Consider the following 121795-nt stretch of genomic DNA (forward strand, 5'->3'; position numbering starts at 1 on the left):
TCTCTGAGCATTTGAGGGCTGTCTGTCCGTTTAGTATATCTGAGCAGACAAAATTTGTCTTTAGTTACTTGCCTTAAGCATATAGGTGGCTACAGATTAGTGCAGGCTCTGTCTGGAGAACTGGATTGAAGCTGATAATTAGAGCCCTCTAGCCTGATTATAACTGTTTTAACTTAGTAGGTTAGATTTACACCTCTAAAGGACCAAGAAGTAGAGAAAAATCCCCTTTTGTAATAGAAGTTTTACCTTTGTAAACAGCTTACAGGAAGGACTGGGTGGTATAAATATTTCGTTAAGTTGAAATATATTTTTATAACTTTAAATGTCTACCATCATTTAAAGATACATAACAATTTAGAAATATTTGAGACTTAGCACAGTTGAATTTAAGTTGCATAGAGTTAGCTTATATTTTTAAATAGTAGGTAGGCCTTTACAACCTTAAATGTTTACCATCATTTAAAGATATATAAGAATTTAGAAATATTTGAGACTTAGAATAGTTGAATTTAAGTTGCATAGTTAGCTTACATTTATATATATAAAGTTAAATTTAAATCACATGTACAGAGACAAGCAGATAATTCAGACAGGACTAGATAAAAGTAAAAAGGTAGAACCAGAGTGTAACCGCTGGTAGCAAACAGACAGGAGATTTAAAGAGACAGAATAGACTTAAAATGGCCAGAGACAAGAAAAGAGATCTGCTGCAGACAGAACACGGGGCCCTGGAAACATACAGTATTCCGTAAACAAGCCATTTGCAACAGGTCCAGTGAAAGAAGAAATTAGAGACAAAAATAAAATGCAAAAGGTAAATGAATTGTGTCTGTCAGGGTTTGTCCGAAGGAGCTGGCTAGACTGCCCTCTGCCTAGGGAAAGGAGTAACCCGTAGAGTGGGCATGCCTACAGCTAGGTCATGTGGTCAAGATGGCAGCTGCCATAATCACGTTCCTGTCGGCTGGCAGAAGTTGCTTTTTTCTCCAAGAGTGAGGCAGAAAGATGTGTAAAACCAACAGGATACCAGAGTCCAAGTGATACAACTGAAGGGACCAGCTCCCCATTTCCCCAGCCATAACAGCCGAACATGTGCTTGTCTGACCTTGTCTTGGTCACTAGGAGGTTAGATGCCTGCCTCGTGGCAAGGAACCAATCAGAAGTTAGGTGGTGGTGCTATGCTTTATGGCTCTGGGTGTGCTTTACAGACAAGCGCACAGCAATGACTCGCAGAGCATAGCAACCACCCTGGGAAGGCCTATGGGCCGTAACAACCAGTTGACCAAACAACACAGGGCAAACCCTCCAAGCCTGGAGGCACACCAATCCTGAGCCTGTGCGTACCCCTAGACACTCCCCTTACACTGCCCTATAAGATCTCTATGCAGACGCTTCGAGCTGTCTTTCCTAGCCATCCGCCATGGCAGGTGAATGAAAAACCCCTTAAACAACTAGAATAAAGCCTCATGCTATTTGCATCAAGCTTTCTACTCCGCCTGATGATTGGGGTGACCACCGTCCTGGGCTGAGATCCTGGAGGTCTGAGCTTCCAGGGGTCTTACACAACATCCAGAAAGACCACCGTAGGTCTGAGAAACGAATGCACCAGTCAGTACAAAACCCAAAAACCTCATTCATGGGGAAAAAATGAAAAATAAAAAACTCTCAGAGCATTCTGAGCAGATGCTGCCTCAGGCTAGGCCACTGTGAGCTGCTGGCATCGGCATGGAGAAGAAACACTGTAGAAGGACAGCAGAGACAGGACAAACAGGAGAGTGAGAGACGTTTTGAACAGGAGCATAGGAGTTCTAGCGAACAGGACATTCCCAGATGGGAGGAGGTTCCCGCCCTGAGACAGGCTTAGCCATGATGGGAAGCGGCAGGGTGCCACTGTGGTAGGTAGAAGAGTTTCAGCATGCCGGGAAGAGAAGGGAAACAGACAAGTTTATGGAAAGAGGTTGTTTAGCAGAGAGGTAGAAGAAAGCTTAGAAATATACTAACTCCTTTCATTTACCTGTCCACTGGTAGTAACCAGACAGGTCCCGTAAAATGTAAGCTGCCAATTTGACGTGTATTTCCCATGGGTGAGGCTGAAGATGGCTCAGTATGATCTCAGAACTCGTCAGCCTGAGAATTCGGCCAAGGGTGGGAAAGCCCAAAAGGACACAGTAGCCGATAGTACACAGAAGTCCAAAAGGCATGGAGAAGAAACCGCTGAAGGCTTAAAGCTAAAACACACTGCTTAGCCAGTGCGATGCTGGACCTCATCCAACCAAGAGAAGAGGTATCTTACCAGGTAAGCAGCGAATGGCTAGATGAAAAGGGGGTTGTCGGTTTGAGAGCAGGATCCCCGTGTCTCCTGCAGCTGCCAGCAGGCAATGAGAGAGATTACAGGGAGAGCCTCCCAGGTTTTGGCACCAAAATGTTGTTCTTATGTTTAAGATAAAGGCAAAGTGTGCTAGATGGGACATGAACACTAGATACATTAACCATAGAGTTTATTACAGGGTGAGGGGGAGAGGGGAGCAAAGAGGAAGAAGAAAGGGCAGAACACGTGGAAATGCTCACTTAAAAGGAGAAACTTGCATATGTGTACTGAGTTCTTACACAGCCCCGTAATGAGTGGCATAGCCATGACATGGCCACACAACACTGGGCCCTTTGAGCTGCCTAAGTATCTGCCTGAATGCCATATGCATGTCCCACCCATTGTCAGGAGGCGGGATCAGCATACCAGGTTCCAACAATAGGTAGAAAGGAGTTCAGCCTGCATTCTTAAGAGTTGTCTGAATCTAAAAATCTATCCTCTTAAGTGTTCCCCTACATCATTTGCCACCACTAAAAACTCTGGTGGTCTTATCTCATGAGGAGACAAACTAAGTGGTTGACCACATTGTGCAATTAAAGACCATTCAAGGGTTTACATATTCCCAACAATCTTCTCCACCTGTTGTAACATTGTTAACTGTTCTAGTCTCCTCCCTGTTGCTGTGATACAACACTCTAACAACAAGCAATTTAAGGGGGAAAAGGTATTATTTCATTTTACAGATTACACTTTATGATTAAGAGAAACCAGGGCAGGAACTGAACAAGAGACCATAGAGAAACATTGCTCACTGGCTCAGGCTTAGCTAACTTTCTTATGCAAGCCATTACCACCGGGACTGATGCTTCCCACAGTGGACTGGACCCTCCTACAATGATTAACAATGTCCCACAGACATACCAACAAGCCAGTCTGAAGTGGGCAATCCTTCAATTGAGACTCCTTTCTCAGATGACTCCACACTGTGTCAAGTGGCAATTAAAGCTAATGAGGATACTAAGCCGTATGCTCCTTCTAAAGTTAAGTCATTACCCCGTAGTATCAGTGAGGTTTTTTATCAGAAAGATAAACCTTAATCTGTAGAGGGCCGGAACAAACTACAGCTTAGTAGCAATCTATTAAAAGAATGTGATACTGGTCATATGTAGGTCAATGCGCAATGTCAAACTTGAGAATCAAGAATTCTCAGAAGAAAGCCTGGAACAGAAAGCCCTAAAAAAGGTGAGGTGGTGCCAAAAAATCTGCTGGGTATGTTGTGGATTTTATAATCTCCATCTGAAATGGAGTGTTCAAATTGAGAAAACCTTGAATGTCATCATCTATCCCAATCCCCTTTATTACCACAGCCAATAGAATCACCCCTACCAAAGAGGAAGCTTACCCCTTAGCCTGAAATGGAGTCATTAGCCTGTTAACTCAAGGTCAAGTGTCGATACTTAGTGTTAGGGATATCATATCCACAACCTCATTCATTACTTGTTCCAATATCTTGAAGGCATTTCCTGATATTCTCTTTTTTGTTTTGGCATTTTGTTGTTTTTAGGGCTGGGGGTTTCATGTGACCAAGGCTGACCTCAAATGTACTAGATTAGATAAGGCTAGGCTTGAACTCTTGACTCTTCTGTCTCTACTTTCCCAGTATCAAGGCTGTAGGCCAGAACCACTATGCCTGCTTTCTTATGTTTTCTTCTGCTTTTCTATAATTTTAGTTCTTACACTTCAGTCTTCAATCCATTTTTAGGTGAGTGTTGCATCGGATGAGAGATATAGGTCAAGTTTCGATTTCTTGATATCAAACAGTTGCCCCAGTGTTGTATGTTAAAGAGGTTTCACCTTCTCCAGTGTTTGTCTTTGGTGCCTTTTTTTGAGACTCAGATAGGTATGTAGCTTTATTTCTGAATTTTCACCCTGCTCTATTGATTCATGTGTGTAGGGAGAGACTCTGGCTGCTGTCCGGCATAAGGACAATGTGTGCGCATCATATGCAGCCTGAGTCTATGCAGCATGAAGACCCTCACCAAGAATCTTATCTCAGGGAGCTTCATAACCTTTGTTTAAGCTTTGAAGCTCAAGGGATTTTTCTTCCTCCCTCCATAAAGCCCTCCATTGTATTTGAGAAGAATATTCAAGTACAGCTGATATTAGATGTGCCCAATCTTTAGGGGTCACCCTATTTATGGTTGCCCATGATGTCACCAATTCTTTGACATAGGACTACAGAGGCCATAATGGACAATTCCTTAATTCCCTTCAGGTCTTTTAGCTGTATTGGTTCCTATTGATACGTGACATAGCCATTTGGGTGTTTCTTTGATGGTAGTTTTTCTGACATAGTCGCTGGGAACAGTAATGGAGTGGGCCTAACAACCTTAGGGAGATCTTCCCAACGTCTAATTTGTGTGGGTGACTTTAACCCTCTTTGATGGCCTGTCATATGTATTTGGGAAATACCAGTTCTGAAGTATTAGATTGAACGGTTGTGTTCCTTTTCACATGTGTCTGTTTTTTGTTTGTTTGTTGCAGAGTTTTCTTCTTGTCCCATAGGTCCCCCTGCCACTTTAGCCCCAAATGAACATGCAGAGACTTATGTTAATTATAAAACTGTTGGCTGAAGGCTAGGGCTTCTTATTGACCAGCTCTGTCTTAATTATTAACCCATTTCTATTATTCTAAGTATTTCCACGCAGTCTTATCTTACCAGAGAAGGGTCTGGACCTCTAACTCCTTTGGCGGCCACATGCCGTCTCCTTGGTGGGCTCTTTCTGCCTACCTTTCACAGAATTCTCCTCTTCCTAGTTCTGCCTATCTCCCTGCCTCATTGGCCAGACAGTGTTTTATTCATCAACCAATAAGAGAAACATATATACAGAAGGACATCCCCCATCATTTGTTGTTTGTTTTGTTTTCTCCTTATGTCAGATCCATGCTGTTTTAGTTACAATAACTCTGTATAATACCTGGTTGGGTATTGTAATGCCTCTAAATTTAATCTTCAGGTGTCTGTGCATGTGTTGGGGGAGATATATGTGTATGTGTGTGTTTGTATGTGGAAGCCAGAAGACCACTAAAGAACTTCTCTCCACCTTATTTTTTTGTAACAGGATCTCTCACTGTTTGGAGCTTCCCAACTTGGCTAGATTGACTTAACCAGCAATCTAGGGATCCGCCTGTCTCCCCTTCCCAATGCTGGCATTATAGACACACATGCTAACACACTTTTATGTGGGTCCCTCCCATCCAAATTCAGGTCCTAAGATTTGCACATCAAGTGCCTTACCCATTGTGTCACATCTCCCATTGCTTTCCATTTGATTTTTTCAAAACTACTGGAGGTTTTTTGTATTTCTATATAAAATTTAGGGTTTGATGTATTCTTTTTGTTGTAGCGGCTAAAGAATAGCATTGGCATTTTAATGGAGATTGACCTAAGTATGTAACTAGCTTTAAGCCTGACACTTTTAACAATGTTAATAAGTTATATTCAGATTGTTTCAATGAAAAATAGTATGGAGGTTTAGACATAAAACTAAAAGGAGCTCTACAATATGATCCAGCTGTCTCACTTCTGAGTATGTATCCAAAGGAAATGAAATAACCATACTAAAGAGACCCGTGTATGCTGTGTTTATTGTGGCATTATACACAACAGCTAGGCTATTTCACCAGTCTAGAGGTCCATCAATGAATAAATGGATGAAGGGATGCAGACAAACAATTATTTGGCCATAAAAATAAACTTTTGTTACTTATAGCAAAATGGATATTACTTGAAGACATTGTGCTAAATGAAAGATGAGTACTATGTGTTCTCTCTCATATGTGGAAGTAAAAGCAAAAAAAAAAAAAAAAAAAAAGATCCAAAGTGAATGGAGAATGAGAATGATACTTACTGCAGTTTGGATAAGGTGTGGTTAGATCTGGTGAGTAATGCTGCACAAATATATGGCAATAACAGATTGAACCCTATTAGCATGTACAACAAATTCATGGTCATCAAAAGCAAAATGTGGAGAGAAAAATAACAGAAGACAGAAGAGACATTTTTGATTCACTTCATAATTTTAACCAACACACACACACACACACACACCTGATACCAGGAGCATTCTGCCTCTGTTTGGGAGGAAGTCTGTTCAAGCCACTAACAAACTACAACTCTGGTTTTGGTCTCACTATCCCACTGATTCAAGCCCTCCGTTTAGGGCAGGGGAAAGGAAAGAACTCTGATCATGGGAGGAGGAGCAGCTGAAGAGAGCTAGGACTTGACTTGGTCCAGTGCCCATCCTAGTTCAGCTCCATGCTGCAGAATCCCAAGCTCTAATTATTACCTGACACTTGGGTCCACAAACCCTCTGCCCTAGTTCCTCTAGATTTTTGAAAGAAATCAGGAGACAGAAATAGGTAAAGGAAAAAGTGTGCTTATTTTATTTTTTGAGGGAGGTTTTCTTACAGCCCAGGCTAGCCTCAAACCTGCTAGCCAGGGATGAACTTGGCATTCTGCTCCTCCTGCCTCCACCTCCCAGGTGCTGGTATTAAAGGCCTATACCACTCTGTTTGGTTTTATGTGGCACTAAAGATCAAACCCAAGGCTTCATGAGTACTAGACAAACACTTTACCCAGTGAGCCACATTCTCAGCCAGAAAACATAGATTCGTTTATAGCTTGGCTAAACTAGAAGAGAACAGTTCCTAGTTTCTCTCTATCTTGCCTGTATTAGTGTTATAGTGTTCAAAGAATGGATGAACCAAAAGCAAGAGATAGACATATGTCAGTATCTGAGATGACCCTCACAGCCTTGTGAACTCTCTTCCTGGGAGGCAAATTCCTACTTTGTACCGAGCATTAAGCATTTCCCTCCCTGGGCATGAGATTCCTGAGAAGTTCTAATTATTTGGGCCCCCAGTTTCATAACGACATAGTATCCACCTCTTTCCTCTATAGATCCCATCTTTGAGTTAAAATAAAATAAGATGTAGTTCTCACCATTGATCCCCATAATGCCACTCCAGGTAGGTCAAATCCTCCCTCTCACATGAGTCAAGTATAACAAGAACAACAACAATAATAATAGATCGGTATCATATTGATGTGTGCCAGATACTTACTGATTATTATGGCTTAAGTGCAAAATGTCTGCCATTAGCAAGTGTGTTTGAATACTTGGTCCAAGCTGCTGTCTGGGAATATTGTGGCAGTCTTAGGAGTTTTGCTGGAGGAACTGTATCACTAGATGGGCCTTGCAGTTTCATACTCCCCCCCCACCCCCGTCACCCCCATTTCCTGTTCCCTTTCTGTTTTCTAACTTCGGACACTATAAGGCCAACCACTCCTGCCACCACGCCTGCCCCACTGTGATAGACTATTTTTCCTCCAACTGTGATTCCAAATAAGCCTTTGCTTCCTAAAGTTGTTCCTTGCCATGTACTCAGTCACAGCTATGAGAAAAGTTAACTAGTACATTTACATCAATTCATTGAATTTCTCCAAGCCCGGGTATTACTATTAGTCTCATTTTACAGACAAGAAAACACAGAGGTTAAACAATTTGCCCTGCTCTCACAAGTGAGTCATCGGGCTACAATTTGAATCCATTCATGTATTCACACACACACACACACACACACACACACACACACACACACACACTTTATTTTCATGTTTCTAGCCTGCTCTTCAGCCGTTCCTGGCATTTTTGCTACTTTAAAGCATTTGTGGAAAGAGTGTGAGTTCCTTGGGAGGCAGGCATGGACTCAGAGTTTGCCACATGCAAGAGGTTTATGATGAGCACCTCGGTGTCAACACCTGAGGAAGTGTCATAGGGCAGGAGCTGGAACCCAGCAGAGCTAAGTCTGCACAGTATTTACGGTCTATTGAAGTCTAAATAAAAAATCAGTTCAGTTAGCTGGATATATAAGATTGAATAAAATCTTACCCTTATTACATTAATCACACGCTCAATTTTTGTCTCAAATTTTATGGAGACAAAAATTGCCCAGACTCTATTAGTAAAACACATAATGATATCTATGAATGATGATAATGTAAACCGTCTTACTAAGTCTATAATATGTAAATTAGGGTTTTTTAATGAGGTATATTCACCTCCTTAGAGACATGATATATTGATTTAGGGTCCAGCTCAATGTTAGAACAGCTGTCTAGCAGTCTCAGGGCTCTGGGGTCAAGCCCCAGCACCATATACATCAATGAATTAGTGGACTCTCTGCAAACCAAAGGTCCATTTCTCTTGTGAGTGTTTAGAAAAGGTCTACAGATCTCTGGCAAAGATTAGTAAGCCCCTTATTTGCGTGCCAGTCCTTTCTGTTTGTTTGTTCATTTAATAATGCATCTGCCAGTTGCTTATAACCATCAAGTTGCTTAGAGAACTCCACAGTATATTAGCAAGTCTGCTAAATAACAGATAATTAGTCTCTAGAAAAAAAAAAAAAAAAAAAACAGGAGAATGCCAGAGCGCCTGCAAATCTGTTGCTTTTACATACGGGGCTTCTCCAACTGCTTAGAAATGATAGAAATTCTAACCTTGTTTCTTTTTTTGGGGGGAGGGGGTTTCAAGGCAGGGTTTCTCTGTGGCTTTGGAGGCTGTCCTGGAACTAGCTCTTGTAGACCAGGCTGGTCTCAAACTCACAGAGATCCACCTACCTCTGCCTCCTGAGTGCTGGGATTAAAGGCGTGCACCACCACTGTCTGGCCTCTAACCCTGTTTCTTTCAGAGTCCAATGGTTCGTATAGCAAAGCTACCCTTATGGCAGAACTCTTCTCTGCATCCTGTTCTCCACTTCAGTGGTCACAATCCTGACTGAGCTAAAGGCGTCTGGATGTTATTATACAAATGCACAAAGCAGAACTGTAAGGGAGTCTTGTTTTAAGAATGACTATGAACCACTGAACTGAGGGAATTTTCATAAAGAATTCCAAGGCAAGAGGCTAGAACAACAGGAAATAGTGTGCTGTGAGGAAATTGTCCATCTGATAAATTAATTTACTCTAATCCAGTGTGAATTCCACAGCAATATCATGGTACCACATTGTTAAGTTCATGGAGGAAATTTTGGCTTGTTGTGGTTTGGGTTTTTATTTATTTACTTACTTTAAATTATTTGTATACGGTTACACACATGTGAGAGCATGTTCTCGTGGACAAGGCCCGAGGCATGGGATCCCACTGGGGTTGGACTTACAGATGGTTGTGAACCACCCAACATGGGCATAGGGAACTGAACTCGGGCCCTCTGTAGGAGCAATGAGCACTCTCAGCCACCAAGGCCTTCCCTAACCCCAGGTTTGTGTTTTTAAGATAAGACTCTTGTCATATAGTCCAAACTGACCTCAAACTGCTGTCTCTGCCTCTTGAGTGCTGGGGTTTCCGATGTCTGCCGTCACAGCCAACATGAGAAGATACTTTAAGTGATAACTCACGTTTTCAAAGTGAGTGGCTTCTACAATGTAAGCCACCCAGAGTCTTACTTTACAGCCATCACAGTATTTGTCTCAAACCCTGCAACTGAGCAGGGCATTGGTGGGGCACGCCTTTAATCCCAGCACTCAGGAGGCAGAGCCAGGCGAATCTCTGTGAGTTTGAGGCCAGCCTGGTCTCCAGAGCGAGTGCCAGGATAGGCTCCAAAGCTACACAGAGAAACCCTGTCTTGAAAAACAAACAAACAAACAATTTAAAAACCCTGCAACTGTGCTGGCAATCTGCTAGAATACCAGATAGAATTTCCTGCTGTTCGAAGAAGTCCAACCCTCTCTCCTAAACTAATTTGATTCCCCTCTCAACTCTGAATAAATGTTCTCCATGGAAACAGTTCCTTGCTAGTCATACTGAGACAGGAGCTAAATAACTTGCTGTTGGGCATACACATTAGAGTTATCAATATGCCTCCCCATAATGAGTTTTATTGAAATCAAAGGAAAATTATAAACTTATCAAATCTGGTATAGTGATATATATTTACAATCCCAGCATTTTATTAGCTATGGATATGGCAGAAGGATCACGTGTTTGAAGCTGGCCTGGTCTACGTATCGAGACCCTGAATTAGAAAAATGAAGGGCTCAGTGGCAGAGCATTTGACTAAGATATGCATCTCCTGGAGGATGTAGCTCGGTGGCATAGTCCTTGCCTAACACAGCAAGGTCGTGGGATCATTCCTAGTACCACTATACCCACCCACCCCCAAATAAAGCTTACCAATTAAATTGTTATGTATGAATTGCCTTTCCATGTAGCAATCCAAGGTTTAAGCACATTAAGTAGGCTGTTCTATATGGGTAGGCTTCCCATGAGTCAACCGAAGATGTCCCATAGATTTACATAATACATGTTGTACACTTTTGGAAAAGTCCTTATCATGCCTTTCTTTATTTAAAGCTGAGCTGTGAGGGAGAAACACTGTAAAGAGCAGGGTGACCAGAAAGAAACCCTGCACCAACTTCAGCTGCAAAGGGAAACTGACTCATGTAAGAAATTTGTTTTTCCTTCCTTATGCTGGTCTCCATCCAGCTGGAGGAAGCCGACTGGCATTTGCAGGCTTTCCTTTACAATCAGCTGGGTGCAAGCTGCAGAGGAAGCCAGGCAGGTCCCAACAGAAAGGAAACTGCCTAGCACCTTCGTCAGCTTCCTGTTGCATCCGACTGATAGCAGAGGGGAGAGGATGTGATGTTATGTTACTGCAGCTTGGTCCTAAGATGCAGTTGATAAATGCCTCCACCTTCCATTCAGGGGCCAGTGATTTACGGTTTTCTTCTGACCAAATCTAGGGTCAGACTTTGGAGGCTGCCTCTTAAGCATCCCTTAGCTACTCTGTCCTTTAAAATGTGCTTGTTGCATAAGAGATCAAGAGCCTAAAGTTAAGATTTTTTTTTTCATAAACAGCCCCCTGGTGAGCTATAAAACTCCAGAAATACATCAAATCTGTTTCTAGGGAAATTAGCTCCTTCATACTTCGGTCAGCTCATCACAGGCATTTCCATGGGGGAAATGTCTTCTGATTTAGCGAGGGGTTAGGAGTGTGTTGGAGACATTTTATTAGATTCTGTTTTCCAAATATTCCTAACAGAGCAGTAAGAAACTCTGCTCAAATATTTTAATGACTTCCATTTGATTAAAGAAGAAAATTTGGGTGTTTTACCAAAGATTTGAAAGCCTTACATAATGCAGTCCCTGCCTCCTTTGAGACTTTTCCCGAACCACCCCAGTATCACTGTTATTTTTAAGAGTCTACACATTGTGTCCCAAGCTTTAAGAGCTTGGACCTAGGCCAGGCTATCATTCTAAATGGACTTACCAATTCTATTCTCCTTGTAAAGTTGTGCTCATGGGTCAAATCCAGTTCAAGAAACTTGTGATGTGCATTATCTCTCTGCCCCTGAAAATTCAATCATTTACCAATGGGGAGTGTACTCTTAGGCTATTGTTACTCCCTAATCTCTACATTCTTATTTAAATTTGCATGCTTTTGTTACTAACTTGATGAGCATCCTTTTTTGCATATTCTGAATAATTTCTGAACATCATCCAGAATAATTGCTTCAATTCATACTTTTCTTTTTGTTGTTTTTGTTTTTGTTTTGTTTTTCAAGACAGGTTTTCTCTGTGTAACAGTCCTGGCTGTCCTAGAACTTTTTCTATAGACCAGGCTGGGCCCAAACTCAGAGATCCACCTGCCTCTGCCTCCTGAGCGCTGAAATTAAAGATTTGTGCCACTGCCACCTGGCTCAGTTCATACATTTTTGTAGCATGGTCTCATGTAGCCCAAGCTGGGTTGGAATTCACTATGTAGCACAGGATAACTTTGGACTTTTGATCCTCCTGCCTCTGCCTCACAAATACTGGAATTACAGGGCTTCACCACCTTGTATGCTGTGCTGGGGATAGAAACCAGAGCTTCATGCATGCCAGGCAGGCACCTTACCTACAGAGCTAGAGCCCCAGCTACTCCAGTCTTTACATATTAGCTAAATGGGACTTTGGAGGTTCTCTCTTGGCCAGCGGCTTCCTGGACTAGCTAAAAGTCTTTCTCTCTCTCCCTCTCCCTCTCCCTCTCTCACACACAGAGCAGTAAAATTTACCTAGTGAGGACTTGGAGAATCCAACAGATAAACTGTCCTTCAGCTAACCCTGGGTGATTTCCAGAACTTGCTTTCTGAAGAGTCAGCTCTGCTTTGCCATGAGGCTGAGGCCAGTAAAGTAAAATGCCACCTGATATTCACTCCCCTTCTTCCTCCCTGTTTCTCTTCTCTCCTGGTTCCCTGTGATGGTCCCCTCAAATGATGACTGCATAACCCCAAACTTATTTTCTTGGAAATCTGAATAATTAATAAGTGCTAAACCCTATGCTTAGAGTTAGGGAAGAGGCACTCTTTTGATGCCTGATTTATCTCAGCTACTTGCAAGACTGAAGAAGGACAATCACAAGTTCGAAGCTTGCCTGGGCCACAAAGTGAGTTTAAAACCAGCCTAGGCAGCTTAGTGAGAGCATGTCTCAAAATAAAGTGAGAAGGATACTGGGATTCAGTTGAATGTTTGAGCACTTGCCTAAGCAAACATGAGGTCCTAGATTTAGTCACCACCACCACCACCACCACCACCACCACCACCACCACCTGCCCTGGCCCGCAGGACTCCAGTAATTCATGGGTCCGAGGTGGACTAAGCCTGAAAATAATGGACAGGAAAGAAAGAGCTAGACCAAGCAGGATCTTTGTCAAGGTCTCCTTTATTGATTATTACAAGGGGTTTTTATAGAGAAAGGAGGAAGCAGAGAAAAAGGAGGTGGGGGGAGGAATGAATGTTAATTGCTCTCAGGCAGGTATCCGGAATCTCCTGTGTTAAGGAAGTGGGGGAAGGAATAGGTGTTAGTTGCTTCTCAGGCCAGGTCCCAGAACCTGAGGGGTGGGATGCTAGACTAGCTGGTGGCTAGCTAGGCATGGGGGTCGCCAAGGCTGGCTTCTGATAACCACTAATAATAATAATAATAATAATAATAATAATAATAGCACAAAATGATAAAATAGGACAAAATATTAAAACCTCCTTCCCATATGTCTTAGTTGGGATTTCTATTACTATGATAAAACACTGTGACTAAAAAGGATGGAGAGAAAGGGTTTATCCATCATGAAGGGATGTCAGCACAGGAACTCAAGGAAGGAACCTGAAGGCAGGATTTGATGCAGAGACCATGGAGGAGTGCTGCTTACTGGCTTGCTCCATTCATGGCTTGCTCAACCTGCTTTCTTATAGCACCCAAAGCCACCAGCCCAGGGGTGGCACAGCCTATAGTGAGCTGGGCCCTCTAACATAATGTGTTAACAAAAGTTTTACTTCTGGTTGATGGAACACAGTATCCCATCAAAAATGTAGGCCACACTTGTCCTGTTAGGAGAGGCATCAAATATAACTTCAGATTCTCAAGAGTAATTTTGTTTTTGTTTTGTTTTTTCTTTTCTGTGAACCGTTTGTTCTTGAGGAAATCTTCACCCAGGGAACAATCGTTGGAGCCTCTATTTTTAAATTCTTGAGCGCCAGTCTCAAAGAAAATTGAAGTGGGTAATTTAGCACAACTCTCACCATCACTGCTTGAAACACTGAAGTGTATGCCCTTTCCAAGTTGTGAAGTCGAACCCTCTGTTCATCAAGTTCCCAGTCTGGCAAGAAACGATAGACAGTGTGGGGGAAGGGAGTAAATCAGGCTTACGTGGAACCGTGTTGCTCCAATTGTGATGCCCCAAGCACATGACATACCCGTTCTGAGGGCTGATGTTCATGTCACTGCAATTGACGTCTTGATGCACTATCAAGGGTGGCATTGACATGAAGGCAGTCTCCTGCTTGTTAGAGTCCAAAGCTTGAAGCCTGACTAGCAGTGCCGGGACTGGTTAGGGACAGCTCGACAAGCCTTAACATATGACAATTTTCAAGTTATTACAAAGAACACAGAGACTAAGAGGGATTTATATCCATAAGGGGTAGGAGCTGAAGAGATAACTTAGCGGTTAAGAGCACTGGCTGCTCTTCCAGAGGACCCAGGTTCGATTACCAGCGCCCACATGGTAGCTCACACCTGTTTGTAATTGTACATAAGATAAAGACAAAAAATAAAAATATCCACAGGGGCAGAAATGGAGGTCTGCAGAGATGAGTTCTGAAGAAAAAAACTTGAAGAATGAAATGGAACTGAACAGAGAGCAATCCAGAGAGAGAGCTGTGTACACAAGATTATAATTAGCAAAAGGATGGAGGTCTAAGGTATTTTTATTGTAAAGGATGACTAATCCAGGGTAACCAGGGTAGCCAGAAAACTGTGTGTGTGGAGAGAGAGAGAGAGAGAGAGAGAGAGAGAGAGAGAGAGAGAGAGAGAGAGGATGAAAGACAGAAAGGGGATGAAGTCACCCTTTAATGAAAGACTTTTGCTTCCTTGCATTTCCCAATTAAGCTCAAATTTTATCTGACACATATAAAAAGCCCCAGAATAAACTCAAGTTGAGATGATATATAAATGGCCTATAATAGGGAAGTTAGAAGGACCAGGTCAGAGAGAGCTGGTCCAGATTAGTCACAAGCCCTCGGGAAAAATTAAAAACAAATAGTAGGGCATGAGGGTTAATGGATACATTTGTAAGGACAAAACAGCCCAGCCTCAGGTTGGAATAAAATAAAGATTTTTTCCTCAAGCCTACAAAATAATGCATTTTTTAATGACATGTTATATGCACCCTCCCATCACCCTCTCTTGTCCCTCCTCCCCTTACTTGCTAGTTCCTTTCCTCTCCCTCAAGTAGTAAGCCTTCTGCTTCCATGCCTGGGATGTATTTCAATCTAGGTTCTGCATATGAGTGAGACTGTGCAATAAAAACTTCTTTAAAATAAGGAGATGCATTGCTTTTATGTTTATGATAATTAGAACTATCTGAATAAAGAACAATCAAAGTGTAGCTGAATAGAGGGGCCAGTGAGTGAAATCAGTTGCATTATAGAGCTCTAATGACCTTCACTTTGTAAACGCCCAAGAGATTTTCCTAATGAATACTCCAGAGTGTAGCCATCTTTAAAACTCTGCTTGGCTTTAACGGGGAAAAAAAAAATACATGATAATTATTTTTTCAAAACGACATTGCCAAGGTTTCTCCATGCCAAATGCTGGGGGAAATTTTAATGTGAAATGAACCGCAGAAAAGCAGTAATAATGAGAGCAACTTACAAAGGCTCTGTCATCTGCAGAGATGTTGGCATTCTCTAGTCTTCTCTCAGCTCCTCCTCAAACTGTTCTCGCCTAATCCTCGGTGTTTATATTATCCACCCCCTTAAAACTCAACACTTGACAGACTCCAGGGATTAAAGGCAAGCACTCACTCCCAAATTATCACATATAAGGCAAAACTAGCAAGGGAGGTTCAAATGACCTCACCAACGTCCTGCAGTGTAGGTCAGCCTTGTCCTGCAGACCCAGACAAGGGCTGTAGCTAGTCAGTTGTCTGTGGTGTTGTAGATGGAAATCAAGGTTTCTTGCATGCTAAGCAAGCCTTCTGGTGCTCTTACACCCCCAGTCCAATTACTCTTGTGTAATGAGTGCCTACATCTTGCTTGCTTCAGAACTCAGGATAAATGAAGTCTGGACCTTCCTTGTAGAGTAGGAGGGAAGGTAGGGGATGGAAGCACTGAAGCTGAATGTCAAGAACTGGCTAAGAAGTGATCATTTGGGGCAGGATGAATTGCTGCATGCAGACTCCATGCCAAACACTATTAAGCTGATTGCTCCACAACCTTTCCCCTTCTTGCCTGTGAACCAAACCCCAACTCTGTTTAGAAGCACGTGACCAGCACACAGGATGAGTGGTATTAGGTCTCAATGAATCATGGTAAACTCATTTCCCCTTACTAGTGACTGGGATGGGAGCAGGCCCATGGGCCCAGTGTTGATCAGTAGAAGTTGAGAAGTTGTCTGAGGATCGATTCATTGAAATGGCTTTTATTCTCCAAGGAAAAAGAAAATCCTTTGATGTCCCTCCCTTTGATTTCACCGCACATGCCTTTGAATAAAAGGTATTTCCTATAGTAGTGACATCAAGCTGACAATCCAAAAACTTCTTACTCATTGAGGAAGCAGGGTGGAATTTGCCTTGTAGATAACAGCATTGAGTTACTGATTCAGACACAAGTCAGTCTTCTGATTAAGTAAAGAAGAAATACTCTTATGGTCTTAGGCCATTCCCTGTTTATTGCTCCTCCCTGTTCCTGGTTTTTCTGTAGTACTGGGATTGAACCTAGGGCCTCTCAGATGTTAGCCAAGTCCTTAACTGTTGAGCTACATTCCCACCTCAGATCTCTGTTTGTCGTAGTAGACAAAACACATTTTCTACACAGTAGAATCTAAGTCAGTAGCCAAAGGAACAGTGACAGAGTGTATACCAAGAGTGAGATGGAGCAATAAGTAGGAAAGGTGTGGAAATGTTCATGTCTGGGAGTGTGTTAGCTGAGTTTTGGAGGCCTTCCCTAATGTGCTGGCAGGGCTGGCACCAAGAATGTGACGAGTCAGTATAGAGCCGGCCATCTCCAAGTCCTTTCTACTCTTCTCTCTTCATATAGAACACTTTCACCCTGATCCTTACTGTTCTGTGCACATCTCTTATCTGTTTCCTGAGAGGCCTCCTGTCTTTGTCTCTCCACTTTCTGAGCCATCCTGGATGTGGCAGTTAGAGTAACCACCAATTGTGCCACTTGTGTACTTGAAAACCTTTGGTGGCTCTCTCTTTTCTGTTTGCTAGGAAGAGACACCATTACCAAGGCCAGTTTTAGAAGAAAGAGTTTATTAAGACCTATGGTTTCTTTCTTTTATGTGCATTGGTGTTCTGGTGTGTGTATGTCTGTGTGAGGGTGTGGGTCCCCTGGAACTGGAGTTACAGACAGTTGTGAGCTGCCATGTGGGTGCTTGGGAATGGAACCTGGGTCCTCTAGAAGAGTAGCCAGTGCTCTTAACTGCTGAGCCATCCCTCCAACCCCAAGGCTTACAATTTCAAAGGGTGAGTCCATGACCCTCATGGTGGGAAGCATAGCAGCAGGCCCTTGGATGTGGTACTAGAGCAGTAGCTGAGAGCTCACCTTTAGTAGCAAGTATGAGGCAAAGAAAGAGAACAAACTGGAATGGGATCAGCTTTTGAAACCTCGAAGCCCTCATTCCTAGAGACACACTTCCTTTGAGCCCTTCCCAAACAGTTCCACCAACTGAGGACCAAGCATTTAAACATATTTGAGTCTGAGGGGACCATTCTTGTTCAAACCACCACAATTCCCCATTTTGAAAGTTTACCTTCACTGGCCTTGTGTTAAGGCCTTTTACAGGAAGCATCTCTAACTAGATTGTAGTCCCTGAAGGTCAGCTCTCTGTTGTAACTGTTTGTTTTATGAGGTTCTCACAAGACATATGTAATAATTATCAATAGTTTTTAGTCACAGACATGTTTGTGTTATGGAATACCATTTAAAGATATGCTACATTTGTTTATGTTGTAGAACATTTGTTTAATGATGCAAATTGCCTGTGGGCTTTTATCTTTCTCTATTCTATATACCTTTCCTTACTTCTTGCTCCATGACTTGCTGTGTAGCTGGGTTGCTGACCCCTGATGTCCTCCTCTCTTTCTCCTTCTTTTGCTCCTCATCTTCTCTTTGTCTTCTTCTATTTATTCTCTCTGCATGCCAGCCCCACCTATTTCTCTCTCCTGCTTTGCTATTGGTTGTTCAGCTCTTTATTAGACCAATCAGGAGTCTTAGACAGGCAAACTAATACAGCTTCACACAGTTAAACAAATTCAGCATAAAAGAATGCAACACATCTTTTCATCATTAAACAAATGTTCCATGGCATAAACAAATGTAACACATCTTCAAATAATATTCCACAACACTCTTTCTACTACCTATCGCCTTCATTTAATTTTAGGTACTCCATGTTTACTTTTTCTAAATGTGAGAAAATGACTCCCAAAATTTTGCTGCTTTACTCAGTAGAACAACTCCCCATCTTCTCAATTTCTCCCATCTATCTTCCCCTCAAGAACTCCTCCCCATCACTTAGTGATCCAAAGGCCCACTTACTGAGTTTTCCTGAAGAACTATCCCAGAGATTAGATACTAAAGGCCAGGAGTCATATCACCTGAATCTGAATCCCAGTTCCTGGTCTGCTAAGCTGTGTACCCTTAGACAAGTTGCTTATATTGTCTAAGACTCGTCTTTGTCAGCTGTTAATAATAATTGGCAGGTTGTTTAAACAACTGAATGATGGAATCATCCACACAAAAACTTTACAATGGTGCTTGGCACTTGTAAGTACTCAAGAGGGAAATGCTAATTGGCAATAAAGGGAACTAGTTCAAGTAGGCAGAACGGAAAATTTCCATTTGGTATGTTAGTGGCTCATGGGTTGGAAAGCCCAGCTCAGCTACCAAAGAAAAATTAAGGAACATGGTAGCCACAGGGATTTGAGCAACCAAAAAAGGAGAGGGAGATGAGAATGGGGAGAGATCAATCTTTTGGCTTCTGTTTTTCTGCTGAAGAATCAAATATCTCAGGGTAATCATTTGATTGGTGTAGTTTGGGTCATGTGCCTACCTGATCGCCTAATTAACAAATCTCATGGGCAATGAAAGAGCTAAATTGTCTCTAGTAGTATGCCTAAGCCAACTTAGAACACCATAAGGGTTAACTTAAAGACAAGGATACTAGCTACCTTTGTTGCTCTACATTTGCTACGTTCACAGGACAGGATTATGTCCTATTGCTACATGGACTGATGTTGTAACCCAACTATTTTCAATACTCTGAGTTTGTTACTTGATTTTTCTTAGATAGTTTGACTAGTCACACAGATGATTTGCATTTTCCAGGCTCAATCCCAAAGAAAACACACGTTCCTTTCTTGCATGCATTAAGCTTTGGAAGTCTGTGGCTAAAAATTGTGAAGGGGTATAACAAGACTGTTTCTAAAGGGTGGAGGAAGCTGAGACTGAAGTTGTTAATCAAGAATTATCAGCATTGAAGAGAAAAAGGAAGAAGCACAGACCCATTTCATTTCTCTCTAAATTTTGTGCAGATTCCAGCTCTAGAATGAGATGAAATAAAAGAGGAGGAGTTGGTAAGGAAGGATCTCAATGGGCGAGTCTTTTGTTTAATCTTCAGAGGGTCTATGTTCTTTTGGCCTTAAGCATCTAAAACAGAAGATTGATTACATGCTGCATCTATAGTACTAAGGTATCAGTTGTGTTCATTTTTCCACATAAATGTAGTTTTCCTTAAAATCCATCTCTGTTATCAAGGACAGCCTGATACCAGTTGCCCCATGGCAACCTGTCTCCTGATAGCTGACTCTTGTGCCATTCCTTTCTGTGAAGTCATAGGAGGAATTAGCTTCTTAGGCAATATTTTGGCCTCATGCTTTTCAAATGATACTCAGCTCCGGATCCAGATGTGAAAGCAATTTGGCTGAGACATCTGTCATCCCTTTGTTCGTCAGCACTGATTCTATTGATCTAACTGGTGATGGGATGCTCACCTCCCACCATTCCATGTGCTCTGCCTCACTGGAAACTGCACACATGGGAACACTGACAAGCAGATTGGAAGGAGGCTAATGGTTCCTGGTGATACTGTCTGTGGAAAAAAGTGGTGGGCCTGGTGTTAGTATTGGGGAACTCTGACTACGAATGGCCAAGTTGTATAGGGTGAAAACAAAGAAACAGATGTCAAGAAGGTAGAAAGAAAAACAGGAAAAATGTGATGCTGTGGAAGCAAAGGGAAGGGAAGATTTTTTTAAAAAACAGGGATCATAATCAAAACGTGGCATAAAAGCCAGGTGGTGGTAGTACACACCTTTATCCCAGCACTCAGAAGGCAGAGGCAGACAGATCTCTGAGTTTGAGGCCAGCCTGGTCACAGAGTGAGTTCCAGGACAGCCAGGGCTACACAAAGAAACCCTGTCTCAAAAAACCAAAACAGAAAAAAAAAGTGGCATAAGAAACGATGGCACAGGGCTGGAAAGATGGCTCAGCGGTTAAGAGCACTGACTGCTCTTCCAGACCACCCAGGTTCAATTCCCAGCACCCACATGGCAGCTCACAACTGTCTGTAATGTAACTCCAAGATCCGACACCCTCACATGGACATACATACAGGCAAAACACCAATGCAAATAAACAAGTAAATTATTAAAAAATGGCAGATTATTTAACCTTAGAAGGGTAGAAAATCTTAACACATTACAAAATGGATGAATCTTGAAGAAATCATGCTAAACCACATAAGTCAGTCATACAAGAATAAGTGATATATGGTTTTACATAAACTACATAGAATTGCCAAACCCATGGAGACAGTAGAGCTGTGGTTGGGTGACCAAAGGCTAAGTGAGGAGTCAGTGCCTAATGGGTGTAGGGTTTAAACTGTGCTGTAACAGTCAGTGGTGATGGTGACATAGCAATTAAATGGTGACAAACTTTGTATTTTGCATATCTTTCCACAGTTATTGTAAAGACAGGTCAATAGAGTCAGACACTGGTGAAAGTTCAGGTTCAAGAGAGGATTGAAAAGAGCCCTGTGTTTAGTGTCACCGAGACTGCTGGTGACAGGAGTGAGAAGGATCCTCCTACATTCCAGATGACACCACTATTCACATAGAAGGAACCATGCATGCTTTCTGACTTAGAACTTTTGGTAGAAGTGAGTCATGGCTGACTCAGGCTGTGTTCAGCTCCCATGATGACCTTCTTCCTCCTGTCCCTGCATTCACTGGTTCATCTCATTCTCCCTGGCTCTCCCTTTGACTCGCACATATATTTCATCATTTTTCTCACTGAAGTTGAACAGGACTGTGATGTCCTGAATCCTCAAGTATTGTGTGAATAAGCCTCTGCTCTGCCAACCAATATCTTTTCCCTGCTTACAATTAGTAAACTCTCTCCTTCCCAGCTCCTTTTTCTAGATTAGCTCTATTTGACTTCAAAAAATTCCTACCACCACTGCTTTCATCTCCATTATCAACTCAATTTCATCTAAAGAATAGTGAAGTGCCATTTTAAACTTATTTGACCCTTATTTAGGAGCTTAACATGCTGTAAGTATTATTTTCCCATTTCATAAACTTGATAGAGCCATTGTTGCACAGCAACTGTTAGGATAGCTGCTGAAGATGCAGTCCTTGACTCGAGTAAGCCAATAAGGTAGAGTTTAGTCAACCCTGGACATGGAAGTTTGTGTCTTGGGATGTAAAAAATATAAATGGCCAGGAGAAAGTATCTTTACAGAAATGTTTGCAACTCTTTTGGGAATAAGTGTATCAGTCCATTTCAGTCCAAACTCATTCCCACTACTGATTAATTAAGTATAGTGGGCATATATCCACCATCCTGACAATATTATAAAAGTTGTATATGCTCAAAGCCTAACACAGGACTTTGCAGCACTTGCTTGCTCTGCTCTCATATGTCTCCTAATGTTGTGCCAGATTCTGAACCCCCAAATCACCAGGAGACAGGTTCTAATGCAAAAGCAAAGAGTCTTTTATTGTTTAACAAGCTAACTGCATTAACTTGGGTCCTTCATCCGTTCATCACAGCAGATGACTGGAGAAGGACTCCGGGAAACCTTGAGGTGGGAAACTTATGGGACTACATAAGGGGAGTGTCTAGGGGTAGTCTCAGGATTGGTGAGCTACCGGGCTTGGCAACCTGTCCTGTGTTGACTGGTCAACTGATTGTTTAGTCTATAGGCCCTCCCAGGGCAGTTGCTATGCTCTGCATGCTGCTGTTGTGCACTTGTATGTTAGTGCAACCCCAGAGCCATAAAGCACAGCCCTGTCAGCTAACTTCTGATTGGTTCCTTGCCACAAGGAGGGTATCTGACCTCCTAGTGACTAAGGAAGGCCCAGCAAAAGGGCCTAAAGGGGACTGCTAAAGGGGGGGGGGGGCTTGGTCCCTTCACTATGTTCTACTAAAAGTGGGTTAGCAGGGTGGAGAGATGGGTCAGTGGTTAAGAGTGGTGGATGGTCTTGCAGAGAGAGGACTGGGTTCCATTCCCAGCACCCACATGGTGGCTCGCAACCATCTACAACTACAATTCCAGGTATCTAATGTCCTTTTCTAGCCTCCAGGGACACTGAACATGCTCATGGCACAGATACATACGTACAGTCAAAACATCTGCATACATAAAATCAAAATAAATCTTTAAAAAAATGATTTAACACTAGCCTGATCTACAAAGCAAGTTCTAGGATAGGCTCCAAACCTTCAGAGAAACCGTGTCTCCAAAACGGAAACAACTCTGTACATTGTTCACATAATTATAAACACATACCATTGATACCAACTTGATGTCAGGTGGAAAGTCGAGCTCAGACTGAAGAGACATCCTACCTCAAAACCTGTCAGTGCCTCTTGCCTTTCTGTCTGTCTGCAACATCCAGCTGTTCCTCTTTTTACATTATCAAGTTCTTAGGGATTCTCACCTCTTATGGCCCCTGGCTTGATCCTATCCACCAAATGTAATCTTGTAGCTGCTCATTGGTTCAACCCACCACAGATACCTACTGAAAACCTACTGAGTGTCAGGCAGTGTCTTTCCATGTAAAACATACCTCCATGGAGCTTATGTTTTACATGGAAAGATAGACAAAGCAAGTCTACAGCAAAGAAATCAAATAATGGGACCATGATAGATAAAGGAAACAAGCAAGGAGCTGAGATAGAGAACAATAAATAGATAACCATCTGCTCCATGATACAAGTCAGGAAAGAACTCCATGAGGAGGCAAAACAGAAGGAGACCAGTAGAGAGGGGAGGACATATGCATTCCAAGCACAGGAAGCAGTCTGTGTAGCTGTCCTGAGGCTGTGTGAATGTGATGTGTGTAAGAACAGACCCTTCCTTCCGCTGTAATTCCAGACTGTTTTATATCATCCCTGGAGGTTGATACAACTGGCCTTATTAAGATACCTGTTACTCCCCTTTCCGTTTTATGTCATACTGATCAACATGGCCTTAAGGACAGAAACCAAGCCTAAGTTTTTCTTTTACAGTGCATATGACAAAATCCTGCAAACATACTTGCTTGACAGCTTTTAATTTTATAAGACTGTATATTGAGGCCATATTTCTTAGTGCGCTATATGATTTTGAATGAACTACATCCAAATTGTATAGCTCAAACTTCTAGCAAAGTTCACTGTGTCAGTCACACTTAGTCTCAGATGTGCTGTAAACACGTTATGGAGAGCTTTAATTAGCGAATTATCTGATGTCTGCTCTACAGGTTCCTTTTGGGATTTGGTACTTACGAAGCTTTTCTGCATCTCCTCTGAACCCATGACTCACATGATGATTTGTGTTTTACCCTTCTGCCTGAGAGTCAGAGAACTCAAAGTCATTTCAAGACTTTGTGATGAGCTGTTCCAGCCACACATTAATCCATATGGTAGCAAGACCCATGTTTTTCTTCTTATCAGATTCCAACTTTTCTCTTCATGATGATTAATATTAGGGTATTGAGACTCTGTGCCAAGGGCTTTAAATGAGTTATCTTAACCTTCACAGCAATTCTGAGTTCTAGAGATGAATAAAAGCCCAAGTGTTAGAGTCATGCTAAACACTACTGTCAGCAATGTCTAGGAGCATGTGAATGAGTACCAGAGCTAGGATGGAGCCCGGGTGTTCTAACGTCTTCACTATGCTATATGTTAATACCTGATCATGTAGGATGTTGACTCTTTTTATTTGAATATTTCTGGCTGTGTATAAGTTGGGGGTAGGCCTATGTGCATTCTCATGTGTGCAAATGCACATGTGTGTGTGACAGCCATAGGTTGACATCTGGGTCTTCCTTGATTGCTTTCGAGATATATATATATATATATATATATATATATATATATATATATATATATATATATGTCCCTCCCCCCTCTCTCTCTCTCTCTCTCTCTCTCTCTCTCTCTCTCTCCCTCTCTCTCCCTCTCTCTGAACCCAGAGTTCTCTTATTTGTGTAGCTAGCCATTTTGCCCTGAGAATCTCTTGTCTCAGTTTCCCAAGTGCAAGGATTACAGGCCTGTGCCATGCCTGCCCCAGCACCAGTGTTTACACTCACCAGTCACTGAGCCATCTCCCTAGGCTCCTGACGGGTTTGTCTTTAAAACAATTTCAGCACCATGGCAGACACCTTTAATCCCAGCACTCAGGGGCAGAAACAGGCAGATCTCTTTGGGTTCAAGGCCAATCAGGTCTACATAGTGAGTTTCAGGACAGGCAGAGCTATAGACAGACCCTGTCTTAAAATAAACAGTAATATTTTTTTAAATCAGGAAAAGAGCAAAAAATATGTACTTATACCTCATGTACATATGCCTATTTACATGAAATTATCTGAATTGAAACATACAGCCTTTATTCTTCAAAATAGGTGAGTAGAACTAAGAGATAGGGTATTTAAGTACATAATTAAAGTGAAGATGTAAACAAATTTATTTAAAAGTTGCATCCAAGCACAGGATTGGATGGGGGAAAAAAGCAATGGGAAGCTCAAATATTCTATTGAAATTGTGGCTCAGGCCGTTGCAGTAGATTTCAAAGAGAGCTCCCAGCTGCCTTGCAGTCGAATTCCTTAGATAATATATGTCATGTTTTAATATAAGATTGGCTCCCAAGTGGGAAATAGATCATGAATTCCTGGCTCTCTCTGATACTCAGAGCTATGTTCATCGGAAGAATTTCATGTGGTTTAACACTTAAATAGCTCTGCGTTGCCTGTCAGCCAAGATTGGCTTTACAGTTTTATAGAGACAATTTGTACAGAGAGGAAAATTATTATAGTCGAGTCCCAAGGCAAATGCTATCTTTGAGGGCGGTACTCAAGGCTATCTTTTCTCACTCAGGAGTTTGCCCCAACACTAGTTAGAAAACATGGCTATTAATATATTGAGAACCTGAGGCTGGGTTCTAGGGAGCCCCTGAGGTTGCATCTTATTTCCCAGTCACCAAAGTCACAGGCAAGAATGCTCAGTTGGAGAACCCAGTTCAGGACCACACAAAGCCGCAACAGGAAATCCTCCCAGAGTGTTCACACTCATTTAGAGAGAGCAACAGCTTTTCATTCGCTGTAAGAACAGGTGCTCCTTCCCCCTCCTCCAACGAAGTCCCCTTGCCAAACCAACTCACAATTTGTCAAATAACAAAAAAACAAAAACAGCACAAAACGAAACAGATTACCAGAGCGCAAGTCAGGCAGGACTAGAAGGTAGCCTGGTGGGGTGTACTTTTCTTATCTGAGGTAGAGATTACCTGGTGGTGTTACGGAGCTTGGGGAGGGGAGAGAGTTGTTTGCAACTGATAAGAAAATGTCTGCTTTTCTCCTTTTCATTCCGTGAAGGATTAATGGAAAAATGTAGAAATAGGCTGCAGCATATTATCAAAGTAGGCAAGAATCAAATGCGCAACATTTTAACATCAAGAGCTGCAGGAAAAATATGCTTTCTGAAGATAAGGTACTGATGGCATAGGACGTTTGCAAGAAGTCTAGAGCAGCACAGGGAACAGAGCCGGGTGAGTAAGCACTGCCCGAGGCCGCACGCTTCAGGCATGAGCCGGTCCAAACAAAGGTTTGCTACGTGGAAGGTGGAAGTGCAGACTGCTCTTGCCCACAGTCCCATGCCCACAGTCCCATGCCCACAGTCCCATGCCCACAGTCCCATGCCCACAGTCCCATGCCCACAGTCCCATGCCCACAGTCCCATAGCTCTGTTGATGGGACGGAGAACAGTCCCTGACGAGATTGGATGAATCTAAACATTTCTCCTGCCACTAATTCCTGGATGGGTCAAATCTCCTGGATGCTCACACCGAACTCGAGTGTTTTCAGAATCTCATTATCTTACCCTTCAACAGGGGCCTTACTGGGGACCTGCTGGTAGGCATTGTGCTAAGAGGAGTCAAAACAGAGGAGGTGTGATTGGATCTTAGAAAAAGTGTCTCACACTGCTCAAGCACCATAAGGGCGTGTAAAACATAACAATAATAATAATAATCTATTTATGATGCTCTCCCCACCCCCCACCTCACCCCCGCACCCCGAATCCTGCACCCCACCCCAGACAGGGTTTCTCTGTGTAGCCTTGGCCATCCTGAAACTCACTCTGTATTCCAGGCTGGCCTCGAACTCACAGATCCACCTGCCCCGGCCCTGGGATTAAAGGCTTGCACCACCACCACCCAGTTTATAATGCAAAATTTTAAAGACTTGGACTGTAAATAGGGACAACCATTTCTGATAAACATTCCCAAGGTAGAGCCCAAGTCACCATCACAAGATTTGAGGGAACATGGATTTTTAGAGTAAAGAGGACAGGATTCTTTTGAAACATGGCACCTTCCCCAAAGACACTTCTATTCATTTCTTTCCATTAATTCCGCCCCTCCCAATGTTCTATATTTACTCTTTGGCGGAGAAGCATGCTTTCTCTTCTTAGTCTCATCTTCTCACCCACATCTCTGACTCTTTCACATATTGTGGTAGTTAAGAGCCCAGCCATTGCAGTCAACGGCATGTAGGCTCACTTTCTGGGACAGCTACCATCTGTGTAGCACTGGACCAGCGACTGGATCTTTCTGTGCCTTAAGTTTATCATCTATAGAAGGAAGAAAGTAATGACAGTGCTGTTAGAAAGATTAAATGGAAGCCTGGTGTGGCAGTTCATCCTGTATTTCCCGCACTTGGGAGGATGAGGCAGGAAGATCACTGTGCATTTGAGGCCAGCCTGGATAGTGAGTTGTTAGGACAGCCTGGTTATAGTGTGAGGCCCAGGTTTCAAACCACCAAAACCAAATGAAAAACAATAACATCAAAAGATTAATTGGGATAACATAGGTAAATGCCAACCCAGTTAGTTATATTAGTAGCTCATATAACTCCTGAGGTTATATATCTATTTTCATATCCAAGTGGTACATAATATTTGGGGGGAGGGTCGAAACAGGGTTTCTCTGTGGCTTTGGAGCCTGTCCTGGAACTAGCTCTTATAGACCAGACTCAGAGATCTGCCTGCCACTGCCTCCTGAGTGCTGGGATTAAAGGCGTGCACCACTGCAACCCAGCCACATAATCTTTTTGACTTCTGCTTGTTTATTATCTCCAACATTCTGTTTATTCTCCAATATTCATTTTAATATGTGGCCCATTTATATACCAAAGATAATATCATGAAAAAGAAGTAAAGTTTTAAAATATTTTATGTTTGGGTGTGGTGGTACACAGTTATAGTATTGGAACTTAAAGACTGAGGCAGGAAACTTACTAGTTCAGTACCAGGTTTGGATACATAGTTAATTCAAGGCCTGAATTACACAGAGATACGCTCCCCCCCACTCTCTATCTATCTATCTATCTCTCTGTGTGTGTGTGTGTGTGTGTGTGTGTGTGTGTGTGTGTGTGTGTGTGTGTTTTGGGGTATTCTAAAGGCCCCAGTTATTGGAAATGGTAAAATCCCACTTGCAAACAAAACTTTGAGACTTTGGAGCTTGTGCAGCCATTGGCAGCACACCTGGTTTTTCTGCTTTGACGAACAAAGCAGCTCAGGACCTTACTATGAGTCATGGCTTTCCACATCACCCTTCACAGGGCACTGATATCCCTGCCAACAGTCCCCGGATGAATCTGCCTATAGTCACCAGTTTCTCCAGAGCATGGACTTGGATTCACTGGCATTGTAAGAGACTCCCCGCAAAAGGTAAAATTCTTGACAGGGATTCATGCCGCAAACAATTCTTCAGGGCAAAGACGGTTGGCAGTTTGATTTATTAAGTCACATGAGTACTGTTTGGCTTTTGTTCTGTAGCAGAAGCTTCTGAGTAGCTATTTTGGAAACTAATCCAGAAAAAAAGGAGATTAAGTGGGGTGGAGGCAAGAAATAAGCCAGAAACGCTTTTGGCAAAGTTGCCACCATGAGAGAAGAGATTGAGAAAGACAAATATCCCCAAACTTCATCCACTGGAGGAAAGTCTCCTGATTTGACTGAAGAGTGATGAGATATGTCCACTTTTCACCACACTAGAGCCGACAGACAGTAGAAACATGGAGTATACCTCTAAAGGTTAGAGACATTGACCTCAAAATTGGACTGTGAATCTTAGCCCCTGCCCTGCATTGAGACTGCAGACTTTGCGAAGGTGGCTGAGTTTGTAGACATGAAGATAGAAGAAATGATGCCACCACATTAGCTTAAAGAATTTTCTTCATGAAATAAAGAGTTCTAGAAAATTCTAGTGTGTCTGAACCAGCCTATCTTTTTTGTTGTTATGGAAATTGGTAGATTCCTGGCTTGGTAGTGAAGGGGCCAGCTCCCCATTTCCGCAGCCATAACAGCCGAACACTTGCCTGACCTTGTCTTGGTCACTAGGAGGTCAGATGCCTGCCCCTGTCCGCAGCCATGACAGTAACACGTGCTTGCCCTGACCTTTCCTTGGTCACTAGGATGTCAGATGCCTGCCTCGTGGCAAGGAACCAATCAGAAGTTAGCTGGTGGTGCTATGCTTTATGGCTCTGGGTGTGCTTTACAGACAAGTACACAGCAATGATGCGCAGAGCATAGCAACCACCCTGGGAGGGCCTATGGGCCATAACAACCAGTTGACCAATCAACACAGGGCAAACCCTCCAAGCCTGGAGGCACACCAATCCTGAGCCTGTGCATACCCTTAGACACTCCCCTTACGCTGCCCTATAAGATCTCTATGCAGTGGCTTTGCAGCGTCTTTCCTAGCCATCTGCCATGGTGGGTGGATGGGAGGCCCAAGCTAACATGGGGTTAGCTCGTTAAACAACTACAATAAAGCCTCGTGCAGTTTGCATCAAGTTTCTGCCTCCAAATGGTGATTGGGGCGGCCGTGGTCCTGGGCTGAGATGTTGGAGGCCTGAGCCTCTGGGGGTCTTTCAGTAGCATTTACCTTTGGTCACAGAACTTGGTAGGTAGAAAAAAGCAGAGCTCTATAAGTTTAAGGCCAGCTTGGTCTACATGGGGAATTCCAGTCCCAAAGGGTAATATAGTATGTTTTTTTAAGCCAGGCGGTGGTGGTGCACGCCTTTAATCCCAGCACTCGGGAGGCAGAGGCAGGTGGATCTCTGTGAGTTCCAGACCAGCCTGGTCTACAAGAGCTAGTTCCAGGACAGCCTCCAAAGCCACAGAGAAACCCTGTCTCAAAAAAGCCAAATATATATATATATATATAATATATATATATATATATATGAGAGAGAGAGAGAGAGAGAGAGAGAGAGAGAGAGAGAGAATGTTTTTTTAAATGACATTCTAACTGGGCAGTGGTGGCGCATGCTTTTAATCCCAACACTTTGGAGGCAGATGCAGGAAGGTCTTTGTGAGTTTGAGGCCAGCCTGGTCTACAGGGTGATTTCCAGGAGAAACCCTGTCTTGAAAAACTTAGAAAAAGCAAACAAATGACATTCTAAAACAAATGACCAACATATTATCTTATAATTTCTTCTCATGTTAAACAAGGACAGTCTTGATATTGAAACTCATTTCAGGGGAAGAAGTTGGATTTTTTCTTTTGTATTTACACATCTGTATTATTTTCCAATTTGTATGAATAAGCTAGAATAAGGAGCATAATTTGTTTTCTTTGTGAAGGAAGTCTATTTTTAACGAAATCAAATTTGGTGAGATGTTTAGAACTATTCCTGTTAGAATATATTATATCATAGCCATTATATTTCATTGGTGTCCCATCCCACAGACACACAAGAAAATTATTGGGAATCAAATTAAACTGAAGCAAAGCAAAACAATTACAAACAACCAATAAAATTCCTGAGAAAATAAAATCTTCTGTTCCAAATGAATGGCTATCAAATTCTTCCCAGTTTGACTCTCCACCTGTTCAGACCTATTGGAAGACCCCCGGTGGCTCAGGCCCCCAGGATTTTGGCCCAGGACCGCAGCAACCCCAATCACCAGGTGGAGGCAAAAGCTTGATGCAAACAGCAAGAGGCTTTATTTGCAGTTGTTTAATGAGTTAACCCCATTAGCTCTGGCCTTTCATCCATCCACCACAGCGGATGGCTGGGGAAAAGACCCCGAGAAACCCTAGGACAGAGATCTTATAGGACAGCATAAGGGGAGTGTCTAGGGGTATGCACAGGCTCAGGATTGGTGCCTCCAGGCTTGGAGGACTTGCCCTGTGTTGATTGGTCAACTGGTTGTTATGGCCCATAGGCCCTCCCAGGGTGGTTGCTATGCTCTATGCATCATTGCTGTGCACTTGTCTGTAAAGCACACCCAGAGCCATAAAGCATAGCACCACCAGCTAACTTCTGATTGGTTCCTTGCCACAAGGCAGGCATCTGACCTCCTAGTGACCAAGGCAAGGTTAGGCAAGCACGTGTTAGGCTGTTATGGCTGCTGAAATGGGGAGCTGGTCCCTTCACTATGTTGATTGCCTTGTGCTTAGAATATGCCCACCTGCCACCTTCTTGGTCCTGCTTATTTTTCTTCTATATGACAGATGTCCCAATTTCAAATCCATGAGCAGATTTAGACATCTTAAATAACTGACAGTTGCCTTCACCTGGGCGTGTCACTATTCTCTGTGCCAAAGCCCTGGCTTTTCTTCTTACTGTGTCATTTTGCCATTATTTGAACTCTACATAATGCCGTATGGTAGAGTTCGATAAATTCTTGCAGGTGTACACTGAAATAGACTCTTTGTCTTAAGAGGGGCACTTAAAGCCTTTTCACTTTGAGAATATTTGAAGTTTTTAAATGTTTATTTTTCTTGAACTGATAGAACAACAAAGAAGTTGAGATTTTGATTATTATCAAATAGTTCCTGTCTACCATCTTGAAGACACAGCAAGCTATTTTAATTAAATGTGCTATTGGTATACAAACAGGTGGACTCCCTCCAAGCAGTATTACATACACCATGGCAACAGGGAAATCAAGGTGGAGGAATTGGGAGAATAAAGGGAAATAGAAACTCCCCCCAAGTCAGTGGTTTCTAGAGGAAATGAGCACAGTTAGGGCAGATCTTGGTGTCTTTCAAAGACCCACGTCATGTGCTAAAGCTAAAGCACGCCGCCCCCCCCCCCAATAACCTGTGCTATTAAGTAGGTGATGTTTAGTGGTCCCTGGGGCCATGCCCTCAAAGGCAATTGTGAAATTCCTCTTTCCCTTCTTCCTTTTAGTCATGCCTATGAGGTCAATTGTTTCTTCCTCATAAGGCTCCCAGCATGGTATGTTTACTGTGATATTTTACTGCATCTTCAATACTATAAGCCAAAGCAAACCATGCTCTTTCAGAAGTTGATTTTTCTCAAGTAATACTTGCCTGAAAACATGCTGGCATCTAGCAACAGAGAGAAGGAATTAAATGAACTATTTGGTAGTTGACTGGGAAGGAACTCAGGCATGTGATAAACCACCAGCATACTTTGGGGGAATTTCCAGAGAGATGTGGAAGATCCCCCAAAATGGGTTGTAGAGTTTTAGCGAGCCAACAAGTAGAATGATCTTCAAGATTCTTAGAAAGTGATGTTTATGGTTAGTAAAGATGGTGAAGAAGTTTATGATAGGTGAAGATGGTGATATGAATCTACTTGTATAATTTTAAAACAAGTAATCAGGGCAGTGCTGGGCATGGTTTCACACACCTGTAATCCCAGCAGGCTGGAGGTAGAGACCAGGACCAGAAGCTCAAGGACACGCTTGTTAACATTGCTAGTTTGATTGAGCCGGGCAGTGGGGGGCCATGCCTTTAATCCCAGCAGAGGCAGGAAGGCAGAGGCAGGTGGGTCTCTGTGAGTTCGATGCCAGCCCTGTCTACAGAGTGGGTTCCACGACAGGCTCCAAAGCTGCAGAGAAACCCTGTCTCGAAAACCTCCCCCCCCAAAACAAAAAACAACAACAAAAAAACCAAACACAAAGCCTTTACCAACAAGGAGTTTTAAAAAGGAAAGAAAAGATTTAATTAATACATCATAGTCTATAAGAAAAATAAATTATTAGAACATTTTTTCTGTCATTTCTTCTTTGACATTCGTTCAAAGTTGGCTTTCAACTTTCTTCTAATTTCTATTTTTTCCCTTTTTCTTTTTTTAAAGATTTACTCATTTATTATGTATATGGTGTTTTGTCTACATAAATCCCTACAGGCCAGAGGAGGACACCAGATCTCATTATTGATGGTTGTGAACCACCATGTGGTTGCTAGCAATTGAACTCAGGACCCCTGGAATGGCAGCCAGTACTCTTAACCTCTGAGCCATCTCTCTAGCCCTTATTGGCTTTTTTTTTTTTTTTTTTTTTAAGTAAAACAGCTCATTCCCCCTCAGGTTCAGTGATGGTACAGTTTGAGTCTTGTATTTTGCTGGCTTAGTGTCTCTTGTGTGAGCCATTCAGACTTTCCTAAGTTAGAGTTGGAAGTACTTGACCTGTAGAAAGAGCTGAGATGTCCAGTTTTAACACAGCAAAAGGCATGAGTCAGATGCACAAGGAAAGCTTGTATTACCCTGGTGATCAGCTCAGAAAAGCCTAAGATGTCAACTGATGGGCGTGGCTGTTTCAGATGAACACCAGAAATTTTTCTGTAGATGAAATAGAGTATTTCACATTGGTAGATGTTCAAGCCAAACTAAGTTTATTTCTGAAGATTATTTTAAGATGAGTTGTTGCTTGGTAGTGGTGGCACATGCCTTTAATCCCAGCACTCGGGAGGCAGAGGCAGGAGGATTTCTGTGAGTTCGAGACCGGCCTGGTCTACAAAAGCTAGTTCCAGGACAGCCTCCAAAGCCACAGAGAAAACCTGCCTTGAAACCCCCCCCCCCAAAAAAAAGAGAAAAAAATTAAGATGGATATTAAATTTTTATTATTAAGGTTAAGCATTAAAAGAGATTAAACATTTTATTTCACGATATCAATACCTCCATAAATCTTTAACAACTCATCTTTTTCTTGGGGGGGGGGGTAGGGGTTTCAAGGTGTGCACCACCACTGCCCGGCTACCCATCTTAATCTTATTAAATATAAACACTCAATATATGACTCTGTAGTCATTACAGAGTACCACTAATGCTTTTTTTTTACAAAAGGGTATGGGCGATAACTAAATAGCTCTTTTAAAATTTTAGTTTTCAAAATAATGCTAAGTAGTCAACACTCATAAGGAAAACAAACAAACAAAAAACCAGCATGGCCCGTGCACAGTTAGGCACAGGACTTAGAGATGTCATGGAGATGCCCTGATCTATCTCACCTTAGTTTTTTATTTTCTGTTTATCAAACGGCTTTTATAAAGAGAGAGACTGAGATACAGGCAGATTTCTGAGTTTGAGGCCAGCCTGGTTTAGAGTGAGTTCCAAGACAGCCAGGTCTACACAGAGAAACCCCGTTCAGGAAAACAAACAGCAGCAGCAGCAGCAACAACAGAAACATAAAGGGAGGGACTGCCTTTCACTTCACAGACAATTCATTTGGTTTTTTTTGTTGTTGTTTTTTTTCTTTCTTTCTTTCTAAAACTGAATTATAGTTAACTGAGTTACTACAAAAACAAAAACAGCCGGGCGTTGGTGGCGCACGCCTTTAATCCCAGCACTTGGGAGGCAGAAGCAGGCGGATCTCTGTGAGTTCGAGACCAGCCTGGTCTACAAGAGCTAGTTCCAGGACAGCCTCCAAAGCCACAGAGAAACCCTGTCTCAAAAAACAAAAACAAAACACAAAAAAAAAACCCCACAAAAAAACAAAACAAACAAACAAAAAAACAAAACAAGAACAATTGGCATATGAAACAAATGTATCGAAAGAGATAGAAGGAATACAAATAGGCCTCCTGCCTTGCAAATTCCTTTTAGTGCTAGGATAGTTGGAAGTCCATGTAGGAGGTGACCACTTATGGTACATGAGCATTCCTTCTTCATCACACTATGCTACATTCTTCATCATGCTATACTAGAGTCGTGGAGTTAATCAATCTGCTCAGTTGAGTCTACTTGTCAATGCTGTCTGCTCGGATTTTCTTCTCACCCCATCTCTCCCAGCTTGAAGTTGCCCTCCCTGCCCGCAGCAGCAGAGTCAAACTCTCACCTTAAGATCTTGGCTTTCTCCGAGATATGTCTGGGTCTTCTCTCTTGGGTCTTCCTTGATACACTCTAAGCCACTGAAGACAGATATTGTCTGTGATTCTTTCCATTGCTTCCCATACCAAGTACTTTGGAGACATGGAATGCAAGCTGGTTCAAAAGATTTGAATGAAGCCAGGTGTGATAGTGCACGCCTTTAATCCCAACACTCAGGAGGCAGAGGTGGGAGGATCTCTGTGAGTTCAAGGCCAGTCTGGTTTACAGAACCAGTTCCAGGTCAGCTAGGGCTATTACACAGAGAAACCCTGTCTCAAAAAAAAAAAAAAACCACCCAAATTAATTAATTAATTAATTAATAAGATAAAATAGAGAGGAGAGAGAGAGAGAGAGAGAGAGAGAGAGAGAGAGAGAGAGAGAGAGGACAAAATCTAAACATTGGTGAACTAAGTAGAACAGTTCCCAAACCAAAAATTGTGTGAGTATTTTTTCTGGAAAAATAAAGATGTATTTTTTGAGACTATAATGTGTGGAAAGCAGGTGAGAGGCACTCATATGATTTATTCTCCTGACAACAAAATCTGTACAGATTATAACTAACAGATTATATGCTTTTTCTTTTATCCAGACTAGCTATCACAGATCCTTCACATTCTGAAATTAAATGCAACGTTTTGATGGAGAATGCATGAAAATATACACAACTGTGTGTTTTGTCTGAACAGAATTGCTAATCATACAAGAAAATGTTTATTTTTCTCTGTTTCTTTTTTGCTAAATATTATAGTACTTCTCTACAGAAGACAGATTGTTTCTTCTGAGTATTATAAACTTAGATCTCCACCATCCTTGGTGCATTTTCATCAAAGTATTTTTCCATGACTTTTATAGTCATGATTGCAGGAGTGGAAGGAAGAACACTAACATTTATTCATTGCTTGCTAAGTGCCAAATACTGTGCTAGGCACTTTTATATTTAGCATCTTGTTGAATGCACGTGAGAGGCCTTATAGGATGCATGCCCGTTTTGTGTAGTAAGAGACTCACTGAGGCTGAATATAACTACCTTCCTCTGCGTCTTCCAACAGACAGTGCAGCCAAGATCTATTTCAAATCCTGTAGAATTTCTATCAAATCATACTAAATCCTTTGTGAACCTTTGTGCAAATGGAGAGGAGGGGGTGGGGGAAGACAAACAAAAAACCCTGGGGTATTTACCACTTCCTGCCTGGAAGCAAATAGACAATCAAGAAGAAACAAAGCAGGGTACATAGAGAGAAGCCTGGGCACCATGACAATACAACAATAGCTCTACTTACAGCAATTCGAATCATTCAAACACAGACAATATATTTTTGGATAGATGACGTTATATTACTTTTTAATTGCTATAAAGACATTATCATTCAAACAAAGAGCAGAGACTCCATAAAAATAGCTTTATAAGTTCAGGTGTCTTCGAGCTAATAGTGAAACATTTAGCATATCTGATGCCTTCCAATCAAACTAGAAATGGAAGATAGGCGATTTTATGAGCTCTAGAAAATATTCTAATTGTAATTGGCCTAAGAGCATTTAGGTATCAGGATGCACCAAGGAAGAGGGTATTCTACCCCATGACATCCCCTCTTGGCTCCCAAGTTATACCCCATGAATTGCATGAGATCATATACTCTTCAGGTCAGAACTATAAGTGAGACTATTTATATTGCATAAATACATGGAGTAAACATTATGTCAAATTGTTTGGATGTCTATACAAGGAAGAGCATTCAGGAGAAGAGGTTTACAGGACCTGCTGGACTCTTTTGCACTATGGAGAGAAATCCGACAGAAAAATGTAATCCAGTATGTAGCTCTCATTAACCTCTCTTTTGACCCCGATTCTAGAAGCCATCTATGTGTTACAGTTTCCCTTTTCAATGTTGCCAGAACACTCAGGCTTGTACAGACAGGTCAGACAATAGTGTTTTTGATTATCGTTTTCTCCTTTTAACAGTTGTTCAGGCATGATCACATTCCATAAACCACACATATTTCAAGTTTCAGATTTGATACATTTTCACATTAGGTACACACCCATGAAAATGACAGCACTATAATTTTTTAAAAAGATAAAGAACAACACATTTTATAGTGACTCTGAATGTCTTTGTGCCCTTTTATAATCTTCCCTTCCTCTGGACCCAGGGAAATACTTATTATTTTGCATTTCCTATAATTTTATTTAAAAAAATCATATGGGAGCTGGAGGGAGCTGAGTCAGTGAAGTGCTTGACTTGAAAACACAAAGATCTGAGCTCAAGCCCTAGCATCTAAGCAAACAAATAAAGAAAAGCCTGCTTGTGCTGGTGAGCACTTAGAATCCCAGCGCTGGGAAGACAGAGACAGGGGATCTATGGGGCTTGTTGGCCAGCCTGCCTAGCTTCCTTAGTGACTTCCAGGCCAGTGAGAGACCCTGTCTCAAAAGAAAAAAAAAGAAGAAAAGAAAGAAAACAAAAAGAAAAAAAAAAGAAAGGTAGACAGAGTCTAAGAAATAATACCCAAGGTTGTTCTTTGGCCTCCAAACATACACTTGCAGTCACCTGCACACACGTGAACATACATGCACATGAAAAATTTAATCATACGATATTCTCTTTCATCTATCTATCTATCTGTCTATCTATCTATCTCCTATCTATCTTGCAGTTTGCCTTTCTTCACCTAGCATACTTGTTTTTGGATTCATCCATGTTGCTTCATGTATCGATGAGTCAATTCTTGTTCTTGATGTTTTCAGTATCTTTTCATTTGTCTCTTTTTGTGGTTCACCCTGCTCTCTTTATCAAAATTACTTTCTCCAATTTTTAGTTTCTGGTAATACTCTTGGCATATACTCAGAGATAGTAGATACTGTGGTCTCTGACTACCTGCACTTTTTTTCTTCTTTGGTTAATAGCATCCCCCCCCTCCCCCGCCTTTGGCTATCTACATCTTCTCCATTCCACCCAGTATGATGGGACTATTCTGATAAAAGATGGGCACAAGACTCAAGTTGGGTATCAGAGTAACTGTTGGAACTTTCTGAGTGGAACTTCCTCCCTTTGGGTTGGGAATTGTGTTAGCCATTTTTATACTACTGTGATAAAAATACCTGTGATTATTAACTTAGAAGGAAGAAAGGCTTATACTTGTCTCATGGCAGTAAACATTTTAATCTGTAGTCATTTTGTCCTGTTGTTTTGGGACAGGGGCAGCGCAGTATATTATGGTGGGAGCACAAAGCAGTGGAGGCCTGTTCCCATCATGGCAGCTGGGAAGGAATGAGAGAGAGAAGAAAAGGCTGGGATCCCAGTATCGTTTTCAAAACTTCCTTCCAGAAGTTTCTACCTCTTATAGGTTCCAACATTTCCTCAAAGCGCTAAAGGCTGACCATCAATCAGTCGGACATTGGTGGCGAATGCCTTTAATCCCAGCACTCGGGAGGCAGAGGCAGGAGGATCTCTGTGAGTTCAAAGCCAGCCTGGTCTACAGAGCGGTTCCAGGACAGGTTCCAAAGCTACACAGAGAAACCCTGCCTTGAAAAAACAAACAAACAAACAAACAAACAAAAGGCTGACCATCAAACCTCTGATCCATGAGTCTCTGGGAGATATTTACCCAGACCATTGTGGAAACTACAAGCCTGTGACACCAACATGCTTGTGAACTTGTAAAGAAGGAGTTTGATGGTACAGACCTGTAACAGCACTGCCTTTGAGGCTGAGATAGGAGAATAACAAGTTCAAAGACAGTCCGGGCAATTTAGAAAGACCCTGTCTCAAAAATAAAGGTTGAAAAGTGAGGCTGGAAATATAGTTTAATGGTAACGAACCTGCCTAGCATATATATGGCCTAATGTTTAATGCCTAGTACTATAATATGTAAAGAAATAGCAGAGCTGTGGGCTGTGGAGAGGGGTACAGATGTGAATCAAAGACAACATGTATCCAGGCTGACTTCCCGGGGGGGGGGGGGGGGGGGGGGCTTTCGGATGGGACAGGCTGCTCATCCCCAGCTGTTTGCATTTTAATTAGCTGAGGATGCTACACCCAGCTGCCTGCTGGGATTCCCACGCTTTTCTGACTTAACGTGGAGCTCTCTCCCTGTTAGCTACATACCTCTCATCCCAGTGATATGAATTCTTTTCTGACTTTAGGGTCGCACTGACAGCCATTGATGCAAGCTGGATGATTTGAGCTACTTACTGTTCATCCTCCCAGGTACTGCCTTTTCTTTTCTCTGAGATAACGAACCCTGAAGTAGGGAGCTACAGATACTGCAGCCATTGGTTGGTTTGACCTAGTGGGGAATGAGCCAAGGCTGCCGAAGGCTGAATCAAGAGAAGCCAGGCCCTGATGACATTATGTGAGCTGTTGGTTAAGTTGTCTCTGGAGCTTAAACTACCCTTGGCCTTCCCAGTTATGCAAACACCCAAATCTCCTTTCTGTAACAGTGTTCTTGTGACATGACTGGGCAATTCATGTGGCGTACAACGACATTATCTTGCTTAGCCCTTATAACCTGGCAAGTGCATTATTAGTTCAAGTTCACATGTGAAGAAACTTGTAGTTAAGCAACCTACCAACTTGTCTTCATGGCAGAGATGGAAGTCCCATCCACTGAGATCAATTGTGAAGAGTAATTGCTGCAACAGTGCTTCAGGCTAGAACCCTGACCTGATTAGCTTTGAATTTTCTAGTCTTTTCTCTTCCACAAAATTTAATGTTCCTAACATTTGTACCTTCATTGCTGAAAAATATACTTATAAGGTTTAATTCTCTTTGTCTTTTTCACCTACTCCTTAAATCTTTCCCCGCCCCCTAATAGCTCTAAATACCAAATATTTTCTCTAGCTTCTTCTCAGTTCATATCAATTTTAAATGGTCCTGGATCATTGTTAGCTTGGGCATGAAAGTTGGTTTACTGAAACTATGACCTTTTGATGAATGGTCAAAGGTTAGAAGGTTTCAAATGAGACTGATCAACTATCATGAAAGCAAGCTACTGAGACGAATTCAAGATGACAAACCACATGCTGTTGCTCCCGCTCCTTGTTTTGTCCTATTCTTTTAAAAATGAGAAAACAATATCAATGTTCATTGATTATCTTCTCCTGGGAAGTTGCCGGTTGCCACATCATCCTCAATGTACCCAACAGGGACAACCAATGCTCCTGCTGCTCTTGCTTTTCGAAGCTCTCACTTTAATTAAAAGAGAGGATTTAGGCCTGGAGAGATGGCTCAGTGGGTAAAACTCTTGCACCAAAAAGCTTGAGGTCCTGAGTTCAGATTCCCAGACAATGAAACTGGGACCCATAATCCCCAGTGCTTAGGAGTAGAGACCGAGGCTCTCAGAGGCCTGCTGGCCAGCTAGAAAATTACAGAGTTGGTCTCAAAAAAAGTAGGTTTGATGAGTGAGTGGCACAAAGTTTTAATCCCAGAACTCCGGAGGCAGAGGCAGGTAGATTTCTGAGTTTGAAGTCAGCCTGGTCTACAGATGGAGTTCCAAGGCAGCTAGGGCTATACAGAGAAACCCTGTTTCAAAACAAACATGTGACTAATGATGGGGAGACTCCTCTTGTTCACCTCTGGCCTCTACAGGACAAGTACACTCATATACAAAAGTATAAATACCCAAATGAAAAGGGAAGAGTTTGTTAAAATTGGGATCCTCAGAAAGATAAACCCCGTTTTTTGTATTGTAAACTTGACATTGTTGCCTGTAGCCTCCCCACTGACCTAAGCTCAAAATTGAGTATGAGTTGAACTTCTGCTCTTTTTGCCTCTGCCTCATGCCATAAACTTTAAATATATTTTATTTGATTAAGAGCCCACCTCTGGCCAGGCGGTGGTGGTGCACACCTTTAATCCCTGTAGGGAGCCGTCCCTGCATTCTCCATTACAAGATGGCGCCTGCATCCGGCAGGCACCGAATGTAAACAAGATTATTGCGCAGGCGCTGGGTAATTTTCCATTCCTTGATCTCTGCCTATTCCGTGGCGTCATATGGCCGGATGAGCTGCAGCCAATCATGGGGTGACACGTCCGAGGCGGCGGTTGCCAGCCTTTATTAGGGGACGGGATTCTTGGCTCGGGGTCTCCGCTCTGGGAAGCTTATGCTCTTTCACTCTCAAGACGCATTAAAGCTTGTCTGCAGAAGGATCCGAGTGTCCCGTGTATGATTTCTTGCTGGCGAGAAATACAGAGCGCGCGGGACAAATCCCAGCACTCAGGAGGCAGTGGCAGGTAGATCTCTATGAGTTCGAGACCAGCCTGGTCTACAAGAGCCAGTTCCAGGACAGCCTCCAAAGCCACAGAGAAACCCTGTCTCTAAAGAACAAAACAAAACAAAAAAATGAGCCCACCTCTGTTTTGTTTTGTTTTGTTTCTAAATTAATTACCAGTTTAGGTAAGGGAAGAAAGGGGATGGAAGTAGGACAGTGTATTTAATCCTTCATCTCAATATAGTCTTGCAGAGATCCATTCTGGAAGCCAGGAGCCGAATGTTTCCAAAGCATTTTGTCAGTAACTAAAGAACAGCTTCTTTTCTGCCTCATTTTATTCCAAGTTCAGTGACTTTTGATTCTCTCCCCAGTGTTTTCATGTATGCCCCAGGATACTGTTTTTCTGTGGTCAAAACAGCTTGGCATACATTAGTCTCAATGGAAAGAAAATTATTTGTAATCTCAGAACCTCTCCCAGCATTCAGTATATAAATGTGATTTTCCAGAAGGAACAGAAAAATGTGGCATTTTCCAAATGGATTTGAACTTGGAATCTTCCCACACCCCTCCCCTTCACCAAATACCAAGGAGTTGGGTTTTTTGTTTGTTTGTTTGTTTTGTTTTAAACCATATAACACATTTAACTGCAGTTTGGAAAATATTTAAAGTTGAAAACTATTCTAAGTTAAAAATTACTTTACCAAGCTGGGCATGGTGCCACTCGCCATTAATCCCAGCACTCAGAAGGCAGAGGCAGACAGATCTCTGTGAGTTTGAGGCCAGCCTGGTCTACAGAGTGAGTTCTAGAACAGCTGAAGCTATATAATTGAGAGGTCTAAAGAAAAAAACAAAATAAAAACCAGACCAAACCAACCAAATAAAAACCCCCAAGCCCCAAAACAAGCAAATAGAAATTATTTTATGAGGCTAAAAAAAAATTCCTAAAAATTGCATTTGAAAAAGCCAATCACCATTTACTGAGTGACACAGAGAAAGAACTTGGGCTTTGTTTAGCTTCTACCCATATTCATAGTTTTCCCCCTCATCTTAGATACCAGAAGTATCTTCTCCTTCCTCGATTTCATTACCATTGCTGTTTGATTTTCTTTGTCTCCCCTGTTCACACATTAACCTATTGGTTCCTTAAGTGCTCTGTGTGTGTATTGCTCTTTTTACCAACAGAATACAGGAGCAAAACTCTGTCTTCACCTGGCCCACACTGTGCAGTTAGCAAATTCTATTTAAATGAAAGAACAAATAGATCAACTAAGTAATCATCTAGATTCTAAGCATCAAATTTCTACTATGGAGTTATGGTAGCAATTTTGGCTGAGGCAGAATAATCTTTTGTTTGTAATGGGCTAATTCATGTCCAATGATGTGGAGGAGGAATCACGGATGCTGAAACTCAGGGTGCAATTATGTAGATTCCTTTTTGACTATTTTGAATATTTACCAAGAGAACAAAAAAGCATGCAATTGCTTTTAAAATAAGGCAGGCATATGAAAAATGTTTGGCATAAAAGTAGGTCATGTATAAAAATATTTTTTCTCTAACTTACAAACAACTCTGAAAATGACTAGCTCTTACCATATTATAAAATTGCTTTGTCAGACCCGTGGGGGGGGGGTCTTTAAAAGTACTGTTTTAACGTGTATTTTCATTTTTAGAGGCAGGCATCTTAGATATGTGTGTTCTTACGTGGCAAGTGTTAAAGTATTTGCAGAACATGATTATTGTTAACTTATTGTTCCTAGTAAATTTAGAGACACAGAGAATCAGATTGACATGTATGTACCTTGGAAGTTGTAGAAAATAATTCAACTTTAACCAGTAAGTAATAGAAAGAAGGTGGCAGGAAGTATTTTCAAGGGGAAGGTGTTTGCCCAGCAAACCAAAATGACACTATTTAGAAGCCTCTTAGGAAATAATGATCTTTGAAATTTCATTTAAAATGTATTGTGTACTTCCTGATGTTGAAACCGGAAAAACAAAGCAAACCAAAACCAACTCTCTCACCCTAGAGACCTTTCATATGTTAACTTTTTCTTGTTTAGGATGTCCACATCCGGGCCCCATCTTCTTCTTTGAATTATCTCCCTCTGGGGATTTAAATTAGTTTTTACTTTATGCTTCTATCCCTATTTGTGGGAACAAGTGAGACAGTATCACTTTAGTTTTCTACACACCCACTCAACTGTTCCTGAACTGTAAAAGAAGAAAGTAAAAAGCATTTACAGAAACTGGGCCAACCTCTTTGGCCTGTCTCCTCCAAGAAACAAAACCTAACGCACTGTAACACTAGTCCTTTCTGGGTCTTATAGCATAGTACTGGCCCTCTCACAACTCAGTTTTATTGTAACCGTTGATAATCTGTCATCCCAGTTAGATTCTAGGGCTTTTGACCACGCAGCACAGTGCCAACAGTGTAATAACATTTAAAAACACTATGGCTTAAATCAAAGCTTCTTGAGAGGATATTACTGCAGTAGCACCAAACAGCCAGCCACAGAACAGAAGAAAAGTAGCCGCGACTGATGGAGATGCTTCTAAGTGGGTTATTTGACATCAACTCCCGAGAAAGCCTGTGCACTGTGTTTGGCATCCGGTGTACAGTAGCTATTGGAATATTTCAAGCCAGAATTTTGTTGTTGTGAAGGGCTGATTTACGGCGATCATTTCCTCGCCAATCGCGGTGAACTGGGACAGAAGTCTGACCGCCAAGAGGGTCCCCTGCCCTCTGGTTGAGTTTGAAGCCAGGCTTGGGGCGCGAGTTTCCTGGGAATACCCCCGCCCCTCTCAGGCCACGCCCCTGCCATAAGGCCCGCCCCAAGCAAGGCCCCGCCCCGCCCCGCCGCCGCCGGCAGGGGTCGCGCTGCCCCAGGCGAGCAGTGCAGGCGGGGGTGGGGAAGCTCCCGCAGCCGGTCGCTCCTCGCCGCCGCCGCCGCCGCCGCCGCTGGTTGGATCGTTTCAATAAAAGTCTTTTTTTTTTTTTTTCTCCTCTCTCGCTCGCTCCGGGGAACAGGCGGAGGCGTCAAGCCGCAGCCGCCGAGCGAAAGAAAGCGACGCGCACGCAGACGAACGAGAGCGGCGGCTGCGGTCTCCCTATCGCCCCACGGTCCCGCAGCCCCGCGCCGCCCCGCCGCCTTGCTCCGCCCCGGGCTCCGCGACCCGACCGGGGAGTAACTGGGCCGTCCGTGCGGCTCCGCGGCCCGGGAGCCATGTTGAGCGGGGGGCTCGGGCACGCGTGAGGCGGCCGGCGGCCCTCGCGGAGCGGAAGGCGCGAGGGGAGGCCTGAGCCTGAGGCGCCTCTGCGCGGCCGCCGCCACCGCCACCGCCGGACCTGCATCCGCTCGCTCGCTCGTTCGCTCGGCGCGCCTGCCCGGAGAAGTCCGCGTCCCCGCACTTGCTGGTGAGTTGGCGGCGGGGTCGGACAGGGACCGCGACGCCTGTCAAGCGGGCGGCTCGGGAGGGGACAGTGTCGATCGCGTGTCCGCGCGCGGCGTGGGCTGCGGGAGTGCCGAGCTGGTGGAGGCGGGGTGGGGCGGGGGGTGGGGCTCCCGTCGCCGCCGGAGGTCGCTGCCGATCGGGGCTCCTCGGGAGGCCGGTGGCCCCGCGGGGCGGCGGAGGGGAAGAGGCGGAAAGTCCCCATAGACACAAAGGTCCCCGGGGCCCGGGTGGAGGCGCGGGCGCGGGGAGGCGGGAGTGGGCGAGGACGCGGCGCTGCGGGCTCCTTGGAGACGCGGAGGCTGCGCGCCGGTGGGCAGCTCTGCGGGGGAGGAGCCCTCGCGTGGGGAGCGGGCCGACACAAAGCTCCGGGCAGCCCTCTTGCTGGCGGGTCACACCCCTGAGTGTCGCTTCAACCGGAGGCGAAGGGACTGTGGGAAACCCAGAGGACTCAGGAGGGGGTTCCACCGTTGTCTAGGCTGCAGTCGCTTTTCTCAGCGTTTTATGTCCGGTGCTTCTGCTTCCCCTCTCAGCTGGGGGGCCCCAGATTTGTCACCCCCGCACTGCCACATCGCCTTCCCCTGTGGCTTTCCACTCGTTCTCTCCCCTACTTTTCACCCACTCCTTCTGGGGTAAGCGGTGTTTTGCCTTCAGCTAGGAGGACGTTTGCTAATGACAGGATGCCGGACTTGTTCTGACCCTGAACTGCCTTGAACTCTCCTCTTTTTCCCCCACCCTTTCCTTTCTGGGATCTACTGTGTCACATGGCCATTAACAATTAGCTTTTCTTCTTCAAAAATGGCAAAAGCATTTAGCTGAAATCCGTGGCGCCTCTTCCTTATGTTAATGCGGCCATCGAAGACGCGTCAGTGTTCCTGTTTTATCGCCTCCCAAGCTAAATTGATTTTCAAGACACAAGTGGCAAATTTTGTTTGGAGTCTTGGCCATGGCCATTCCTTGAGCCAGCAAAGTGTATTCCTGGTAGCAGACCTCCTGTCACTTAACAGGAAATGCTTGACTTAGAGGCAGACAGTTCTTGCCCCCCAACTTCACTGTTTCTCTTTTCTGAGCCTTTGTTGGATTTCTTTTAAACGATATTTGTACAAGAATATCGAAGTAATAATTGCGAGTGACTGAGAGTCACAGAACAGAAGAAAATGAATGAGACCTCTGATCAGTTGAATTGACCTAAGCATTTGAATGTAGAAATACGTGTAAACTAAATTTTATGAGAAAAAAAATTTGCTAATGGTAATATAATTGGTTTTACTTTGTTCTTTTATGAACCTAAGGAGTTAGCTTATACATTAAGTGTGGTGCTGCCTTGTTAATGAAGTCATTTGGTTTTTGTCGTTCTAACATCTGCATAAACAGTGGGTTCAAACAAAAGGAGACAATATGACTGAGGACTTTAATTTTTTAAAAATATTTTGAGAGTGAATATAGGAATGTGAAAGTGCTCTATTATCTGGCAAACCATCTAATAGGCCAGAAGTGTTAACTGTTTGAATGCCGTGCTTCAAAGAAATGCTGCTGAGCCTTTGAATTCATTACAGCACAACAACTGGCAAGATGGCTCAATGGGCAAGGGCACTTGCCAGGGGCCAGAATTCAATCCCAGGAACACAGGCAAAGATAGAAGGAGAGAACTAACTCCACAAAGTTGTCCTCTGACTTCCACATGCTCACACCCATACACATCATGCAAATAATAATATAATAGTAATAATACATATTTCTAAATTCTTATGCAAACAGGAATTTAAACTATTTTTACAAAGAAAATGAAAATGTTACTGAAAATATGAACAAGAAGAAAGTAAAAATAAAGCCTGTTTAGTGTAGTTGCAATAATATTAGCATTGCCTTAAAGAATGCTCATATATTGTAATTTACTGTCTTTAAAGTATTGACATAAAATTTTAGGCATTTCAGCTCCAGGTTAGTCTGCATTTTTCAACTTCCTATCCCTCCCCCCACCAAAATGTTTTAGAAACCTTTGAGAAGCCGACTTGGTGGTGCATACCTTTAATCCCAGCACTCCGGAGGCAGAGGCAGGCAGATCTTTATGAGTTCTAGGCCAGCCTGGTCTACAGATCGAGTTCCAGCACAGGTCCAAAACAATAAAGAGAAACCCTGTCTCAAAAAAAAAAAAAAAAAAACAAGCAAAAAAAAAAAACTTTGTGAAATTGACAGGTTATATTAATTGATGCTTATATTAATATGTTTATAAAAATGTACATTTTTCTTGCACACTTACTTAGATAATAAAAAATTGTGTTGCTATGAGGAAATTTATCAAAAACCTAATAAATGTTTCTGGATGGTGGGTGGTTGTTTATTTTTTTGCCTCCATTTTTTTTTTTTAATTCACATTACTTTTACAGCCAGGAAAAATACAGAATTAAAATTTTACACAATGGGGTTTTGTAAAATACCAGTTTATTCCCATACTTGGATTTGGGCCTAAGAAAGTAACTTGGTGCTAACTATATGTGTAACCTGTCCTATACAAGTTGGTTATCAAAAGGACAAAAGTACATAGTACATGGTAAGGAAAGATGAAATTGGAATAATTAAATATGTTTGTTAGCTTTGATGCTGCTAATGGCTTCTAAATCATTGATTCTACAAAAACTAGGAAACAGAAAGTGTTTTTTTCCTGGATCATACATAGCTTAGCTCTGCTGATTGCAGGGATTCTAATGTATATTTTGATACATTTAGTTTTCGGATACTGTCTTGGGCCTTCCATTATGAGTGGAAGGCATGGTGTGTGAGATCATTTGCTTTGCTTGGGTAAGGCTTGTGGCTTACTCCTGCCTTTAAGCAATACAGCTTCCTTTTTCTCCACCGATGAAATAGAGCTGCAGACTGTAAAACAGTGAAACACTTAATGGTGAACAACAGTATACAAGCTATTGTAGCAGCAGAGGAATCTACTCAAAAAGGGGAGGTGATGATGTCTCCCAATATTAAAAAGCTATCTGATGATAGTATTTTGGCCCGTTTCCTTTGTCACTGCCTCATAGTCTTGGCTATTTAAAAGATGTTACATTCTGAATCGTTATATTGTTATTTAGTCTTTGTACAATTACAGCTTTGTGCTCTGACAGTCTTCTACATGGGTCTTCTACTTTGAACATGGATCGTTACTGAATAAATGTATTTCTGTGTTGGTGGGAAAAGGCCATTATATGTTAAACCCTGCTTATAGAGATAGTCTCTGTGGTATTTTAGAAAGGATCTCTCCTTTTGTGCTTGCAAAGTAGTTTTGGATTCTTTTGAATTTGGAGTATTTTTGCTTGAACTTTTTAATACTTGTTTAAAGTATATTTTATAAAATGATTATGATATTTTCATTTCCAATGCTGATATAATGGTATTTAAAATAATGTGCTTTACATGGCACTTGTAAATACTAGAAGACCCATTCCTCAGCTTGCTATCAAATTTAACCTGTCACATTGGCAGTTTCTTTGAATTGCTAGAGAGAGGACTGATTACAACGGCCTTCAAGGGTTCTTCCTGTTAGTGGATTTATTGTAATTTTGTGCACAATATAATCGGTTGGTGTTTAATGTCATATGTGTTTACTGTTTATGTCTGCAAAATATTGACCTAGGAAAAGGAATAGTCAAGGGCCTGAAAAAATATCTTGTGGTCAACTTTCTCCTTCTGCCATGTGTTGCTCTCCCTGCTGGCCGACTTGGAAAATCAATAAACATCTACCATAAATCTAATGTTTTATGGTCTACAGTAACATATCATCGTAAACACTTGTTTTGAGGAGGTAGGTTTACAGATCCATAGTGTGGTAGGATAGGTTGCTTAATGTTTAATTACTTTTTTTTTTTTCATGTGACTGCATGGTCCCCCAAACTCATGTGTTGAGACCCTTAACCTACAAGCTAAATGGTTAAGAGATGGGTTTTGGGGGAGCCAATTTAGATTTAGTGAAAATGAACTTGCTTTCTAAAAAATCTTCAAAAATATTTTCTGATAGACTTTATCTTGGTCTGCTTCATCTTCCATAACAAAATATCACATATTGGTGTGCTTAATAAAACAGTATTTTCGCACTGTTCTGGATTCCAGGAGTTTGAAGTCAGAGTGCCCACTTGTTTCCATTCTAGCCAGGGCTCTCTTCTTTGTTTATGGATGCCTGTTTTAACTGTGTGGTGTTCTAGCTTTTTGTTTCATGCCTGTAGGTCGAGAGGAAGGGATGAGAGGAAGGGTGAGGAAAGGATAGAGGAAAAGAGCATGGGAGAGAGGTTTTTCTTCTTTAAAGGTCTAACTAAGGTTACAAGGGCCCACCCCCTGGACCTTGCTTAAATCTAACTGGATCCTGCAAGTCAACCTCCAAAAACTATTATACTGGTAGGTGAGAGACAGGATATGAATTTGAAGTCACTCAAACATCCAGTATATAATGTAGACTACGAGAAAAAGATTGTCATTGATTTTGCCCTGTGCTATGGTAGACACTATTGTTTTGTTAAATCCTCACAGGAAACCTACTATATTAGTTACCCCCCCTTTTATTTCTTAATAAGGAAGCAAAGGCCTTAGGTTAAGTAGTTTTCCTCAGGGTTCTACTACTTCAGTGACCCAAGATTCAAATTTGAGCATTCAAAAATGCTGGAGCCTACTAGGAGGGGTTGCTGAACAGCTCGCTGACAGCTCCATGTGCAGTGGTAAGTAAGAGAAAAGCACTTTCAGTGTCTGTAGATTGGTCCACAATCCTCCCTACCCTGCTTTCTGTTTTGGATGTTTGAGACAGTTTTGCTATGTGGCCCACACTAGTGTGAACTGCCATGGCCAGTTTGTAGATTTATTTTCAATCATGAGTTTATCAGTATTTTTAACACACAAGGAATATGAATGCTGGAAAAAACTAAACAGGAGAACCTGCCCCCCCACCATTATAACTGACATACATTCACTTTCTTTTCAAGATGTCTGTTTATTTACTTTGATTTTTACATGTATTAAAATTATTGAGTTTGTACAATTTAAATTATAATGCTTTTATTATTTGAGCATATGCCATCTGTGTTGGCCAGCTTTATATTCCCGTGACAGAATATGTGAGAGAAATCCCCTTATAAGAGGAGATTCATGGGTTAGAGGTTTCAGTCCATCGCTCTTTGGCTCCATGGAGGAGCCTAGATAGATGATATCCTTCATGGTCATGTCTTTAGAATTGCACCTCCTTACCCACACCTTCCTCCTGAGCTCACTAGGTTATTAGTTCATAAATAGATTTATCTATTCACCATGTAGTCATCATCCAAAGGGCCCACTGTCTGAGCACTTCGGCACTGGGAACCGAGCTCTTAACACTTGTGCCTCTGGGAATATTTGGGAGCCAATCCTGATGCCATCAAAGGGATCCTTTGCCTGGTACTGGTAAAAACTTCAACACACACACGCGCGCGCACACACACACACACACACACACACACACACACCATCACCACCACCACCACCTATTGTTTTTGATCTTGATATTTCTTACCATAAGCAAGGTATAGATTTTGCATATTTTTTCATATTGAAAATTGATTTTTAGGTTAGGAAAACTATAAATTAATATCATTAACATAACATTGAGAGCCGGGCATTGGTGACGACGTACACCTTTAATCCCAGCACCTGGAGGCAGAGGCAGGTGGAGCTCTGTGAATTCGAGGCCAGCCTGGTCTACAGAGCGAGTTCTAGGACAACCTCCAAAGCAAGACAAAAGAAACCCTGTCTTGAAAAAACAAAACAAAACAAACAAACAAACAAATTACATGGTCCATTAAGGTGAAAAGGAACCCCCCCCCACACACATAAAGGTTAAATTATAAGAACCATTTAGCTGGTCATCTTGTCACATACCTGTAATCACAGTACTGGGGAGAGTGAGGCAGGGGCATTTCAAGCAATGTTAAAGCCATTCTGAGTTACACAGTGAGATTATGTCTCAATAAATAAATAAATAAATAAATGAAAAAGACAGGGTTTTGTTTTTTTTGTTTTGTTTTGTTTTGTTTTTTTTGGTGTGTGGCATATATGTATGTGTGTGTGTGTGACTCAATACATGTACCAAGGCCAGAGGTTGATGTAGGGTGTGCTATTGTTCTCTGTATTTTTCTTTTTTTAAAAAAGATTCTCTCATTGAACCTGGAGAGTTCATCTTTTTAGGGAGACTGGCTGGGTAGTGAGCTGAGCACCAAGGATGCCGTGTGTATTCTGCAGCATTGGAATGTCGGCAGGTGGCACCATGCACAGCTTTTTACGTGGCTTCTAGTCACCTGAACTCAGGTCCTTGGGCTTACATAAGCATTTCCCTGACAGCTCTCTCTAGCACTCTGTCTTTTCGTAGCATGTTCTTTCTTCATTTTATGTTCTTGTTACTATACTTTTAAGAATTTTCAGTTTTATTTTATGTTTATAAACAATGAAGAAAATATCCAAAGGTGCTTTTTCCACTGTATCCTAGATTATTTACTAATTTTGTTTTTCTCAAAGTATATATTTAATGGTGCAGTATTTTTCATTGGTGGCTAATACATGTTTTTTTAGCATATATTAATGTTCAGTAATAAAAAAAGGTTGGTAAAAGCTATATATTTGTGAGGCGTTACCAACTAACAAACTGAGACAGTTCTTTTTATATTAATGTATATTTTTTCATGGCATTTTTTTTAAAGGATCAGAAATGTATATTAGAGCTGGGGTTCAAGGATGAGGAAACTTGGGTGTTGATATTTTAATGCTGTGATGCTTACTTGGAGAGAACTTCTCAGTTTTGAGGCCAAAATGTCATTTCCTCCGACATCTTCCTTATTCTGCTCTGACAGGGTTATGGTAACTATGTTATCCATAACCTTTGTGTCTGCTGTAGTGCTGAATGTGTTCTGCTGCTGGGAACCTGTAAGTCGTTCTCCTTTTGACTCTGTGCTTTGTTTTTCCTGTTTTGTAACCTCATCTGCACACTCCATTTATATGTTGTTAGTTCAGGAACTGGTGGGACTGGGGAACACCACACCAAGATAGTAAAGGGCAGAGTTGTTGGCCTGGAAACAATGAAAAATAATTTCAGGTTTAGAATATTGTAGAGTACCATGTTGGCAGTGTTTTCGAGAGAGTAATCTAGAAGCTGGTTATAGACCAACTTAGAGGGGTAGTAATTTGGCATTGTTGAGATGTTTAATTACATGTGAGCTGTACTGACTTGTTAGAGAAAATGAAGGGAAAAGGCTTGTGGCCTTAAAAGTGGTCGTAAAATACTTCTAAAGGTCTAAAAGCAGTGGTCAATATCAGAGTAATTTTGCTTAGCTGAAAACATTTCATTTCTTATGAAATCTAGCTCTAGCTGTGTCGCGCTGGACTGGAATGCACTCAGCAAGTACAGAATTATACTCAAAGGGTTGAACAGGGTTTTTAATGTTCCCGTAACCCAGTAGGTAATGTTTATAATTGATCAAGAATTTGTTTCCCAACTTAATTAAATTAAAAATGTTTCACTTTTAAAATTAAAGACTATTAAAACTGGATCTTATACCTGTGCTGGTGTAGGTCTGTTGTAATTAATACATTTATTTTACAAACCTGGAGTTATGGCTTGGAAATATCATGTTTAAAATGTAACATTTAAAAGTGAACTTTCACAGTTTATGAGATTTAGAGCTTTTCAAATAGCTAAACTTATAGTTGTATATAGTCTTAATTCATTAATTTCTGTGTCAGTTTTTGAGATCCAAATTACCTACATTTACTATTTCAGAAATAATGGAGTGAGCATTGTATTTTGTAATATAATAGAGATCTGATGGGTTTGTTCAGGTTGATCAGTGATTCATAAGAATCAAGATAGTATGGACTTTCAAACTGTACACATATCTTGGATTTTCTAAAACACCTCACTGCTCTTGCCCAGTGTGAGATCACTCTGGTAGTGAACGTGTATGTTGCACTTTTCATTTATTTGGGGGAAAGGGATGTAAAACTAAATCACAGGATACTCAGTGTTGTTTCTTACCTACAGTCTTTAGGAGTAAAGAGGGCATTAACCACTTGTGTGCACCTGTTCATAAGTGTTTCTTTAGGGCCGGGCAGATTTTCCTTGCAATAATTTCCCCTGCCTTAGACTTGTGGGTTTCCTCTTGTTTGGCATCTACACATTTAAGACTGTTTATTATCCTTGTTAAACACCCTTGTATACGACTCTCAAGTTTTGCTTTTTAAATAGAATAATTGGTCATGAATTAAAAAAAAAACTGATCTTTTATTCTTTGTCATGAAGTAGGCTTGGGTGCGTGCTGCCTATTGTATTCTTGTTTATGATCTTTTGTTCTAGGTCAGTGGACTTAACCTGAGCTTCAAAAATATTCTTGTTCATTAGAAACAAAAAGTACCCCCCCCCCCGTGTGTGTGTGTGTGTGTTGTGTGTGTGTGTGTGTGTGTGTGTCTGTCTGTCTGTCTGTCTGTCTGTCTGTCTCTGTCTGCCTGCCTGCCTGCCTGCCTGCCTGCCTGCCTGCCTGCCTGCCTGCCTGCCTGTCCTCATGAATGCCTACTGCCTCTATATCTGGAGGGTAATCTGCAGCAACTGAATCCAGATACTGGCTTGGATTTCTAGTGTTCTATGTAATTCTTGGTGAGTCTTGAATTTAAGCATTGTGCTAAGGGAAGATCTACTAATATACAAATTAAATTTAGAGTTTTAAAGACGAAACAATTTAAACTTCACCTTTCAGTCTTTTATTTTCTCAAAACCTTTCAGTTTTGCCAGTTTTGGGGGGAATAAGAAAGAGTTAGGATCCTTGTTTATACATGAAACTATTCTGTTTATTTTATCTTGAATTCTGTTAGTGGAGAGGCCCTTTATCTTTTAAATTTATTTCTTCTCTGTGTCATTCTGTTTCTATCTGCATGGTCTTAATTATTATGGTTTTGAAAATTATTTATTTAGATTTTTTTCCTAGACAGGGTTTCTTTGTGTAGCTTTGTAGACTAGGCTGGGCCTCGAACTCACAGAGATCTGCCTGCCTCTGCTTCCCAAGTGTTGGGATTAAAGGCATGTGCCACCACTGCCCAGCTTGAAAGTTATTTTTAGAATGTATAATAATGTAGGAACTAGGTAATCTAAATTCCCTCATGCATTGTTTATCATCTTCAGATATTCCCATTCTTTTCACAAATAGTTTTGTTCTTTTAGGATAATTTTTGTAATGTAACATTTTTTAAGGTAGCAAATAATTCTGAAGAGTATGACTTTTAGTGTTTGCATTGATCTCTTGAAAGGTCTAAGCATTTTAGTGTTTGACAGTGCTTACTTTTCCTATTCTTTTATAATAAACTTGAATGAATGGAACCCCCCCCACACACACACACAAACACACGTTTCCTTAGGGCATGTAAATGAAGTGGGATTCTCAAATGAAAGTTTATTAAGATTCTTTCTTGTATTTCCTATTGTGCCAGCATCACCAGTGATGAGCCATATTAGTGATGTAACTGTTGAAGTAAATCTTGAGTACAATCAAGAACATTGGTAGTGTGTCTGTTAGTGTTTCCAGATGGTTAGATCATGAAGGCTTTGCTACAGTGAATGGCTGCAGTCCATTGATGGGTTTAGAAAATTGGTAGGGAGTGGAACTGTGGAAGTCGAGCTCGGTTGGAAGAAGTAGGCCACTGGGGACATAATTTTGGGTGCTACGTTTTCCCTGACCACTTCCTGCTCTGAGTGTACTCAGCTTCTGGTCTGCCTTGATGGGAGCTGTTCCATTACACCCTTCCTGTTGTGATCACAACTTCTGAAACCACAGATTTAACTCTTCACTCTCCTTAGTTGTTTATGTCAAGTCTTTTGTCAGTGATGCAACATCTAACATTAATATATAAGGTGATTTTTTTTTTATTTCTGGGGTTGAAGAAATGACTTAGTGAGTGTCAGTCCTCAGACTCCATGTGAAGTGTGGCCCTGTGGCTTGCTTCTGTATGTTCACTGTTACTATGGTGAAGCGGGAGGTGGAACCAGGAGGCCCTGCTGCCTTGCAGAGCAACTAGTCTGTTTGCTTCTTACCTGTGACACTCAGATAAACTGGAGGACTGACCCCTGAGGTCCTCTGACTGCCACACATGTACCACGGCACCCCACACACCCAGGAATCCACATACGCACATTTATTTCTAATAATTGTATTTAATGCTGGAATGTTGAAATTTTTCCCTTCTTCAATCCTGAAAGTCTTTTTGTAAAATATAATTCTGTATTTTGTTTTAAGCTGTGGCATACATTTTTTTTAGGCGATTGTAGGCAATTATTTTGGGTGATTCATCTACTTTTATTTATTTATTTCCCCTTTTAATCCTGAGTGCTGGGATTAAAGGCATACGCCACCACCACTCTCCCACCCCTCCCCCCACTCCTCCCACTCCCATGGTAGTAGTTTATTTAGAGAAAAGAAGCACTAAATAGGAAGAAGAAAAGTAGTTTGGCTGATGAAATGAAAAAGAAACATGACCCAGTGTATTTGTTACTTTGTTGTGGTGATAAAATACCAAGACCAAGGCAATATACAAGGAAGAGTTTGTTTGGGATTATGGTCCCAGAAGGAGAGTTTGTAGTGGTGGGTGGTGGGTGAGGCACGGTGGAGGAGGCCAGAGCAGGAAACTGAGAGATCACATCTTCAACCACAGGTTGAAAGCACAGAGCAAACTATAAACCCTGAAAGCTCGCCTCCAGTGATAGACTGCCTCCAGCAAGGCTATACTTCTTAAAGGTCCATAAAACCTCCCTGAACTGTCCCAGCAGCAGACCACGTGGTCAAATACTTGAGCTTGTAAGAGACAGTTTCAATTTAAACCACCACACCCAGTGAGGAACTTAGATTTTATTCAGATGTTGAAGTGAGCTACATATTAAACATTTTTCTACAGTGAAATTCTTGGGAAAGAATTACTGACTGAATGGATAATGTTTGTTCATTGATGTTCAAAAGCAGCTTCAGTGGTTTTCATTCTATATTGAGGAAAAGAGTATTTAATTTGCAAACACTGCCGTTTTTATCTTCCAGTAAGATAATGTTCCTCTATGTTGGAAATTGCTGTTGCCATTGAGGGGGGCAAATAAGAGATATAAATAATAGATTTACAAAATATAGAAATTGTGGGTCCTTTTATTCAACTATCAATGGCCTACTTTATAATCAAGAATGAAAATACTATGTCTCTGAATGATTTTGCAGTCCTCTAAACTTTACCTCCCTGCTGATGCATATGATTGAGAATACTATTCACTTAGTAGCTGTGCACTTAAATCATATGCAGGTTTTAAAAATAAGCTAATTACCGTCTATACATGTCGGTATTTTAAATTCAGCTTGAGTTTTGCTTGAAATACCTCTGCTGTGTTAAAGTTTATGAAGAATGTTTTTGGCACAGGATATAAACAAATGAATAATGCTGGAAATCTTTGCATATTTAGATAACTTTTTATTTTTAATAGCTCTGTGGTGTTTCATTGTGTAGCTGTACTGTGGTGTTTCATTGTGTAGCTGTACTGTAGTTTTGTCCTTTGTGCTTCACTATTCTTAGCTACCCTCTAGTTTTTGCTTCTGTAGTGTCAAATAAGCAACTATGCATGTGTTGATGTTCAAAAGTGGCTTTAAAGAGTTGCATTCCACATTGAAAAGACTTTTTTTTTTTTTTTTGGTCCGTCTTTTGAGACAGGGTTTCTCTGTAGTTTTGGAGGCTGTCCTGGAACTAGCTCTGTTGACCAGGCTGCCTTGAACTCACAGAGATCTGCTTGTTTCTGCCTCCTGAGTGCTGGAATTAAAGTTGTGTGCCCATTACCCATGGAAAAGGCTGTTTTTCCTCTAGATGACATGTACACACACACACACACACACACACACACACACACACACACACACTCCAGCGAATGTGCTTGTGAAAGAGAATCCCATTGTATTCCCTTGCCCTGTCATTGGAATGCTGTGAGAAGCAGTGACACCTCAGTACTAGCACACTGCACTAGTACTAGCTCTCAGTTTTTAATACCTGTTTAGTAAAAGGAGCCAGGCTCTCGGAGCAGTGGCTGAATTGTTGGGCTAGGGGAAGAAGTGGAAATTTCAGGTGACCCTGTGGCTTTATAGTGCTGGCACCCTGAGTAATTTGTCGCTACCTGCTAGAAGAGTGTGTGGTAGCTAGTCCCAGGATAGTGGGTGCACCAAAATAAATTAGTATGCAATTAACCAGAATATAAAATAATGCTGTAAGTTTATACTGATATAAAACTTGTGTAAAATTCCTAATCATAACTGAAGCTATGCATGAGTAACATAATTTCTTACCTCTTCTGTTTTTGTTTGTTTGTTGTTTTTGAGACAGGGATTCTTTGTATAGCCTTGGCTGTCCTGGAACTTGCTATGTAGACCAGGCTGGCCTCAAACTCAGAGGTCTATCTGCTTCTGCTTCTCAAGGGCTGGAATCAAAGGTGTATGCTAGCATGTCTGGCCTAATTCCTTACTTCCTAAGTGTAAACTGCACACAGCAATCTCTGTCTAAATATTGCAGTATAAAAAATTGTGGAAACAGTAACTTGACTAGGACAAACCTGAGAAATACTACCTTAGTCATGTGGTCAAGATTAGCATCAATAACTATAAATGTGTTGCTATTTTGTTGTGAGAATGTACTTCATTTTGTGGTTTTTCTGCCCTGAAAATTATAATCCTGGTTTAATCATGAGAAATGTCAGTCAGATCCCAATTGAACATTCTACACAGTATTTGAATGGTGCTGGTCAAATAAGTCAGACCCTGTCATAGACAAGAGTAACCTAAGGATGTGTTTGTTATTGCAGAACACTGTAAACTAGATAGGATCCTGGAACACAAAGAGTACATTAGATTAAAACTAAGGAAATCTAATTAAATGGTGGACTTCAGTAATAATAATATATTACTATTGGTTCATTAGCTGTGACAAAGGTGCTTCAGTATAAGATGTAAATAGCAGGAACCTGTGTAGGAGAACTCTGTATCCTACATTTGTAATTTTTCTGTGAATCTGCAGCTATTCTAAAGAGTTTATTTAAAAATGACAAATGCTTGTATAGTTTTGATAGATATTGCCCTATTGCCATTTTGTACTTAAGACCTACGAGTGCAAAAGTCCTGATTTGTCTGTACCATACTTCTAGAATTTTACCAGTTGGGTAGATGAGAACTGGTGGAATTCAGCCTATTATGGTTTACATTTTATCAGTGATGTTGAATAATTTATTTCATAAGCTTATGGGGCAGTTTGCCCCCTCCCCCACCCATGAACCCTTATGATCTTTTGTTTCCTTCCGGGTCATTTGTCATTTTCTTTTTGATTCATTTCTCTAGAAGGTTAGTCCTTTATATGTGATCTCAGCTTTAGTTTTTTGTTTGTTTTTTTAAAGATTGTTACGGTCTTTAAAAATTGAGTGTTTTTGTTTTCATGTTCTTTTATATGGTAATTTTTCCCCTTTTATGTTTCATTTATAAATATACTTAGGAAATCTTTCATTACAACCAGTTTTTAAATGAATTCATGTTTTTGTTCTATGTAGTAAAGTTTCTCTTTTCTTTTCTTTTTTTTTTTTTTTTTTTGGTTTTTCGAGACAGGGTTTCTCTGTGGCTTTGGAGGCTGTCCTGGAACTAGCTCTTGTAGACCAGGCTGGTCTCGAACTCACAGAGATCCTCCTGCCTCTGCCTCCTGAGTGCTGGGATTAAAGGTGTGTGCCACCAACGCCCGGCATTCTCTTTTCTTTTTTAAGTACACTTTTTTATTATTTGAGGATTTGAAAAGTACATAGAATATAATTTGATCATATTCACCAATACCTACTTCTTCCCTTCCCAATTTCATGTTTCTCTCTCTGTGTGTGTCTCTCTCTGTCTCTGTCTCTCTCTCTTAATTAACCCACAGAGTCCAGTTTGTGTTGCCCATTTAAGCATGGGTGTGGTCACCCATTGAAGTTCCTTGGACCTTCCCAGGGGCCACACCCTTAAAGTAAACTGACTGCCCCTCTGCCTGCAGGCTTCAACTGTCAGTGGCTTTCAGCTAGCAGAGGGGACTGTTTCTGTTTTCACATCTAAATGTATTTTAAGTTCTAAGTACTTCATTTAGTACTTTATATCCTTGAGGCAGCTAGTTGTTTTATTTTATTTTTTTTTTTATTTTGACATCTGTGTGTGTGTGGTGGTGGGGACAAGAGGGGCATTTATGGAGGTCAGAGGACAACTGGGGGCCTGTTTTCTTCTTCCATTATGTGAGTTCCTGGGCTGTAACTCAGGCTTGGTGGCAAGTTCTTTTATTGAGTGAGTGAGTCATCTTTCCAGCCCCTAGAAGCATTTTAAATGCTTATGTTTTAGATTTATTTTTAAATTGTGTGTGTGTGTATGCGTGTGTATATGTTATCTAGAGTAAAAACAGCCTTCTCCACGGGCAATGGTGGCACACAACTTTAATTCCAGCACTCAGGAGGCAGAGACAGGCAGATTTCTGTGAGTTCAAAGCAGAGACAGGCAGATCTCTGGGAAACAGAGGCATTGCACACCTCTGAATCTATAGTTATAGGTGGTTGTGAGCCACCTGACATAGGACTAGGGATTGAACTTGGATCCTCTGCAAAAGCAGTATGTATTCTTAACCAGTGAGTCAATCTCTCTAGCCTCTGTGTTGTTTTTTGAGATAAAGTCTCATTAATGTAGTAGCTCAGGCTGGCTTCAAACTCATGGCAGTCCTCCTGCCTCAGCATCCCAAGTAGGATTACAGGCATCACTCACCACATCTGGTTCTGTTCACTTTTGCTGGATATGAATTGTTAACATTCTGTAGAGATTTAAGGGGAACCATTCTCCCAGTTGTGAATAATGTTTTATAACTGGTTTGCAGTTGAGAAGACTTGTGTATAGTTTCTTTTACTGTTCAGTTGTACTGTATTTCCTAGTATTTTTCTTCTGTTGACTATTACTATTGGTGATTGCTTCTGTATTTGATTTTTCCCTTATTGTTTCTTATATTATTTTTCCTTAGATGAGTAAACTTGTCTCTGATGTATTTCCTACCTTTCTTTTTTATATCATTTTTAAATTTGAATTAGAAACAAGATTGATTTATATGACAATCCTAGTTCCCTTCTCCTTCCCCTACCTATCACATATCCTTTCTTCTATTTTCCCCCTGACTCAACCTTTCTGCTCCCTCATGACCTCTGCATCCTTCCTCTTCTTCCCTTCTCATTCTTATAGCTCCCCCCTCCCACCTTTCTTATAACTTCCCATGCATTATATCCATTCCGATATTGGTAGTGTATTTGATAATTAGAAATTTAATCAGTGGACCAATTAACTCATTTATCAAGACATTGAAGCTAGTTGTGTGAGTGGATACCATCTAGTGTAGAGTGATGATTTAGCATAACCTTTTACAAAGATAGTTATATTTTCCAACAGGGCAATCTGGTATTGCTGAACTGAATGTTTAATAGACATTTGGGAAGTTGTCCAGTAGTGCCGTAGAATGTTTGTTCCTGGAAAGTGTTACCAAAAATAAGCTGTTGAGTTTATTACTTATAGCAGCAAGGAGTGCCATCTTTACAGAGCTGGGAGTGTCTGGGTGGGGTGGAGCTGGTGATAGGATGATGGGGCAGTGGTGGTACAAGTGAACCCATTGAAGGGACAGCATAATTGCAGTATTGACTGTTTGGAGGCTGGTTACAATTAGGACTTCAATGCTAGGCTTGATTGGAAGTAACATAAGGACCATGATAAAATTTAAGGGCAAGGTAAGCCTTTTTGGGTAAGATAGTCAAATAGTTGGAAAGTGAACAATCATTTACTGCTATTTATTGAAAAATTGAATAGTCTGATGTTGGTTTATATGAGTTTTTTGGGAAGTTCCTGAAATGAACAATGAAGTTATTTGAAACTCTTATCTTCCTGTCAGGAGTTTCCTGGAAGAGTGAAGTCATTTTACTGCAGACAGCTGACTAGCTGGTTAATGTAGACTGTGAACTTTGTGTAGACAGTTTCGATCCTTAGCACCCATTCTGAGCTTGAAAACATGTTTATAAAAAGTCAAATATTTGGTCCCTTCTGTAAAGACAATACATTCTTTGAGTGGGTGATTTAATACTAATTTTTCCCCCTTAGCAACGGGGCCCAACTTTAACCTGGTACTTAAGGTACCCAAGTAGGCAGCTGAATATGAGTTTGTAGCCAGAAAATAATTCAGAATCAGAGGAAAAAAATCATGAGTTATTATATGTATGCTGTTGAAACCATTTGCCTAGATGGATTTAAGAAGGAAACAAAGTAAGAAAACTGTGTGGGCTTTAAAAGTTCTAGAATTTAATGGTTATGTGGTGTATGTGTGTGTGACTAGCTAGTAATGAAGACGGAGTGACAGGGTCGTGGTTGGGTATTGTGTACAAGTCAGGGAAGTGTGTTTAAAAAATCTCTTATGTATATTGATGTTTTACTGAATGCCTGTCTGTGCACTAAGTGCATGCAGTGTCCAAGGAAGCCAGAGGAGGGTAGGATCTCCTGGATGGTTGTGAGCCACCATGTGGGTGCTGGAGTTGAACCTGGGTCCTCTAAACGAACCACCAGTGTTCTTAACTGCCAAACTATTTCTCCAGTCTTCCAAACAAAAACAATTTTAAGAATGATGGGGAGCTGGGGGCATAGCTTAGTTAGTAAAGCTTGCCTGCCTTGCGGACATGAATACCTGAGTTTGACATCCAGAACCTGAGAGAGAGAGAGAGAGAGAGAGAGAGAGAGAGAGAGAGAGAGAGAGAGAGAGAGAGAGAGAGAGTGTCAGGCATGGTGTGATGGTGCACATTTGTAATCCTAACACTAGAAGGTGGAGACAGGTAGATCTCTGGGACTCACTGGCCTTTCAGACTAGTCTGCTTGGTAAGTTCCAGTCCATTGAAAGACTCTTGTTTCCAAAAAACAAGGTGAACAACACCTGAAGAAATAATACCTTAGGTTGTCCTACATGTGTGTATGTATGTACATAGAGCAGGAGTGCATGTGCACAGATGTTCTGAGTTGTGGTTTGGGTGAGAGGTCATCTGTAATTGGAGGTAGGGGTTATGGTTTGAAGTTTGGGATTGATGAAGCTCAGGTGAAAGATGTAAAAGTATTGTTGGTCAGTGTTGAGGCACATTTCAGTTTGTTGACTGAAACCGCTGCAGTGTGACTGTTGAGCAGTGCTGACGGGAAACGAGCAGATGTAGAGAAAGCTTCTGGTAGATCAGAAGTCAGGTAAGTCTGACACAGCCATGCCTCAGTGTGATGCCGATACAGCCTGAGAAATATATTGCTAGGAGATGGCAGCTTTCACTGCTGTCCAGGCAGCATGTTGTGCTTAGACAAATCTGGATAGCGTTGGTCAGTCCCTGCAGTGTGGCTTTCTTTTTATGTGCCTGTGTGTTCATGTCTGCAAGTGTACAAATTTGCCTGGCCAAGGATAACCTCAGGTATTATCCTCAGGAATACTATCTTGAGAGACAGGGTTTCTCGTTGCTTCAGAGTTCACTAATTAGACTAGACTACCTGGCCAGTGAGCCCCTAGTATCTTCTTCTTCTTTCTGCCAGTATTTGATGCCATGAAAAGATGTAGCAAACCCAAGGTATATGAGGGAGCTGCAATTTTAACAGTGTATACTCCTTTTTAGATTTTTTTCATGTAAGTAGGACTACACTTTAATGATAATATAATTTAAGTATGTACCCACGAACACTTTTCATTATTGTCGTGTGTGCTGCACATAATTGTATGCATAATGTTTTGCATGATATAATGTAGTAAGTTTGTTCACATGGGCGTCATTAAAGACACATGAATAATGCATTGTAATAATGCTATGACATCATTAGATGATACTTCTATTGTAGTCTTATGGGCCCACCAACATATACATTTCCATTATTGACTCAGATGTGGCCTATAACTGTATTCATGCATTTAATAGACATGAATATATACCTTCTCTCTTCTGCTTTTGGTAGCAAAGTGGCTTTGCCCTGCTGACTAATTTCATTCTAATGGTTAGCATTATATGCCTTTCTCACTTTTACTACTCCATAGAATTACTCTTGGTAGTTTTTACAGGGTACAGAAATCTCACTGTCATTTCTTGAAACCTTCTTTAAAGGTCTAATCTTATTGAGAACGCCAGACTGGCATCCTCTCCTCCCTGGATCACACAACCACTCCCTACTACATTTCCCAGAATCCTCTTTCTCCCCTAGTCCTGCCTATCTTGCTTCCCTATTGGCCAACAGTGTTTTATTCATTAACCAATAAGAGAGACATATACACAGAAGGACTTCCCGATCAGTTATTGTTCTAATGTATTCTTGTGTCCTGATAGGAAACTTTTCTTTTGTATATTGAAAAAAATCTTTAATTTTAATATACATGCAAATATTTGGACATCTTTATTTTATATCAATATCTGAACCACTCCTTCACTTTTCTCTATTTAACATTCACAAGTTCCCTAAGTAAGTGGAATTAGTACCATAGACTACAAATAAATTAAAACTGGAAACCAAGAAACAAAAAAGTTGCGCTGTTGAATTTAGCCAGATACAGATTTTCTTCTTATTGTCTTGGTTGAGCTCTTAAAACCCTGCCTTGCTATAGACCTTGTGAAGAAAGTAGAGTGCACTTGCTAGCTGCTGTCTTGTGGTCTCTCAGTTTTAAGATTGGTATGTGAACAATTTCTAATTTTCTGCTCAGCAAGTAATGTGAAAGAATTTATCCGTGTCCCCCCCCACACACACACACATTTTTCTGAAGGTGATGGTCATTGTATAGTTTTGAAGTAGATTGATGCAGTCTCTGGGAGATGCTTGGGAGAATATTTCAGTATTTTTAGAATACTAAGAGCGATCTTTTCCTTAACTATATTTCCTGTAGAAAAACCTCACCAGAAGATTGGAGAGTGCTGGCAGTTTAGTGAGTCCCAGGGCTTCCACTGTTGCTGAGGGGAGTTGGCCACCACCCAGCAGAGTTTTGTCTTCCACGGGCTTTAATAAAGGGTTAGTTTAGAAAAAAGTAACAAATCACTGTTGTGTCGTAAACTATAGAGTGACCAAATAACGTGCATTGTTGTTCAGTTCAGATGTGTCTCAGAGACAGAGGGTAGAAAGTTGTCTACATGGTTTTCTTTTTCCCCTCCCTTTGAGAAAACCATGTTTATGTTTTGCCATATATTCTAAATACATTCTCATTGAAACCTATATAAGTATCTTGCAAGTAGTTTTTCTAAGACATACTTTAAAAACATATAGAAGAAAATATATAGTATTGTTTGTTCATAACTGAAAAATGTGATTTGTGTTTTTTTAAATTAAGATTTTATAGAACATGTTTTGATCAAACTTAACCCCCTCCCCAGTTTCTTCCAGATTCACCTCTCCTCTTTACCCACCTGGCCCGTGTCCTCTTCTTTTTCCTTCTTTTGATTGATCAAGTACAGTTTGTGCTGCCCACATATTCTTGGATGTGCAGGAGTCCACTCTTAGAGAAAACGGAGCCGCCTCTCCCAACAGCCTTCTCTCGGTTGTCAGATGCACCTTGTTAGGGCTAGGACTGCATGTCTGCTTCCCGTCTCAGTCTGGGATTTGGTCTGGCATGGGAATTAAAGTTTTAGTCTCATAGTAGCTACTACATATGTAGTATTACTTAATTTTCATTATTAAAATTAGTCCCACTTTGATTTTTTACTGTTAGAGTTTAGACGTGATTAGATGTATCCTTTTGTAAATTAATGCAATACTTTTATTGCTTCTTGGGAATTTCACATCATACTCACTTCCCAGTCCTTCCGTGTCTGTCCCTTGAAATATAAATAAAAATAGGAAAACTAGAAAAATAAAGAAAAAGAAAACAAGTTCAATTTGTGTTATTTATGTACTCCCTGGATTATGGTCAAACTCTCAGTGGCCTGCCTCTTAAATAGGGCTAAGTCCTTCCCCTCCTGAACCCCCACTAGAAGCCATCAGCTGTGGAGAGCTAACTTCAGCATCTTTGTCACACTTGTTAAGAGTACTCTTCTATGGCTTCCTGTTAAGGCTGTTACTTTTCAGGGGGGTGCAGGGGTTGTCACAGAAGCCTTCTGTGTCCCTCTTAACTGTGTCTGTAGTCCTCAATACCTCTGCAAAAGCAGCTTCCTTGCTCTTCACAACCAGTGAGAACATGGATTGTGAACTCCATCTGGTTTCTGGTGACTGCACAGACCATGAACATAGCTCCTGGCTGCAGTAGGACCACGGACGCAGACAAGGCCCTTAGAGGCAGCCTAGACCACAGACACAAGCATGGCCTCAAAGAGATTCATTCTAAAAGATCTGCTCCAGAACCCTGACTAATTCAGGCTAATTTGGTTACATTTACAAAATACACTAAGCAGTGATTTATGGTGTCTTTTAAATACAGGTTATTTCAGAAAACTGTTTGGTTTTTCTTTAGTTTTATTTAAAGTTATCCCTTTTCTGTCTTTTTGTCTAGTACTTTTTGTCTAGTCCTTCCAGCAAAATATCTTCCTTTTCTAAGGCGCTCAGAATGTATGGTTAGTACTTAGAAATACTTAGGAAGTTGCTCTGTATAGGTGCATATGAAGGCTGAGTTCATGGTATAAGGGACACTAATTCACAGAGATCTGTCTGCTTCTGTCTTCCATGTGCTTGGATTAAAGGCAGGTGCTACCACCTAAACTATGCTAATTTTTATGACTCCTAACACAAAGAACAAGTTATGAGAGCCCAACCGATTCATGTTTGTTCATGCTTATAAGCAAAGGTATGTGTTCTCTATTGTGGATGATACCATGTACCGGTTGAGAGTATGAACAAGTGTTTTAAACTACTTGGGCATCAAGTGGCTTCTTTGCTAACTTGATGTAACTTGTTCTGAGCTTTTAACTCTTTACTTGGTAATCTTATGTATAAAATGAGGATAATTTCAGTGATGTTATAAACCATTAATGGCTGAATGAATTAATGTATATAAAGGTCTCCGCACAGTCTGGCATATAATACTGCTCAGCTGCTTTCCATGTTATAGAATACACTGATCAGGGAATAGACACCATTTCATTGATAGTCATCTAGTACTCCCATAGACCTCATATTGTTTAGAGTGACTACAGAAAGTTTGTAAGAGGAAAAATTCCTTTGTTCCCCTCTACTGTTAAAGTCATATTTTATTACTTTGAATTACACCAGAGAAAGTGGAAAAAAGACTAGACCTTGGGATGTGCTTTACCTGATATTATATTTGAAATGCCTTGTTCTTTTAATTTGTAGCTACTATTGCAAGAGAAATCGATGACTGAGGAAGTTCCTATAACTATTAATTGTACAAAATAATGGGTTTCTTTCTTTTCTTTTCTTTTTCTTTTTCTTTTTCTATTTAGTTTGGGAGAGTTTGCATGGAGTGGCAAGTCCATGGACAGTTTGAGGAATCAGTTCTACTTTCCACTCCAAATTCTGAGGCTCAAATTTAAGTGTGTGTGTGTGTGTAAAAAGCCCTCTGGGCCATTTTCACCCACTCCATAATGTGTTTGTAGACCAGGCTGGCCTCAAATTCAGAGATCCACCTGTCTCTGCTGAGACTAAAAGCGTGCACCACCACACCTGACCTCATGATGACATTTTCATACACGAACCAATGTACCTTGATCATCCATACCCTAGCTCCCTTCTGCCAGTCCTCATTTATGTATTACTTTTAGGTTTTTGAGATAAGATTTCTCTGTAGCCCTTACTTTTTTAGGACATTGTAAATTTCCCTCTTGATTTTTGTCATTGCCCTACTTATCATCCAGACATTTTAGTGTTCATTTCTCAGGGTATTCATATCGTAACTTTTGTTACTGATTGTTATTCTTAGTGTCTTATGATCTGACAAATTTTTTCAGTCCTTTTATATTTTAAGACTTGCTTTATGGCCTAAGATAGGATCTATTTTGGAGAAAGATCCAAGGGCTCCTGTGAAGAATGTGTCTGCTTCAGCTGTTGGGTGGAGTATTCTATAGGTAATCTGTTAAATTTTTGATATGTGGTATAGTTTAACTGAAATTTGTTGTATTATCAATCTGGCTTGATCTCCGAGGAGAGTGGGGTATTGAAGTCACCTACATTAGTATATCTGAGTCTATATGTCCTTCTGTGTCTGGTGATGTTTGTTTTATAAAATTGGGTATACTAATACTCAATGCATATATATTCACAGTCATTGTATCTTCTTAGTGGAGTATTTTATTAATACAGAGTGACCTTTAGCTCTTCTGACTTAGTTTGTTTGCAGTCTGCCTTGTTGGATAACAATGTAGTTAGTTTACTTTTAGTTTTCAGTTGCCCCAAATATTTCTCTCCTTTCACTGAGTCTCTTTGCCAGTGGACTGAGGTGTTTTTTATTTTGTTTTGTTTTGTTTGGATATCAGCAGTCTTCGTCTTTTAATCAGAAGTTAAGACCATTTACAGTTATTAGACATTAGTCACACTCAGAAACTATAAGCAAGCCCCTAATTAAATGCTTTCTTTTTATAGTGGCTTTGGTTATGGTATCTCTTCACAGCAAAAGAAAAGTAACTGAGGCATACCTTAGATAACATCCTCTCAGAAGGGCTGTATCCCCAGTTCTTCTCAGAAAGAAGAAAGCACCACTGCCACAGTGTCAACAAAAGGAAACCTGATAGAGAAATATTATAAAAATAAATTAAAGGCAACTATAGCTCTACTCATAACCAAAAGAAAGAAAAATGGCAAAATAATGCAAAAGCTCTGATGTTAAAAATTTAGTATAAAAGTAAAACCCATCAAAGGAGGAGAAAGCAATACAGTTAAGTAAAAGAAGAAAAGGAAAAAGGAACAAAGTTGAGGAAGCAGAAGAGAATGGTGAGAGATTTCAAAAACACTATCAAAGAGAAGTAGAGTGTAGCTGGGAGAGAGAACTCGGTTTGCTTCAAAGGACGGACCTGCTTATCAACCACACTTGAGGGCAGCTCCAGGTTCAGGAATAGTCGACCAGCACACATCCTTCTCCATGTTTTGTTGTTAGAAGAGCAAGAACATGAAGTTGGGTGAGTGGAAAAATGAGGGATGGAAAAGAATATGATAAAAATGGATGAAATTCTCAAAAATAAACAATATACAAACAAAAATTTAAACACTAAAATTATAGGAAAAAGAAGAAAAGTAATTAAAGACTTTTTCTGGAGTGTGGTTGATAAGTAGGGTAAGTCCTTTGAAGGAAACTGAGTTCTCTATGCCAGCTATATTCTACTTTTCTTTGTTAGTGTTCTTAAAATCTCTCTAAATCTTTGTCTAAATCCTCTAATACTGGAATAAGCCATGACCAGGGGCTGAGGACAGATTGGGTTGTTGGTGCAGTCTGTTGCTTTTCTGCTTTGTTTTCTCACTGTAGGTAGAAATTGGTACTGTGTGGTCTGAGGGCTGGGCCATTAAGGGGATGCTGTCAACATCACTGCTCCGTCTGCTGTAGATACTAACCTTTGTGTGCTGCCCCACTGCAAGCCCACAGGAGCTTTTTGGCCTGTTGGCAGTCAGATTCTTGCTCACCTCAGAGGCCCTCCAGTTCGTATACCTTGGGGGTGTCTCAGAGAGTTGGTAATGTAAATAGCACAGATTCTGCACTGTAGGGAGAGAACTGAGGGATCTGAGCTCTGCCTGCCCACCTCACTGCTTTCAGCTGCTGTGCAGAAAGAAGCTGTGCAATTGAGGCCTCTATCAGATACAGCCTGCAAATGGCCTCTTCCACTGGCAGCAAACTGTTAGAAGGCGATTCTAGAGGCCAAGCCCAGAGCAAGTGCAGAGCTCTCCGTCTCCACTGTAATCGCTCAGCCACAGGTTTTGCTTCTCATCACAGAGGGCAGGACCACCAACACCTCATCCTCTGTAGCCCCGAGTTTTCCGCTGCTTAAAAGTTTGAACTGGTTCAAGTCTCACCCTCCCCATACATTACTGCTTCTTTTGGTACTTCTGTCCAGATGCTGTGGCAGGCTCTCTCTTTGGCTTGAGATTGTTGCCTTGTGTTCAGGTACCTGGAGTAGCTAGTCTCCAACAATAGGCCTTGTGGTTGTGGCTTAACCTTCTATCCACTGGGAGCCCAGATTGGAGCAGGGACTGTTTTCAACTTTCCTGTGTGTCACCTCTGTTTTGCTGTGCCTTTTCAATATCTGGTCACCTCCTGTTGTCCCCAGGACTCTCCTCTCTCCTGAGAATATATACAACCCTTCTCATTTACACAGTGGCACTGAGGAAACAGTCTTCATCATACTTGTGAAGACTATAACAATATTCAGGGTACCTCAGTCCATTCCCACTTATTGACAGAAAGACTGCCTGTTGAAACTAAATAGAAATAGTTACCTATAAACTTTTAAATAATTCTCGAAGTCAAGGGTGGTTGCTGTGTATCCTGAAAGTTGTCTGGTTAACTCACAGAATATTGCTTGTAGTCCACTACTGAGATTGATTTTGGTTGTCTTTGGTATAATGTTTGGGTCAAGGGTCAGGACAAACCATTGATGTTTCTTTCCAGGTCCATAGCATCTTTTGAAAATGTGTCATTGAATTTCATTCTTCTGCTTGCAAGAAAGAGTAAACAAGAGTAGAAACCTTTTTCTACACTTTGTATCGTTGAGGATATTGGGGGAAAAAAGGAATGATGGTGAAATGCTTACACAGACGGTAAATACATATTAGGGCTCTAGGTTAAGCTTAGTTGGAAAGAGATGCCTAAGCAAGAGATGCTGTTACTTTTCCAAGCCCAGGCTTTTAAAAAATAAATTAAAAAAAAGGTTAAGTCCATATATCAGGAGAAAAGGGTCATGTTTTTTCTAATTGAGAATTGTTATTGTGATTAAATGATGACTTTTCTTCTAATACTTTCATAAATTAGAAAGATTCTGCTTTTAGTACTCATGAGTGCTGGAGAACCTGGTGTTGTGCTGAGATTTTTGTTTTCCATGTGCTTACACACCCATTGACTTATATTCTGATCACATTTAATACAATTTTTTTTATGTGATTTGTGTTTTTGGCATGGCTGTTGGGGTCCCGTGAAACTGGAGTTACAGACAGGTGTGAGTGCTGGGAATTGAACTCAGAACCTCTGGAAGATCAGCCAGTGCTCTTAACCCCTGAGCCATCTCTCTAGCCCTTCTGATTACATTTAAATCATGATGTTTTAAAAATATCAACATGTGAAGATGTAAATTGATTTTTTGAACATCAGATCGGACTTAAATTTTTTATTACTTTATAAGATAAGCAGTAACTCAGATATTTTTCAAAGATAATTGTTTTAAGTGTAAGAAAGCTCTTGAGATTCATAAGTGAATTTATTTTTTGAAAAAGAAATCCTCATGTGAAATGTATTTGTTACATTAAAGATGATAACAGCCTGGGTGGTGGTGGTGCACACCTTTAATTCTAGCACTCCAGAGTCAGAGGGAGGTGGATCTGTGTGAGTTCGAGACCAGCCTGGTCTACAAGAGCTAGTTCCAGGACAGCCTCCAAAGCCACAGAGAAACCCTGTTTCAAAAAACAAAACCAAAAAACAAACAAACAAAAAGATGATAGATAGGAAAATTATGAGTGCAAGGAATATTAAATTTTTTCCCGTTTGTCCTTTTCCCATTATATCATTTAAAATTGCAGAGATCTTTTATTATGTTTATCAGCATTGCATTAGAAGGTTTAAATTGAGCTTGTTCTTCAGTTAAGAGATTTGTTACATGTTTAATATTTTAACTAAGTATTTTAGATAGCATTAGTGACAAAGTGCAGCAATCACTGGGGCCATTATTTTTAAAAAAATGGGTAGGGATTGATGAGATGGCTCAGTGGATAAAGATGCTTATTATCCAGCTGGTGGCCTGGGCTCAATCCCAGAGATACATGGTGGAAGGTGAGGGCATCCATGGTTCTCTCACCTACACACGTGTACATGTAAGTAAGTAAGAGAACTAAACATACGCAGTGAGTGAGGTGTAGCAGCTCTTTTACAGTCCCTGGCCTGGTAAATGGGGTTTCCTCTCTAAGTCTGTTGGCTCTGGCATGTTTAGTACTAATCCTTGTAGAGACTTCTGTCTAGTTTGACCTGAACTTCTTTCCCATAAGTTGTTGGTGAGCTTTACTTATGATTATATTTACATACTTTAATCAAACACTACTTAAACTAATGAAATGTTAATGCATAAAGAGTAATTTCTGTGGAAAACATCTTGGAATTAGATGTAAGGAAGACAACTAAAAGTCTGGAAAGGTTATAAACATCCAAGTGAGCTTGGCATTGATTGCTTCATGCCTGTTTTCAAGTTTCCCTTCACTCTTACTAAAATCAGCTAGGAATGGTGTTTGTTAATGTGTGGTTTATTTATATAAGGAATTCTTGTTGGGGATCTAGGCTTTCATCTAGGAATGGACTGGTAAGCACATCTGAATCCTTTATATTACAAGGTTTAGGGACTCTCTCTCTCTCTGTGTGAGTGAGTGAGTGTGTGTGTGTTTGTGTTTGCATGTATGCATGCACGAGAGCATGCATGTTTCCCTGAACTACCAACTAGATTAAACAAAGTCCTAAATTAATCTTTTCAATAAATTCTTATTTTTGGTGACTACACCTTCTATCTTGAGCATGTTTTTCTTGAATTCTAACTTTAAAAGAAAGTTAATAGTAAGTCTGAAGTACTTTTTTTGGAAAGCTTAAAGCATAGATTTTACAGCAAAGTTTGAATAATGCATTGATTTTTGTAGTTAGTACACCTTGTAGTGTCTCGAAACTGTTGTAAACCTTTATATTCATGCTGCTTTTTGTTGTTGTTTTGTGTTTTAAGGACTTTGTAGTTACCCAGGAGTTGGAGACTGTTCTATTCCTTTCCAGCAGCCCTTTGAACTTTTTTGGGGGATGGAGGGGAGATAGGCCTCCTCTTGTATGTCCTTCAGCTGGTGTTTTTAGGGTAGACTCTTGGACTCTTGACCAAGAGTAGTGGCTTCATTTGGAGGTGTCAGAACATTTTGTTTTTGAGTGCATATTAAAGCATGAAATACTTCCACAACTGGAATATAAAAGGAAGCTGTTTTCTATTTTCTTCTTATATGTTGAGGAGTGGAAAATACCCTTTAGGAATCAATAGTAATGGGATTGGCTTGCACTCAGATTTTCTGAGGCATAGCGCCCAGAGAGGGCTGCAAGGCTGTTGTGCTGGCTGCCCACTCTGGAGCAGCTGACTAAGCAGCTGCTGAGCACATTGATCTGGTCGTGATTGCTTTCATCTTAGAGCCGAGCAAGTTACCACAACTTAAATCCAGAGCCACATGAGAAGCTCCTGACCTCAGGGTGACCTCCTTCTTACCTTTGAAAGCAGGAGTGTTCTTGTCACTTCCCAGTTCTAGCCACAAGATGCTTGGGAATAAATAGCCACATAAAAAGAACATGACAGTTGAACGATGTCTTCTACAGGCAGATCTTATACAGGATCTTCTAGTTCTCCTTTAGTGTAAAAGGAACATTATCCCGAGCCTGCTCTTACATGTTGGCTAGAGAAAGAGTTCCCTGTTCCCCATCCTCCTTTTTTTTTTTTTTTGTTTTTGTTTTTTTTCGGTTTTTCAAGACAGTGTTTCTCTGTGTAGCTTTGGAGCCTATCCTGGCACTCACTCTGGAGACCAGACTGGCCTCGAACTTACAGAGATCTGCCTGCCTCTGCCTCCCGAGTGCTGGGATTAAAGGAGTGTGCCACCAACACCTGGCCTTTTTTTTTTTTTTTTTTCCCTTAGTCTTCCCAGAACTCCTGTATATGCAGCAGGTGAAATAGAACTGGGGCTTATACCCACCTTTTCCTAAAATATCAGGTGAAGGAGCAACAACTCTTTTCTGATAGAGAGTTTCTTTTCTTTCTTTCTTTCTTTTTTCTTTTTTCTTTTTCTTTGGGTGTGGAGGGGAGTGGTTTTTCAAGACAGGGTTTCTCTGTAGCCCAAGATGTCCTGGAACTCACCAAATGCTATATTTAGTAGCTATTTCAGGATAGGTAATGCCACTTACAGAACATTACAATATTTAGAGGACATGCCCACTTTATTCCTTCCTGATGGGATAGGTAATATCACTTACAGAACATTATAAACCTGATGAGCAGCTGGTATGGAGATCAGTTTCCAAGTTGTAAGTTGTAGGTCTACTTCCTCTATTAATTATTTAATTAAAGAATAACCCTAAATCTGTTCTAATTTATTAAGTATAACTCAGATTTCTTTGATGATTAATAATAAATTCAGGAGCTCATAATGTGATCACTAAATCAGTGTTGAAAACTGCTATTTTACTTGGTTAAGTTTTCCTGGTACCAAAGAAATCATGCCAGAGATCTGTGTTTGACTCTTGAAGGACATATCTAGGGAAAAATAAGACCAGATATCATTAAAAATACCATGAAATAGGAAGGAAAGAAGATTTAAAAATATTTGGTTTGTATTTGCATTTTGTTGACTTTATGGAGTTAACATATTTCTACTTAGAAGTAGAAAAGCACCCAAATATTTATCTAAAGTTCTATGTACTTCAACTGTATACCTTCGTATACCTTCTTGATAATTGATGGTGTCTTAGTTTGTTTTCTATTGCTGTGCTAAAACACTGACCAGAAGCAGTTTGAGGAGGAAAGGATTTAATTTATCTTGCATTTCCAGGAAATGGTCCAGTACTAAGGGAAGTCAGAGCAGGAACCTGGAGGTAGGAACTGGAGGAGAGGCCATGGAGGATGCTGCTTACTAGCTTACTCTCCATGGCTCACTCAGCCTGCTTTCTTATAGAACCCATCACCATCTGTCCAGAGGTGACCATTAGAGGCAGGCTGGGCCCTCCTATATCAATTGTTAATCAAGAAAACGCCCCATAGACTTGCCTGCAGTCCATTATGATAGAGGCATTTTCTCAGTTGATGACTTGAGTTTGTGTTGAGTTGACCAAAAACCTACTAGCACAGATGGGATTTGGTCCCCTATAGTTTTGGCTAAGTACTTTAAAAATCAGTGATATGTACTTAATATTTCTGATTGTCTAAAATTATGATTCCATTAAATACCTTGTTGAAATTCTGATTTTTTAAAAATGTATGTGTGTGTCTATGTGCATGTATATGCACATGCATGTGAGTGCCCAAAGAGACGAGAAGAGGATCCCCTGAAGCTGATGTGGTTGTGGGGACAGAATTCGGTGCTTCGGTAAGATCACTAAGTGCTCTTTTTTAAAAAAGATTTTATTTTATGTGCTTTGATGTTTTGCCTGCATGTATATCTGTGTGAGGGTGCCAGAGCCCCTGGAACTGTAGTTATACACAGTTGTGAGCTGCCATGTGGGTGCTGGGAAATGAACCGAGTCCTCTGGAAGAGCAGCTAGGGCTCTCAACCACTGAACCATCTCTCCAGCCCCCTTATTAAGCACTCTTAACCACAGAGCCATCTTTCCAATCCTCTGCTTTTTGTAAAAAACAAAAGTTAAATCTTAGCCTTAGCCAATTTACTTTAAACAGGCATGAGTTACTATTAATTTCTGGTGAGCAGTACAGTTTAAATGTTCTGTAAACCTAGTATGTGTTATTGCAAGACTAATCTCAGCATTTGGGATGCTGAGGAAGGATTGTGAGTTTTAGGCCAGCCTGGGCTACAAAGTAAGATCTGAAAAGGTGGGATGTAAAGACTTTTTGGGTTTTTTTTTTGTTTTGTTTTGTTTTTTTGTTTTGTTTTGTTTTTTTTTGTTTTGGTTTTTCTAGACAGGGTTTCTCTGTGGCTTTGGAGGCTGTCCTGGAACTAGCTCTTGTAGACCAGGCTGGTCTCGAACTCACAGAGATCCGCCTGCCTTTGCCTCCCGAGTGCTGGGATTAAAGGCATGCGCCACCAACGCCCGGCAGTAGAGACTTCACAGGTAAAGACTTTTTGTATCTTCTATACAAGGTTCTTACTAAATGTGGATGTCTATAGTAATCACTTAATGAATGAATGCTAAAAGATACTACTGCAAGCTTATCTGTGTTAACAACACAAAAGTACTAGTACAAAAACTGAAGACAAAGGTCACAGAGTGGGAGAAACAGCAAATAGGAAAATATGGTAGACAGCCATGTACAATAATGCAGCCCTAATTTTCATGAGAAGGAAGATTAGGGCTAAGGATATAGCTTATTGTTGGAGTACTCACTTAGTATGCATGAGTTTAGCTGGATAAAAAGCCAAAACTCAACTCTGAACTCTTACAAAGCATAAATGGAAAACTTACAGTAAAAGGAGGTAAAACAATATCACATAAATGTACTAATACGAGAAAATGTGGCATATTCATAGAATGGACCCCAAGTAAGCAGTGAAAAGTCACACAACATCCATAGCCTCAGAGTTATGCGAAGGAAAGAAGTTACATGTAGCAGAAAACAAAAACAACTTTTGCCCAGTGATTCAGTGTAACATTCTAAAGAACTTGTTGTTTTGATAGGGTCTCAGGTAGCGCCTGGTTTTGATAGGGTCTCAGGTAGCGCCTGGCTGATCTATAATTGCTCACTGTGTAGCAAGGCTAGCTTTGAATTCTTGATCCTCCTGCCTCCCTCTTTTGAGTATTGGGATTACAGGCCTGTTTCCACTCCCAGGTACCTTTTGTTGTTGGTGGTGGTTATTTATTCAGTTTGTAGTCTAGGAACTCACTATGTAGCTAAGACTGGCTTCAGATTTGTGGGTGATTTTTGCCCTAGTCTTCCAAGTGCTGGGACCGTATTGGCATGAGCCACCTTCTTAATAGAGGTTATTTACTATCTTAAGGGCTTGCAAGACAGAGAGTTGCTGTAATATAAGACTGTTTGGTCACCTATGCCCTGAGCTTCAGCATTGTTCAGATGAGCAAGGTTGAAACAGTGTGTTGTATTTGTCAGTTAAAATGGCTTATGTAAGTAGCATTTAATGGAATCCTTGAATGACTGTGTGGAACCCCTCTTGAGGCATTCTAATTATAATAATGCTAATTGGTGACATTTACTTAAACTCAAACTAGAGGGTTATGAACTTTGACTATATATAATAGTGTATCTGTGAGCCATTTCTATGATTGCCTTTATATATAAACCTATCCTGAGGTGATATTTCCTTAACACTGCAATAGTTTACTAATGTAAGGGAGGAAAAAACAACTTCTTCACTGACTTTTAAATATCTGTGAAAAACCCATTAACATGCACTTTAACTTACAGCATTTATCATACTAGTGTTTGCAATGAATTTGTGATCTGTAATTGGTGATCTCTTAGGCTTTGTATGAGGTATGCTTCAGATAACTTAAGTGTTAACAGAGAAAGACAATCTTTCAGCCAGTTAAGATACAAAGACGAGTAAGGCTTAGTTTGAAGGCAAAAAATGACCTATGTTTAAAAGTAATGGAATAGGATTCATCTAAAAGTTTAACAAGTCAGACCTTTCACTAATCCTCATTAATCTTTTCCTGTGATGAATGTTGAATAGAAGGGAATTGAAAGTTTCCATGTAGATGCCAAATTGGGACTTAAGCATTTGTTTTTCAGTTCTTGAATTTCTCATTTTGTTTTATAAGACCTGTACTTTGGTTTTACTGTGAAGTTGGATTTTTTTTTCAAGTTTGGTTTTATTAAGGTAGTTACCCTTATTTTGGTATCTGTTATTTATATAATTACTTCAGAATTCATAAGAAAAATATCAAACATTCTTAACTAGACTTTTATAACCAAATATTTGCATGATGTTACTGTAGGTACATAAAATGGAGAAATAAAATCATGCAAGTGGTTCTGACTGTTAATCCATTTTTTTTCATAACCTCAGACACGAGCTAAATTGGTGTTGGGTAGAGCAGGGTCCTACAGACTGTTTCAAAGCCTTTTTTCTTTTGCTCCAAGTCCCTGTTACATTTTGCCAAGAGAAAGTATGGCAGAGTGAGGTCAGAGGAGATGAGGAGGAACAGAGATTGTTCTTTCTCTTCACTTCCTTTCACTGTCTCTATAGCCATGGAGCTCTGCCCTGGAAGGAACAGAGTGGCAGATGGTCCAGTGTGCAGTTTTTGTATGTTCATAGAACCACCCTCATCGTATCTTAGGTAAAATGAGAATCACCTAGCCATGTCCCCTTCAGGGATCTGCATGTGGCCATTGCTGGGTCCCTTCTCCAAGCTCTTGGTTTCTAGCATCCTGCTAACAGAGGTTCAGTTTTCTAAGGTTTTAGTTTCAAGACTCTGAACTGTAATAATTCCAGCTTCTTCCTCTTTGTTTCCTTCAGCTATGTGTGATTTCTGCTGCTGTAATAACCTAGCTCTTTTTTCTTTTTCAAATCTCTAGTTCCTGCTTAGCAGTTTATGTTAAGTTCTTGGGGCTGATGAGCTAGCTCAGTAGGTAAAGGTACTTGCCACCCAGGTTGATGACCTGCGTTCAATCCCAGAGAGCCATTGGTGGAAGGAGAAAACTGACTTCTCCAACTTGCCCCCTGACCTCCACATGTGTGCACACACACATGAATGTTCATATGGACACACACATACACAAATAAAAGTAATAAAAATATAGAAGAAATCTGTAAAATTGCATGTGATACTTATCTTTTGCATTCAATACAAATGTTTAAGTTTTTATCAGAGAGTAATGTTTCACCATTCACCATAGGTGGGTGACTGGTCTTAAAGAGCAAGAACTATTCATCAGACCAATCATTTTAAAAATAATTCCTTATCTTTCAGTGCAGTTTTGGTTTTATGAATAAAGTTACTGATTAAAATTAATCTTACTTTTTCATGTGTATTGGTGTTTTTTCTGCATATTTATCTGTGTACCATGTGTGTACCTAGTGCCCTTGGAGGCCAGAACAGGGCATTGGATCCTAGGGACTGGAGTTATGAATGGTTGTGAGCCACAGCCATGTGGGTGCTGGGAATTGTACTTGGGGTCCTCTGGAAGAGCAGCCAGTGCTCTTAACCATTGAGCCATATCTCCAGCCCCTAAGATCACTTTTGTTGTTGTTTTTAATCAAAGAGGATTTGGCAAAATAAGTGTAGCTGGAGTACATAATTTAAAAGAGAATTTGTTTTGTTGATAAAATGATACCCTGATGTTCTTTGTCTTGTGTTTTCCTTTTAGTGGGCTTTTTGCATTTTGTCTATAGTTGTGTGTCGGTGAGGCACCCATTCACAGTTACAATTGCTCTTTTGGTTCTGTTGAGTGAGACTACAATGATCAAAAGCAGCAGATGACTTTTCTAGTAGATTGCTCTCTGAATTGACTGAAACTGAACAGCTGTTTAAAACCCCTTTGTGGTGACTTACCATCTGCAAATCAATTGGTTATTCACAATGAGAAAGTATCTGCAATTTGATTTTAAAGTCAGGTTTTAACTATATTTTCAATTTTAACCTATTGACTAGTAATGACTTTATTTGAAAATATGCTTATAGAAAATAATAAACTTCTTGTAGAAAAACATTGTCTCTTAAAGTCCTGAGGATTTGGGGTTGTGGTTTACTTAACTTACTAGGGGCTACACTTTTAGAGGAAACTGACTCTCCTTCTCCCAGCAGCTAAGAATACTCTTGACTAGGGATGACACCATGTCCAGCTCCCTTCTCCCCACTGGGTCTTGGTTTGCATTAGGCTTGTGCAGGCTTTGTATAAAAGGAGTTCTTAATTGATCTAGATAATAAAAAGCTGGAGTCAGATATAGAGGGAAATGCTGAGAGATCAGAGAGAAGGAGCAAGCCATAACACACCTTACCTTCTAAGCGTCTCAGCAGAGAGCGATTTCCTGTTTCTCCCTACTTATATCCTGTTTTTGCCCAGCTGTGTCACTTCCTGTCTGTGTGTACAGACCTCCAGATCTCTATGGTTAGCTAGTGGCAAGCTCTATTCTCTGCCTCCAAGACAGGCTTTATTTGTGCAAGAAAGGTGTCACCACAGCTTTGTGCATGGTGTCACAGCTGTTATGATACCATATGTACAGCTGCCCTGCTGTGTCCAGGAGACACTGTTTGCTTGCAGTCATCCACCTCCTCTGGCTCTTACACGATTTCTGCCCCCTCTTCTACAACGATGCTTGAGCTTGTGGAGGAGAGAGGGCAGTATTACGCTCTTCAGGACTGGACACTGCATTCTCTTATCCTCTATAGCCTATTCTATCCTCTATAACCTATTCTACTTTCTTGGCTGGGTGTGGGCATCTACTGAAAACAGCTTCTCTGATAGGTTGAGATGCTTCAGTCTATGGGTATAATGATAGGTCATTGAGAGTTAGTTGGTTTAACACTGTGTCCATTTATCAGAATAATAGTAGTTGATTCTTTCCCAGGGTGTATGATCTGTCTATCCAAGTAAGGGTTTAATCTTGGGAGTAGGCCTTAAATTAAAACAGAAAATGGTTGGTTATGTCCATGGTTATTTATGACACTATTGAACCAGTGGACATGTCTTGCCAGGCTGGTGGTTGTTGTAATCCACTGGGTTCACATCTGGGCAGTATTGATCATTACTTTTTTTGCTCTCATAGTCTGCATAGCATCTTTCAGCTCTATGAAAGCTAGCCAGTAGGGATGAAGCTTCCAGGATAGGCCAGCTTGCATTCTCCATATGGTTGGTGTCTTCAGCAATAAGATCTTATCTCGGGTTTTGGATGATAGCCAAGAACATTGGCAATAGCCTGTAATGTTTGAGGTTCTTTGGGACCTGGGGATGGGTGGGTGGGACACATGACATGGTACTTGTGTGAAGATCAAAGGACAACTTGCTTGACTTAGTTCTTCTACCACATGGAGACCAAATTCAGGTTATCAGGCTTCGCTTGGTGATGGATGCCCCTTAGTAGCTGAGCCATCTCACCAGCCCCAAGAAGTTTTTGGATTTTGTTACATAGTTTTAATGCTTAGGTTTAAATCCATTTATTTTCTCTATTCTAAGTTAACTCTTGCATATGGCATGAGAGTCCAACTCTGTTGTGTTGCATTAGAATTTCTAATTTTCTCAGCACTGTTGCTGGGAAGACTGTCTCAATGGTTTGTCTGAACTCCTAGTTGTACTGCTTAGATGTACGTGGAACTTCTCATGTAGGTATTACACTGCTTTGATTATGGTGGTGTTTCAGCAGACTCTGGAGTAAGGAAAATAGGAGTCCTCTTAATTTTCTTCTGTTTCCAGATCGTTGTGATTATTCAAGTTGCTTTGGAATACCATTTAAATTTTAGGGTATGTTCTCCTATTGTTTGGAATAAACTCCCTTGGGCTTTGATTGGGACTGTATTGAATATGTAGATTCCCTTTAAATAATAATAGTCTTGACAGATTTGTCGTCTAGTCCATGAAAAGGGCATATATTTTTATTTACGTAATCTTTTCTAACTTTATTCAACAATGTAGTTTTTATTTTTTGGTTTTATTTATTTATTTATTTATTTATTTATTTATTTATTTATTTATTTATTTATTTTGAGACAGTTTCTTTGTGTAACCCTAACTGTCCTGGAATTTGCTTTGTAGACCAGGCTGACCTTAAACTCAGAGATCCTCCTTCCTCTACCTCCCAAGTGCTAGGATTAAAGGTGTGCACCATCACCACCACTACCACCACCACCATCCCTCCCCCCAGCTATTTTGTAGTTTTTAGCATATGTCTGTCCTCTCATTGGGTAACTCCTAAGAATTTATATTATTTTCATACTGTGTAGTTGCTATTGTAAGTGTATTCTTTTTGTGTGTGAGTACATTTGTGGAGGTGTTGTTCCTCAAGAGTTATCTCCCTTGCTTTTTGAGAAAGAATCTCTCACTAGTAAATATATCTTGTGCCGGACTTCCCTTTATTATACTAATTCATTCTTCTTGGATGTTAGGTATCTATTTAAATTCTACTTTTTCATGAGTCAGGGTTGGTATTTTGCATGTTTCTGGGATATTTGTTCACTTTATTAGGTTATTCACTTTATGGTGCATAAGTCATAGAATTTCTTATATTATTGTTTATTTAAATAGGCACCGATATCCCCACTTTCTTTTTAAATTGCATTTATTTACGTGTGTGCGTCACTTGAATGCATAGCACATGTGTGGAGTAAGGACAACTTTGAGAGTCTGTTCTTCCGTTACCATATGTGTCATCAGTTTTTAATTATGTCGAGGTACCCTTGTGTACACTGAATAGCTCACTCTAGCTACTTCAAGATTCCTTGCTTTGGGATTTGTACACTTTTAATAAAAAGGTGTCTCAGTGTGGATCTCTTTGTGCTTGTTCTTATTAGGTTTGTATATTCATGTTTTTGCCGTCAGAGTTGGGAAGTTTGGGGCCAACATTTATTTTTTAAAAATGTATTTGTTTCCATTTTTGCTATCCTTCAGGAACTCTCATGTTGCTGGTATTCATGTAGGTACTTGATGGGATCCCAAATGTCCCTGGTGCTCAGGTTTTTTGTTTGTTTGTTTGTTTGTTTGTTTCAAGACATGGTTTCTCTGTGTAGCTTTGGGGCCTATCCTGGCACTCACTCTGTAGACCACGCTGGCCTTGAACTCACAGTGATCACCTGTCTCTGCTTCCCAAGTGCTGGAATTAAAGGCATGAGCCACCAACACCCAGCAAAGGTATGAGAACCCAGGTGCTAGGATCAAAGGCGTGAGCTCTGTTACTCTTCACTCTTGTGTAGGCCAGGGTACAGGGTTTTTTGTTTTGTTTTGTTTTTTGTTTTTTAATTTACTAGAACATTCTTCGTTGTTTGGTGGCAAAATAAGTATTAATTTGTACTATTGTAAGTTATGAATAAGAGGACCCTTCCCTAAAGTACAGTGTTACTCAGAATGCAGTACAGTAAGAAGTAAAGTCACTTATGTCCCCTCTTGCATCTACTTAACCCCACCAAAATCTAGTTAATGTTCTGTGTTACCATGCAGCTCCATTGTTCTCCATCTCCAGAGTTTCTTTACTTGGAAAACTGCAATTCTGTATCTATTAAGGATTTCCCACTTTCCACTCTTTCCAGGGTCTTGGAACTTCCATTTTAGTTGTTTTTTTATGACTTTGTCTACAGTTACAAAGATGTTTTTACATTCTTGTTTTCATGCCAAATTTCTATTTTGCATTTGTAGCATAACTCAGTTTGGACTAACTACTTTGTAGGTGCTCATTAGCCATATTGGCCCATATTTTGGATAACTGAACTTGGTGCTATAATACAGAATCCATATATAATTGATCTATTTTATGCTTTAATAATCAAGAACTGTGGTCAGCAAACTTTAAATGTTAGGGTTCTGCAATAATGTTATGAGTATATTAGAGGTAGTGGGTCTGAAAAGTTAGTAGGGGATGCCATGATCTGGCTTGAGGGTTATGAGCACTTGTCTAGCATGTGTGAGGTGCTGGATTTGATCCTTGGTCCTGAAAATAATTATCTAGTATGACTTGGTCTCAAGTATATAGAGATACTCATCAAGTGCCATATTCTAGGACTTACAGGTTTTCTTCAGGAGAATCTCACTTAGACTGTGTAGTTAAGCACCTAGCCTGCTTAGTTCCTCCTCTGCCCCAGCACTTCCTGAGCCTTCTTGAACCTTCTTGAAAGGAAGGCTTCTGTCTTGTGAAGTCTTTTTTGTTGTTGTTGTTCTTTGACTTCTACGATAAGGTCTCACTCTGTATCTCTAGTCTAGTATCACAGACAGTATCTGGCATTCAGTAGAATAGTGCTACCCAACAGCAGAAACAGATCAACAAGTTATACAGCCTTTGGGGTTATAGACAGGAGCTTTAACATTTGGTGGTTAATCTGTTCATGAAAACAGATGTTGAAGCTGAGAATTTCATTAGAGAACTGTAATCTATAGAAAAGAATCAAACGGCGGTTCTATAAGGGAAAAGATGAACAGCACAAGTGATTTCATCACAGGTTAGACACAGGTGGAAAGGATGAATGGTCAACAGGAAGCTAAGTCACTAGGCATTATATAAAACCAACTTGTCTGTTTCTGTTAGTACTAAACCAAACTATCCCTGGGTTGGTTTTTAGATTCATTAATCAGCAAGTCTTAAGAATTTAGAGCTTGGAAATGAAGAGAAACCATATTAGATTCTAGTTGCAATACTTGCCTTTTAATGTGTGTAGTTATGTATTTTATTATGGCGATGTTTTTAAAATTAAAGTTAAGTACATATCAGGGAATGTCAAATATGAAGTTATCAGTCATAAATTTGTATTTGTGTTTCCCTGCCTTTGAGCAAACAAAGTTTTCTGTAAGTCACCTGTCCAGTAAACCTAGAGTATACCTGTAGAATGAGAAATTAAGCAGAACACATACTGAAAACATATACACAGCTGGATTTATTTTAGCATCGGGGTGTTGTAAAGGGACTTGTTTTATCTAGGATAACCTTCAAAGATTGTAAGGTAATCTGGTACAGTTGCTCATTATGTGTCATAAAGAGCAATTAGGAAAGAAGTTACTGGTCTATTGTTGAGTTGGTTGAGGGAGCAAGTGCCCTGTTTTTCACTGTGTAGGTTTGACTGACTTTACTAAGACGGGAAAAATACTGCCAGTTATATTTGACATCTTGTAAACTGTAACATGCATCCTGACTTCAGAAATGTTATAATTTAGAAGAAAAGGTAAATGTTAATCTTACTGCTATGTGTTAGTTCTGTTGCCTCCTATTGGATGATTTGCTCTAGAGAGGTCTTTTGAGCATTTTTCTCTACCGTGAAAATGGGATAGGATATGGATCTGACTTGTTCCCGAATGATAGTTGAGACTTGTGATGGCATCTAAGCATCAAAATAACAGTCCATTTTCACTCTAGGAGTTTTCAGAGGGCAGCTTTAGGGAATTTTCATTCCTTCTTATCTCATCATTCTTAAGGTATCTCTGTGGACTTCAATAAAAATATTTCCCTTTTGTTAATGCCAACTAAATATACTATTAATCAAATTACATCTTTTGTGTAGGGGGGGGACTTTGAGACAGGGTTTCTCTGTGTAATAGCACTGGAAGTCCTGGAACTCTCTCTGTAGACTGGGCTAGCCTGGAATTCACAGAGATCCGCCTGCCTTTGCCTACCAAGTGCTGGGATTAAAGGCATGTGCCACCAACTGCCTAGCACCAAATTATATCTTTTTAACCAAAAGTTTAGATTCTGTGATGTTTGTTTAATATATTCCTCCTTTGAAGATTTACAGAATGACATTTTTCTTGAGCAATAAAATATTTAAAACTTCAATTTTTGTTTGTTCTTTACACTCAGAATTTTTCACGACACACCCAACTGATAGGATGAAAAAGTTTAAGAGGAGACTGTCCCTCACGCTCAGGGGAAGCCAGACAATCGATGAGTCACTGTCGGAACTGGCTGAGCAGATGACCGTGGAGGAGAGCAGCAGCAAAGACAACGGTAATAACCTGGGCATGAGAAATTTAACTACTTCATGAATACAACCTAAATCTTCTGTTCAGATGAGCTAAATATGGTGTTTCTGTTTATCTCGTTCTTTGGCTTCTTGGAAACAAAAGACTAACATGAATATGCTTGTCTAATGTCATATTCTGCAATCACCCCAACACTGCCAATGTCCGTCACCTACTCCTGTGAATACCTTTATGACTTTATTAGTTCTTAAATCAGAATATATTTAAATATTTTATAACTTGAGTAAGTTTATGAAATTCTTATTTGTAGCTTTGTCATAGTTTTATAGTATTCTAGATGTGCACTGTCCTTATAGATTACAAGATTCATCAGAGTGAATTTATTATTTTCCTATTTAATGTACCAAAGTGTGTTCATAGTATTGAGAACACTTAAAGACAAAAACATGGTGTTTCATTTGACATTGTGTTTTACAATACAGAGTAATAGTACACAAATTTTAATGTAAAAATTTGAAAGTTTTGTTAAGCTAAATGAATTAAAATGTAAACTTGGTGAAATTTTTGGAACAAGGTTATATAATCAAAACCAAAATAACCCTAGGAATGACCTAGTGACTAGGAAGGAGCTCATAAAAATGGCTGATAATGAGCCATGGTTTGTAGCGTCTGGAGAGCTTCCTTTCCTGTACTTAAAATTCTGCTTTTCTTTAATTCCTTTTCACAAGTTGGAAACTTAGCTGGGTAGGATCTTGCCCTGAGGTTACCACTCCTTTTGTTTCATTTTCTTAATCTGTTTATCTTCTTGAACACAGGATTTAGCTCTGTTCCATGTCTTGGTCCTCTTTTTCTCCTCAAATTGTACATTTTGTATTTTTACTTGCTCAGCTTGCTCCTTTTTCATTTTATATCTTCATTAGATTTAACACTAATAATAACACGACAGTGTCTATACTAGGTGGCTTTGAGATTTCCTTTGCCAACTGAATTAATCCAAAACTCTTCAATTTAGCTTCAGGCAGACTTTTTAGACAAGGGCAAAAAGCAGCTATATTCTTCACCAAAATATCACAAGAACAATCTCTAGGCAACATACAAAAAAACCTTCTCCTCTGAAACCTCTTCAGCTGTCCCCCACAGTTCACATCACCCTCAGCACCATTGTCTCCCATGTGCCTACTAGGATGGCTCATTAAGCTGCACTTAAGTGTTCAACTGCTTTTTTGATCCACAGGCCCAAGGTCCATATTCAAACAAATCATGATCAGGCCTGTCACAGCAGTACTCTACTCCTGGTTCCAATTTCTATCTTAGGGTTTCTATTGCTATGAAGAAACACCATGACCACAGCAACTCTTATAAAGAAAAACATTTAATTGGAGTTAGCTTACAGATTCAGAGGTTTAGTCCATTATATTCATAGCAGCATACAGGCAGACTTGGTGCTGGAGAAGGAGCTGTGAGTTCTACATCTTGATCTGCAGGCAGCAGAAGCAACTGTGTCATACTGAGCATAGCTTGAACAAAGGAGACCTCAAAGCCCACCCTAACACTTCCTCCAACAAGGCCACCTACTTGAACAAGGCCATGTCTCCTATTAGTGCCATTCCCTTTGTGTGTGTGTGTGGGGGGGTGAATTTTCTTTTAAACCACCAGAGGTGAAAGGTTAAAAAATACCTAATATTTTAAAAATAGTATGTTGTTTATTTGTAACAGACATTAGAGAAGAAAAAAAATAGGAATGCCATTGGAATTCTTACTCATCAGAGTGACTTGATATACTTGAGGACATAGGCAGACATTGATTTCTTTTTGGCATGAACTACCATAGTCAGTTGCTGCTTATTCTCTTTGTGTAACTTGGATTTCATCACCAGTTTTGACAGGGATTCTAAATCTTGTTTTTGATCATGTCAATGCCTACTAGCTAAAAATAAACATATTTTCCCCTTAGTTTACTTTCTCTCCTATTTTGTTTTTAGCATAAGAACTACACAAGATAAGTTGCAAACAGAGATAGAGTTCATGTCAAAATATTGTATAACAATGTATGTGGACTGTACTATTTAGAAATCATACACGTAATGTAATAAATTTATAAAGCAAAAGTGGTCTTCGTCTAGTTTGAAACAGGGGCTTAAGGAGTAAGTGAAATAGTTTGTCACTTCTCTAAGTAAACTGCCCCAGACCAATTTTTGATTTCCTGTCTCTAGTTTGATCATAAACACAGTCAAGAGCCCTGTTAAGCTGCTATTATGTGTAGTCATGTGGCTGACATGTGTATCATAACAAAAAGGAGTTCATACTCACAGGGTTGTAATTACATAAATATCTTAGAAAATTGTAGTGTACGTGGCACCTTTGGTTATCTATGGTAGAACTTTCATCTAGAATTTAAGAGATTTCTGTAGTATTAATAACTGTATCACAGTTTGAAGGCTTAAACTCAGTTCAAGATGTTCTGCTATAATTGTAATTCACAGTACATTGTGTAGCTAGGATGTTTGCACATTGACTGGGGGATTGAATCCAGGAAAGAAGAATCTTGAATTTTACATATTGAGTATGAAGTCATTTTGTAAAAATAAGCTAAAAATTGTTAATCTTGACCACTCTGTACATACTGGCCCTAATTTAGAACAGCTTTATTTAAATATAAATTGAAATTTATAAATGGAGGCATGAGATATTATTTCTAAAATACCTAATGTGAAAGGTTACTGTGAGAAAAATTATGTTTTGTTTTGTTTGTTTTGTTTTTTGTAGCACTAAGAATTGGACTTGGGCCCTCACACCTGCTAGGCAAGCATGTACCACTGAGCTATATTTCCAGCTATAAGAATTTAGTTTTTAAAATTTTTCATAAATTAAATTTATTTCATTTTCTATAAAAGTTAAGCATAGAATTACCACATGGACCAGCAGATTCATTTTGGGCAATATACTTAATAGATTTGAAATAAGTGTTCGAGCAAAATACTGCTAAGATTCTTCCTCATATATAGCTGATTCTGATGTACTGTATTTTCAGATGTCTCTGCTCCGTAATGGGTCTTTTCTTGTTGAAAGATTATTAATATAACAAAATACCAAATTTGGAACAGTTATCTCAGCCTCCATATTGATATGCACTTAAGTATTTCTGTTTTATTCACTAATTGACTTACCTTTCTGAATGTCTAACAATAGAAGTATAATTTTTTTTAGGTATGGATTATAAAGTGTGTTATATTCTACAGCACATTTAACCATGAGACACATGTTAAGATAGGCAGCACATGGAGTAGTATTAAAATAATTTTTAGATGTAAGTGATTTGTTAATAAAAACCCTGGTTGGGTATAAGTGATTGATAACCAGTTTTGGTCATTGGACCAACTTAAAATGTTAAGGTATTTTCTATAAATATTTTTTTCATAGAAATTATTTTAACTCTAGCACTTTGAATAAATAGGCAAAGAAGTGAGCTTCCATATAAATGATCTCTATTACAACCTTTTGTTTGTTTTGTTTCCTTAATCCTTCCCATGTGACCCTGACTCTTTCGATGACTGTGGAATGATTCCTGGATACTGTGAACCACAGAGCCTATTGTGAAGAATGGCAGGCCTCCGACGTCTCACAGCATGCATTCCTTCCTCCATCAGTACACAGGGTCTTTCAAGAAGCCCCCATTGCGAAGACCCCACAGTGTTATTGGAGGAAGCCTTGGTTCCTTCATGGCCATGCCCAGAAACGGAAGCAGATTAGGTAATGGGATTCTGTTGCATTTTAACTTTGTGACTGAAGGACATGTACACCGGGTGTTAGCTGTATGAAGAAGAAAGATGGAGGAGTGCAAACACCTTAGAGAAATAATGTTTGCATGCCCAGTCATCCAGCAGAACCTCCATAAAAAGCAGAAAAAAGATATTGTACTGAATCATAGTATATAGTCATACTTGATTTTCTCCTCAAGTCATTACCTCATAATGGCCCAGTACAGGAGGTAGATTATCACCTGACTTGCTTTTCTTTTGCCTTTATGTCCTTAGAAATATCTAGAAAAAGTATCTGCAAGTTTTTGTGTCTCTGATCTTTTCTGATAGTGGTGTGTTATGTTTTGATTTAAAAAAAAATCACTTTAAACATAGCTGTTTCACTGTCCCATTAGATAGTTGTATTTACTAGAGTTCCTGAATCTGTTTTCTACTGTTTGCTTTATTTCTTACCACATTGGGTTACTTCCTGGTTCATTTCAGTAATTTTAAGGCTGTGAGCCTTGTTACGGTGTGGTTTCACCTGTAAGCAGTGTTACATTAACCCTTTCTGTGCAGCACACAGAATGGTGTGCTGGAATCATCTTCAGCTGGTTCATGAGAGATGATCGATACAGTTATCTGTTAAACATAGCTTCTGTTACACTTTCAATTTTGCAGGCTTATAGTTAAACAGCTAAATTGAAAGACAAAGGTAATGAATACTCCAGAGTCATTCCCCCTTAGCTGCTTTACTACTGTCTACCATTATTTACTCTCTGAGAGTTATTTGATTATGTGTCAATAGAGATAATACTATATAATGTGTGCCATTGTACATTTCTTTCCAGCATCACATGGCCAGTAATATACTATGCCAATAATTTGAAGTCAGCCATTAAGGAAGTATTTATCTTTAAGAAATCAGGTCTTGGCTTATAATTTTGTTGGTTGTGTAGATAAGAGGTTGGTTAGTAAATGTTTTGGGTTTTATGGACTATAGTCTCTGTTGCATATTTTTTTTCTGTGGGTAAAAACCCTTTAAAAATGCAACAAACATTTTTTGTTCCAGAGCAGTATAAAAACATCTGTTCTTGCCGGGTGGAAATGATGGGCCACACCTTTAATCCTGGCACTTGGGAAGCAGAGGCAGGCAGAATTCTGTGAGTTCGAAGCCAGCCTGGTCCACAGAGTTCTGAGACAGCCAGGGCTACATAGAGAAATCCTGTCTCGAAAAACAAAACAACAGAACAAAACATCAAAAATGTTATGGGATTCCCACCTGGGTCCCATCGCCACTTTTGCCCCCAAATAACACACAAGACACTAACTATATTAATTATAAGCTGTTGGCCGGTGACTAGGATTTCTTATTGGCTAGCTCCGTCTTAAGTATTAACCCATAACTACTAATATATGTATTTCTACAAGGTCTTATCTTACATAGATCACATGGCAACTCCTACTACATTTCCCAGAATCCCCCTTATCTCCTAGTCCCGCCTATCTTGCTTCCCTTTGGCTAACAGTGTTTTATTCATCAACCAATAAGAGAGACATATTTCCAGAATGACATCTCCCATCACAAACATCTGTTCTTGAGGCTTTTAGTATAGAGTTAAGGTAGTAATATTAAAACTGTTAGTAATGTAGATGGAATTTAAAAGCATATTATGTCCTTGTCAGTTTTATAGTAAGTGGCACAAAAGTTGAATCAGCAAATATTCTCTAGTTCCTGATATTCTTCCCATTTCAGTGAAGTCCTTTCATCCACTAACAAGTTAGTGAAGTCCTGACACAGGCCTGCATTATTTCACTTTACTTGTACCTTGAAGGAGACAGAAACAGCTGTGCTTGTCTGTTAATGTGAGTAGTCTCTTGGTTGAGTCACATGTCTATTCATACCTGAGATTACTACCTTTGCTTTGTAGTCCTTTACAACAGGGCCAGTTGGTTTTTTGTTTTCTTGTGGGTTGGTTGACTGTTAGTACTGGGGAAGTGAACCTGCTGCCTCACTAAGGCATGCTACACAAATGCTGTATCACTGAGCTTACATGGCCTCGCTGTTTGTCCATGCATGTCTTGAATTTGTGAGCTTTCAGCAGACTTTTGATATTTTAGAGGCTGCAAACCTAATTTTGTAGTAGATGCTCAGTGACTAATGCTTGGAACACTCAGCTGGCATCTTCTGCTCCATCCCTCTGCCTCAGTTCTACAGTTCTGGGGTTACATGTGTTTGCCACCACATCCCTCTTGCTACCGCTGGGTAGCAGCTTCTTTAATTTTTTAAGAAGTCTGTTCTATGAGTTGGTCCCATTTTATTGTTGATCTAATGATACATTTAATGAAAGAATAGTCATAAGAAGCAGAAGACCAGGTTTCTAGTCCAGCTGTGTAATCTTAATCTTTAAGTCTCTAATTCCTCGTTTTGGAAAATAAGGCAAGTTACTGAACTTCCCAAGAACTATTTTGAATCTGCAATTTTATTCAATTCTTGATAATAATTTGAGTTGTTTTTCTTGTACATTTTTTCATAATTTGAAAATATAAAGAGATTTTTTTTTCCTTCTCCTACCTCTGCATCCCTAGTGTTGGGATTAAAGGCATGTGCCACAATGTCTGATGTCCTAGTTTGCTTTATATTGCTGGGAGAAATACCATGATCAAAAGCAAGTTGAAGAGAGGGTTTTTTTGTTTTGTTTTGTTTTTTGTTTTGGTTTTGTTTTTGATTTACATATACCAAACACAGTCTGTTGTTGAAGGAAACCAAGGCAGGAACTCAAGCAGGGCAGGAACCTGAAGACAGGAATTGAAGGAGGAACTCTCCCTACTGCCTTGCTCCATATGGCTTGTGCAACTTGCTTTTACATACAACCTAAGGCCACCTGCCTGGAGTTGTACCATCCACAGTAGGCTGGATCCTCATGTATCAATTATTAATCAAGAAAATTCACCACAAGCTGTTCCTTCAGGTCAATCTGATTGAGGCATTTTCTCAATTGACTTTCTTTTTTCCCAAGTGAGCCGAGTTGACAAAAAACTGAATACAGTTAACCCCTGTCACCTGGACAAACACATCAGTATCAAACCTCAACCTTTCCTTTCTTGTTTATCCCAAGATAACATACTAATAGTATATAACTAAAAACATATCTTTAAACGTTTCATAGTTTTTAAAATATTCAAATACTTTAAAACAGTTCAGTCTCTTTAAAATACAGAAACAGGGCACAGTTACAATAAACTTAGAGCAGCATCTAACAGTGTATACCAAAGCCTGTAGGTAAATGTCCAGCAGCTAGGATTCATTCACTCATGATCCTCTGGACCCTCAAGGACTTGGGTAGCTGCACCTCTCCTCCTGTGCCCTCCATAGCACATGTGCTAATCTCACAGGCTCAGGTAGGTTCCACTCCACACCTGCTACTGTCCTTGGTGGTTGTCTCACAGTCCTGGACTCTCCAGTGTGTTGGGGTCTCCACTGTAGCTTGGTTATACATTCACCAATGGCATCATCTGGCCTCCCCTTCAGGGACTCTGTAACATGCTATATGGTTGGTGCTGATTCTCAGCTTTTCCAGGCTCTCCAGACCCCTTCAGTCCTGGGTTTCTACTGCAACTGAGACTACACATTCACCAGTGGCCCCTCGTGGCCTCTCAGAGTGCCAAGTCTCAGCTGCTCTCCATGTCCCTTCAGTCCTGCAGCCCTCATGCTGCCAACACCAGTAACACTTGGGAGACTGTTACACATTACCAAGATTGGCTGCCAGCTTGGATGCAGCTGTGGCTCCTTCTGGACTACATCTCTGTGAGGTGACCCTGAGGAAGTCCTTCCCAGACTTCACCTCAGTGGTGCTGGTCTCTTCCTAATCACAGCTGCCTTTCACCCCTGCTGACCAGGGACCACAGATTCTTAATTCAGAATATATTAAAGTTGATAGAGTGCTTCCCTCTGAAATCTCACAAACCAGGCCTCCCATCATCTGTGCTGCTCTTAGTATTCTTCCAGCTCCACAGAACAGCCTGTCAAGCTTAAAGAACTAATGGCTTTTCCAGCCCAAAGTTTCATACATTCCTACAGTCTTTTCCGCAAACAACACAGTCAGGTCTATCTGAACAATATCCCACAACCCCAGTACTGCTTTCTGTCTTATTTGCTTTATATGGCTGTAATGAACACATCTCAGTTACAGTCCATCTTTAAGGGAAGCCTGAGCAGGAACTCAAGCAGAACAGGAACCTAGAGCCAGGAACTGAGGCAAGCCCACAAGAGGAACCTTACTTACTGGCTTGCTCAGCTTGCTTTCTTATGCAAATAAGGACCCAACGAGGACTGGGCTCTCTCATATCAATCATTAATCATGAAAATTCCCCACCAGCTTGCCTGTAGGGCAGTCTGATGGAGACATTTTCTCAGTTGGCTTTTCCCTCTTCCCAGTGGACTCCAGCTTGTGTTGAGTTGGTCAAAAACTAACCAGCATAACTGTCCTGAGGGTCTTACTTCTCTTGTAGGAATTTATGTTTTGATCTGTTAACTGCATATCTATGTATCCAGAATATAGATGGCTTTCAATACTGTCATTTCCATTTGTTGTCTCTATTTTACTTGTAATTATAATGAGTTATACTGTGTAGTAAGATCTATATTTTAAAGGTAAACAATGTCTCCTTTTCTGTTATAGACATTGTTCATGAAAATCTGAAAATGGGATCAGATGGTGAGAGTGACCAAGCTTCTGGGACGTCATCAGATGAAGTCCAGTCTCCTACAGGTGTTTGCCTCAGAAATCGTATACACAGGCGGATCTCAATGGAGGTAAGAATTTAAAAAATGCAAACATGCCTTTGTCTGAATACCGAGGAACATGCACGCAGATGGAGCAAATAGATGCTCATCTGAAACTTTCCATGAAGGCAAACGGCACTTACACAAGAGCTGCTTCGTTGCCTTACTGAGCTGGAGTCTGAATGTTTTTTTCTAATTACCACCCCAACACAACTATAAATTAATTACAGTTCTCATTCTGCAGAAGACATTTTCTTTTTTTTTCTTCAGATTTTTTTATTTGAATTAGAAACAAGATTGTTTTATATGACAATCCCAGTTCCCTTCTCCCCTCCCGTCCTCCCCTACCACCCTTCCCAACTAAAAACCCTACCTACCACATATCCTTTCTGCTCCCCCTGGATGGCGAGGCCTTCCATAGGGGGTCATCAGAGTTTATCATATCCTTTGGGATAGGGCCTAGGCCCACCCCCATGTGTCTTGGCTCAGGGAGTATTCCTCTATGTGGAATGGGCTCCCAAATTCCACACCTATGCTAGGGATAAGTACTGAACTACTACAGGAGGTCCTGTAGATTTCCGAGGTTTCCTCAATGAGATCCATGTTTCTGGGGTCTGGATCAGTCCCATGCTGGTATCCCAGCTATCAGTCTGGGGAGCAAGAGTTCCTCATTGTTCAGGTCAGTTGTTTCTATGGGTTTCACCAGCCTGGTCTGGACCCCTTTGCTCTTCACTCGTCCTTCTCTGCATCTGGATTCCAGTTCAGTTCAGTGATAAGTTCCACCAGCCTGCTGAATGAGGGCTGTTGGGTGCCATGTAAGTCAGTCATTTATCTCATTATCAGGGGAGGGCATTTAAGGTAGCCTCTCCTCTGTTGCTTAGATTGTTAGCTGGTGTCATCTTTGTAGATCTCCAGACATTTCCCTAGTGCCTGATTTCTCTGTAAACCTAAAATGTCTCCCTCTATTATGGTGTCTCCATTCTTGTTATCTTCTATTCTTCCCCTGACTCAACCTTTCTGCTCCCTCATGTCCTCTGCATCCCTCCTCTTCTTCCCTTCTCATTCTCTTAGCTCTCAATTTGCTCAGGGGATTCCCCTTCTCCAGGGGACCATGTATGTTTCTCTTAGGGTCCTCCTTGTTTACTAGCTTCTCTGGCAGTGTGGATTGTAGGCTGGTAATCCTTTACTCTATGTCTAAAATCCACATATGAGTGAGTACATATCATGTTTGTCTTTTTGTGATTGGGCTACCTCGCTCAGAATGGTTTCTTCTAGTTCCATCCATTTTCCTGCAAATTTCAAGATTCCATTTTTTTTCCCTGCTGAGTAGTACTCCGTTTTGTAAATATACCACATTTTCTCTATCCATTCTTCAGTTGAGGGACATCTAGGCTGCTTCCAGTTTCTGACTATTACAAATAGTGCTGCTATGAGCATAGTTGAACAGATGTCCTTGTATGAATGTGCTTCTTTTGGGTATATGCCTAAGAGTGGAATTTCTGGATCTTGTGATAGACTGATTCCCATTTTCTTGAGGCATTGCCATACCGATTTCCAAAGTGGCTGTACAAGTTGGCACTCCCACCACCAGTGGAGGAGTGTTCCTCTTTCTCCACATCCTCTCTGGCATAAACTGTCATTGGTGTTTTTGATTTTGGCCATTCTGACAGGAGTAAGATGGTATCTCAGAGTTGTTTTGATTGGCATTTCCCTGATGGCTAAGGATGTTGAACACTTTCTTATGTGTCTTTCAGCCAGTTTAGATACCTCTATTGAAAATTGTCTATTTAGTTCTGCACTCCACTTTTTAATTGGATTGTTTGGTGTTTTGGAGACTAGCTTCTTGAGTTCTTTGTATATTTTGGAGATCAGCCCTCTGTCAGATTTCAGGTTGGTGAATATCTTTTCCCAGTCTGTGGGCTGCTGTTTTGTCTTGCTGACTGTGTCTTTTGCCTTACAGAAGCTTCTCAGTTTCAGGAGGTCCCATTTATTAATTGAAGATCTCAGTGTCTGTGCTACTGGTGTTATGTTCAGGAAGCAGTCTCCTGTACCAATTAATTCAAGGGTATTTCCCACTTTGTCTTCTAATAGGGTTATTTGGCTGGGTTTATGTTGAGGTCTTTGATCCATTTTGACTTAAGTTTTGTGCATAGCGATAGACTTGGATCTATCTGCAGTCTTCTACATGTCCGCATCCAGTTATGCCAGCACCATTTGTTGAAGATGTTCTCTTTGTTCCATCGTATAAATTTGGATTGTTTGTCAGAAATCAGGTGTTGGTAGGTGTGTGGGTTAATATCAGGGTTTTCAACTCTATTCCATTGGTCTACCTGTCTATTTTTGTGCCAATACCAAGCTGTTTTCAAGACTATAGCTCTGTAATAGAAATTGAAGTCAGGGATGGTGATGCCTCCAGAAGTTCCTCTATTGTACAGGGTTGTTTTGGCTATCCTGGGTCTTTGTTTCTCCATATAAAGTTGAGAATTGTTCTTTCAAGCAGAAGACATTTTCTTAATCACACCTTTTCAATAGTTGTCTGGGCACTTTGTAGTTTATATCTACATTTTAATTTTAAGAGGTATAAATCAACTGGAACCAGCTTGTTTTCTTACTTATTAGTCTCTCCTATATGGCTCACTACACCCATACATCCCTGTGTTCTTACTTATTAGTCTCTCCTATATGGCTCACTACACCCATACATCCCTATGATACACTTCAGTTATTTCTCTATGTAAAAGAAGAAAGAATTGGGAGGGAGTGGCTGCAGAGGAGTCTCAGCAGTGAGTGCATTTGCTGCTCTTGCAGAGGAACTGGGTTCAGTTCACAGTGCCGATGCGGCTCCAGGGACCTGATACTCCCTTCTCACCTCTGAGTGCACTGGGCACACACATGGTTCACATACATAAATGTAGACAAAACATTCATAAATATAAATAAATATTAAAAACCCCAAACAGCCATGTTGGTGGCGCACGCCTTAAATCCCAGCACTAGGGAGACAGAGGCAGGCAGATCTCTGTGAGTTCGAGGCCAGCCTGGTCTCCAAAGAGAGTGCCAGGATAGGCTCCAAAGATACACAGAGAAACCCTGTCTCGAAAAAAAAAAAAAAAAAAAAAAAAGAACCAAACAATTCTTTTTTTAAAAAAACATATGTTACAGTCTTATGAATAAACCTTTGTTTTGCCTATTAATATTTCACTGTATCCTGTAAGTTAAATGCTTCCCCAGAGATACTGAGCATGTTTTAAAATAAAATTAGGGGGCTGAAGAGATGGCTCAGCAGGTAACAGCAAGCCTGTAACCCAAGTTCAGTCCCTGGAACCCCTGCAGATTGTCCTCTAGTTACTTAAGGCAAAAAATACTCTGCTTCTATAAAACTATTTCTAAAAAACCACATTATTTGCCTGTGATTATAGTAAGTATTTTTGCCTTAAGTAATTTTGGAACTACGAGAAAATGTCAGTTATTTACCACTAAAAAATAATGCACCTGGGTACACTTATCCCAATTCTAATGCCCTGATCTTCATGGTTTGTTCAGGACTTGAATAAGAGGCTGTCCCTGCCTGCAGACATCAGGATACCTGATGGGTACCTGGAGAAGCTGCAGATCAGCAGCCCACCGTTCGACCAGCCCATGAGCCGCCGGTCCCGGAGAGCCTCCTTAGTAAGTTTCTGGCCTTGCACTGTGCCATGAGGGCACTGGTTTGCTTTTCTGGAGTGTACCTCTTTTTTTCCTTCTTGTCCTTTTGTCTTTTCCTTTTCTTCTTCCCTCCCTCTCCCCCTCTCACTGTTCCTTTTCTTTCTTCCCATCCTTTCCCATTTCATAACTTTGTTAAACCCAGGGATTTGCATGTGCTAGGCAAGTGCTCTACCATTTATTTGTACCCCCTGCCCTGAAATTTACTTTCATATGTAAATGTAAATCACTCAGTTTTATTACATTATTGTCTACTTTTTGTCATTTTTCATACTTGAGGATGTATTGGAGCAGGACTTAAGTTATATCTCATTTTTGGATGTATCTGCTGGATGTATGTGTACCATACGTGTTAGATATACAGTCATATGTTGATGATACATTTTACAGTAGAGTACCCAGACTCTGATTGGAGTTCAGTGTATTCTTCTGTTGTTGTCATACTCGTTTAACCAGTCCCAGATGAATAAATGAAAGCTATAGACACTTTTCTGTTACTTTGCTCTTTACTAATGCCCTCCTTCCTCCACCTTACCCATAATCTCTGCTTTCTGATCACAAAGATTAGTTTTGCAAACTTGGTCGTACTGTTTTGATTATACTCTTTGTAGTGGGATTTTATATCTGAGACTTCTTAGTATTCATAAACATGATCATACTTTTAAAAAAAATACTCAATACTTTGTGATATCATTTCCTCTGAGAGAGGGTCTTTGTAGTCTGGAATTCATTGTGCAAATCAGGGTGGCCTCACTCATCTGCTTTGCTCAGCCTCCTTAAGTGTCGGGAATCACAAATATGTTCTACACTACCTGAATCTCTTTCCTGCTTTCTTTCATTTAACTTTTGCACTTTATGAAGTTATGAATGTTATAAAATGTATTTATACAAATATGCAAGTAATGTGTATATTTTCTATACAAAGCTTATATGTTATAAAATCACAGCATGTATATAACTATACAAAATGTGTTTTTGTAGTTACCTTATTTTGTTCAGTGTCAAGTCTGTGAGTTTCATCTGTTTTGTCCCATGTAGTCATAGTCTGTTTGTTCTCATTGTTGTATGGTGTGCAAGTGTATAAATGTACTATCTTTCTTGAGTGTGTTATACTTGTATTTATGGTCTTTAAGTTTGTTTTTAGGGTTTGACTCTTATCAAATAGTGTTTCTGTCACCATTCCTGTAAATGTTTTTTGATTAAATTACTAGATCCAAAGTAAGCTAGAAATCTCCTATTATGCTTGATATCACTTAAATGATACACTGTGATAGGTAGACATAGTATAAGTTATAACTTATTTCATGTATAATATTTTAATATTTGTATGTTTTGTTGTAAGAGTCATCTGAACAGGAATTTGCTTAGACTGAAAAGTTATTTCTTGAAGTAATGAATTATTCTCTTGGAATAAATTACCATAAAAATCTTGTATAAAGAGCACATTATGGAGTCTTAATGTTGTATTAAAATGCAAGGCTTCTAGAGCCACTTCTAATTGTTTTTATGATGCTGGCTAGTGTTCTTAGTATTCTAAAATAATCTAAGGTAGACCTTGTGCTCATTGTTGCCATAGGAAAGTGGGAATGCCGTCTGTCTTCACTGTGTGCTCAGCACCTGGCATTGTCCTTGGTGAATGTTGAATAAATGGGCTTTGTCTTTTGTCTTCTGAGCAATTTTTAAAATTGTAGGGTATATCAACAAGCTACTAATTGCATATTTTGTTAATCTCTCATGATTGACAAATAAAAATGCAAGTAAAAATTTCTAACAATTCCATGTAAAGATTCATTAGTTGCTATTTGGGTGTAGTCATTGAGTCCACTAAGTTGAAAATTCCTTAAGGAGCTTGGGATTGTGTGTTATTATTCTCTGAATTCATGACAGCCAGTCACTAGAGTTTTGTCAGATTTCTTGGCCATCTACATGGATGGAACTCAACAGTACTGTTTATTTTATAGACTAACTAGTTATGCAAATATAACTTTAATAATTACATGTTAGCATCCACTTTCTCTCATAGATGTATGCTTATTTTTAATTGGTATGTATTCTGCATATTTGTGGGGTACAGTGTGGCATTTCAATTCATGTGTACCATGTGCTTTGGTTAAAGTAAGCAGCATATTCATCACCAAAATATCTACTTCTTTGAAGGAATATTGAAAATATACTAGCTATTTTGACACATACAATTATTGTTGAGTATAGTTACTTTGTGTGTACATATGGTACTTGAATGTGTGTATTTTGTGAATTTGGGCACATGCACATGTGTTCATGTTTGTGATATATACTAATAATGTCACTATATTTCATTCCCTTAAGAGTGACTCTTTGCAATATTAATTTTTGATACATCTGTTACATTTTATTCCATGTGTACTTGGCATTATAGTAATTTCTAAAGCATGTTGTTTATAATAGCCCTTAGTTTGTTGTAAGTACCTTATATAATCTTTAAACCTCAATATTTTTGTTATAGTCACTACTGGACCATAATTTATTGGATGTTTCCAGGGTATAGTAGCATTCATTCACTATAAAAAGACAAGTGAAAAAGTCACTCTTCCTGAGAGGAAAAAGTTCTTAGCTTACAGTTACATTTTCCCATGTGCCTTACATTGTAGATGATCGTGCTTTAAGATAGTTCAATGATGCTCACTGTTTTGTTCATACTATTTTGAACTGATTCTTAGTGCAGTGTTGTTCACTCTGTAAAAAGGGACAAGAAAAATCCACTGCCACTTGAATTGAAATATCTGAATTCTAAGGACACCCACGTGTAAAACATTTTTTCTATAGTTTCTATGATCTTGGCAATTAGCTTTTTATATAAACTTTTACATAAAAGATAATTCAGAATCCAGCTGTCCCATACGAGATACTTAGATATTCATTGCATTTTCTAAATTGAAACTTAAAACTTCACTTGTATTTGCAAAGTGTTTCTATTATAATTTTACTTCATTTTTCACATTATTGATTACAAAAAGTAAAGCCTTAATACCAACCAAGTCATATGTAAGGTAGATATGATGGTTCTAAAACTTTATTTTTCTATTTTTTCATAAAACTACCATATACATACAAAAATCATTAAGAGTGCAAAAGCAAACAAACAAAAAACCATATTTAGTCATTCAATAATACACCTGTGACTAAAAATTCTGGTTTGCTGAAACCAAATTAAGTAGTGTGTTTTTTAGCATGACATGTATATATCATTGTAACAAAAGTCTAAAAACAGCTCTTGTGAGGGAAGTCTGCAGATTTATCAGGGTTTCAAATGCCTGTGGTGCCTAAACATTTTAGAGATTTAAATGTTCATTAACAGAAGATTAACTGTTCTTATATAGACTTTTAATTATAAACTTTGTCTATTTTTATACCTTCTGGTGTTCTAATATCAAATGTATTTTAAAGCTTGACAGGTGTTCAAAAATTTCATACTTTTTAGACTAGAGTTAGAAGTTAAAAGAAGAGGTGAAGTTTTAAGAATCGATGCTAAATTCATAATTGTTTGCTTTCAGTCAGAAATTGGGTTTGGGAAAATGGAAACCTACATCAAATTGGAAAAGCTTGGGGAGGTGAGTATACTCATATTTTTAAAAATAAGACATTTTCTTGTTATCCAAACTCTCAGTCCATAATTTTTGCCAACCTAGAAAAATACAGTTTTAGATATTATCATCTAAAAGATTATATACCTAATTCTGAAATGACAGCAAAACTAGATGGAATAAATTATCTCAGTCCTTGAAATCTTCCATCAGTTAAGATGAAGTTAATATCTTTTAATAGACTTGTAATCTTTTGTTTAAACACAAATGCTATGTTTTGTGGGTAATGTACTAGGCATCTACTTGTTATCTATTGGAGTCTGTTGTGATCTGGACATTGTGTGAGTTCAGAGAACTATCTGTAGAGATAAAAGTGTTTCATCAAAGGTAAGGAAAGGCTGTGACTTTCTTGAGCTTGCTTCTTCTCCCTGTTAATTTAGAAATGGCCTGCCATCTACAGTAAGAGAAAGGGCAGGAAGATAACAGGCAAGCCTCTGAGAAGCCTTTGAAAGGAGGACTAATGTGCACCGATTCTGAAGGGTGTGAAGGCACGGGGCAGCGTTTATGATTGAACATTATCATTTTCAGTGACAGTTCTCAGTGCCCCGAAGGTTTTATACATCATTGCCTTACACGCCTTTGATATTAATCCATTGATTCAGTTGTTAATCTGAAATAACACAGGAATAAATGAAATGCATTTTATACTTTGGAAACACCATAGGGTGGTAGGAAAATGGATATTGTGCATATGGAGCTGAGTCACTGCTGTAAGAAAAAGTGGATAAGATGATGTTTTCTTTTTAAGGTAGACTTTAGCATGCTTAGAAGCTAGAAACTGAGGTTGAGGCTCTTTACATTTTTTTGAGATGGAGCCTCAGTGTGTAACACTCGCTGCCCTGTAACTCACTATATAATATAGGCCAGGTTGGCTTCTGCCTCCCTCTGCTTCCCAAGTGCAGGAAGTAAAGGCATATATTACCATGCCTGGGGACTATCACATTTGAACAATGTCCTTCAAAATATCTTTTATAGGGTACATATGCAACAGTATATAAAGGAAGAAGTAAATTGACAGAGAATTTGGTGGCGTTAAAGGAGATCCGCTTGGAACACGAAGAAGGTGCACCCTGTACAGCTATAAGAGAAGGTATGGTATTTATATAAATAGTTAAATCTAACCATATTAAAAGAACTGTTTTTAAAATGTGCTCAGGCAGAGAGTCAATCAGTGGCTGGAAGCCATCTTTAGACCTTAGAATTGTTAGTTTCTAAACGCAAAATATTCAACAGAAATTGCATTATTGTATATTTCATAACAAAATACTTATGAAGGAAGCTGTTAAAAGTCTGTGACAGATAAATATTTAACCTAGGAAAATTTTATGTATTGGTATACAGAGACCATAACAACAAATTTTATTAAATATAAGAATCAAATACCATATAAACATGACCATTTTATTTTTTAAAATCAGATCTTTTTATTGATAATAGATAAACACATAGAAAATATTCTGATCTTCCCCGACTCTTCCTCACTTTCCCACTCACCCAATTCCACACTTTCTCTCTCTTCCTCTTATTAAAGTACCAATAGACATCAAAAAAGTAAAATAAAAACAAACCAGAATAGGAGAAAACAAACAGAAAAAAAAGAGCCAAAGAAAAAGCACAAAACACATACAGATACTGGGACACACACACACACACACACACACAAACACACATGCAAATCAGATTATTAAAACAGAGCTTGTGGCAAATTATTGATGATATGGAAGAGTAAAAGGCATCTTGCACTCTATAATCTCAGAGCCTCAAGTAATTGACAGGAAGTTAAAAGATACGAACACGCAGAGTTGTAATGTTGGGGCAGTTTCAGGAATATGGTGTCAAATCCACAGCCACACAAGCAAAGAAGAAATCGATACCTTCATTGTCTCCACTGTCAGTCTTGCTTCAAACTTTGGGCATTATTGTAAACACAGTTAATTAATGTGCAAAACTTTGGGATTCTTAGAAAGACCGGCTACCATAGACTAAATAACTTGCTTTCTGTTGTTTTTCAGTCTCACTGCTAAAGGATTTAAAACATGCAAATATAGTAACCTTGCATGACATTGTTCACACAGATAAATCTTTGACTCTGGTCTTTGAGTATCTGGTAAGCATTTAATAAAATTTATCATTCTATTTTGCTCTAATAAAATAGACAGTTGGACCTTTTAACAGCCCCAGGGACATTACTGTTAAATGATTGGTATTTAAATTTGTGTGTAGTGAATTCTGTATATTTCCTTGAAAAGCAGCTTGGTTTTAGAAATTCAATTCTGTTGGGCTGGTGAGATGGCTCTGTGGACAAAGGTGCTTGCTAACTTTATCCAACTATAGAATTGAATCAACTCTCTTGGGTTGTCCTTGGACCTTAACATATATGCCATGGCACATATATGTGTGCCTCCAAATATAAATAAACATTTGGTTATTTTAAGGGGAAAAAAAGCTCTTAGGTTGATCAGCCATGAATTCTCAAAACTGTGTCACATGAAAAAGTGTTGTGTCTATTTCAGGACAAAGACCTGAAACAATACATGGATGACTGTGGAAACATCATGAGTATGCACAATGTAAAGGTATGTTTTACATGTAATTTCAAACCCTATTTAAAGCACAGCACAACTAGACTATATTGCCCAAGCAAATATACCAGCCTCATAAGTAATTTTTCATTGGGCATTTTTAGATTATTGCCTTCTAAGTATACTGGGTCAGCATCTGTTTACACTATAGCTTTTAAAAATCAGATCCTTTGTGGTGCTGCTTTGTTTCAAAGGACTTTTAAACTTTTGACATTTTCTTTCACAAAAATTCATTCCTTTAGATGTAGGATGGATATCTTAAGTATATTCTGGATAAAAAACATTTAAAATTAATACAAATGATGGATACATACTCTGAAAGGCCCTTTTGAAAATAAATTTCACTAGTATATTTAAAATAGTATTTAATCATAAAATAATCGATTGAAAAAGATCAGAGACTTACAAGTATCTTGAATGCTGTGCTGGAAATACAGATCTGTGTTACCAGAAGATAATCAATGTTTTCTTAGCATTAATTAAGCATTCAAGCAGTGCTATAGAAGTTTCCTAAGACAACTGGAACCAGATGAAACCCAAAAGTTTTAAGTTACTAGATAAAAGCATTCAACACAGCTGAGTGTTAACAATAGAGGTCTGTGGCCTAATTGTCAGACTGAAAACTTAGCGAAGGTTTATTTATGCAAAATTAACAGTTCAGGGGAGCCTATTTTGGAAAAAGGCAGTGTCTCGAGTGTGGTTGAGACATTTCTAATTCTGTAGATAATAACTTTTAGCTTGGTTCCCCTTTTAGATAGTAAGTTGGTGGATATAGAGAAAAGCCAGTTTCTGTTATTAACAGAGTGCTCTGAACATGGACTAATCAGCAGGACTTTAAATGGATTCCCATGTGTTCTAGGAGGGTTTTTATAATATGATATCTTATTTTGTAATATATTATGAATAGTGTTTGTATATTTCTATTCTATTTTTGTTTTCCCTACTTTTATATATAGCAATAATTGGTAAAGAAAATAAAGAGTTTAATTGCATAATTTGATAAAGGTTTGCAGAGTCTATGCTTTTTAAGTTAGGTCCATACGGATGCTATAAGGTGGAAAGCATTTAATTGTCTATCTGTTAAAATTATACTTATGCTTTTCAAGGATAAAATCTGACATATATTGAAATAATAATTCTAGAGTTTTCAGAACACATAAATATGCAAACTCTGGAAGCTGCTTTTCAGAATTCCTTCAGGCCTGTCCCTCATCTTCTGCAGTTTCACCTTCAATGACCTAAAGACACCTCCGAATTCTCTGTATGAAGGCTCTTTTTTTGCTAACAACAAAGAATCAAAATGTACTCCAAGTCTTTCCTCTAAAATACACAAAAGCCCTCAGCCATTAACCTTGCAGGAGTCACTTTTCTCAGTAATTCAGAGCACAATAGTGCCAGGGTCCCTTTCTGAATCACAGCAGATTTGGAAGAGTGAGTAGGAGGCACTGATAGTCAAGTGCCCAGGAGGTGGATGAGGAGAGTGCTGGGGAGAGTATTTTATAGCAAGTAATTTGCCATAGCTACATAGCACCATTCTTTCCTGATACCTTGGCTCTTTTGTAAAACCATCAATTCTGGTGCCTCTTTTAAAATGATGCTGCCCACTACAGGCAAGTGTATGCATACATGCGTGCCTGTGTGTGTGTGTGTGTGTGTGTGTGTGTGTGTATGTGTGTGTGTGTGTGTTTGTGTGTGTTAAAGGAAGAAATCAGTTGCAGGGTTTGGTTAGTTGTTTGACAGAATTTCATAATCAAACTATAGGCCTACAGCCAATGAACTGCTATTATTTAAAGTTTTATTTGCAGTATTTATTTTCCTGGTTATCATTGGGTTAAAAACTAAATGATGCTTTAATTGAACAATAAACAGTAAAATTTAGAAAACAACTCTAAGAGGAAAAGATGTCCTTAACTGGCTTTAATTACTTGATTTTTTTTCTTTATAGCAAAGCCCATTACAATATCTTTAAGAATTCTTTTCATTTGTTTCTGTAGCTGTTCCTGTACCAAATCCTCCGAGGTTTGGCATATTGCCATAGAAGAAAGGTATTGCACCGGGACCTGAAACCACAGAACCTCCTCATTAATGAAAGAGGAGAACTAAAGCTGGCTGACTTTGGTATGGAGAGATAAGATATTCATAAATACTTCCAGGTGGCTAAGTTTAAAAAACAACAACAAAAAACAAAATAAAACAAAACAAAAAAAACCCCACCATTCACAAGGTTGTCATCACTTTTATGTGGGTTTTGAAGTTTTCTCTCTGAATTTAGGTGGATGGTTTTAGATGGTTATTAGTGATCAACACTAAAATGCATGGGTTCTCAGGCATTCTCCATAGACCTCTAGGGCTTCTGAAACCTCCCAGCATCTCTAAAGATAAAACACAGGATCATAATTAACACTGGTGTTCTTTGCCTTTTCCCCTATGTTGATACTCGCACTGATGCTGAAACTTGGGTAAGACGTAAAGTCACCAGGTCCTGTATGTATTCTCTACTGTTAACAGTCTTAAGGAAAGTGTCCATTATACCTAAGGTACTTGACACTGCAGTAAAATTTATTTTCTTAAATTTTAAGCCTGGAGTGTATGTCTTTATAGTATTTCTTGTGACAAAATGAGGTGGTACACATTATATAAGACACATTGACCTCACATAGAAACAAGAGTAATCTAAAGAAAAAGTGTTAGGGGTTCTTTTCTAAAGAAACACTGTTTTACTATGAAATTTTAGACTAATAGACTTAGATATTTGGTTTGCTTGTTTTTGTTTTGTTTTGTCTTTTTTTTGGGGGGGGGATGGTTTTGGTTTTGGTTTTTTGAAACAAGGCTTCTCTGTGTAGCCTTGGCTGTCCTGGAAAGGCTGGCTTTGAACTTAAAGAGATCTGTGTGCCTCTGCCTCCAGAGTTCTGGGATTAAAGGTGTGTGCTACCACTTCCCAGTGATATTTAGTTGGGTAAGATTTCATGTGTGTAGCCTCCCTGATGTTTCTGGGAGACAAAGTCCTGTCAACAGACTCTGTTCCTCCAGCTCTCTCAGTCTTTCCACCTCCTCTGGGAGATGTTCCCCGAGCCTTAGGTGCAGGAATTGGGTTGTAGATGTATCAGTTGGGGGTGGGCACCACATGGTCATTTGTTCTCTGCATTTTGATCAGTTGTGGGTTTTTTTGTAATGGTCTCCAACTGTTGCAAAGACAAGTTTCTTTGTTGAAGGATGAGGTACACTTCTCTGTGGGTATAAGGATAAATATTTAGAATGCAGCTAAGAGTTATTCTGGTTAAGTAAAGTGGCAGCTATAGGTCCTTCCCCCAAATCCATATAATTCTAACATGGAAGGGGTAAATGTCTTGGGACTCCAGCCCTTGAAAAAAAATCTGCAGACCACTGAAGAATGCTGAGGGTGGTAGACATCCTCTTCCTCAGGCAAGAGCCTCATTGTAAGTTATCTGACCCTCAAGTAACAAGTCCAAGTACATTGTGTGAACTGAGCAGATCCTATTTAGATATTTAGGAATCTATGTAAACAAATATATATATATATATATGTATATATATATATATATATATATATATATATATATTTGTGTGAGTGTGTATGTATACAGACACACAGAAAAAGAGGTCATGAATTTGAGATATGAAAGCAAGTGTTGGAGGTATATAACATGGGAGGAGTTGGAGGGAGGGAAGGGAGGGGGGAAATGTAATTATATTTTAATTTCAAAAAATACATACTTCCATTAATGATAGAAAACGGTGTAAAACAAATACTATATTACAATTAATTTGGGAAGGGAATGCTTATATAATTTCATAAAAAAAAAATACTGAAGTTCCGACTTTGAACCCTGAGCCAAATGAGAGAAGCCTCTCCTTCAGGCCAGGAGAGTAAAGTGCTAGGGATGTCGTCACTGCAGTTTGCTTTAATGGCTTCAGATCAGCAGATTTATAGTCGCGTCATCTATAACCCATTCTTAATTAACATCAAGACATGCAAGGTGGCACACATCTTTAATCCCAGAACTCAGGAGGCAGAGGCAAGTAGATCTCTGAGTTTGAGGCCAGCCTGCTCTACATAATGAGTTCCAGGGCTATACAGTTATATCCTGTCTCAAAAAAGCAAAAAACAAAAAACAGAAGAGGAATAAGAAAGCCATCCTACATCTTGCTAATTACCAAAATGTGTAGAAAAATCATTTGTTGGACATGACTATAGCAAGCTGGAATGCTAGGGTAACAATTTGTAATTAAAATAGTATCAGCATTACACCAATTTAATGAAGGGTTGAATTACCATTTTATGACATTTTTCTTATTTAATATTTTAATAAGATACATAAAGTTGTGCATAACAACAGTCTTAGCCTAAGCACCCTTGTTACTTGAAATGAAATGTATGGTAAAAATAAGGTGTTTCTACATAACTGTGCACATATTTGCAAATATCTCAGTAATTAAATCATCTTTTGAGTGCAGCTAATTGTGTAATAACGGAAAATACTGCAGTTCACTTCAAGTGTAAATGATTCTACATGCTTCTGGTAGAATTGTTTCCATATTTTTGCTACTTCAGTAAAGGAACCACACACTTAAATCTATTGTATAGAAAGACATTTCTAGTATATAGTCTTAGTTATAAAATGCTAATTGTGTTCATGCTTGGGTTGTGCCAGAGAGACACACATGTCATTACATTTATATAAAGATGAATCTAAAATATGGCAGTAGTTGAAGATGAGCTCTGATGCTCTGAGCAGCTGAGTGGGTGTTGTTGTTACAGATAACTCGTTAACTTCCCAGTGCCTATGTGGGGTTCCTCACAGCTTTCAGTAACTACAGCTCTAGGGCATCTAGCACCTTCTTCTGTCCTATATGGGCAATACAAACACACACACACCACACACAAATAAAAACTCAAATTCTTGAAAATGAATGTATCACTGTGAAGACTGGGTCAGTGATTTACTACAGGTGGGTACAAAAGGATATTCCAAAAACCATGAACTTCTTGAAATGATACAGTAATAGTTTCTGGAGTCTACTAGGATGTAGTTTCACAATAATGGGTCTCTTTCTGTGTGTTTGTATTTTAAATTAGAATCTCTATGCTTGTAGTAGAACAAAACAATGCCAAACCAGAAATTTATATGTAATTCATGTAATGTCCAATATATGCAGCTGTATGTGTGTATGTATCTCCAAGTGCTATGGATAAGTGTATATTTTCTGTGCCTCCAGAAAAATAATGTTTAACACTGGAAAAAAAATAAGGTGTTTCTCAGATGTAAACATATCGACCACAATTTAAAAGCTTAGTATTATTAATTCTCTCCAGGTGGTAAAGTATAAAGGTTTTGAGTTTCAAGCCTTCCTCTCTTTCTGAACTCACAGTGGAGTGCACACGAGGCTGACAAAGGATGGGCAGGTGCTTGTTTATAGCAGCTGGCATTGTCCTAAAGCACCAAGGCCTCTTTTACTCTAATGTTACCCACATCTCACATAAGACATTAAGAAAAAGGATAATGAACGCCGAGTTTTGTTCCAGGGAAATATTCAGATAGGCTCAAAAAAATTGCCAGTAAAATTCAGCTAGTCACCGACCAATGATTTTGAAGGTTTTTAGTTTTTAAAAATGGTATAGTAAATAAATGTATCATTTGGGTGAAAAGATGATAAATAGCTTACAAGGAAACTGTATCTCAGTGTCATTGACCTATTTTGGATTAATTTCAGTAGTAAATAATTCTAGCATCATGACTCAACAAACAGAAAATATCTTAAGTTTCAATTAACTTAGACACTATGCCGGTTTAGTCTCTAGTTGTGCAATTATTGTTTTTACTTTAATTATATAATATTGACTCGGCCCTAGACTACATACGTTGAACAAAATTTGTAAAACTGATTTTTTGAAGTTTCAAGATGCTATTGAGTATGTGTCACTTTGAGTCATATTGAAGGAAGGGGTAAAATAATTCAGTATATTAATAGATTTCAGTATATTTAATTCCTGGTTTTCTTTTCTCCGTAAAGGACTAGCCAGAGCCAAGTCAGTTCCCACAAAGACCTACTCAAATGAAGTTGTCACACTGTGGTATCGACCACCTGATGTGCTTCTTGGTTCCTCAGAGTACTCAACACAGATTGACATGTGGTAAATATATATAAATGTCATTGCCATTTATATTTTTGAAAGAGTATAGCTATTAACAGGGCATCCTGACAAATACTTATTTTTTAAGGCGGTATTTTAAAGAGTATGTGTGTGAGCAATGATTAAGAATTGAAGCATTCCAGACCCCAGGAACGTGGGTTTCAGTGAGGAAACCTCGGAAATCTATGGGACCTCCTGTAGTAGTTCAGTACTTATCCCTAGCATAGGTGCCCATTCCACATAGAGGAATACTCCCTGAGCCAAGACACACGGGGGTGGGCCTAGGCGCCATCCCAAAGGATATGATAGACTCTGATGACACCTATGGAAGGCCTCACCCTCCCTGGGGAGCAGAAAGGATATGTGATAGGTAGGGTTTTAGTTGGGCAGGGAGGTGGTAGGGGAGGGAGAGGGAACTGGGATTGTCATGTAAAACAATCTTGTTTCTAATTCAAATAAAAAAATCTGCAAAAAAAAAAAAAAAAAGAATTGAGGCATGGAGATACAACTATTTAGATTTAAATATCAAGTCTACCACTAATGACTGTGTAACTGCCTTATCCACATTATTAGCCTGTGCTTTCATTTCTCATTTAAGGAGGTGGATACAGTAATAATAAAGTTCTGTAGATGATATTAAGACCAAATGAGAGAAAAAGATGTAGCAATTGGGGCTGGAGAGATGGCTCAGAGGTTAAGAGCACTCACTGCTCTTCCAGAGGACCCGAGTTCAATTCCCAGTAACCAAATGGTGGCTCACAACCATCTGTAATGAGATCTGGTGTGCAAGCATGCATGCAGATAACTGTATACATAATAAATAAGTGAAGTCTTTAAAAAAAAGAAATAGCAATTTCAAACAAGTATTTTTTTAATATGTAGAATATACCTACTTTAAGTTGGTCTAAAATTAACAATTGAAATTTCAAAGATTGTTTTTATCCATTATTATGTGTGTATATGTATATACACATATGTGTGTGCAGGTACAGGTGTAGAGACCAGAAGTCAACATGAGGTGTGTTCAGATGTCACTTTTGCTTAAAAATATGTTATGTACTTACTGGAATAGTCTTTCACTGAACCTAGATCTTGCTGTTTGGGCTAAGCTAACTGGCCAGCAAGACCTGGGCTCTGCCTGTCTCAGTCCTGTAGCATTTTATATGTAGGTGCTGAAAATCTGTATAACAAACATTGTGCCCACTGAGCCATCTCCCCAGCCTTCATGTCACTATGACTATGATGCTCTATGCTTGTTGCTAGCTTATCATTGCCTATAAAATAAATCACATCTTCTTAATCTGATAAAGATTTTTATAGATGTCTATAAACTTCCTTTCTCAATTTAATCCAGCCTATTTCTCTTTTAGCAAAATTGTTCTACTAGGTATTCTTTAAAATTGGCCTAGCTCTCCTAATTCTCTGCCTCCAGTTCATCCCAGTCTGCCCATTTGACATGCATCTCTCCACCCAATGGGATCCATGTTTAGTAATTCCACACAATTTGTTATCAGTCCTTTCCTCCAGTGGTAATTCCTTTCTCTGAATTGTGGCTGTGTTTATTATCCACTCCTTATGATTTTCTTGTTTATTTGTTGTTTTGGCTTTTAGTTTTTGAGACAGGGTTTCTCTGTGTAGCTCTGTAGACCAGGCTGGTCTTAAACTCAGAGATCCAACTGCCTCTGCTTCCCTAGTCCTGGGATTAAAGGCGTGTGCCACCACTACCCTGCTACTCCTTTTGTCTAGATAAGTTAAATACTTGTTTGTTATTGTCTTGAGCAATTGCATCTCATTTCGTAGGACATTTACTCTCTTTCATTCTGATAAAATATACCAAAGATAAAGTTTATAATTTTAACTAGTCTGATTATATAGTTTGAGACACTAAGTTCATTTACATTGTTATACAACTGTCTCTGCTGTTCATCTTTAGAACTTCAGAACCTATTACTCCTTTAAAAAGTAGTAAGATATAGTGACTGTTAGATAAACCAGTCTACCTTTTTATTTGCTCCTCAGTAATCAGTACACTACTAATTTTTGTCTGAATGTGTGTGTTCCAAGTACCTCATACAAGTGAAATCATGCTATTTGTTCTTTTGTTACTGACTTACTCATCTCATCTCACTGACTATGATGTCTTTAGGCTTCATCAACACTGTGCGTAGTTTCCTTAAGTCACTGTGTATATACACATTTGGTTTATTTGTTCATCCAGTGATAGGTACTTGAGTTTCTTCCACCTGTCAACTACTGTAAATGATACTATTATGAATGTGGATGTACATATGGATTCAAGATTCAGCTTTGGGTTCTCTTGCACATTTACCTATAAGTGAAATTGCTGGTCATAGCAATTCTTTTTTAAAACGTTTGAGGAACCATCGTACTGTTTTCCATAACAATGTGTCGTTTTGTTTTCTGTGTGATACTGTAAGTTTGTGTAGTTTTACTGTCTGTGTGCCCTTATGGAAGTACTGTTTCTTAACCTTACTTGTATCATACAGTTCCTAAATGACAAGGTCTGTTTTTGGAGCCTTTGTCCAACTTTTCCTTCCCTTACACAGTCACCATCCCCACCAGCACCCACTGTGGTCACTACTTCTGCATTAGAGTCATGACTCTTCCGCTTCTCTCTATAATGTCATTGCCATTGTTTTCTCCCAGATTACTGTAGTAATAGTAAGCATCCTATCACTTTAAATATTTTTTTATTCTTTGAGAATCTTATGTAAAGAAAGCTAGACACTTTAAGAGTAAATTAGTAACATGGAAGTCGATATGGCAAATTTAATGAATTAGTTAGATCTAAAAATATCTTTTCAGAAAGTTTTCTGGTAGGCTGGTCTAAAATTCTTCTGAAAGGCAAGCTTGAGAAAAAATATTCTTGTGCTACCTAATATGTAAATGGATTTTTTTCTTTTCTTTTTATGGTGAATTTAAAAGGGGAGTTGGCTGTATTTTCTTTGAAATGGCTTCTGGAAGACCACTGTTTCCAGGGTCAACTGTGGAAGATGAACTGCACTTAATATTTCGACTACTAGGTAAGAAAGAAGTCTTTCCAATGATTCATAGCTGTAGTTGGCTAGTTAATAGGACTATGTCTGTCAAGCATGTGTGTACATGCATCCATAGCTATGATGGTAACTACTGTTGGCTTTGCTGTCATAGGGTAGATCTTCCAAGATAATTCCTCATCTAGCTTCACTTCACTAAGACTTTGTGAAACAAGATTTGACATACATAATTTAAATGCATATCATGAATTTATTCTTTTCATTCAGGAACTCCATCTCAGGAAACTTGGCCAGGTGTTTCTTCAAATGATGAATTCAAGAACTACAACTTCCCAAAATATAAGCCACAACCTCTAATTAACCATGCACCCAGGTATTTTTTTCTTAAGTGAAAGGGGCAAACTCTTGTGACTCATTAGACTTGGTAGATGTACTGACGAAGTGAGGTTCAGGACTGATAGAGGACAGTTTCTCTGCAGTGTGTGAGTTGAGTTCATTCCTTCCATTGACATAATAGTTTTATAAGTCAGTGGCCAAGAATCACCACAGTATGTAAATACAATTGAGCTGTAAAATAAATAGAGAATGCATATATTAGGATTCTAGAGCTTATATAGCTAGATCCACAAAGGCCATGATAATACTTCTGTTTAGGACTTCACTGGCTGTCATTGGTCTTCCAGCCCTTATTATTGAAGTGTTATGAACTTAATACTTTACAGTAATCATTGCTTAGAAGGTGGTTATCTATATTTTGAACCCCATTGATGCATTTTGGGGTCACTGTCTCAGCATTTTCACCTATGTGCTAGGATAGTGATGTTTTGGTGTACCTGCCTTCATTGGCACACTGAATGTCAGTGCCCAGTTTAAACTTTCCTTATCATAAAGGGTACTTTATTTGGGGATAGAATGCTAATAAAAATTCTATAATGTTAATAACTTTTCTTGAATATTGAAATTTTGGTACTCTAGTTATTTATGATTTATTCTCAAGAAAATGGCAAGATAAGTCTTAGGGCTAAAACAAATTTGGGCCTTTGAAAGCAATAAGAATAGTTATTTTAGGGCACTTAAATTTGGCATATGGAAACATCTGGAAAATAATTTTATCTGCAATGTTTTTCTCAGCTAAGATAAAGGAATAAATGGACACTTGTTTTGGTTTGTTGTATTTTTTTGTTTCTAGGTTAGATTCTGAAGGAATTGAGTTGATAACAAAATTTCTTCAGGTAAGTCACATTTTATAATTATAATGTCAAATGGATCATTAAGTGTCACTACCTTATAAAAAATAGAATTAATAATAACCTCCTCTGATACTGTTAAGTAAGATTACTTATGGTGCTTTCTAGAATGCTTCAGACACCTCAAAGTTGTGTTCTTTGCAATTCATGCTCTTCTGTTTTCTTTCCTTATACTTGCTGCCTTTCAGGATGCTGCACTTCCAAATATGACTTGCATTTCCCTTCAAGCCACATTAACTCTCTTATATCTTAAAAGCAAAGGCCTTTTCCAAATCTCATTGGCCAGAGCATTAATTGTAAAGAAAGAAGAAAAAAAATTGGGAATTGGAGAATTAGGCTGAATGTAGAACAGTCATGATTCATGATTTGTTTTTTGGTGCTGGAAGCGTAAATGTCCTGAGCAATAAGTTGTGTCCTTTAGGAAAAAGAAGCCATGGAGTTGGATCTACCAAGGTTGCTGGTATAAAGGCATGGGGTATATGTCCACCAACATCCTGCTGTCTACAAAGAAAAGTAACATTAGAGATTGAATGCTTTCATTTTTCATCACTTTAGAGAGATACAAGGAATCTAATTTTTCATTATGAGGCTTAGCTGGGAAATGTGGAATTAAGAGAATTGTCCCCTCACCCTGAGCATATTGGGAGTACTCTAAATTGATGCTAGAAAATTTGTCATATTGAGTAATCAAGAATTTTAAAAATATTTCTAAATACTAATTTATCCTCCTTCAGCTTTTTACAGTAATTAGAGAAAAGGTTAATGAGTAGGTTTTTCTTTCTTTCTTTCTTTCTTTCTTTTTTTTTTTTTTTTTTTTTTTTTTTTTGCTTTTTCATAGTATGAGTCTAAGAAAAGGGTTCCAGCAGAAGAGGCTATGAAACATGTGTACTTCAGAAGTCTAGGACCAAGAATACATGCTTTGCCAGAAAGTAAGAAACTCATTTGTTCCTGTTTGTTTTCATTTGTCTAGGATTGAGGATTGGAATGTTTAGGGATTTAAAAGGTGATGGTTGTTCATATCTCTACCTAAAATTTTAGTCCTGTTTGTAATCAGATCATAATTTTTCCAAGGAAGGAATATGTCTTGTTCTTCTTATTTATGTCTTGTAACATTGAACACACTGTCTCTACTCACTAAGAAATCAGTAATGTTTGAGTGTGAATCATTAATATTACTTTATTTAAATTAGAATGTGCTGATGATATCATCCTTAGGTTTAATCTGGTTCAACTCATTTGTTAAAAGTGGATTTCTAGGGTTGGACAGGAAGAAGAAAGTACTTGATACATAAGCATGCAAATGCAAGTTCAGATACCCATGTAAAGGTTGGGCACTGCTGTGCACATCTGTACCCCGTACTTGGCAGGGTAGGGATTCCAAGAGCTCACTGGCCAGCTTAGTCAAAATGGTGCATAACACACACACACACACACACCGTTTTCTATAAAGATTATTGAGTTACAATCCTAATGCAAGCTTTTCCTTGTGAAAGTGCATTCCTTTCTGATAAGATACAAAGACGGCTTTCCTTTGTTGTGGTCATTCTGGTTGTACTATCCCTAAGAAGATAATATAAAGTTATTATGGAAATCACTAGAATAGAAAATTTCCCAGGCCTGAGGTAATGCTTTAATTTTGTTCATGCTATCTTAAATTAGTCCAGTGTTTTACTTTAAAATGAAGTGAGTGGGGAAATAGGAGAATGTCTGGGAGCACAGCTGTAAAAGCTATTATTACTTTCCCATTCTCTTTTCCTAGGTAGTGCTTGTTAACTGAGGTTCAGGTAACAGCCAGTAGCAGAGCCTGTTGTAGAATTTTCTTTATTTTTTTTTTAATGAAAAACTATCTCTGATAGAGGTTAGAAATGAGAGGCAATATGTATATTATTCCTAAGTCTTTTTAAAAGACAGCATCTTAACTCACTGAAATCCAGCTGGCCTAGAGCTTGTTGATGATCCACAAGACCCTACCTTCCAAGTACTAGGACCACAGATGTGTGCTACTATACCTTCCTTTCTTTTAAGGGAGGTATTTCCTTGTCATAGCAAGTTTCAGTTTGACTTAGTGATTCTTGTACAAATCTGGTCCATCTTTACTGAAAGTACCTGAAGATAATTTAAAGGTTGATACTTTCAGGCCATTAGGACAGAGTCACACAGAGAACATTTTTTTTTTCCCTGAGACAGTTTCTCTGTGTAGTTTTGAATCCTGTCCTGGAACTAGCTTGTAGATCAGGATGGTCTTGAACTCACAGAGATCTTCCTGCCTCTGCCCCCCAAGTGCTGGGATTAAAAGTGTGCACCACCGCTTAGCCAGAGAACAATTCTTAAGTGTGATAACTTCATTTGGTTTTGTCTCTAGAACATAGGAGCAAATGCAACATCTTTCAGGGGCCATAACCTTGGGAGAGTAGTGTAGCTGTTTGGTGTTGAGTCCTTATATGTGTTTTGGATATTTTGTTACAGTTGATCTAGATTTGTCATTAATATCTGGTGATTTTTTTGTCTGTTCATTTTAGGCGTATCAATATTCAGTTTGAAAGAGATTCAGTTGCAAAAGGACCCTGGTTTTCGAAATTCTTCCTATCCAGAGACAGGTGTGTTTGTCATAAACCATTTCACGTGTCGATCATGAATTTTTGCGTGGAACCAAGCGATGGGTTTATAAAATGATCAGTAAAATTATTGATGTAAAAACCAGTGTACAGTGCATCCCACAACTCTGTATGTTTAGAATTGCACATACTCACTGTTCTGTATGATGTGGGCAGCTCAGTAAATCTTCAGAGAGACAGTGACTCAGTCAAGTCAGGGATCCTGAAAACTCCAGATGGCACAAAGACCTTTTACAAGTGACCTGCCTTGATCACTGCACACGCCATCCCTGGTACCTGAGGCAGAAGACACATCTTGTGCTTGCCTGGTCATCAGGTTCATCACTTCGAAGCCTAAAGCTGTAGACTGACCCCGTCAACAGAGGGGTCATTTAAGACAGTGCTGGCCACTCTTACCCGGAATATTAGCGTTTGCTGGTGGGAACGTTAGCTTCCTAGAGTCACCAAATACTGTATGTGGGATAAACGCTGAGCCTTGAACTGCCTCATAAGATGACTTTATATTTTAGGACACGGGAAGAACAGAAGACAGAGCATGCTCTTTTAAGTCTGGTAGCATGGTTTCAAGCCCAGCCCCAGCCTTTCTTAGCAGTCATGGACTCAGAGCTGACTTATTTCTTGTGCTGGACTTGGAATCTCCGTCTGTCTACACTGTCCTCTTCACAGTGGAGTCTTTCATTTCAGACCTACAGATTGTTTTTATATTTGTTGTCACAGTGTGACAATTGTTTTTGTACAGTTGGTTTTAAGGTCTTCTCTGCCAGTAGAGCCAGTAGGTTACAGCTATCCCATGTAACTGTAGCTGCAGATTTGTGCAGGACTGAGAAACACAGTGCATTATTTATTGCGGAATCATTGCTGCTAAATAACTACTGTTTATTTAACACAACAGTTGAATGCCTGAAGAAGTTGCAGTGGCTTTATTATATGTGAACGCATCTGTTTCTCCTCACAAATTGTTTTACTGCTGCATTTTTTTCTTTTGTTTGTTTTTAAAAACTAAACTGCAGTGTTTCCTGGAATGTATATTTAGCTTTGCTTAACAGTAAAAACGTGAGCCATCTTGAACATGCTTAAGTTCGTGCTACATATAATTTCGTAGGAACATTGGCTAATAGAGTAGCTGAGAGGTCAACAGCACAGTGTGTTTAAGAAGTGTGCAGTGTGAGAGTTGATTCAAGCAAGTGAATATCAGATATTTTTGGAGTCTCACATTAGACACCAATAAATTAAGAACCAAGTTATTTATTTTTACCTACTCCTCATTTTAGAAATGTCTACTGCATAGTGGTATGCTCCTCCCCTTGATGAACTCTTTTACACTGTGCTTTTAGTTAACTTGTAACCATAGACACCATTCAAACAGGAAAGGTCTTGCTGCTGTTTGTCTTAAGCACATTTCCTTTATTAGAAGATACTTCATTTTGAGGAATAGTTTCTTTCATTCGGGGGTTGTGTGTGTTTCAGTGACATTCACTTGGAATCAGCTGAAGGCTGTACTGTGTCTTTAAAATGAGCCATGAGAAATGAGAAACAGGAACCCAGTGGAGTGCTCAAAAGCATTGTGGGTATTATCTGCTCATCAGACACTAACTAGTGTAACTTGAATTATGCATCTTCTTGAGCATCACAGACACTTCGGTGTTGGTAACAGTGTTTCAGGCATTTATGTTCATTTTTAAGAACTATTGGTTAGTGCATCCTATAACTAGAAATCCTAATTGGTATATTTTGAAATGGTCATGTACATTTTTGCCTTATATCATGAAAATAGTTATAACTTAATTTTTGTCCTGCCATTCACTGTAAAAACATTCAGGGTCCTCTCATTTCTGTTCAGGAAATCCTGTAGTTTATTGTTGTTATTTAACAGTATTAAGTGAGTTTTTGTATATTTCATTTTAACTTTATTTGTGAATAGTGATTGTGGCATGTTTGGGGTGTTATTTTAATATTTCATGATACTGAAATTTTAATTTTTTTAAAAAAAAAGTTCTGGAAGAAACAGATTCATGTATAATGGTGAATATTGGACCACTACTGCTTTTCACATTTGTCAGCTGGTTTAATGTTAAACCCTGTAGCCTAACTGCTGTTATTTCTAACTGACAGACATATGTATTAATATTGTACTTTGAAGGTTATAAATATTATGTGAAAATTCCTTCATTTTGTTTTGAAATTTATAATAACTAAATCTCTGTGTTATATAAAATGTGATTTTGTTGAGTCACTGTTCTTTGTTGGGGAAGAAAGCTGTGTACATGGGGGTCATTTTCTTTTTGTGGTGTCCTTGTAAAGTAAGGACGTTTCTGCTTTACGTTTGTGTCTACCATTTGGTTAGCCATCGCTTATATGACCTTGTAAGAGAGCATTTGTTACTTAAGTAAGAAATAGCAGATTTTTTTATTTGATTTGCAAATTGATTTGTAGTTGGTTGTCAGTAGGTTCGATTCTTGCACAGAAAAAGTAAAGAGATACAAGCAATCGTTATTTAAAATTCTTTCTAGGAAGTTTAGGGACCTCTGGTAAGGAAATTGGCAAGCAAATAGGTATGTGTAGGCTGCTTTGTTTGTTGACATTTCAGCCTCATTCAGATTCTGGAAACGTTGGGTGAAGAGACTTAAAACTCAGAAGGGTTGAACCTGGAACTCTGTCTCACAAGCCCCTTAAACTGGCCACTCTGAAGGTAAGAGGTGCTACATCATTCTCACCATAAACAGGTCTTCACGTGGGCACTTCAGTCAGCTTAATTTAAAAGAGTATTTAATAGCGTGATATAATCCACCTTTCAGACTCATGACAGTTCATATTGATTTTTCTTTACTTCTTTATGACATTGGTTGCATTCACAATACAATAGTTACATTGATTTTTTTCCAAAATTGTCTTATTATTTCAGAAATTGAATTCATTAAAAAATAATTCCATCTCTCCCCCCCAAGCCTCTCATAACTATTGACCTACTCTGAATTTCCCTATTCTAGATATTTTCTGTATGTGCAATCATACCATTTGGTTCGGCTTCTTTCTTTCAGGGTTTCTCTTCATGGCTGACTAATGTTCTGTTGTGAATGAACAACTGTGAATACTGCTGCTGTAAGCATTGGTGTACACGTATGTTTGAGTTCTTTGTGGTATATACACACTAGGAGTAAAACTGCTGGCCAGACATCATTCTGTATTTTCTGAGAAGCTGCTGAGCTCTCCACAGCGGCTGCACTATTTTAAACTCCTAGTGATGTATGAGAATTCTTTATCCTTCCAATACTTGTTATTGTCAGTGCCGTCAGTATTGTCAGTACTTTAAGCGGCATGAAGACGTAGTTTATTGTAGGTTTATTTACATTTACTAACGATTACCCCGTGTTGAGTATCTTTTGTTGAAAGAAAGTAATTGATACAACATTTTTCATTTTTTTTTTAAACTTTGTTTTGTTTTTTTAAGACAGGCTTTCTCTGTGTAACAGCTCTGACTGTCCTGAAACTCAGTCTGTAGACCAGGCTGGCCTCAAACTCACAGTGATCCACCTGCCTGAGTGCTGGGATTAAAGGCATGTGCCAGCACCTCCTACCTGCTAAGTAAGGTTGTCTTTTTGTTGTTGAATTGTAAGAGTTCTTCATGGATTCTTTTTTTTTTTTTTTCCCCAACACTGGGGTCTCAACTCTTTCTTCTGGAAGAAGTTCTTCTCTATACCCTCCCATAGCACAGACTGGATTATATCTATGTATCCTCCCATTTTACTGCCTTCCTGTCTGTTGTCTGTGTACTGAAAACTATGATAATACTCGAGCACTTTTTATTATCACTCACTAAACCACAGTCCTGTGGAGGAAAGGGGTATGTCTTGGATCAGATACATTTTAAAGAAATACTAGTATTTGTGAAGACACAGGAGTGAAGAAATCCTTGTTTGTAAGTAATACTTATTTTATCACTTCTATTAACTTGGTCTTGTCTCTTCTCTATGAATGAACTAAAGGTAAATGCAGAAGTCAAAAATTATGTTAAAAACCTAAGAACTGACCCATAATCAAGGTACTCAAATTATTCTATATCTGTCTGTTTGTCTCTGTCTGTCTGTCTCTGTCTGTCTGTCTCTTTCTCTGTCTCTTTCTCTCTCTGTCTCTCTCTGTCTGTCTCTGTCTTCCTCTCTCTCTCTCTCTCTCTCTCTCTCTCACACACACACACACACACACACACTAGAAGGGAAAGGGAGAGATCACACACAGGACTAGGGATACAGTCAGTACAGAAGTCCAGACAGGGCAAGCTATAATTACTGGGAATCTCCCAGACCACAGTGATGTGCCAGGATAACTAATTAAAATCTTTCAAGCATTATTGGCCAACATCATGGCTTCTACAATCAAAGTATAAGATTGAAAGCTGATTATCTGTTTCTTTGAAACAACTATTTAACTACAGTAGGTCCCAGTTTCCTTATAAAATTATGTATAAGAATACTTCCCTCCTAGGGCCGTGTGAGTGGTCTGGGTAAATAAGCTTCTAAGAGAGCTGAGTACATCTTAAGTAGTTTAGACATGGTTACTATCACTACCTGAAACTGCCAGGTGATGAAATGAAAATGGGTCTTAGGTTCCAGACTCATTTGAAAGAGAGTACCAAAATGCAGTGTCAGTCTTGTATTTGGGGCCAAACAAACCAAGGGGATTTGCTGAGAGGCAATGTTAATGCAGAGGAAGGATTCCTGAGGGCTCAGACAAGATGTATTTTGTAAAACTGACTGTGGTTGAACTGTTATTTATAAACAGGACCACACACATGTTATCTTCTTTGGTAGAAGGGGTGTTTCTGCAGTGCCTCCTGGAACAGAGTTGATTTTCATGTTTTTTGTGAGTGAACTTATTTCCTACCATACCTACAAATATGTTATACCTAAATAGCTATGAATTTGTTACCCTTTTGGAACTGTATTTACACTGAATGTGTCAGCCTGAGTCTCTGCTTATAACTATCTCCCTCCACCCATTGCAGCCATAGAGAAGCCGCATGCAGAGACTGAGTTAGGTTCCACCATCAGGTTCTAGAGCTCCAACTTCAGCCACAGCATGTTAGCATTGATTAGGCAAGCATTAAAAAAAAAGAGAGAGAAGCTAATGTTCTTTGGAATCTGTTTTCTGGCTAAATCAATCCTGTTAAAAACACAGAAGGTGGGGAAGCTGAGTTATTCTCCATATCTTCAGTTCTCTTCACTACAGTGAGTGTTTCGATCCATCAAGAGTTCAGTATTTTCCCATTTCTAATCAGGGAATACATAATATAGGTTAATCACAGTAGTTGGAAGAAAAGAAAACAACAGCCAAATTTAGTCATTGGAACATTTCCAACCAGCATCTATAGTTTAGAATCTAGTCTATAAAAAATAATTTTGGTTGAAATTCCTGTACATTAATTCCTTTAGTTTCTTTGTAAGAACCTTGCACATCGGGCTGGAGAGATGGCTCAGTGGTTAAGAGCACAGGTTGATCTTCCAGAGGACCAGGGTTGAATTCCCAGCACCCACATGGTAGGTCATAACTGTCTATAACTCCAGTTCCAGGGGACCCAACACCCTCCTACAGACAAATGTGCACATAAAATAAAAATAAATATTTAAGACAAAAACTTGCACATCAAATGCATTCTTGAGCAGTTTTAGACACTGCAGCCTTGTTTCTGTACCTAAGTTTTGGACCAATCCTACTCTTCCTTCAGCAAATGGTATGGCCCCAGGCAGCTCCCAACTTTCCCCAGCTGGCCCTGTGTGCCTGTCTTGACCAGAGAAGAGCTGGAAGAAAGCGTTCTCAAAGCACCTCTGGACTCTGCCATTGTGTTCAGTAATTACAGCTCCCTAAACCAGCTCCTTTTTATTTTAGGGCACATTTGTTCTCTGCTGGGAGGGAGTAGCTGGGGTGTCTATTTATGGGTTTGGAGCTATTTCCATGGCTTTACAGTCAGATGCCCCCCACACACAAGAAAGATGGTCGATTTCAGTAAAAAAGTCTCAATTTATAAGTATCTACAATTTTAGATTTTTAAAAATTCAAATGTTTTTTCACAAGCTTGTTTTTTTAACCCTCTTATAGTCCTTTATTTAGTACCCAGTTTAGAATAGCTATTGAGGCACATTTCAGATCTGTTTTTTTTCCTACTTGTAGCGGTGTTGCATCTCACCTGATTTTACATTGAAAGTACTTTGAGTTCACAGTCTTGCAGCAGCACTTTCCCTTATGCACAGGTGTGCTGCCTTTCCGAGTTTCTGACCCGATGAGGGGCTACTGCCCTCAACAGTCCTAAACCACAGCATGTGATGCTTCTCCCACAGAACATCCAAATGGCCACATAGTCACTTCCATAGGGAGGTTCCTGAAGAGGTTTCTTTTATCAGATTGCCTTACTCTCATCATCAATGTAATACACAAAGCGCGTCTCCTCGGGGCTCTGCTCCAGCAAGGCCTTCAGTGCCTCCAGCTCTTTGTATCATAGTGTGTTTACTCCATCAAAAACTGTCTATGCACGGGAAGGTACCTGTGTAATAGAATTATTTCTTTGTTGTTTGAGTTTATCACTGTCTGTGGTCATGTTAGTCTTGGTTTGTTTTTTTCCCCTTTTCTGGGAGGGACCGGGAGCAGATTGCTAGGGATTGTACCCGTAGCCTCACCACACGATAGGCACAGACTCTACTGAGCTGCACCCTCAGCCCTAAAACA

General features: G+C 39.7%; 1 protein-coding gene and 1 long non-coding RNA gene across 4 annotated transcripts; one reads left to right on the plus strand and one right to left on the minus strand.

Moving 5' to 3' along the window:
- Nucleotides 1–13578: 13578 nt before the first annotated feature.
- On the minus strand, nt 13579–16057 carry LOC107979680. Its single transcript, XR_003480424.2, has 3 exons — nt 15551–16057; nt 14095–14248; nt 13579–13997 (listed from the first exon to the last, which is right to left on the minus strand). It is a non-coding gene; the product is annotated as an uncharacterized LOC107979680 (long non-coding RNA).
- Nucleotides 16058–44005: 27948 nt separating this feature from the next.
- Cdk17 (cyclin dependent kinase 17) lies at nt 44006–117310 on the plus strand. 3 transcript variants are annotated; one of them, XM_027392629.2, is made up of 17 exons: nt 44006–44132; nt 83497–83643; nt 87204–87368; nt 92038–92171; nt 95685–95810; nt 99377–99433; nt 100442–100556; nt 101479–101573; nt 101980–102042; nt 104043–104166; nt 108082–108202; nt 111149–111246; nt 111487–111592; nt 112409–112451; nt 113305–113395; nt 114986–115063; nt 115591–117310. In XM_027392629.2, the coding sequence occupies exons 2-17, from the start codon at nt 83526–83528 to the stop codon at nt 115626–115628; spliced, it is 1572 nt and encodes a 523-aa protein (XP_027248430.1). In that variant the 5' UTR covers nt 44006–44132; nt 83497–83525; the 3' UTR covers nt 115629–117310. The 3 variants fall into 3 exon arrangements, 2 of the variants coding, with proteins under 2 accessions (XP_027248430.1, XP_027248431.1); XR_003480547.2 differs by lacking the exon at nt 113305–113395; XM_027392630.2 differs by lacking the exon at nt 113305–113395 and having other exon boundaries at nt 114986–117310.
- The last annotated feature ends 4485 nt before the right edge of the window (nt 117311–121795 follow it).

Source organism: Cricetulus griseus (genome assembly GCF_003668045.3).
Source record: "Cricetulus griseus strain 17A/GY chromosome 1 unlocalized genomic scaffold, alternate assembly CriGri-PICRH-1.0 chr1_0, whole genome shotgun sequence".
In the NCBI taxonomy this organism is placed as follows: domain Eukaryota; kingdom Metazoa; phylum Chordata; class Mammalia; order Rodentia; family Cricetidae; genus Cricetulus; species Cricetulus griseus.

Bases quoted from the DNA above. Each gene is read 5' to 3' on its own strand.
- Cdk17 (XM_027392629.2), top strand. From the start codon at position 83,526: ATGAAAAAGTTTAAGAGGAGACTGTCCCTCACGCTCAGGGGAAGCCAG. The intron at 108,203-111,148 runs GTAAATATATAT...TGAATTTAAAAG, and splicing joins TCAACACAGATTGACATGTG to GGGAGTTGGCTGTATTTTCT. The intron at 112,452-113,304 runs GTAAGTCACATT...GCTTTTTCATAG, and splicing joins TGATAACAAAATTTCTTCAG to TATGAGTCTAAGAAAAGGGT.